Source organism: Dasypus novemcinctus, chromosome 6, assembly GCF_030445035.2.
Source record: "Dasypus novemcinctus isolate mDasNov1 chromosome 6, mDasNov1.1.hap2, whole genome shotgun sequence".
NCBI lineage: Eukaryota > Metazoa > Chordata > Mammalia > Cingulata > Dasypodidae > Dasypus > Dasypus novemcinctus.
In genome coordinates this window covers 73,211,774-73,355,952 of record NC_080678.1, presented here as the reverse complement: position 1 = coordinate 73,355,952, position 144,179 = coordinate 73,211,774, and the positions used below count along the sequence as shown (strand labels likewise).

The 144,179-nt window shown below is 36.8% G+C and overlaps 1 non-coding gene across 1 annotated transcript; it reads left to right on the top strand.

Annotated features, from left to right (window-relative positions):
• The first annotated feature begins 57,227 nt into the window (after window positions 1–57,227).
• Window positions 57,228–57,390, top strand: LOC111767089 (U1 spliceosomal RNA). The gene has a single exon (XR_002798987.1). It is a non-coding gene; the product is annotated as a U1 spliceosomal RNA (small nuclear RNA).
• Window positions 57,391–144,179: the final 86,789 nt, after the last annotated feature.

Here is a 144,179-nt window from a genome sequence, read left to right as displayed (position 1 = left end):
CTTTGGCCCACACAGACTAGATTGTTGCCCCATGGTTCCATCCCCACCCCTGACAGTGAAGGGGAGTGTGGGACTTTGGACAGCCTCCCCTGGCAATTGCAGTTGTCCTTGGTCTACACTACTTAGACTATTATCCACACTTGCTTCCCCACTCCTGACAGGGAAGGAAGATGGGCAGTGCTTTATCAGCCTTCCCAAGCAACTTGGCCCACACAGACTAGGTTGTTGTTCCACCTGTGGCTCCATCACTGCCCCAACAAGAAAAGAGGAACAGCAGTCCTTCCTCAGCCTCTTCTAGCAACTGCAGTCACTATCACCCCACAAGCCACTGTGGAAGACAGTTTGACATTCCTCAGGAAGCTAAACATAGAACTGCCATATGATATGGCAATTCCTCCACTGGGAATATATTCAGGAAAAGTGAAAACAGGGATGTGAACAGACTGTTCCATACTGATGTTCATAGCAGCATTATTCACAATTGCCAAAAGATGGAAACAATCAAAGTGTCCATCAACCAGTGAATGGATAAACAAAATGTGATATATACATATGATGGAATACTATGCTTCTGTAAGAAGAAATGAAATTGGTATACATATGACAAAATGGATGAACTTTAATGACATTATGCTGAATGAAATAAGTCAGATAAAAAAGGAAAAGTGTTGTATGGTCTCACTAATAAGATCTAAATACAAAGAATAAACACACAGAGTCAAAATTCAGAGTAAGGTTAACAGAAGATAAGATGAAGGCTGAGAAAGGTATAGATGCTTAATGAATGTAGAATTCTAATTAGCTTGATTGTTAAAGTGTGGAAATGGGTTGAGTTGATGGTAACATACTACAGTTAGTATAACTAACACGGTACATTCACAAATGTGATTGTGGCTGAAAGGAGTAGTCTAGGGTGTAAATGCCAACTGAAGGAAAGGTAGAAAATAATCTAGGGATTGTATAACAGTGAAATCAGTAGTGGATGAGGATTGCGGTAAATAATATAAATACAGGAATGCTCTTCTATGAACTAGAACAAATGTACATCACAATTACAAGGTGGTAAGAACATGGAGATACATGGGAAAATGCAATTAAATATAAATTATAGACTATAGCAGCAATATTATAATATTCTTGAATCACTATCAAGGAAGGTTCTATTTCAATGCTAAGGATCAATAATAGGGAGCATGGGATTTTTTTCTATTCAGCTAAGGAAAACTTGCTAAAATTTACTGAGATGAGGATAGCATGACTGTGATAAGACTGAGAGCCACGGAGTGTACTTTGGATGGATTATACAAGGCATGGATCTTTATAACACACTGAACTATGTGATGGATGATGGACTGTGGTAGACAATACAAACATGAGAGTGTTATCTCATGAACTGTGACAAATATATAGTACTAATACATGGTGTTAGTAATATGGGGTTTATGGGAAAAAATATACCAATCATAAGCAATGGACCATAGTTAGCAATAATTTTGATGATGTTCTTTCATCATCTGTTACAAATGTTCCACAGCAATGAAAGGTATTGGTGGAGGGGTGATTTATGGGAATTCTCCATGTTATGTATGATTTCTTTGTAAGCTCACAACTTCTCTAAGAAAAATAAATATAAAAAGAGGACAGTGTGTGAGCAAAAAGAAGAATTTGAAAGTGTAAAAAGAAATATAACAGAAGATATAGGGATAAAAGGCATACTAGTAGCAATTAAAATATACTAAAAATATACAACAGCAGATTTGAAATGGCAGAAGAATGAATCAGTGAACTAGAGGACAGGACAATCAAAATCAGACTCTATGAGAGATAGAGAAAAGAATAGAAATATTTGTCAGAGTCTTAGGGATTTGAGTTACAGCAGGAAGTGCACAAACATACATGTCATGGATGTCCCAGAAGGAGAACAGAAAGGGAAAGGGACAGAAAGAATACTTGTGGAAACAATGGCTGAAAATTTCCCAAACATTATGAGAAATAAAAATATACATGTCCAAGAAATGATACATACTCCAAAGAGCATGCATCCTAATAGACTTACTCCAAGACACATATTAATCAGAATGTCAAATGCCAAAGGTCAAGAGAAGAATTCTGATAGCAGCAAGAGAAAAATGAGTTGTCACATACTAGGCATCCTTAATAAAACTAAGGGATGATTTCTCACCAGAAACCATGCAGGTGAGAAGGTGGTGGTATATTTAAGGTATTAACAGGGAAAAACTGCCAGCAAAAGAATTTTTCATTCCACAAAACTGTCTTTCAAAAATCAGGAAGTGTTTAAAATATTTACAGATAAACAGAAACTGAGAGTTTTTCAATAAAGAACCTGCCTTACAAGAATTACTAATAGTTTCTACAGGTTGAAAGGAAAAGACAGGAGAAGGGGATTTGGAGTTATGTGAAGAAATTAAGATTCAGAAAATGTGTGCTATTAAAGTTAAGTTGGTATCCTTTCAAATTATTAGGTTATAGATGTAGGGTGTGCAATATAAACCCTGGGGTAACCACAATGAAAGGATTTTAAAATATAGACAAACAGAAAGAGGAAGTGATCAGACAGTACAACTGTGCAGAAAATGAGATTGCAGTAAAGGAAAAGAGAGATAAAAAATATGTGACATATAAAAACCAAAGGGCAAAATGGCAGAGGTAAGTACAGCCTTAACAGTAATAACAAAGAATGTTAATGGATTAAACTCCCAAATAAATACACACAGATTGGCAGAAAGGATAAAAATGCAAGAGCCATCTCTATGCTATTTATAAGAAACTTCACCTTAGACCCAAAGGCAATGGTAGGTTGAAAGTGAAAGTTTGGAAAAAGATATTCCTTGCAAAGAGAAAACAAAGAAGAGTTGGGGTTGCTATACAAATACCAGAGTATCAGACAGACTTGAAATCAAAAGCTGTTATAAGAGATAAAGAAAGACACTATATATTTAAAAAAGGGGGGGGATTCATCAAAAAGAAATAACAATGATAAATATTTATGCACCCAAACACAGTGCCCAAAAATATATGAGACAAAACTGGCAAAACTGAAGGGAGATATAGACATCTCTACAATAAGGGTTGGAGATTTCTATACACAACTGTAAACAATAGATAGAACATCAGAACAGAAGATCAATAAGGAAACAGAGAACTAGAAAAAAATGATAAAATAACTAGACCTAAAAGATATATACAAGGACATAGCACCCCAAATAAGCTGTATAAACCTTCTCAAGGGCACAAGGATAATTCTCCAGATAGACCACATGTTGAGTCACAAAACAAACCTCAGTATATTTTTTTCTTCTTTATCTTCTTTTAAATGTTATATTTAAAAAATACAAGGTCCCCATATAGCCCCCACCCCCCTACACCATTCCTCCCACATCAATAACCTCTTCCATCATCATGGCACATTCACTGCACCTGGTGAATTTATTTTGAAGCACTTTTGCACCACATGGACAGTGGTCTACATTGTAATCTACATTCTCCCCCAGTCCACCTATCAGGCCATGGCAGGACATGCAATGTCCAGAATCTGTCCCTGCAGTACCACCCAGGACAACTCCAAATCCTGAAAATGCCCCCATATCTCTTCTTCCATCTCCCTACCATAAGCAGCTACCATGGCCACTTTCCCCACAACAATAATACAAATTTTCCCTTACTAATCACAATAGTTCCACAGTGGAATACCACTAATTTGGCTCTAATCGATACTCTATTACTCTATCCTGTGGACCCTGAGATGGTTATGACCAGTCCCTCTCTACATCAAGAGGGGGGCTTAGATTCCACATGGATGATGGATACAATTCTCTTGCTTGCAGTTGTAGGCACTATTGGCTCCCTGATGTGGTGATTAATCTTCTTCACCTCCCTTTTAGATGGCAAGGGTAAGTCCAATAAACCAGAGGGTAGGAGTTGCAAGTCTGCTGAGGCTGAGGGCCTGGCTGTCACATGAACAGTCCAGAGATTCAGGTCTTCTGAGTATACACCAACCCAAACACCAACCACAGGTCTAGTAAAAGTAACAGAAGAGGCATGTTGGAAAGGTCACATCTGAGTCCAACTCCATCACACTCAGGAACACAAACTCCAAAGTAGGGCCAACTGACATGGCCCTGAACTCCAGAGCCATCTGCCATGACCATAAAACCTGTGGATCTCTGTAGCCCTCAGGAGAACTAGTACCTGGATTTCTATCTAATTTGGTGGTCTCTGGTACCCTGCTGAGGTGTGCCTAAGCATTACTGTGACGGCTTGCTCGGTCGGTAGAGGTGGGGTCTGGTTGCGGACGAGGGGTCGGTCCTGCTTGGGACTAAGGGTCAGTCTCACTTGGGACAAGGGGTCGGTCCGGCAGCAGACAAGGGGTCGGTCTCACAGGAGTTGCGCGGTTCGGCTGACGGGGTCGCCCGGCGAAGCCGGCGACGAGGGGGTCGCCCGGAGAAGCAGGTGATGAACTGGGGACAAGGGAGGCCAGGCCCTTGTCGGGGGCTCTCAGGACTGGAGGGCGCACGGCAGAAGAACTACCACGGAGACAAGGTAAACACGCAAGTCCAACTTTATTGAGGGAGAGGCAACAGTTTTATAGGGGCTCGGGAAGGCTGATTGGTCGAAGCCATGCCCTGTTCTGATTGGCTGCCGGAGAAAGGTCAGTGGGAGGTACTGGAAGGGGGAGGGGTGGTGGTTGGGGATTGGCTGTTGCTGTTGCTGTTGCTGGGGGAAGTGGCAGGGTTTAGTGATTGGTGGCTGCTGTTGCTGGGGTAGAGGGCAGACTTGAGTTTCCCGCCCATGCCTGGCTGTTGCTGCTGTCGGGGGGAAAAAGGGCAGACTGGAATTTTCCGCCCTGCGCCTGTGCAGGGAGAAAGAAGAAGAAGGGTGTTGCCTCATAAGGCATCGTATGGCGCTATCCGGGAGGAGGGGTGGCCGCGGAAGCATGGCTGCTGAGAAGGGGAGACCCGAGGGCACTCTGCGCCCATGCCGAGCTCCCTTCAGGGGTGGCGGTGAGTCCGACCAGCCACCCTATTATGGGGGCAGTGGCTTGGCCTGCCGCGGCTGCTCCCCCGCCAGGCCAGCAAACCACACCTCAGCCCGAGGGGTGACCGCACATTACCCCTCTGATGACCTCCTGACTCTTTTTTGGAGACTCATAGCCACATAAATTCATTTGTCCTCTCCATTTCCTCCTTTTATCCAAAGTCAAAAAGCAGTTTTTAACACCTGATATTACATGGAGGCTGAACTATTCTGCTCGTCTGAGTTGACCCTTTTATTCAAGGTCTTTTTCTAGTTACATCATCAGCTGGTGCTTGGAAGTAATCCCTCAGTGCCAGGGAGGTTCATTCCTGGGAGTCATGTCCCATGCTGGGGGAAGGTAATGCATTTAATGCTGAGTTTGGCTTAGAGAGTGGCCACATTTGAGCAACATGGAGGCTCCCAGGGGGTAACTATTAGGTACCCAACAGCTATAGTCCTAGTTCATATTACAAGACACAGGCTCATAATCAGAGCCATCAGTATCAAGGGCTTATTGTTGGACCATCCATCTTTATTGGTCTTTGCAATTGCAATTGAGGATTGTTGCTGTTGCATTGGGGAATGTGATAGAGTTCCCCTGGCTAGGAACTCAGCACTCACTCAGTTGTCATTTTTAACTGAAACCACTATGAAAATATCTAAATATTTTTATGTACCCTGTATACATGCCCTGGAGAACTACCTCCCATGATACCCCCCTATCAATAATACCCCACATCAGAGTTCCTCCCCTGCCATAGTTGAACCTCTCTGTAATCCAAAACTTCTTTAAAAATGAAGCCTAATATATTGCCAGGTTCCATAAATAGTAAAATGGAATATAGTGATGGGTTTAAAGATTAGATATAGAATTCATAGTAATTTAGAAAAATTAAATAAAGGGAAAATAAATTGGGGTATCAAAAAATGAAAAAGCTTTGTTTTTGACACTTTGCCTTTCATCACTGCTATAGGTTTTGCCCTGTATGTACAGTGGCAAGGCAATTTCTTCCATTTCTTCCTCAGTGTCTACATCCTTTCTTTTTTTTTTTTTCTACTTATTAAGTTTGTCTTCACAAAAGTTTTAGATCACAGTAATTCACATATACAAGATATGGTACTTCCACATATCCAACATCAAATCCTTTGTCCCTTCCCCAGCAATGAGCTTTTTACATGTTCATATTATATTTGCTGCAGCCGATGTACAGATATTGAAACAATAGCTTTCAAACATGGTTTCATTTAGGTTTACATTTTGGTTAATATTTTAGACTATACAATTTTCTAAATTTTTAGTTATCTTATATTTTACATTATGGTTTACAATTTAGCCTATAGACTTATACATTTTTGGTGTAATTTAACATGCCCTATATCCATCATTGCATGATCTTGTGGAACACTTCCATTGCCCCAGAGTTAAACAGATTCCATGTATTCAACACCTCTTTCCCCTTCCCCTCAGGGCCCACCATTACAATCATTACATGAAAGACCATATTCAGAGATACTTGCAACAATGTTGAGGGCTTGACATACTAGACTGCCCTGACCCACTGGGAGCCACCAATTCTCTCAAGAGATACAATTCCCTCTGTTTGAGAATATCAGTCCTCCCCAGGATGTGGGTATACCTTCACTCATTGTATGGGTCTCCCCCATATATTGGGTTATATCATTGGGTACGACAAAATGAGCACCCACACACTCCCTAGAAGCTTGCCCCGTGTCAGATGCCCCCTTAAACCTCTTAGACAGGTAGCCCTCTGTGTTATTTTGCTAAAGAGTTTTTTCTACATTATAATTTGAACCACATGCCTGATAATCTATGTTCAGATGTTCCTCCCACCCTCCCGCCAAATTCTTGGGGCATCTGATCCATCCTCCCATCCCTAGCCCCCCTCAAATCCACAAAACCCCACCCAAAGGTTTCCCTATGGCCCCATTTTATCCCTTCCCTGTACAAATACTTACCTCCACCTTATCATAAATTTCGCCCATGTAGGTGTCAGCTTGCAACATTCCTCTATCCCCCAACTTCCTTTAAGCCTATCTTCCAGTCTGTAGCTCTCTGAGGCAGTTTGGTTTACTTATTTAATATCATTAAGTTCATGTAGTATTTGTCCTTCAATGCCTGGGTTGCTTCACTCAACATAAGGTTCTCAAGATTCATCCGTGTTATCACATGTGTTTGTAGTGTATTCGTTCTTAAAGCTGAGTAATATTCCATTGTATGTATATACGATGTTTTGTTTATCCATTCATCTGGTGATGGGCATTTGGGTTGATTCCAACTTTTGGCAATAATGAATAGTGCTGCTATGAACATTGGTGTGCCTATATCAGTTTGTGTCCTTGTTTTCAGTTCTACTGGGTATATATCCAGCAGTGAAATTGATGAATCATATGGCAAATCTATAACTAATTTTTGAGAAATTGCCGAACTGTCCTCCAGAATGGCTTGACCCTTCTGCATTCCCACCAGCAGTGGATGTGTGTTCCCATTCTTTCACATCCTCTCCAACAATTGTAGTCTTCTTATTTTTTGATAGCTGCTAGTCTTATGGGATTAAGATGGTATCTCATTGTTGTTTTGATTTGCATTTCCCTAATAGCTAGTGATTTTGAGCATTTTTTTCATGTGTTTTTTTAGCCATTTGTATATCTTCTTTGGAGAGGTGTCTGTTCAAATCTTTTTCCCATTTTTTAAATGGGCTATTTGTCTTTTAATTGTTGAGATATAGGAGTTCTTTATATATGCAAGATATAAGTCTCCTATCAGATACAAGGTTACCAAATATTTTCTCCCATTGTGTAGGATCTCTTTTCATTTTCTTTTTTTTAAGATTTATTTATTTATTTTCTTTCTCTCCCCTTCTCCCATCCCCCCACCCCAGTTGTACATTCTCTGTGTCTAGTTCCTGCATGCTCTTCTTTGTCATCTTCTGTTGTTGTCAGCGGCACAGGAATCTGTGTTTCTTTTTGTTGTGTCATCGTGGTGTGTCAGCTATCTGTGTGTATGGTGCCATTCCTGGGCAGGCCAAACTTTCTTTCATGCTGGGCAGCTCCTTACAGGGTGCACTCTTTGTGCATGGGGCTCCCCAACGTGGGAACAACCCTGAGTGGCACAGCACTCCTTGCGCGCATCAGCACTGCGCATGGGCTAGCTCCACACGTGTCAAGGAGGCCCGGGGTTTGAACCGCAGACCTCCCATGTGGTAGACGGATGCCCTAACCACTGGGCCAAGTTCACTTCCCTCTTTTCACTTTCTTGACAAACTCCTTTGAGATGCAGAAGGCTTTAATTTTGAGGAAGTCCCATTTATCTATTTGTTCTTTTGCTGCTTGTGCTTTTGGTGTGAAGTTCATGAAGCCATTTCCTATTACAAGGCCCTGTAGATACTTCCCTACATTACTTTCCAAGGTCTTTATGGTCTTGGCTCTGATATTTAGGTCTTTGATTCATTTTGAATTGATTTTTCTATAAGGTATGAGTTGGTAATTCTCTTTCATTCTTTTACATATGGATATCCAGTTCTCCAAGCACCATTTGTTGAAGAGACCATTCTCTCCCAGTTGAGAGGGTTTGGTGACCTTGTCAAATACCATATGGCTATATATATGAGGATCTAGATCAGAACTCTCAATTCGGTTCCATTGGTCAGTGTGTCTATCCTTGTGCCAATACCATGCTGTTTTCTCTACTGTAGCTTTAAAGTATGTTTTGAAATCAGGGAGTGTGATTCCTAAATTTCACTTTTCTTTTTCAATATGTCTTTGGCTATTTGGGGCCTCTTTCTTTTCCAAATAAATTTCATAGTTAGTTTCTCTAGTTCATTAAAGAATGCTGTGCTGATTTTTATTGGGATTGCATTGAATGTGTAGATCAGTTTGGGCAGGATAAACATCTTAATAATATTTAGTCTTTCTATCCATGAATAGGGAATATTCTTCCATTTATTTAGTTCTTCTTTGATTTCCTTGAACAGTGTCATGTAGTTTTCCATGTATAAGTCTTTTACATCTTTGGCTAAATTTATTCCTAGGTATTTGATTTTTTAATTTACAATTGTAAATGGTATTTGATTCCTAATTCCCACCTCAGATTTCCAGTGTTTGCTCATGTATCTGGAGGCACACTTGTTAGGAGCATAAATGTTTATGATTGTTCTTTCTTCTTGAAAGATTATCACTTTCACTAATATGAAGTGTCCATCTTTGTCTCTCACAATTTTTTTTGCATTTAAAGTCTATTTTGTATAATATTAATATAGCTACCCCTGCCCTTTTTTGTTTATTATTTGCTTTTAAGATTGTTTTCCAGCCATTCTCTTTCAATCTCCTTGAATCCCTGGGTCTAAGATGTGTTTCTTGTAGACAGCATATAGATGGGTCATATTTCCTTATCCAATCTTCCAGTCTAAGTCTCTTGATAGGTGAGTTTAATCCATTGACATTCAGTGTTATTACTTTCAAGAATTACTTATATTAGCCATATTTTCTTTGGATTTGTGTTTGTCATATTTTGTTTGATTTTCTTTTTCTGTTTTTGTCTCTTTAGTTGCTCTTACACTCTCCTCCATCTCTGCCTTTCCTATTTTTTTTCTTTCTTCCTGCAGAACTCCCTTTAGTAGTTCTTGAAGGGTAGGATTCTTGTTGGCATACTCTCTTAGTTTCTGTTTATCTGTGAATATTTTGAACTCTCCATCTTTTTGGAATGCTAACTTTGCTGAAGAGAGTATTCTTGGTTGGAATTTTCTTTTTCTTTTAGTACCTTGACTATGTCATACCACTGTCTTCTTGCCTCCATGGTTTCAGATGAGAAATCAGCACTTAATCTTATGGAACATCCCTCGAATGTGATGGTTCTCTTTTCTCTTGCTGCTTTTAGTATTTTCTCTTTGTCTTGAGCATTGGATAACTTGACAAGTATAAGGCTTTGGGTAGGCCTGTTGGGATTTATGCTGTTTGGGGTGTATTGTGCTTCCTGGACATGTACATCCATCTCCCTCAATAGGTTTGGGAAGTTTACAGCTATTATTTCTTCCAATACCCTTTGTTTCCCCTTTCCCTCCTCTTCTCTTTCTGGAATGCCTATAATACATATGTTTGCATGTTTTGCATTGTCATTCAGGACCCTAAGTCCCTGCTGGATTTTTTCTATCTTTTTATCAATCAGTTCTACTATCTGTTTGATTTCAGATGAACTGTCTTCCACATCACTAATTCTTTCCTCTGCCTCTTCAAATCTGCTGTTATTTGCTGAGAGTGTATTTTTGATTTCTTGAATTGTGCTGTTCATCACCATCATATCTGTTATCTTTTTGCATATGATTGCAATTTCCTCTGTATTCTCTCCAAGTGTTTTCTTCATATTCTTAATCTCTTCCTTCACTTCATCATATTGGTCCCTAATATATGTTTTGAGAGCTTTAATTGCTTGTTTGATGTTCTGCTCCTCTTCCTTGTTTTTAGTTTGTTCATTGGATTGGGGCATGCTTTCCTGAATATTAGTTTGGTTTGTAGTTTTTTGTTGCTATCTGGTCATCATATTATCTTGATGGGTTTAATCAGTTGCTTAGCTTCTTTGTCTAGTTTGGGGTTTAATTGTTTTTGCATGTGTGTTAAGTCTTCTCTTTGTCACTTTGTTCTTCTTATCCTATTTCCTTGTTGTTGGCTAAATTCACTTGAAGGAAAATATTAGGGTTAGAGAAAGCAAAAGGAATAAGAAAAGAAAATGAATAATAGTAGTATTGATATTAAATATTAGCACAGGAATCATGTGAGATCTAGGAGAATGGATATTAGACTCACATAAGGTATGTAGAGTTACAATAGTAAGAAAAGTACAGTACATATAATGAGACAGTAACCTGAATATGGAGAGGACTATATTGTGAATTAAAAAGCCATTGTGTTCAGGAGAGAGGGAAAGAGAAAAGAAAGGACAATAATATAAATAGTGAATATAAAACAGAAAACAAACAAAGGTATTAGAAATAAAAAGTCAGAAAAATAGGGAGGCAAACAAAGACAGGAGTAATGTAAGAGAAACAATAAATGATGGAGAATAGAAAGATGTAGAGGAAAGGGGATAGGGGTGGTGGCCAAAATCAATACATACAGAAAAGAGGAAATGGAAGATGAGAAAATACAGCAAATGTGAAGTGCTCACTGCAGCACCTAATATAAAAAGAGTAAAAAAGAAGAGAAAGAAAGAAAGAAAAGAGGAAAGAAAAGTGACATAATGGAGGGGGAAAGCAAGCAAGAAAAAGAAAAAGAGAAAAAAAAAAGAAAGTAAAAAGGGCCTTGGAGGGATAAAGAGGAAGGAAAAACAAGAAGATAAACCAACAAAATATCAGACAAAGTTTCAAGCAAGGAATCCTCTTTTCAGTTAAATAAAATGCTCAGGGTCTGACATTACCCCTTTCTCCCTTCCTTACTTCCCTCTCAGGGCAGAAGGAAAACTCCCTTAGAGGTCTGGTAGGAGATTCAAGTGGGTCCTTGTTGAACCAGCTCTGCACAGAAAACAAAGACTCTTAATATCCAGAGAGAGAGCACCCACACTTCACCAGGAACCCCAAGTGTGCCATTGGAAGCTTGGAAAGCACCTCCTACAGTCCCTCTCCTTTAGGTGTGCTATCAGAGGGCTAGTTGATTTTCTGACTCCACCTTCTCCCAGACCAAGTTTCCTATCCCAGGGTATTTAGGTGAATTGGGCTTTCTCAGCAGATTCACCACTCTTTTCTTCCCAGGCTCTCTGCAAGCCATCTGGTATGCTCCTCCAAGCACACAAAAATAGGGGAGAGGGACAAGAAAATTGAACCTGCCCTTGCCTGGTCCCTCTGCGGCACCTCCCACTGGATCCCTCTCACTCACAGAGTCAATCCAAAACCAGAGGGCTAGGGCAATCCCAGACCTCCGGGAGCACTGGACTTGGGAAAGGGAAGTCCAGGACACTGCAGACTCAGCGTATGAAGGTCTGTGGAATGTGGGCTCTGAGACCTGGGGGACACGGACCTGGGGACCATGCATCTGGGGATCATGGGATCTAGGAATGCTGCCGTACAACCGACAGTTCTCAGGGAATACTGTGGCTGCCAGACCTAGGGGGAAGGATTTCACCTCCCCACAGCTTCCAACCTCTGTACTTGTAACCTGCAATTCTACCTTTAGCAAGCACTACTTCTGTCACTGTCTCTCCAAATCAATGTCCATATACCTGCCTTGCAAGCCCCCAAAACAGCCTGCTCAGGCAAGACTCCAATCCCCCTCGGTCACTTCTTTGCAGAAGAGACTGTGAGATGCACTCACTCAGATGCTATCTTGCCCTGCCTCCACCCCAGTATATTTTAAAATATTGAAATTATACAAAATATCTTTTCTGACAATAATGGAATGAAGCTGGAAATCAATATCAGGTAGATAAATGGAAAATATCCAAATATATGAAAGTTAAATAGCACACTATTAAACAATCAATGGGATGAAGAAGAAATTGCAAAGAAAATCTGTTAATATCTTGAGACAATGAAAATGAGAACACAACATATAAAAATTCATGATATACAGAGAAGGCAGTGCTGAGAGGAAAGTTTATAGCCCTAAATACCTACAATTAAAAAAGAAGAAAGTGCAAATTTTGAAGACCCAACTGAATACCTAGAGGAACTAGAAAACAGAATAGTAAACTAAACCCAAAGCAAACAGGAGGAAAGAAATAACAAAGATTATAGAAGAAATAAGTGAAATGAGAATAAAAAAATAATAGATAGTATTAACAAAACAAAAAGATGCTCATTTTAAAAGACCAATAAAATTAGCAAACCCTTACCTAAATTGATAAATTAAAAATGAAGATGAAAATAAAAATAAATAAAATCAGAAAGGAGAGGGGGGCATTACAATGGACCCAACTGAAACAAATGTATCTTAATAGGATACTATGAAAATCCATGTCAACAAATTAGTGACATGAGTGAAATGGACAAATACCCTGAAACATACAAAGAATGTACACTGTTGAAGAAATAGAAGACTCAATACACCAATGAAAAGTAAAGAGATTGGAGCAAGGTAGCAGCAAAGGAGTTCCTATAGTCAGGTTTTGCTACAGGGCAGTTAGGAAACACCCAGAGCTATTTGGAGCTACTAAAGCACCTGTTTAGGGGCTCCAGGAGACCAGAAGAACATCTTGTAACATCCTTGAAGGAATGGAAGGAAGACACTGCCCATCTGCAGAGAAGATTCTTAAGTAGAGCACGCCTCACCATGGAGACCAGTGCTTATCCTCCTCTGGAGGCACAAGCCAACTTGGGAGTTGTTCCATGGCTGGAATTGAAAACTCCACTTCCCAAAAATGGGGAAGGAAGAGATGGTCAGGCACCAACTTCAGCTTTTGATGAGTAAAATTCAGTGGACTAAAGTATAATCCTAAGAGCAGCTAAAGTTTGAGCCTGTCCAAGTTAGAAAGAGGCCAGTAGCCACCATCTTAACTCTGCACCTGACACAAGAGGGAGTGAGGTAGACTGAAAATCACAGTGCTGGAAGTGACCAGCTTCTTTCCATCCAGATCAGATTGCACCTCTAGCCTGGGTCTCAGCCCCACCTCCAGCAGGGAGGAAGCTGGTGGGACCTGCACCAGTGTCACTGGCAAATTACTGGCCAAGCTACAGAGGATAGTGATTATCCTACTCTAGTGGCTCAAGCTGCCTCAGGAGCTATTCTGTGGCTGGAATTGGAAGCTCCATTTCCCAAAAACGGAATGAGGAGACAGTTGGCTACCGATTTCAGCTACCGAATTGGAGATTCAGCTGGCTAAGGTATAACCCTAGAAACAACTGGGATGTGAATCTGTCCAAGTCAGAAAGATACCAGTGGCCACCATTTTGACTCCATCCCCAGCAAGAGGGGAAGTTGGGCTGACCAGAAATCACAGTGACAGTTGGAACTTGTTTCTTTCACACACATCAGCCTGCAGCCCTAGACTGGGCTTCAGCCCCACCTCTGGCAGGGAAGAGGCTGGTGGGCCCTGCACCAGACATTCCAGGTAACTGAAAGTACCTTTAACTGGCACAGACTGAATAAATGGAAGTCTTCCAGGGCAACTGCAGTTATCTTGGACCCACATTGCACAAATTGCTGCCCATACCTGCAGCTCCATCCCCACCCCAGGCAGGGGAGAAAGGGACGTGAAGCTTCATCAGTCTCTCTAGGCATCTGCAGTCTAGGACCTCATGACTTGGATTATTTCACAGAGCTGAGACTCTGTCCCTAACCCTGGCGAAAGAGAAAATTTGGATAAGGTTCCTGGGTCCCTGGGGCAATGAAGGCAGCTTGAGCCTCCACAGGTTAGAGCACCAACTATATCCTTGGCTCCTACTGCACAATCAGCAAAGAAGAAAGAGCAGGAAGCCCTATACTAAAGAGAAAAACTGCAGCCAAAATAAATACTCTAAAAAGCCAGATGCCAAAACACTGACAAAAAATTACAATCCACACCAAGAAATAGGATGATATGACCCAGTTAAAGAATAAGATAGGCCTCCAGATGGCATTAAGGAGTTGAGACAACTAATCATAGATGTTCAAACAAATCTCCTTAATAAAATCAATGAGATGGCTAAAGAGATTAAGGATATTAAGAAGACACTGGATGAACACAAAGAAGAATTTGAAAGCATACATAAAAAAACAGCAGAATGAAAGGTGTAATAAATGAAATTTTTAAAAATTGGAATCATATAATAGTAGATTTGAAGAGGCAGAAGAAAGGATTGCTGAACTTGAAGAAATGGCCTCTGAAAGTGAACATACAAAAGAACAGATGAAGAAAATAATGGAATAAATTAAACAAGGTCTCAGGGAACTAAATGACAGCAAAAGGCATGCAAACATACATGTCATGGGTGTTCCAGAAGGAGAAGATAAGGGAAAAGGGGCAGAAGGAATATTGAAGAAAAATGGTAGAAAATTTCCCAACACTTTTCGAGGACAAGAAGCACAACGTACTCCCATCTGAAAAAATCTGAATAGACCAACTCTGAGACTCATACTCATCAGAATGACAAATGCCAAAGGCAAAGAGAGAATTCTGAGAACAGAAAGAGAAAAGTAATGCATAGCATATAAGGAATTCCCAATAAGATTAAGTGCTGATTGCTCATCAGAAACCATGAAGACAAGAAGACAGTGCTGCTGATATATTTAAGATACTGCAAGAGAAAAATGTCCAGCCAAGAATCTTATATCCAGCAAGACTGTTTTTCAAAAATGAGGGTGAGATTAGAATATTCACAGATAAACAGAAACTGAGAGGATTTCTAAGCAAGAGAACAGATTTTCAGCAAATACTAAAGGGTGCACTAGAGCCTGAAAAGAAAAGACAGGAGAGGCCTGCCTGGAAGAGAGTTTAGAAATGAAGATTATATCAATAAAAGTAACTAAAAGTTTCAAAAAGTGGAGAAAATAAAATATGACAGATTAAACTCAAATAGTCAGGAATAAACTTAACCAAGGATGTAAAGCACTTGCATTCAGATAACTGTAACTCAATGTTAAAGGAAATAAAAAAAGTTCTAAATAACTGGAAGAACATTCTATGCTCATGGATTGGAAGACTAAATATCTTTAAGATGTCAATTCTACTCAGATCGATAAACAGATTCAATGCAATCCTGATAAAAATTCCACCAGCATTTTTTTTTAATTTAAAACACGATTATCAAATTTATTTGGAAGGGTAAGTGGACCCGAATAGTGAGAAACATCATAAAAAGGAAAAGCAAACCCTCATCTCCAGACTTTAAAAAATATTATCTAGCCCAAGTGGTAAAAACAGCATTGTACTGGACTAAAGACAGACACATAGACCAATGGAACCAAACTGATCCAGAAACAGACCCTCACATGTATGGTCAAGTGATTTTTGACAAGCTTGTCAAACCCACACATCTTGGGCAGAACAGTCCCTTCAAGAAATGGTGCTGAAAGAACTGGATACCCATTCCCAAAAGAAAGAAAGAAAACGCCTCTCTCATTCCTTATCCAAAAATTAACTCAAAATGGATCGAAAACCTAAAAATAAAAGCAAGAACCATAAAGCTTTTATAAGAAACTGTAGGAAAATATCTTCAAGACCTGGTGGTAGATAGTGGATTCTTAAAGGAGATAGGAGGACTGAGATGGAATACTGATATTTAATGTAAATAGAAGTTTTAATTAGCTTTACTGTAAAACTGTGGAAATGTATAGAGTGGATGGTAACAAATAGTGATTAACAGCTGTTTTATAAATGGGGATGTGGCTGAAATGGTCATCTAGGTATGTAAATGCCAATTGACAGAATGCTGGAGAATAATCTAGGACCTGAATAGCACAGTAAACCAAGAGGTGGAATTAGAATTGTGGTTGTTGGCACAGATGCAAGAGTGTCCTTTGTGAGCTAGAGCAAATGGACATCACTACTGCAGAGTGGTGGGAATGTGAAGAAACATGGGAAAGACTCAACTGGAGTGACCTATGAACTGTGGTTAGCAGTAATAATATAATAGTCTTGCATCTATGCCAAAGATATACTGTGTTAACAATGTGGCAGTATGGAAAATGTGAGCCAAATGTACACTATGGATGTGATAACAATCAGATGATATTACCTGTCTGTAACTATGTTCCACCAGAGTGTGGTGTGTTGATGGATGGGTGTTGTTTGGGAATTCTGTACATGTGCATGATTTTTTTATAGGTTTACAACTTCTGTCATAAAAAATATATTTAAAAATAATAATAGGGTGGGTTGGGGAAAAACACACCAAATGTAAGATAAGGACTATAATTGGTAGTAAGATTTTGACAATATTCTTTCATAATTTGTAACAAATGTCTCACAACATTGTAAGGTGTTGGTGGAGGGTTGTCGTATGGACCCTTGTATGATGTTATGCATGCTTGCTTTGTAATTTCACAACTTTTACTGTACACTTAATTGTTTATGTATGCTTATATACAAATGATATAAAGATAATAATGATAGGGTGGGTTGGGGGAAAATACTTTGATCAGTAGTAATATTTTGACAATGCTCTTTAATCATCAGTTAAAAAGGTTTAACAACAATGCAAGGTATTGTTTATAGGGTGAGTAATGAAAGTCCTGTATGATGACATGTTTGTTTTGTAAGTTCACAACTATTACTATACAAGTATTGTTTATGTCTGTTTATATATGAGGGATATACTTTAATAAATTAATTTTTTTAAATGTAAAGATATCGAATCAGTCATCAAAAACTTTCAAACAGGGAAAAGTCCAAGACTGGATTGCATCACAGGTGAATTCTACTGATCATTCAAAGAAGAATTAATACCAATCCTGCTCAAACTTGTCCCAAAAATTAAAGAGGAAGGAACACTAACTCATACTGTGAAGCCAACATTATCATAATACCAAAGCCAGATAAATATACAACAAGAAAAAATTGCATACTAATTTACTTATGAATATAGATGCAAAAATCCTCAACAAAATACTTACAAATTCAATCCAACAGCATATAAAAAATATACACCAAGATTAAGTGGGTATTATTACAAGTATGCCTACTAAATAGGAGAAAATATTTGGAAATCACATATCCTATATGGGTTTAATATCCAGAATACATAAATAAATCCTACATCTAAACAAGAAAAAGACAAACAACCCGATTAAAAAATGGGCAAAAAACTTGAATAGACATTTCTCCAAAGAAGATATATAAATGACTAAAAAGCACATGAAAAGATGTCTATATCCCTAGCTATTAGGCAAATACAAATCAAAACCACAAAGAGATATCATTTCACACCTCCTAGAATGGTCACTATTAAAAAAAAAATAGAAGACTATAAGTGTTTGGGAGGGAGTATAGACATAGGACCACTCATTCATTGCTGGTGGGGATGTGAAATGGTGCCGCCACTGCGTAAGAGAGTTTGGCAGCTCCTCAGGAAGCTTAATATAGAACTACTATATGACCCATCAATCCCACTGCTATGTATATACCCAGAAGAATGGAAAGCAGGGACTCAAACAGATATTTGCGCTCTAATGTTCATAGCAGCATTATTAAAAATTGCCAATAGATGTGAGCAACCCAAGTGTCCATCAACCAGTAAATAGTGTTATTGTGAGTGCAATTAACATTTCTGAGTTACGTAGGTGAATGTTGTTAAAAGGGAAAACTTTAGGTCACATATGTTACTTGAATAAAAATTAAAAGATAAAACATTGGGTTGTATAACACAGTGAACCCTATTGTAGATGATGGACTATAGTTAGTAATATAAAAATGTTCGTCACAGAGAACGGACAATCAGGGTGGGGGGGGAGGGGAGAGAAATAAATAAATAAATAAATCTTAAAAAAAAAAGAACGTTCATGAATTACAACAAATACACTAATACAATATATTAACAATAGGGTGGTATTATGTATGGGAAAAATACACCTAGTGTAAACTATGGATCATAGTTACTAGAACATTATATACTCCCCTGTTGTTGACCCTTAGAACTGATAGATCTTCTTTGCCATTGCTGCAAAAATATTACATTACTGTTAACTACCATCCATAAGTTTATGACTTGAAATTTTCCCATGTGTCATGGTTTTCCACAGGGCTGCAGATGTAATGTATCAGAAATTGCTTGGCTTTTATAATGGGCTTTTATTTAGGGTAAAAGTTTGTATTTCTGTGGTCATGAAATGACCAAATCAAGGAACCATCAGAGATGTTTTTTCACCTTGTTGCTCAGCTGTGAGCAACAAGGCATAGGACTTGTCTCCTCTGATCTCCTCTCTCTCCCCTCTCAGTTGCTTCACTTTCTTCCCAAGTTCAACTGTGAGCTATCAGGCACATGGTAGGGCTCATCATCTCAGCCTTGAACTGTTCCATGGGCCGAGATCCTCAGGGGCCTCTTTCTGTGCCTCTGTGCTCTGCTGGTTCCAGACTTAGGGACCTCTCTCAGGGACCCCTCTGGGCGCCTCTGTTTTCCTGCAGTTCTCTCTCTTACATGGCAGGATCAACATGGAGACTTCCTTTTCCTCTGTGTGTCTGACCCTCTCTGTCTTCATTTATAACAGACCCAGCAAGAGGGCAGGTACTCAACTTGAGTTATACATCAGTAATGCAGTACGATCAAAAGAGTCTCACACCCACAGGAAAGGATTAGTTCAAAAACATAACCTTTTTCTTTTTGGGATTCATAAAAGAACTTCAACCTGTCATAATGTGTATCACTATATTCTTAACACTTTGTAAAAGAAGAACAGTCTAGTGTTTATAGATGTATATTAATTTACATGAAATGTGTTAATGATCTCTAAGTGTAAAAATGGTCTCCCAAACCCTATGCATGATCCCATTATCATGTACTCATCAAACATCAACACCTGTCTACTTGAGTTAATGACTTATTTTATTTTTGTTTGTTCATATTATCTAATTTTTTGAATAAGGAATATATTATGCTTGCATATTAAGTGATTTATAATTATAAGGAAGATAAGAAAACATTTACTATGTGAATAGTAAGTACATAGGTGATGATGTGCTTAGTCACCTGCAGGAATGTGTTGATATCTTCTTTCCTAAAGTTCTTTTTTCTATCCTTCCCTGGATATCTAGTCCTTCAGGCACATTTCCAGAGAATCCTTTCCTGAAACCCTAGTTTAACTGAATGTAATTTTGTTTTAGTATAATTGAGCATATACTTTTCCATAAACCCTAAATGTGTGCAAATATATACAATTCTGTCTGAATGCTGCCAAAATATTTGCTTGACTTAATTTTTGTTTAGAGTACATGGCATTTAATCAATATTAATGTTTAATAAATATTTAGCAATAAATATTTATTAAATGGATGAATTTATGGTTTAATGAAAGAAAAGACTATCAATTAGACAGTAGTGTTTACCATTCATAAAATCTCCCATAAATATTTTTATCTCTAACCAGATTTTTTCACATATTAACAGGCAGGGAGATGAAGATTATACTCACCTAGAATTTTGAAAAGTACTGTTCTTCTATTATTCCATTTAAGTCTAGCCTTTTATGTTTTAAGAATCTATCTTCCCAAGGGCAGCGTTGATAAAATCTTATAAAAGAGAAAGAACTTTTTATATACCTAACTAGAAGGTCACCCCAAAAATGAATGAAATATTTATGTTGCTTCTTTTGTGACTTGGCTTGTCATGTCTCTCACTTTTATTGTTCTGCTTAATTGTCTCATAAGGATTCTTGAAGTATATTTTTTTATTTACTCTTTGACATATAAATTGGCTATATTTTGTCACTTTTTCATTTTAAATGGAAAAATATTAAATTTGCTTTAAAGAATCTCCTGCTATATAAATAAAAGCCATCTAAAAAGGAAAGAACTTGAGCCTTTTTTTAAATTTATTTTTTTAGAGAAGTTGTGAGCCTACAAAGTAATCATGCATAATGTGCAGAATTCCCATACATCACTCCTCCACTAACACCTTACATTGCTGTGGAACATCCATTATAGATTATGAAAAAACATAATCAGACTGTTACTACTAATTATAGTCCACAGTCTGCGCTTGGTACAGTTTTTCCAAACACCCTTAACATTAGTATTGTACATTGTTGTAGTTCATGAGAAAACACTCATATTTTCACTGCTAACCACAGTCCATCTTCCACCACATGGTTCACTGTATTATACAGTCCCCTGTACATTCTATCCAAAGTATACATTCAGTGGTTCTCACTTTCATCACAGAGTTGTGCAATCATTGCCCCAGTAAACCTTTGAAAGTTTTCCTTAGTCTAAAGGAAACAAATCTCATACCTCTCTAGCATTGACATAGTATCTTCTTTGAGAATGATGCAAGAATATTACAATATTGCTGTTAAATATAGTCTGTAAGTTACATTAACTGTATTTTTCCCAGGCATCACTATATTCTTACCACCTTGTCATAGTGACATACATTTATTCTAGTTCAGAGAAGAAGAATCTTATATTTGTAATTTTAACCACAATCCTTAATCACCATCAAGTTCACTGTAAATTAGTCTCTAGATTATTTTCTGGCTTTCTTTCAATTAGCATTTACATCCCTAGATTACCCCTTTCAGCCACAATCCCATTTATAAATCAGCCATATTAGTTATACTCATTATAATGTGTTACTATCAATTCTACCCATTTCCACACTTTTACAGACAAGTTAATTGAAATTTTGCTTATATATTAAGCTGCACTCTTTGATTCATTTTGAGTTAATTTTTGTAAAAGGTGTGAGTTGGGGGTCTACTTTCTTTCTTTTAGGTATGGATATTAGTTCTTCTAGCACCATTTGTTGAATAGATGGTTCTGCTACAGCTGAGTGTATTTGACAGCCTTGTAAAAAATCACTTGACCATGGATATGAGTGTTTGTTTCTGAACCCTCAATTCGGTTCCACTGCTCCGTATGGCTATCTTTATTCCAGTACCATGCTGTTTTTACCAATGTAGCTTGGAAATATGATTTAAAGTCCAGAAGTGAGAGTCTTCCAACTTTGTTCTTCCTTTCTAAAATGCTCCTAGCTATTTGGAGCCCTTTTCCCTTCCAAGTCAATTTGATAATTGGGTTTTCCATTTCTTAAAAATTTTTTTTAAAAAGCTGTTGAAATTTTTATTGGGATTGCATTGAATCTATCAATTTGGGCAAAATTGATATTTTAATTCTATTTAGTCTTCCTATCCATGAACACAGAATTTTCTTCCATTTATTAATGTCTTCTCTGATTTCTTTTAGCAATTCATTGCACTTTTCTGAATACAATTTGTTTAAGTCCTTGGTTAAGTTTATTCCTAAGTATTTGGTTCTTTTTGTCAATGTTGTAAATGGATATTTTTTCTAAGTTCCTCCTCTGATTGTTTATTATTAATGTATTGAAACACTGCAGATTTTTGCATATTAATCTTGTATCCTATTATTCTGCTAATTCACTTATAAGCTCTAGTAAATTTGTTTTAGATTTTTCAGGATTTTTTAGGTATAGGATTATATCATTTGAGAATAGTGGAAGTTTTACTTATTCTTTTCCAGTTTGGATGCCTTTCATTTCTTTGTCTAGCCTGTTTGCTATAGCCAGAATATCTAGCACTATATTGAATAACAGTGGTGGCAGTGTGCATCCGTGTCTTGTTCTCAGTCTTAACAGAAAAGCTTTCAGTCTTTCACCATTAAGAAAATGTTAGCTATGGGTTTGTCATAAATGCCCTTGTCATGTTAAGAAAGTTTTCATTGATTCCTATCTTATGAAGTGTTTTTATCAAGAAACGATGCTGTATTTTGTCAAATGCCTTTTCTGCATCAATTGATAGGATCATATGGCTTTTATTCTTTGATTTATTAATATGGTGCATTATGCAGATTGCTTTCCTTGTGATGAACAGCTCTTGCATTCCTGCAAGGAAACCCAATTGATCACGATAACTAATTGTTTTGATGTGTTGTTGGATTCAGTTAGTGAAGATTTTTTGAGGATTTTTGTATCCATATTCATTAGGGAAATAGAACTATAATTTTATTTTTTCATAATATTTTTAACTGGCTTTGGTATTAGGATGATATTGGCCTCATAGAATGAGCTTGGTAGCATTCCTCCTTGTTCAATTTTTTGGAAATGTTTGAGTAAGTCTGGTATTAAATTTTCTTTGAATGCTTGGTAGGTTTCACCTGTGAAGCCATCTGGTCCTGGGCTTTTCATTTTGGGGAATTGTTTGATGGCTGTTTAAATCTCTTTGCTTGTGATTGTTGAGGTCTTCTCTTTCTTCTAGGGTCAGTATAGGTTGTTCATATGTTCCTAGGAATTTTTCCATTTCATCTACATTGTGTAGTTTGTTGGCATATAGTTGTTCACAGTCTCCTCTTATGATCTCTTTTATTTCTATGAGTCAGTAGTGATGTCCCCATTTTCATTTCCAATTTTATTTATTTGCATATTCTCTCCCTTGTATTCTCACTAAGAGTTTGTCAATTTTGTTGATCTTCTCAAAGAAACCAACTTTTGGTTTTATTAATGCTCTCTACTTTTTTGTTGTTCTCAATTTATTTCTGCTCTGATCTTCATTATATCATCCCTTCTGCTTTGCTTTGGGCATAGTTTACTATTCTTATTTGGTTCTGTCAGGTTGTTGATTTTAGCTCTTTCTTCTATATTAGCGTAAACACTGAGGGCTATAAATTTCCCTCTCAGCACTACTCTCACTGATTCCATAGGATCTCATATGTTGTGCTCTTATTTTCATTAACCTTGACATATTTATTAATTTCTTTTGCAATTCCTTCTTTGACCGACTGATTTTCTTAATAGTGTGCTGTTTAATCTCCATATATTTGTGAACTTTCCTTTTTTTCTGCCTGGTATTGATTTCCAGCTTTATTCCATTGTGAAAAGAGAAAGTGCATGTACAATTTTGACTTTTCAAATTCATTAAGATATACTTTGGGACCCAATATATAGTCTATCCTGGAGAAAGATCCATGAGAAAAGTGTATATCTCACTGTTTGTGTGTATGATGTTCTGCATATGTTTATTAGGTTTAGTTTGTTTATCATGTTATTCAAGGTCTCTGTTTCTTTATTGATCTTCTGCCCAGATGATCTATCCAATGGTAAGAGTGGTGTACTGAAGTCTCCATGTATAATTTTAGAGATATCTATTTCTCCCATGAGTTTTTCTAGTGTTTGCCTCGTGTAATTTGAGGCATCCTGGTTAGATGCGTACACATTTATGATTGTTCTTTCCTCCTGGTGAATTGCCCTTTTTATTAGAATATGATGACCTTTCTTATTCTAATAACAGTTTCGCTTTTAAAGTCTATTTCATCTGATATAAATACAGCTACGCCAGCTTTTTTGTTGTTGTTACTGCAGGAGTGGAGTATCTTTTTCCAGTCTTTCACTTTCAATCTAATTGTTTGCTTGGGTCTAAGGTGAGTCTCTTGTAAACAGCAAGTAGATGGCTTCTATTTTCTTAACCATTCCACCAATCTGTGTCTTTGGAGTGGGAACTTTAATCCATTAACATTCAATGATTTTGCTGTACATACAGTTCTTACTTCACCCATTTTGATCTTTGGGTTTCATCTGCCATATCTTATTTTCACCAGTTTTTACACTTTTAGTTACTTTTAGTGAATGAAATCTTTATTTCTTGATTCTCTTCCAAGTCCCTCTCTCCTGTCTTTTCTTTCCAGGCTATAGCACTGCCTGTAGTATTTCCTGCAAAGCTGGTCTCTTCATTATAAACTCTCTCCATTTCTGTTCATCTATGAATATTCTAAACTAGCCCTTTTTTTTTCAAAGACAATCTTGCTGGATATAAAATTCTTTACTGGCAATTTTTCTCTTTCAGTATCTTACATATATTATACCACTGCCTTTTTGCTTTCATGGTTTCTGATGAGAAAGCAGCACTTAATCTTATATAGGCATCCCTTGTAGGTGATGAATTTCTTTTCTCTTGCTGCTCTTAGTATTCTCTATCTTCAACATTTTACCTGATTATTATGTGTCTTGGAGTAGGTCTATCCAGATTTATTCAGATGGGAGTGTGATGTGCTTCTCAGACATGGATATCTATGTCCTTCAATAGGGTTGGGAAATTTTCTACCATTATTCCTCAAATATTCCTTCTGCCCCTTTTCCCTTACCTTCTCCTTCTTGGACACCCATGATGTGTATGTTTCCATATGCCTCACTGTCATTAAATTCCTTGAGACTCTGTTCAATTTTTTCCCATTCTTTTATTTGTCTGTTCTTTTGTATGTTCAATTTCAGAGGCCCTGTCTTCAAGCTCACTTGCCCTTTCCTCTGTTTCTTCAAATCAGCTTTTATATGCCTCCAGTATATTTTTAATTTCATTTATTGTGCCTTTCATTACTATAAGATCTGCTGTTTTTCTATATATGTCATCAAATTCTTCTTTATGCTCATCTAGTGTCTTCTCAAATATTCTTGGCTGCTTTTCTGCCTTTAGTCCAGGGCTTTCTATTTGATTGGCTTTGTGCTAAAGCCCCTCTTTGACACTTGGTTGAACTTAATTTGGAAGTTTATAATAACTCATGTTTAGCCAATTGGAATTTTTAAGCGTTTTCATCTGTTTCTTGCCCTTTCTCCCTTGCTGGTTGCAGAATAGGAGTTGAGGATGCAGTTGTCACTGTAAGCATTGTAGGCTGAAGGTGCCTACATTGCTCAGCAACTAATGAAACTTCTCCCACCTTTCTCTGCTGCTATGTTAAGGATGAAGCTGCAGTCATGTGCAGTAATCCAACCCATGCAGGCCAAGACAATCTGTAGTTATCTAATGAGACTGATGAAGTTCCACACCCCTGTCCCCTCCCTCCCCTGCCTAGGATGGGGATGGATCTGCAGGTGTGGGCAGAAAACTAAGCTGTGTGAGTTGAAACTGACTGCCCAGGTAGACTGATGAAGCACCAGCCCCCCTTCTCCCTGGCCAGGGGTAGGAATGGAGCCTACAGTATGCCTAATAATCTAGTCCACACAGCCCAAAAATGATTGCAGTTGCCCAGAGAGGGTGAGAGAGCACTGTACCTCTTCCTGTTCTGTTAGAGGGATGGGGATAGAGTCACAGATGTCTCCAATAATCTAGTTCATGTGGGCCAAAAACATCTACAGTTGCCTTGAGTGGTTTAGGGTGCACTATCCTTCCTGATGCCCTGTCAGGGTTGGGAATGGAGTCAGAGATATGTCCAATAGTCTAGCTCATGCAGACTGAATGTGCCTAAAATTGCCTGGAGATCCCAACTTCCTCCTTGGTGGAGATGGGGCTAGAGCATAGGCCAGGGCTGCAATATGACCTGGGTGGAAAGATGCCAGTTCCTACCATCACTGTGATTTTCATTCAGCCCCACTTCTCATCATGGTGATGATTGAGTTAAAATAAAGTCTACTGGCTTCTTTCTGACTTGGAGCAGTTCAAACGTTAGCTGATCTTAGGATTGGACTTTAGCTAGCAGAATTTACTAATAAGTAGCTGAAATTGGTACCAAATCATCTCTTCCTTCTCCATTTTTCAGAATGGAGCTTCTAACTCCACCAGAGAATAGCTTTTGGGGCAGCTTGCACCACCAGTGGGGGATGTGCACAAGCTTCTGAGGCTTGGAGTGCTCTACTCTTGAATCTTCCCTGCAGATGGGCAGCATCCTCCTTCCATTCTTCCAAAAATGTTGCAGGATGCTCCTCTGGTCTCGTGGACCTCCCAACAGGTAATTTAGATAGCCCTGGCTGATTACTAATTGCACCACTGGACCTGCTAACTCTTGGAGCTCCTTACTCTGCCACCATTTTGCCCCCTCCTTTGAGGTTGATATTTTTAAACATTGAAGGTTTCATGTTAAAAAATTTCCCACAAATATTTATAAAGCAAAACTCTATGTCAGGCATTGGAGATAAGATGGGAAAAAAAATCACAACCAACAAAAACTGTGATATAGTTCTTATTCTTGTAGAGCCAGATTTCTAGATATAAGAAATGTTTACTGGTTAAAAATGTATTTATTGAAAGAGCTTTGTGCTTAGTCCTGTGTTTCAAAGTATAATCTTACATGTACTTAAACTATGGGCTAATTTATAATAGTTAGAATGTATCTATAGGGAAGCAGATATAGCTCAGTGTTTGAGCACCTGCTTCCCATGTATGAGGTCCTGGGTTCAATCCCTCATACCTCCTTAAAAAAACCAATCAATCAATAAAATGTATCTATAATATATAAGAATAAGAAATTATCTAACATATGAATTCCATACTTATTATCAATGCAGTTCTTAAACATCAATATGAACATGAACATCTTAAATGGAAAATATGTTAATAAGTGACTGTATGGTTTGAACCTACTTAAAAAGATTCTGTCCAAAATGGGACCTTTGTCAAATATACAAGATATTTCTGACTCCTCATGGGGATACTTGAAAAGAGAAGAGGAGTTAATATTCACATTTCATATTCAGAGCCTATTCAGTATAAATTTGTAAAAGATAAAAAAGTCACATCTTTAATTAAAAGGAACACTGAAAATGTAAAATGTGCTCAACTTCAATAAAACTATTGAAAAATAATTATTTCAAAAACAACTTATCTGTTAAAAAGCTGGCAAACCACCAAGATCTTGATTGCTGTAAGCAATTTTATAACTGCTTTAGGCAGATAAATTCAACAAAGAAAAATTAATTTCAGTCACATAAGACTCATCTTCTGGAATATGGTTCTTTGTACATTGTATTAGTAATAGGAACTTCTGAATCAATACTGAATTCTTGTCTTGAGAAATCCATCATGAGATATTGACTGATAACCTCTTACCATGTTAAGATTTTATCCTATTTCATCTTTCAATCTTTCACCAGAACTATACACACACACACACACATTTGGCAAAGGAAATTTTTCGTTATCTATCCCTCAAGAGTAATATAGTGTTATAATTTTTCTAAGCAGCAAGTATAAATATTAAAACAGATAGTTTTGAAACATTTTTATGCTTCACATCTTAGATAAGTGAAGAAAATAAGGTATTGCAAGCTCTCCATTTTATTTCTCCAATCCATGTTCATGCTTTTATAACAAGGCCTGCAGACCTAGAAGTCTGCAGAGAGGAATTAGGTAGTGTGGTTGTGACTACCTCAACAGTTAAGATGCAAACTATGGGGAACTAGGGAATAAAATCCCAACCTAAAAAAGTAGTCGTTTCACAGCTCCATCTGAATTTTGCCATACAGGACTGTGAGCACAAAGTCTCTGCACTTTTTTTGAACTTAGATATTTATGTAAATTTTCCAAACGTTTAAATCACTGTGAGGACTCCAATAAAAGTTTCACATGGTTCATCTACCCCTCGCCCCAAGCTCACTACTTTTGCTTTAAAGTTAATCAAGCAGTAGGTATGCCTGCTTCAAACTGAATCACTTGACCTTACATTTTACTGTTCTCTGAGGATCCTAAAATTTAAAAACAAAACCATGTCTTTCCTTTTAAGCAAAGTTAACTAAAGGAGTTTCATAAACAATATCTCACTTAAAGTTTTCTGGTACATTTGACAGGGAAGTTAATACAAATTATAGTATGAAAAAACAGAGAAAATGACACATTATAATCATAATTATAGTTTATTAAGCATAAATAGGATCACATAAAAGTCAAGTTCATTCAATTTGTAAATGAGGAAACTCTGGCCCAAGATGTTTGACATATTAATTGTCAAGTTTTAATAAAGCAATAATAAAGCATATCACATGCCCTGAGTAAGGAATGTGGGAGCCATGGCAACCAACAGAATCTTTTGATGAGAAAAATTATTACAGTTTATTCCTCAGAGCTATCAAGAAATCCACTCATAAAGCATACCTCAGAGTATGTTTGCTTTTAGAGCCTGTTTTTGGCACTGCCGTAGGAAAGCTGCATGACCTGAAAGAAACAAACCGCTGATTAACAATTTCCTAGAACCTCCACCCAGGGCTAATTTCACAGCAAATGAGGGAAATGATTATTGACCATTTCTGAGATAAAAGGAAATTTGTGGGAAATGAGCAGCAAGTGAAAATGAAAGCTACTAACTTAGAAAAAGGAAAAAAAAAGTTGATAATCTATGTGGCTATGATACAGCTATATAGCTGGTCTTAAGTATGAATTTACCTATGATCTTTAGACAATCTGTACATAAAGTGTATATGTTGCTTATGTTTTAAAAAATATTACATGCAGAGGACAAAATTTTCACCATACAACAAACTCTTAAATAGTTACAATTTTCCTCAAAAATTTTCCAAATACCTTTTAGTCTAATGTAACCAGAATATTTCTACTACAGTCTCCTAATTTTGAGTTGAAATTAAAATGAGGCCCAGAGGCCATTAAGTCTTAGAAATAAAAGTATATCCAGGTTTCCTAACAGCCAGCTCAGTTGCCTTTCCATGACAATTGAGCTGCCTCTCTTATCAACCATATGGGAATGTTCAAAAGTCAAATAAAAAACATGACTTTCCTTAGTATGATGTGATTTACTTCCCTTGGATGATTCTTTAGAAACTAGCCAAAGAGAACTGTTTAAGTCTAAAGTAGTTCCTATCAGTTCCCAATTTTTACTTCAACTCACTTTTTCCAGAAATCAAATTAAAGGAACAATTAATTCAAATAAACAAACATCAAATAACTGTAAGAGAAGAGATGAAGCATAAAATACAAACCTTGGCTCCAAGGAGTCCACAGTTTTATAAAGAAATTCAACACATGATTAACTCTCAATGGATAAAGTACAGCTATAGAAAAGAGATACCAGGGAGACAAAGAGGATAAAGAAAATCAACCTGGTTGAGGAGAGAAGGTCTTAAAAGTCTTCAAGAAATTGTTACAAAGTATGACTCTAAAAGATGACTAGATTTTTTACAGATAAAGATGAAAGGGAGAGGCAATCCAGGTGAAGGGAATGGCATGAATGAAAGCAGAGATAGCTGAAAGAGTTCGGAGATGAAGTTGGAAACGGAGGCTAGAGCTGGACTGTGGACATCATTAAAGACCAACTGGGATTTGTGCTATAGGCACAGGGATAGTTGAAGACTAATTAAGAGGGGGAGGTACATGATCACATCAGTAAATGTGAGTATATTAGAGGATGTTTTAGACGGAGTGATGACATGAAAGATGTAAACCAGGAAAGAAATTACTGCAAATGCCCATGAAATGGAAACATTTAGGAAAGTATGAGGGTATATATGAAAGAAATAATGGAAACAATTGAGAGGCAAATGAATGGATTACAATGCCATTCACCCAAGTACAGGCCAGGTGTTACTTCCTTCTAAATGTGTCCCCTACTACTCCATTGATGTGTCAAATGGAATATGTTCCAAGACCTACTTCCCATTTTACCATTTCATCCATCCTGTCTATTAGATAGTGATATATACTAAAATGCTAATAAAACAGAAACTAGGAAAAAGTTAAGAAAAACAAACTGTGAAGAAAAAGGAAATGTTATAATTAATTATACCAACAGCATGCAGGGTTAGTTAAAAAGAAATCTACATTCATAATTTTTACAGTTTCAAAGGAACCTCATTTTTAAAAGTCCGTTTTCTAACAATTCGTAAATGGCACATACCAAATAATGAGCAATAGCTCACACAACATAGGTCCAAAGAGAAAAAGGGTTATTCAATGCCAACTTTCTACCTAAATTCCAGATTTAAAGTGTCATCACACTCCATGTTGATAATACACATTCCGTTAAGTTATCCACACATGAAAAGGGAACATTAATTTTGAATGGTTCACACTCAAATGCTGTGGGGATATGGGCTAATCCTTAACTCCAGCCTCAGTGGATCTCAAGTATTTCTCTTACAATAATGCACTCTATTGCGTATCTCTCACATGAAATTAGAATATAAGTGGATTTGCAATTCTGATCTCCATTAGAATTGTTAGTTTTTCTCTTATATAAAGTAGGCAGAACACACAGTTGTGATCATAAATGAGCAAAGATATCAAATACTAGAACCTAATAAATTATTTTTGTTTTGCTTTTCAGATTTTTAGTTTCAAGCAATAAAATTTACTAAAAGAAAGCACACACACCACACACACACATACATTCACATATATACCTGTTTACAGTCCATTAAAAGTTCTTAATTAAAAGTTGTTGCGTAAAAGTATATGTATGTATATGTATATATATATATATTTTTTTTAATAAAAAACATTACCAAAATTATTAGTCTACTTGTTTCTGTCACTTCTACATGAACTTCTCTGTTTTGATTGGGAACAGATTTCACTGGTAAATAAAATTCTGGGGAAAAAAAGTTTTCACTGGCTTTTTCCTTGCTCTAAGTTGTAATAGTCCTCAGAGTGACTTTACTCTCTTTAACCATGTTTCTAGCAGCAAAATCTTGAGCTGTGAGCTTTGTATGCTATCCAATTTCATTTTGAAAGTATTGAAAATTAAAAGAAACTGATGAAATAATGTCCTATTATTTAGATGGAATAGAAGATAAATATCATGGGTAAGAAAAGTGGCATTGCTATGGATTCTAAAGCTATTAAAGGGATAATGTGAAAATAGTATGAACAAATTTATACAAAACAAAATTGACAGCTTAGATGAAATGGGCAAATTCATTGAAAGACAAACTACCAGAGCTCATTCAAGAAGAAAAAGGAAAACTGAATAACACTAGGTCTTTTACATAAAATGAATTCATTGTTTAAAAATTCTACTCATGAAGAAAACTCTAAGCCCAGATGGTTTCAGTAGGTAATACTACAAAATAGTAATAGGATAAGTAATACAACACTGCCAAAAAATTAAAAAGGAAAGGAATAGTTCCTAAGTCATTCCTTGAGGTCAGTATTATTACTCTGATAGCAAAAGTAGGCAAGATATTATAGGAAAATAAAACTACAGACCAATATCCTTCACAAATATGGATGCAAAAATTCTCAACAATATATTGAGCAAATCAGGCCCAACAATACATAAATAGGTAGTATATCATAGTCAGACAGGGTTTATACAGAGAATATAAAGTCATTTTAACATTTGAAAACTAGTCAATGTGATTCACTATGTTAATAGATTAAAAAAGAAAGAACATATAATCATTCTACAGATGCAGAAAAATTAATTAACTGAATCCAACATCCATTACTCATACAGTTTTCAGCAAACTAAAACTAAATGATACTTCCCTTAACCTAAGCAAAAGCACATATAAAAAACCTGTAACTAACATGACTAAGGGGCTTCAATTGGGTGATAAAAGTATCTGATATACTTACTGTATCAAGTAAGTGCAAACAGCCATAGAAACTAATTGAAGGGAATTTGTCAAAAATCCTGCATTATTAAAAGAAAATGCAATTTCTGCAGTTCCATGTAACTACTAATGTGACTGAATTATATTGGGATCCAACTTATATCATGAAAAAATAAAATTAAATCCACCATGAAGCCTGTAAGGGGTCCTTTCTGGATCAAGACAGCAGAGTGAGACATTTCAGGGCTCCATCTCTGACAGCAGCTTTAAACAACCAGCAAGAACTAACCGAAACATCTTTCTCAATGCACCAGAAAACATTTAAAGGACTACAATAACAAGACAAGCATTGAAGCAAGGAAAAAGCGACTTAAAATTGGTTGGGTCTTGTGGCACCCTGGCTGGTTTCTCTCCTTCATCAGTTTGACATGGAACAAGCCTGACCAGTCTGTGCTCTTGCTCACCTCTCTGGTCCTAGTTCTAGAGGAGTAGAGTAACCCTCCTGCATATACTGGGAATTTGTATGAAGGTATGCTATATTTATAGCATTTATATTATAAGATATATGTATATAGATATATAGATATATAGATATATATGGTTTATGTTGTAAATATTTTTCCACAATTGAAAAAAAAGAAAGAGAAACAAAATTGATAATCACAATTAAATGCAATACATGATGCTAGATTGAATCTAAGTATAGAAGAGAAAAGCCTCAAAAGGACATTACTGTCAAATAAGAAAAAAAAATGGAATATAGAATGAAATCTTCCTATCAATTTTAAATTCCTAGAATTTAACTGCACTTAATGTCATTACATTAAGTGACTCTCCTTGTTCAGAGAAAATGTACATGGTAGTATTATGTGTCAGGAGTTTGATGTGTGCAACCTGGTCTCAGATGCTCAGAAAATGGATAGAAATAGATGATAGATGGATGGATGGATAGATAGGATGATGCAACAAAGGTGGCAAAATATTGAAATTGGTGTATCTGGCTATTTAGAGGAATGAGGATATGGTGGAGTTATCTTTATGTGTTTGCATTATTTTTGCAACTGTCCTTTTAGTTTGAAATTCTTTCAAAATGAAAAGTTTAAAAATTTTAATATATAGTTCACATACCATAATTTTTAAAATCACCATGCAAAAAGCAATATAATCAATTAGAGATTGAGATCTAAAATATGTAAAGAAATGCTGAAATAAAAAAGGGAAAAGACAATTCATTTCATAAATGAACTAAAACCAAAAACAAATTTTTCAGAGAGAAGACAAGAGGAATATACATTCAAAGTAATAGAGACTGAAAATGAGTAGAACCCAGAAAATTTCAAATAAAGCTAAGATATATTATCTTACACCCATCAGGTTTTCAAATATAAAAAAGTTTAAAAGGTGGGAATTGTGGGAAGATGGCATTGCACTAACAAGCAGAATTCAATGCTCTCACAAAAATAACGGAGAATGAGCCAAAAGCTATCTGAGGGATCTGCTTTGGAGTTCTGCAGACAAGGATAGTGCTATACAACTCCCAGGAAGGTGAAGGAAGGGAGATAAAGAAGCCAAAACAACAAACATGAGTTACCCAGCTCCCCAGCAGCTGAGGAGGGCTCCCCAATATATTAAGCTGGGGCAAAACCCCTAGTTTATAGCAACTGACTGACAGGAACAGAACCTTCCTCCCTGTCAGCTGTTTCAAGAGAAGGGAGGGGTAGTCAGGTGCTTTTCTTCAGTGAACTCAACCAGTAGAGCCTGATTTGAATCTCTGCTCTGGAGATTCAGCACAGCAACACAGGAGAGCCCAAACTGAAACACGTCTGTGCAAAGGTGTACTCATGGATGCAATCTGCTGGCCAATATGGAAATTGCATGGACAAAAACTGTTCTCTGTTCTCTCTGTATTCTAACCTCTGGGAGAGAATCTGTGCCCCACTAGTGAGTCCCTGGCCAAATTCTGATAACTTAAACTGGGCAATTTAAAGACTGAGAATAACTTAAACAAAATATCAAAGAAGAGCTGTAAAAAAAAAAAAAAAAAAAGGAAGGGAGAGAAATTGGCCATCAGAGTAAATTCACCAAAATTTTCAGATGCCTCAAAATCAGGAAAAAATTACAAGCCATACTAGGAAACAGGAAGAGATGGGCCAGCCAAAAGGACTAATCAAATATCCTGTAGAGGTATGGGATTTAAGACAAATAATAAATCATACAACTCTCCTAAATCACTTCAAAGAATTTACAGAAAATATGACTAAATAAATAAAGGATATTAAGAAGACACTGGGTGAACAAGAATAACTTGAAAGCCTACAAAGCAATGGGACAGACCTTATGGGAATGAAAGACATGATGGATGAGGTAAAAAAAAATACATTAAAGGCACATAAGAGCAGATTTGAATTGGTTGAAGACAGAATTAGTGATTTTGAAGACAGAATACATGAACTGGAAAAGACAGGAGAACAGAAAGTGAAAAGAATGGAAAAAATGGAACAGTCTTAGGGAATTCAATGACAGTCTGAAATTAACAAATTCACATTATCAGTGTTCCAAAAGAAGAAGAAAATGGAAAAGGAGCAGAAGTAATACTTGAGGAAATAATGACCAAAAACTTCCCAACCTTTAGGAAAGAAGTAATTATCAATATCAGAAAAGGAAAATGAACCCCAAACAGCATAAATCCAAATAGACCACCCTGAGATACCTACTATTCAGAATGACAAATGTCAGAGATAAAGAAAGGATTCTGAAAGCAGAAAGAGAAAAGCAAAGCATCATATACAAGGGAATCTTGATAAGTGCCAACCTCTCAGCAGAAACCATGGAGGTGAGAAGAAAATGGTATGTATTTAAGGTACTGAAAGAGAAAAACTGCCAGCCAAGAAATCTGTATCCAGAAAAACTAACCTTCAAAAATGAGACTGAGTTCAAAGTCTTCACAGACATACAAAAACTGACAGAAATATGGTACCGAAAGACCAGAATTACAAGAGTTGCTAAAAGAGTGCCTGAGAGGAAAAAACAAGGGTGAGAGATTTGGAGAAGAGTTTAGAAATGAATATTATTAAGAAGGGTAAACAAAAGGGTAAGAAGACAGACAAAAGAATGATGACAGCAGAGAACAGAATGACAAAAGGGATGAAGTGAATAATGGCTTTATAATAAAAACATTGAATGCTAATGGTTTGAACCACCCAATCAAAAGACATGGACTGATAGAATGAAGAAAAAAATATAAGCCATCTAAATGTTGTCCACAAGAGACCTACCTCAGATATAAGGACAAAACCAGGTTAAAAGTGACAGATTGGAAAATGGTATTCCACGAAAATAGTAAACAAAAAAGAGCTGGAGTAGTGAGATTGATATCAGACAAAATATTTCAAATGCAAACCTGTTATAAGGGATGAAGAAGGTAATTATATATTAATAAAAGGGGCAATTCACCTAGAATAAATAACTATACAAAATATTTATGCACCTAACCAGAGTACCCAAGATTTGCCAGGCACACACTGGCAAAAATTATGAGAAATAGATGTCTCTACAATAATAGTTGGAGTCTTCAATACACCACTTTCAGAAGTGGATAGAACATCTGGACAAAGAATAACTAAAGAAACAGAGAACTTGAATACTATGATAAATGAACTAGACTTTACAGATATCTAATAGAGACTTGCACCCCAAAACAGCAGGATATACTTTCTTTTCAAGTGCTCATGGATCATTCTCCAAGATAGACCATATGTTGGGATATAAGATAAGTCTCAATAAATTTAAAAAGATTGAAATTATACAAAACATTTTCTCTGACCATAACAGAGTGAAACTGGAAATCAATAATGGACAGAAAAAAGGAAATGAATAAATAAAGGGAGAACAAACAACATCTTCTTAAGTAATCCATGGGTCAAAGAAGAAATTGCAAGAGAATTCAGCAAATATCTTGAGATGAAGGAAAATGAAAACACAGCATATTAAAATCTATTGGACACTGCAAAGGCAGTGCAGAGAGGGAAATTTATAGGCCTCAATGCTTACTTTTAAAAAGAAGAAAGAGATAAAATTGAAGACCTAACTGGATGCCTGGAGGAACTAGATAATGAACAGCAAACTAATCACAAAACAAGCCAAAGGAAAGAAATAGTAAAGATCAGAGCAGAAATAAATGAAATAAAAATAAAAATAAAACAAAAAAACAATGGAGGGAATCAACAAAACCAAAAGTTGGTTCTTAAAGATCAACAAAATCAACAAATCCTTAGTGACAGAAGGTACAAATAAATAAAATCAGAAATGAGAAGGGTGATGCTACCACTGACTCCCCAGGCATAAGAAAGATCATAAGAGGATACTATGACTAATTGTATGCCAAAAAACTAGATAATGTAGAGGAGATAGACAAATTCCAGAAACACATAAACCACCTACATTTTCCCTAGCAGGAAGAAAGGACCTCAAAAAAACAATCACATGGGGAGATATTGAAAGAGTCATCAAAAACCTCCCAAAGATGAAAAACCTGGGACCAAATTGCTTCACAGATGAATTTTGCCAATTATTCATAGGTCATCTTTGACCTTGAGTCTTGCTCAAGCTCTTTCAATAATTGAACAGGAACGAACACTACCAAACTCATTCTATGAAGCCAACATCAACTATTACCAAAACCAGATAAAGATATTGCAAAAAAAGAAAATTACAGACCAATATCTCTAATGAATATACATGCAAAAATCCTCAACAAAATATCTGCAAACAGAATCCAAAAGTACATGAGAAGAATTATACACCATGATTATGTGGGTTTTATCCCAGGTATGCAAGGGTGGTTCAACACAAGAAAATCAATTAGTGCAATTAATCACCATTGATAAATTTAAGAAGAAAAATCACATGATCATCTCAATTGATGCAGAAAAGTCATTTGACAAAAGACAGTATACTTTCTTGATAAAAACACTCCAAAAGGTAGGAATAGAAGGAATCTTTCTCGAACTGGTAAACTGCATATAAGTAAAACCTACAGCAAGCATTGTATGCAATGGAAAAGACTGAAAGCTTTCTCACTGAGATTGGAATAAAGCAAGAATGCCCACTCTCACCATTGTTATTCAATATTGTGCACGAGGTTCTAGCTAGAGCAATTAGGCTAGATAAAGAAGTGAAAGGCACCCAGATAGAAAAGGAAGAAGTAAAACTTTCACTATTTACTGATACCATGATCCTTTATCTAGAAAATCCTGAAAAATCCACAACAAAGCTATTAGAACTATAGACAAGTTCAGCAAAGTGGTAGAACAAAAGATTAATATGCAAAAATCAACAGTGTTTCTATACACTACTGATGTGTAATCTAATGAGAAAATTTTAAAAATTTCATATATAATAGCAACTAAATTAAGTATTTAGAAATAAACTTAACCAAAGACATAAAGGACTTGTATTCAGAAAACTACAAAACACTGTAAAAGAAACTGAAGAAGACTTAAATAAATGGAAGGACATTCTGTGTTCATGGATTGGAAGACTAAATATCATTAAGATGTCAATCCTACCCAGCTGATTTACAGATTCAATGCAATGCCAATAAAAAGCCCAACAGTCTTTTTTACAGAAAAATCAATCACCAAATTTATTTAGAAGGGTAAAGAATCCTGAATAGCCAAAAATATTTTTTTAAAAATAAGAACAAATTTGGAGGACTCTCAATTCCAGAATTTAAAGCATATTATTTAGTTACAGTGGTGAAAACAGAATGGTACTAGCACAGACAGACACATTGACCAATGGAACTGAAAGAGAACTCAGAAATAGACCCTCATATCTGTAGCTGAAAAGGCATTTACGCCCTTCCAGCTGGGCCAGAAAAGACTATTCAACAACTGGTGCTCAGAGAACTGTATAACCATACCTAAAGAAAGAAAGAAGAACTCTATTTCATGCCAACACAAAAATTAACTCAAAATGGATCAAGGATCTAAATATAAAAGCAACAACTATGAAACTCCTAGAAGAAAATGTAGGAAAATATCTTCAAAATTTTGTGGTAGGTGGCAGTTTCTTAAACCTTATACCCAAAGCACAAGCAAACACAACAAAAAAATAGGTAAATGGGACCACCTCAAAATTCAACACTTTTGCACCTCAAAGGACTTTGTGAAAAAGGTATAAAGACAGCCTACTCAATGGGAAAAATATTTGGCAATCACATATCCAATAAAGGTTTAATATCCATGATATACAAAAAGATCATTCAACTCAACAATAAAAAGACAAACAACCCAATTAAAAATGGGCAAAAGACTTGAAAAGACTATTGTCCAAAGAAGAAATACAAACTGTGAAGAAAACACAGGAAAAAATGTTCAACATTCCTAGCAATTAGGGAAATGCAGATCAAAACTACAATGTGTTATCATTTCACACCTGTTAGGTCGCTACTGAAAAGTTGAAAAACTGTAAATGTTGGAGAGGATGTGGAGAGATAGGGATGCTTATTCACTCTTGTTGGGAATGCAGAATGGTACAGCCACTGTGGAGGACTGTTTGTCAGTTCCTTAGGAAGTTGAATATAGACTTTCCATGTGATCTGGCAATACCATTAATATGTATATATCCAGAAGAATGAGAGCAGAGACATGAACAGACATCTGCACACTGATGTTCACAGCATTATTCACTATTGCCAAAAGTTGGAAACAACCCAGGCATTCATCAACTGATGAATGGATAAACAAATTATGGTATACACACAATGAAGAAATGAGGTTGTGAAGCATATGACAATGTGGCTGAACCTGGTGGACATCATGTTGAATGAAGCAAATCTCATACAAAAGTACAAATACTGTCCTGATTGAGCTATTATGAATTAAATATATTGTGTAAATTCAAGGAGTGAATAATTAGAATATAGGTCACCAGAACACAGAATGATATTAGAGAATAGAAAGCTGAGTTTTAATCTGTGCAGAATTTTTGTAAAGGTTCTAAAACTTTGGAAATGAATAGAAATAATGAAAGCATATCATAGTGTTTGTAACTAGCAGTGCTATTGTATGGATATGACAGTAGTTGAAAGGAAACGTCTAAGGTCATATATATTACTAGAAGTAAAGCTAAAAACAGTAACATAGTACTGTATATGACAGTAGAACACACACACACACACAAAAAAAACCCTAAATGGCTTTGAAAATTTTTTTAAATGTTTAAAAGTTCTCCAATTATTCAATTATTGAACTTATAGCTATAAAAGTGAACTTTTATCTCAGAATAAATGTTGAGCAAAAAGTGAATCTTCAGAAATATCATTTCAATAGTCAAAAAATTTTAAAAGAAAATAATATAGCCTACGCATATTGCATATAGAAAAATTAAAGTATGACACAAAATATTAGGAAAATAAAGGGAATGAAAAAACAAAATTGTGGGTATCACTAATCTCGATGGCAGAGGAAAGAAGGGTTCACAGTGGATTTCAAAGAGTTTGTTGGTGTTCTATTTCTTAAAGACAATGGAGGGAACTCAAGTGTGTGTTGTATTATTCTTTGTACCTCCGATGAATTACTTTGACATTTAAAAAAAATGTCTATTGTTAAAAATATACGTGTGTGTATTAAATTTAGTACTAAATTTCAAAGTTTGTCCTTTACTGCTCAATAGATATCAGGAATTCTTATCTTTAAGGAAAACATTTTTCCCTTTATGCTTGGTTGTCAAAAACAAAAAGAAAAAAATCTTTATGCACATAAATGAGTTCTTTTATGCTTGCTATGCACAGTAAAGCTGATACTACTTACAGATTAAACAAAGATACAACTTAAACTCTTTCCTTTTCATTTTAAATCCTAATTCCCAGTCATTAGAATTAAGAGTTTGATCATCTGCAAGCTTGATTCCCAATCCCTGAACGTTATTTCTAGGATATAGGGACAAAAAGAGGAAACTATATTTGGACATCAGTGTGTTTCTCTAAATCACATTACTGGTGTTTTTTTTCCAATCCAGAGAATTACCTTGACAATCATATGTGAATTGGCTCATATTCAGTGCCCCAATTTTTCCCCCATCTCAATGTCATTCTGAATACTGTTTTGTCTACAAGAATAAAGATTACTCTTTAATTAAAATGACCACCCCTACCTGTTTTCAATTCTCTTAAGAGCATCACTACATTTATCATTAGCAATATATAATACAATTTTTAAAAATAATTGCAAATGGCTTAATGGAGTACTTTCCTTCAACACATTTTAAGAATTAAATATTAATAGAACTTGACCTTGTTCTACAGAACATGAGCACATCAGTTTTCAAACAAATGACTTCATTTACATTGATTGAACACATATGTGATTGCACACATTTTAAAAAATTAACTAAAAATTAAACCCAACATAATCCCTCTATCTAAAAGAATCCTCATCTGTTGTAGTCAATACTTACTCTTTCTGCACAAAGCCAGCTTTACAAATTCCCTATTTCTTTGAATGCACAACTGTTGAAAGAAAAATGAAAATAAGCTACATTATTCAAGTACATAGAATGTATGGTGAAAATGACAATAGTTTTCATTAAGTAATCAGTCAGAAGACAATAAAATAATTTACTGTTCCTTGTATGTAGGTGCAGCGTAGTATTTTAAAGAGAATTTTAATTTTTAAATCAAGTAGTTCAGAATCTGAACAATAGACTGGATCTAAATAAAGAAATAATTTTATATAACGATTACATTATTGGTTCTCAAATGAAATTCAGCTGTTTCCCTGAAATATACTATCTAAAAATTTTATTTGTAACTATCATCCTAGAAAAATATATAGACCCTAAAATATGGCATGCCTAAAGGAATTCCTTAGCATTCATAAGTGAGCAAAAATTTGAAAACATTTTATTCTTCTTTGTATTCATATTCCTTTCTTCATTTGAAACAGCACCTAGCATGTCTGTTGACTTAGAAAACTTAGCCAAAATCTCTAAATAAAGCAAATGTCTCTTTTATTCTAAATTTCTAAAAGTAAGGCTAAATTTCCGAATTCCCACACTGTTGCTCTTATAATTTTCAGGGACAATCAGATACAGGTAACTGATTCTTGTTAACTAAAATGAAACCAAGAATGTCATATTTTTCATTTACAATAAGAAAATACTTTTTCAGACCTGAAATACATTAAGTCTGCATGATCAGTGCCTTCTCCACATTTAGGGAAATTTACTTGAGAGTATAGATCATAATCAGTAGGCTGCTTCTTGAACATGAAATAAGGAGAGAAAGATAAATGGAATATATATTGACATTATGCTAAGATGGCCTCATTCATTCCTCCCACAATCTGGACAGTCTTGTCACTGGGGATGAAATACTTAACTTCACTTGCTAAAATCCTATGAATCTACTTTTTCACTAAATTCAGTCTTGTCAATAACAGTCCAAAGATTAGGATCCCTCCGATATTGTTTATCTTTATGTCTCGTCTTTTTCTAAGTCTTCATGGCTGACAGTATTTCAATAACCAGTTCTAATTAACACATGTTTTACATAGATATCATGACTCATTTAAGCATATAGTTAAGTTCTAATTGTAAAGGAGCCATCAATATCTTTTAGGATAATCTCCATATATATGCTTTGATCAATTTTTTTTTTTTTTCTCATGAACTAAGCATGGAGGGATTGGGAGAGGCCTACTTCATAAGGAGGAATATTTTGTCACTGACACTGGTTTAGAATTGTGGGGCTCATGAAAATAAAAAACAGGATAAAATTTAGCTGCTTTTTTATCATTGTTTTTAAAACCCCTTTAAAGACAATGCATACCCTTATTGCCTCACTATGAGAAGGAGGCTCCCTCCCTGGTTGATTTTTCTAGTGTAATAACTATTTTAATTTCACATTTTTTCTTTATTTTTAAATTAATTATTCATTATTTCATTGATTCATTACTTACTGTTTTCCCATTTTATTTATTTTATTTACTTATTCACTTTATTATTTATTAGCTTCATTTAATTTTTTCATTACTCTCTATTTCTTACCATCCTTATATATAACTCTATCAGTCAGGGCTCTGTCAGGAAAAGAGAAGCCACTTTATACATTTGGGGTATAAGAGCTTTATACGGAAGCAGAGGCTCACACTGCTGATGAAAGACCTGGGGCAGTGTGTGTCAGAGAAATTACCACTGAAGGTCAGAAGAGATGGCATGAAGGTCAGAGAAGGCAGTGATAATCGCTGCCTAAAGCATTGGAATTCGGTAGAGCAGCCCAAGTTCAGAGGAGAGTCAGCAGCAAAGCTGCACCTGGCTTCCAAGTGAGAACTGCCTTCTAGGGAGGTCAACATGACTGACTGACGAGGCCACCATGCCTGACCAGCACAGCAGCCAGAGAATTGCAGCCTCCACTTCTTTCTGCCTTCAACCCTTATCCAGGTGCGTCTTGTTGGCAAAGTCTAAACTCATAGGAAATCGCAGTTCCCAAACTTAGATCAGCTTGGTGGGGGTGGTGCTAAGCTGACAACAAAGTCAGCACAGTAATATAAAATAAATGATACACAAGGTGTCCTCCTATCAGTTTCCACGTGTTCTTTCCTATGGTATTGGGTGAAAATTTCTTAATGAGTGTGACTAAGGGAAAAGTTCTGGTCCAGTTTTAGGTGTAATACTACTTGAGGGTCTCTTTCTGGTTTCAAGGCCATTGCTGTTGGATTCATATTAAATTATGTACTTATTTGAAGTTCCATCTGTAATAATAAATCTTATTTTCTCTTCCTCTTCTTCTTCACTCTTCTTCTTCTTATATCCCTCCCACTCTCAGCCCTGCCTCATGTCTCTTTTCTCCACTTTCAGCATTCAATATTCACGACCTGGTATGCTTCAGTCTCTGTGTTTCTCTGTATTCTTATAAAGAAATCATAGGTTTAAGTATAATATATAATTATATAAATGTGCATATAAGCATGTTGTATATTTTTGTTTTATTTTTATTGAATTGTAACAATTGCATATTGCAGTTTTCTGCATCTTGCTTCTCTCCTATTCAAACTAAATAGCATTAATCCATCTCACTCACGTAATGGCCTCAATATAACCTGGTATGAACAGAGTTCAAGATATTCAAACACACTCATTACCAAATAGTCACTTTATCTACTTTTATCTACTTTTTATTGTTACTCCCAGAGGCCACTCTTGATTCCAGCTGTGCTTTCTCTTGTCCCCTACAATAGCTTTTGCCTTCTGAGAAAAACCTTCTCCAAGTTATACCCTATGTCCTCTAAAAAAACTCACAGTTATTCCATAGAACATGGGGATCAACAGCCATTTTGTGCTCAATCACCTTTGTGACTGCATTTTCTATATCACTAGTCACCATCATTTCAGACTATCATTTTCAAAACTCACAAAAGCCACAGGAACCAGCTGCAGTGCAAGCAGCCTAGTTTATCCCTCTCCGTGGCTCACCAGAAGTAATAAGCCTGCCCTGTATTTGGATGCTGTGTCCCTTCTCCCCACTGTGGCTGTACCCCTCAAAGCTGAAGGACTCCCCCTGGAAGTTGTCTTGTCCTCTGAACAGAGAGCTCTGAAAAACAAAAAGCACACAAAATATCAACATCCAAGTGTATATGTTCTTACATATAACTTTCCATTTCTAGGAATATATTTCTAGGGATATCATTTTAGAAGAAATAAACACTTAAAATTATGATGGAAGTCACAAAATGACTTCTAAAAATTCTGTAAAAATTCATTTTCCCTGTTTGAAAATACCATTTTCCACATTCCTGCCAGTCATAAGTGTCAACAAACCATTTTTTTTATTATTAATAATCAGATAAATACAATATAAATGTCAAAAATGTTACTTTAATTCCCCTTTCTCTTATTACTAAGAAGTATAGGTTTCTCTTTCATATATAGATATTGGCAATATAGATTTGCTCTCTAATATGTTTTTTCTCAAAATGTATGCTTGCTTTCTATAAGATTGTTCATACTTAAAATATTTGGAATTTTCTTGCATACACAATGAGAATAGTTGTATTGTTTTCTAGATGAAGTTGTCAATTGCATTTATTAAATAATTTATATTTTCTCAATAGAATTGAAATATTTTTCTATGTTAAATTCTCAATTTAAAAAATACATATTAATTTCTAAACTCTCAAATTTGTGGAAATCTATTTCTCTGGTCTCTATTCTATGCCACTGATATAGTTTTCAATATTCTAATATTAGCTAGTGTCATATTCTTTTGATAAGAGAGACTTTACCATATATTTTAATATTGGCATGCTCTTCATATATTCTTGCTATTACCACCGTATATCATCTAAGATGGTCCTGAACAGTTAAGAAAAAAATCTCTTTGGGGATGGTTTTGGTATTGTATTAGGTGTATAGATTAATACTTAGAGAATAATTTAGTATTATGATTTTAAGTCTTTCAGTGGGTAAACATGCTTGTCATCATTTGTCCAAATACTGTATTATTCCTTTCAATACAATTGTTTTTAAGATTAATATTTGTGGCCAATTAATATATCTATGCTCTTCAGATTTGTATGTGTGAGTGTACATATGTATATGTGTGGTTATGTATGTATGAATGTATATATATGACATATTTAAATTTATATTTGGCAACTTTTTTTTTTCCTGTTTTGGAAAAACAGAGTTTGTGCTGTTCTGTGCATGGCCCTTCACCCTTCACCATTCTAGTACAAACCAAAAGTGTCCTAATATCTGTGATTTTGTACCTGAAGTCTTTCAGCCTTCTTGAAAGAGTTAAGATCACAGTTGGAGCCCTCAGGCAACATCAGGTGTGAGCTGGAGGAAAATGCTCCAGATGTCCTGCTCTCATTATGGCTAATTCCGAGTTGTGTTCTCAACAGGCTCCAGAGCTTCCAGCAGGAATGTCCTCTAGTTACTCACAGCTCCTATGGCTGATTCTGCACCCCTATTTTGCTTCTTTCCCTCTTCAGTGGGTGATTTTTGGATCATCTCCCAACTACTTGCCTCAAATTATTGTTTCAGATTGTTTTTTTTTTGTTTTAGTCAATCTGAGACAGTGTTATTTTTTCTTACATCAATTTCCCCTATTGCTTTTTATTCCAACTCCTCTTGACAGCCTTCTATATTCTAGACTGCAACCCCGAATTTCTTCTTTTTGCTTTTGCCCCATATCTTTGTGTACTTAAAAAAAAAAAAAAAAACTTTTCTTTTCTTTTTTTTTTTTTAAAGATTTATTTATTTATTTAATTTCCCCCCCTCCCCTGGTTGTCTGTTCTTGGTGTCTATTTGCTGTGTCTGTTTCTTTGTCCGCTTATTCTTTTTTTTTTTTATTGACTTTGTAATAATATTACATTAAAAATATATATGTGAGGTCCCATTCAACCCCACCCCCCCACCCCCCCTCTCCCCCCCCCAACAACACTCGTTCCTATCATCATGACACATCCATTGGATTTGGTAAGTACATCTTTGGGCACCTCTGCACCTCATAGACAATGGTCCACATCATGGCCCATACTCTCCTCCATTCCATCCAGTGGGCCCTGTGAGGATTTACAATGTCCGGTGATTACCTCTGAAGCACCATCCAGGGCAGCTCCATGTCCCAAAGATGCCTCCACCTCTCATCTCTTCCTGCCTTTCCCCATACCCATCGTCCACCATGTCCACTTTTCACAATGCCACCTCTTCTATGTGGACTTTGTCCGCTTCTGTTGTCGTCAGCGGCAGGGGAAGTGTGGGCGGCGCCATTCCTGGGCAGGCTGCTCTTTCTTTTCACGCTGGGCGGCTCTCCTCACAGGCGCACTCCTTGCGCGTGGGGCTCCCCCACGCGGGGGACACCCTTGCTGTGGCACGGCACTCCTTGCGCGCATCAGCACTGCGCATGGCCAGCTCCACACGGGTCAAGGAGGCCCGGGGTTTGAACCGCGGACCTCCCATATGGTAGACGGACGCCCTAACCACTGGGCCAAAGTCCATTTCCCAAAACTTTTCTTAATCACTTGTGTTTAGTGGGTCTATTGTATAAGGCAGATAACCAGAGTCTGCTTTGTTAACCAATCTGAAAAATATTTTCTTTGGATTGATATATTAATACATTTGTTTTTGACATGATTGATAAATTTGGCCTCAGTTTTATCATATAATTTTTTCATTCACCTTCACAATATCATCTGTTTTAGTTTGTCTTTCTTGCCTTTTGTTTATCTTTTTTTATTTTTGTTAATTTGATTAAATCTGCCTAGTATATAACTGCCATACATGGTACTTTCTTCTATATATTTATTACTTAGTCTTGGTTCTGTAGTTAGTTGTATATTCATTGTCACCATCAGTATTTATGTCAATGACTATCCAGTGTCTTTGCTTATCTGAAACTCATTCTTCTGTAGAATCCATGAGAATAATATTCCCTATGTCCTTGCATGTTCACGATAGTTGGCCTGTGGCTTGAATATTAAAAGTTATGCTGCTTGAACATAAAATACTTAGCTAAGATTATCCTTCTTTGAGTAGCCTAAATATATTAGTACTTTGCCATAAAGCCATTTTGTCAAAAGTCTGACACCAGTCTGTTTTCTTCTTTTTAAACTACTTGATCTTTTTGTTGCAAAGCCAAAGGATTTTCCTTTCTTTTCTTTTCTTTTTTCCAATTCCTCTAAAGCCCAAATAAAATAAGTCTGTGTGTTGGTGTTGTAGAGAAGTGGGTGTGCGCAGTATTGAAGGCCAGGACATGAGAACTCTGAGAAGGAAGTTGGTTTATTTTGACTGGCCGGACTCTTAATAATAACCGAGCCCCAAATAGCATTTTTCAGTCCCTTTTATACAGAGGTTTAAGATTAGGGAGACAAAGGGTGATTGTATGCAAACGGACCTTTGGTTAGTTTCTTCAGTGTTTGATCTGAGTATCAGATAGGTTATTTCCTCCAGGTGAGTTGCATATTCCCCATATTCCAAGCCAGCTTGGATTTAGCGTATCTTCCACAGCTTGGCTTTAACATATCTTCCACATTCCATCTGGATGCAACCTTGAATACACCTTCAGTCTTACATCCTTTCTGAATATTCAAAGACCACAGGGCCTATATTACTAATTTGGACTTTTGGGGGACTAGGTACACTTGGAAACCATTTTGAATTTATGCACATGCTATATCATATTCCCCCCTTTGAGTCCAAGCTTAAGTTACTAAGCTTTGGCATCACTATTGTCTGAGTCCCTCTGGACTGACTGGTATGTATATAGAGCCATGAGATGGGCAGTTGTTAGGCTAGTAAGTTTAGTGCATGGGCAGTTTCATTAGTTATTATCTCTACCACAGCTTGTAGGTGGATGATTTTGTTTAGCATATAGATATGCCACATGCCCAAGTTGCTGGCCCATAGTATTGGATTATATGCTCAGGGGGCCATTCTTCACCTCCCCAGGTAGTGACAGCCTTTTTTCTCTTATGTTTTGATATACTGGCTGGCTTAGCTCTTTCCCTTCTGTTAAGGGAATAAGGAAGAAGGAGGGTTTTATTGTACCAAGCGTACAAGATCCACACCAGTTTCACGGAAGTTCTCGGAATGCAACCTTCCCACAAATCCAGTACAAACCATTTGGGGCAGTAAAGGGGCCCTTTGCGGTAGAGTTCCACACTGTGATTAATTTGGGGAAAGTATGATTTATGAGAATGAGGTCAGATTTGTTCCATGTTCCCCAAGGCTCTGTTGTATTTGTGGTATAATTTTGGAAATTTCCCCCTGTACATGTTAGGTTTCCAACAGCTATAGAGGAGCTTAGGCAGGCCCTTGGAGCACAATATTTTCCTATGACAGAAATTTGCAAGGGCCACATACTATCTCGAGGGACAGTTGCATTATATGGTTGGCTGTAATTGTATTCCCTGGTTTCCCAGGGCCATTGGTCTCCCATATTAGTACCTCCACATACATAGCATGAGGAGACATTTAGGGCTGCTCATACCACTTCAGCCAGACTTATAAAGAGGTTTCTTGCTGCTTGTGGGATGGAAAAGGGCTTTTCCATTTCTTCATAGAAGGAGTGGAACACAGAATGGGCTTTATTTGTGAGTGGGTATTCCCAATACCCAACCCAGATGTAGGCTCCTGGGTCTATTCCTTTACCATCAATGCGGAGGCCCACTTGGACTCCCTGAGTCTGCCAGGATTCAGGTTTAAGGATGGTGAGGTTTAAGGGGTTACATTGACCATGTGGACAGTTAGCTGGGGCCATACCCTTGGTGAGGATAGCCATTTGTTTAGCTATGTCTGTTTTCCAGGTGACCCAGGTGACACAAGACCAGTAGGGGCAGTAGTATGCACCTATGTATTTGCACCAAATCACTCCCCCCTTGGGCTGCACTTTTTATTTCTGGAGCGCACATATACCTATTGTTATGAGTATATGAGTCAGTGTCCCAGCTGAGCCCTCCACAATCTGTGTTCCATGGTATCCCTGAGTCTATAACTTGACATGCATCAAATAGGAGGGACACTCGTTGGTTCTGGCTAGTGACTGGGATGGAGGAAAGTAGCTCTCCATTTTGATCAAGCACTCTTATTTCCCATTTACGGGAGACTGTTGGGGGTCTAGGGTAATAGCAGGTTATTTGGCCAGATGCGTTACAGACACTATAGGAGTTTCCCTGAAACTGACAGGTGGTAATCTGGCCCTTGCAGGTGTAATAATTATGATATATTAATGTGGTATTGACACGGACCCCTGTACGCACTTTTTGAATACATGGCTCACACTCTGTGGTGTCGGCCTGGGATCAGGGGAGGGTTAGGGCTAGAAGTAGGAAAAATAGCTGAAGGGGCATTGTAAGGAATTAAACCAGATTCCTAATTATTGGCTGTGCGTAGACGAATCAGCTTCCAGGGTGTGATTGGAGCAGAGCTCGGTATTCCCTCCTCAATCTTCAGCCATGCGTGGACCAGTCAGCTTCCAGGGTGTGACTGGAGCAGGGCTTGGTGTTCCCCTTTTTCACAAGATGAGTTTGGTTGAGCTGTGGATATCTGGAATACAGGTCCAGGCTCTCGGGCAATTCACTTGACTCAGCTATGGTGTATCCACGGGGTGATTTCAGCTACTTTAACTGCAGTGGGAATGGATAAAATGACAAGATAGGGTCCTTGCCATCAAGGGGTTAGTGGAGTTGACTTCCAGTCTTTGACCCAAACTGTATCTCCCAACTTGTATGGGTGTACGGAACTGCTTAAGCTAATGGGGGCCCTTTCTTGGACCCAGTGATGTAGGTTATGTAGGGTCTTTCCTAAGCTGATCATCTGCTGAGCTATTAAGTTTTCTCTTTCTCTGAGATCCCCTTCTATATTTCAGATTAAGGGAGGAGGCCTCCCAAAGAGGACTTCATAAGGGATTAGGCTTAGTTTTTGGCTTGGGCTGGCTCTAACTTGTAGGAGAGCACTTGGAAGTACTTGCACCCATGTTAGCCCAGTTTCTTGGCAAATCTTGGCAATATAAGTCTTTATTGTATGGTTCATTCACTCTACCTTTCCTGAGCTCTGAGGATGGTAAGCGGTGTACAGTTTCCATTGGATGCACAGTGCCTTTGCAATCTTTTGAGTGATTTCAGAGACGAAGGCAGGTCCGTTGTCAGAGCCAATCGAGAGCGATAGCCCATAGCGAGGAATGATTTCCCTGAGAAGAACCTTAGCTACATCTTCAGCTTTTTCTGTTCAAGCGGGAAAGGCTTCCACCCAGCCAGAAAACATGCAAACAAGGACTAGGAGATATTTATAGCCTCTGGATCATGGCATTTCAGTAAAATCAACTACTAGATCTTCAAGAGGCATACTGCCAATTCTCTGGACCCCTGGGGCTCCTATTGGCCCCTGGCGAGGGTTATTCTTTGCACATGTCACACACCATTGGCATACAGCATGGTTGATAGTGACTAGTCTTGGGATGTAGAAGAATCTTTCTAACACTTCCTTAAGATGGGTTTTTCCCAAGTGTGTGTTCTCATGGTAGTCTTGAACTACGGTTGCTGCTAATATTTGTGGCACAACTACTCTGTGATCAGGCAATGTCCACCATCCATTTTCTCTTTGTGTCCCACCCTCAGAGAGTATCCATTCTCTCTTGGCTTGAGTATATTGTGGCTCTTGGCGACTCAGAGGCTGCAGGATGAGAGCAGGCATTGTATACTGGAGGTTCTGATAATTAAGAGGTTGAGAAATGAGAGCGGTGGCCAGGTTTTCAGATAGGGATCCTTCCCATGCCACTCTTTTTGCTTCAGCATCTGCCCTCCGATTTCCCTGGGCAATGGGGCTGTGGCTTGTCTGGTGTCCCTTACAGTGCATTATAGCCACCTTGACAGGCTTCCAAACTGCTTCTAGTAGCTCCAGATCTGTGTGCCATATTTAATGCTCTTCCTTCCTGAGTTAATGAGCCCCTTTTGTTTGTATAAGGCTCCATGCGCATGCAGGGTAAGAAAGGCGTATTTGGAGTCTGTGTAGATGTTAACTTTGGCTCCAGCTGCAAGTTGCAGGGCTTGGGTGAGGGCAATGAATTCAGCTTTCTGTGCTGATGTGTTATCTGGGAGGCGTTGCACCTCTACTGTGGTTTCAGATGTTACTATAGCATATCCTGCTCGCCGATTGCTGCCCTGCATAAAGCTACTCCCATCTGTGAAGAGCTCCATGTCAGGATTTGCCAGTGGCTGGTCTTGGAGGTCTGGATGGAAAATATACTTCTTGCAATGATTCCAGGCAGTTATGGGCTGGAACCCCTGGCTCCACGGGTAGCACTGGATTTAGGGTTTTTACAAGTTTCAGCTGGATGGATGAATTTTCACATAATAGGGTTTGATATTTAACCAGGTGACTGTTAGTCAGCCAATGTGTTCCTTTGGCTTCTAAGATTGTGATTACTGCATGTGGAACCTGGACAATTATAGGCTGCCCAAAAGTTAATTTTATAGCTTCTACTGTAAGCATGGCTGCAGCTTCTATGGCTTGCAAACCTGAAGGCCATCCCTGGGCTACAGTGTCCAGTATTTGGATAGATACACTGCAGGTCTTTGCCAGGAACCTAGGTATTGAGTGAGTACTCCTACTGTGATGCTTTGGCGGTTGTGGTGTAGAGGTAGAACGGCTTAGTGAGGTCTGGAAGTCCAAGGCGCAATGCTTCCATTAGAGCTTGTTAGAGAGCAGTGAAAGCGTTTTTCTGTGGGCTTTCCCAGAGCAAGGGATCATGATCTCCCCTCTTTGTGGCTTCATATAAAGGGTGCATGAGGACCCCAAAATTGGGGGTCCAATTGCGGCAGAATCCAGCTGCCCCAAGGAACTCTCGCAGCTTCCGGCAGGTATTGGGCTCAGGGAGACCACAGATCACTTTCTTTCTTTCAAGTCCCAATTCACGGCGCCCCTGTGTTATTTTATAACCTAGATATTTGACCTGAGGTAAGCAGATTTGGACTTTTTTCTTAGACAGCCAATAGCCTTTTGCCGTAGATGCTTAAAAGAGCATGGGTTCCACCAGTGCAGGCTTGATAGGTGGGACTTCCGAGAATGACGTTATCTACATATTGGAGAAGAAAACAGTTATGGCTTTCTGCCTTAAAGGATTTGAAATCAGTGGCCAGGGCTTGTCCAAAAATAGTGGATGCATTTTTAAATCCCTGAGGCAATCATGTCCATGTTAGATGCTGTTTTTCACCTGAGTTTGGATTTTCCCATGTGAAGTCAAAAATCGGCTGGCTCTCGGGTGCTACCTGAATGCAGAAGAAGGCATCCTTAATATCTAGGCATGAAAAGTAGATTACCGATGAGGGTATTAAGCTGAGAAGAGTATAAAGATTAGAAACTGCAGAATGAAGGGTTATTACTGCCGAATTAACTGTTCATAAGTCCTGGACTTATATCCATCAGCCTTTTTAACTGGGAAGAGTGGGGTGTTCCACAGAGACTGGCACGGCCTCAATATGCCCTCATTCAGTAATCTCTGAATATGTAGCTGGACTTTTCTTGCGCTTCACGTGGAACTGGATATTGCCTTATGCTTACTGGACTGGCTGTAGGCTTTATTTTCAATAATAATTGGAGGAATGTCATGTGCCATCCCCACTGGGTTACCCTCTGCCCATACTTCAGGAACATCTTCAAAGGGGAGCTGCATGGCCATGGATTGGCCAGTCTCACTGAGGCAAAACAGTCTCCATTCCTCCTGCAGAGGAAGGGTTAGCGCTATTTTCGGAGGGTCTTGTGGCCCCATTGTCAGTGTGGATTGCCCTGTGGCATCAAAGGTAATTTGAGCCTACTGTTTAGACAGCAGGTCTCGACCCAGGAAGGGGAATGGGCACTCTGAAAGATAAAGGAATTCGTGAGTGACCTCATTTCCACCAATGTTGCAGGTCCTGGCTTGAAGGAAGGGCCACTGGGCACTTTTGCCAGTTGCACCTACGATAGTGGCTTATCTTTTTGATAGAGGCCCAACTGGTTTGGTCATTACAGAATTTTGAGCCCCAGAGTCAACCATCATATGTATGGTGCGGCCCCCAATTTGGACTCTGACCATAGGCTCTGCAGGGCCGAGAGACTAGGAGCCCTATTAATTTCTATCAGAGTCCTCCATTCCTGCCAGCTCAATGATCTGATCTGCAGGGGTTTTTTCTGAACCTTTTCAGACCCAGCATTTGGGTTGTAATGCCCCACTAGCTTTTCTGGCTGTTTTGGCTGCAGAGACTGAGTTAAGGGGCCAGCTGGGACACTCTCGCTTCCAATGTCCATCCTCTTTGCAGTACGCACACTGATTTCACCCTAGACGTGGGCCTTTCCCTCTCCTTGGGGCTGGGGCTTGCCAGGTTACTTTCCTTGATACAGGAATGGATTTTTCCACAATTGCCGTTGCCAGAAGATTTACCTTTTTTTCATTTTTCTATTTTCTTCCTTCCTTGTTTCTACATCACGGTTGACATAGACCTTAGTAGCTACTTCCATGAGCTGAGAGATATCCATTCCAGCAAACCCATCCAATTTCTGCAGCTTTCTTTAGATGTCAGTCTGTGATTGGGCAACAAATGCTGCATTTACCATTGTTTGGCTCTCAGGAGCATCTGGGTTAAAGGGTGTGTATACATGAAACGCTTCGCACAGTCTCTCATAGAATTGAGCAGGGCTCTCATCCAGAGCCTGTAGAATTTGACTGGTCTTTGCCATATTCACTGCCTTGCAGCTCCCCACTTTGAATCCTTCAACTAAGGCCCTATGGAACGTTTCTAGTAGGTTGAGCCCGACAACGCTATTCAGATCCCACAGGGGGTCCTCCTCTGGGAACTGCAAGTGGGTATATTGATCACTGTCCAAAGTTCCCTCAGGTGAGTGCTCTCTAAGCCAGGTTAGAGCTCCCTGTGACACCCATTCTCTCTTCAAAGTTCAATAAAGTCATTATAAGTTGTTTACAATCAGCCCAGGTGGGTCTGTGGGTCTGTGTGATGGACTGGAAAAGGTCTGTCATGGCCTGAGGCTTCTCCAAGAATGGTGGGGTGTGGCTTTTCCAGTTAAAGAGATCCGTTGTTGTAAAGGGCTGATAGATGAATGTCCGGTTTCCCCCCTGAACCTGGTCATCTGCATCGTAAAAGATTGGGGTCCGGGCTTCACGGAGAGGTAGCTGAAAGGCAGCCCTTCTCTCTGCTCCCTCTGCCCCCAGGGCGCCCTGTGGTTTGTGTTGCCCCTCTCAGCGTCTCCTTCCTGACTAACAGGCATCGCTGCAGTGGGGTTGCCAGGAGCAACCGGCTGTAAAAGCAGGTGGTCTGCATTTTCCCTTGTGGAAGGTACCAAAGACTGCTGTGGAGACAGTTAAAGCTGCTGTGGGGATGGCGTAGGGCTCTCAGGTGCAGATGGTGATAAAGACAACTGCAGGGATGGTATAGGTGCCCTCTCTGATGGCGATAAAAGCAACAGTGGGGACGGTTTGGGCGTCGCACTTCTCCGCGTGGATGATGACAACCGGGCACTGCTTAGGGAGACTAGCTCATTTTCATTCCTTAGTACTGCCAGGGCGGGAGTCATCGCATAAGGTGGTGGAAATTCATGTTCATGTGGCCTTTCTAAAATGGGTGGATTGGCATTGAACTTGGGGCACACTTTCTCTGGGCCCTTTGCATGGTGATTGTTTGGTCTAGTCCCTGGGACGGCACTCCTCGGTTTCTGTATTAAGCAAATCCTAGCTTCCTTAGTCACACACTTCCCTAACCAAGGTGGGTTTTGGCTCACAGCATTTTCCCAAGTATCGATGTAGGGGAATTGGTCTGGATGCCCTGGATTTCCAGTTACTGCATCATGGACTTTACGGATGATCTGGGGATCCAAAGTGCCCTCCTGGGGCCAGCCCATGCCAAAAGCTGGCCATTGTAATTCACAAAGCATCCTAAGCTTTCCTGACTGAAACCTTATGCCATATACATCTTCATGGAATGCACGGGGGAAGTTTTTCAGCATACAACCTAACGGGGTTTGACTGTGTGTGTTTCCCATTTCCACCCTGTGCCGACGGTGCACAACAGTCACTCAAGCCTTACGCTTCATCTGTCTCCGGCCACATCCCTCACGGGAGCTTTCAGCACCCCTTAACCTTAGCGGATCGGTATAAGCCCCCGATACAGAAGAGGGTCCCTTTGCAGGGACCCCCCAGACCGACCTTGATTGTATGAGGTCACCACAGAACCGCGGATCAGGATTCTGCACTCGCCCTGTAGAAGTGATTTTCTGTGTCTCACTCAGTTGCCACAAGCACATGCACACAACTACCCCCCTTTCCTTTCCTCGAACCTGGAGAGGAGATGGCTTCCTCCTGTATTCTCAGGAGTACTAGGGCCTCCCCTTTGAGAGTTGATCAGGCTCCCTCCTAATTTTAGAATTAGGCTTTTCCTGCACTATGCCCCCAGGGCTCTTATCAGTCCGATGTGCGGAGCTCCTTGCTTCATTCTCAGGGTCTCTCAAACCTTCTGGTGCCTCTGGCTCATCCGGGAGGGCTCCAGCGAAGACCACAACCTCTTTCTGGACTCAAATGGGTTGTCTAGGGGCACCCAGGGCTGGGTTTCACCCTGGCCCTTCCAGTCTCCTCGGAGATGTCCGGGAGGGGCAAACAACTGTTGCCGCCTCTGACCTTCTCAGCGCAATCCCAGACAAGCCCCCAAAATGTTGTAGAGAAGTGGAGTGTGCACGGTATTGAAGGCCAGCACATGAGAACTCTGAGAAGGAAGTTGGTTTATTTTGACCAGCCGGACTAGGTGAGCCCCAAATAGCATTTCTTGGTCCCTTTTATACAGAGGTTTAAGATTAGGGAGACAAAGGGTGATGGTATGCAAACGGACCTTTGGTTAGTTTCTTCAGTGTTTGATCTGAGTATCAGATAGGTTATTTCCTCCAGGTGAGTTACATATTCCCCACATTCCAAGCCAGCTTGGATTTAGCATATCTTCCACATTCCATCTGGATGCAACCTTGAATAGACCTTCAGTCTTACATCCTTTCTGAACATTCTAAGACTGTAGGGCCTATATTACTTATTTGGACTTTTTGGGGACTAAGTACACTTGGAAACAATTTTGAATTTATGCACAGGCTATATCGTTGGCCATTCAGGGACAATTTTCTTAAGAAAAATATGTAGGTTCAAGTCTTTACTTCAGGAATTTTTCCAGAAACAATATATAAGTCCAAATCGTCATTTATTCTTGGGGATGTTCCCAGGAACCACTGGTAGTTAGTAGTCAAGGTCACACCAGTGGAAGAGAAGGCAGACAATTTCCTTTCCTAAGAAACTGAAGTACCAAGCTCAGCACATCTTTCATTTTCTCTCCAAGCTTTTTTCTAAACTTTCTTTTGTTTGCCACTTTAAGCACTTCCTAATCTTCACCTGAAATATCAGAACATTTATTGAATGATCATGTTTCATTTCTCTCCTTGTTAGAATTTCTTTCATTTGCACTTAGTTTGGCTTACTTTAGTGCTGTCACTATGTGAGAACAAGCTAAAATTTTTGTGAAACAGATCCTCTCCTCCACTCAATCAAATTCTAGCTCAGTGTGGGACTCACACCACTATTGTGGTTGTCCAAACCTGAACATTCTGCAGCTTTCTTCTCCATATCTCATCTGTGTCTTCATATAATACTTAAAATATATTTTTCTCTTACTCATTTAACACTTCTATATTTACTATAGTAATATACAGAGAATTTTCATACATACTGACCCACCTAATTAAACTTTGAAACTTTGATAAACTCTCTAACCAATAAATTTCATGTACTTATATATTAGCATAATTAATTCTTAATCTATAATACAGTGCAATATTGTAATATATAATATTAACCTTAAGAAAGGCATTCTATTTCCCTGGGTCTTGATTTCCTCATTTTGTGCTATATTCCAAAGGAGTTTTGAGTATCTTCTCTTCTTCCACAAGCTAGAAAGGTGGGAGATTGACTGAGTAAAACTCTTTCACTTACTTTCCTTAACCAAAATAAATATTACATTCTTTCTTTTATGTACTGAGCTCCAGGGGAAGATTTCACTTGAACAAGAATTCTGAAATTTAAAAAGAAAGTGAAAATCCCTGCACCGAATAATTATCAATTTGATTTCTGGGTTTTTCAAAGGAAAGAAGAGAAGGAAGGGATAAAGGGGGAAAATCTCATCCTCCCTTGAGTTTAGAAATTAATTACTAAATAACAATAATTATTTTCATAAACAATATACATGGTATCATTAATATGGATAAAGAGAAGTTGCCAGCGAGTAGTTTATTCAGTGTGACTCATCATTATTATTTAGAGGGAAAATACAAAAGAAAATCAGCTATTTTGCACAAGAATAGTCATCCTTCAGTTTATGCTAATCTCTTCTGATTGGCTGGGTGCCCATGATTAAATATTTTGAATATTCTCCTTGAAACTCAGACATGGCTAGCATGAAGGGTCAGCACTTACAGACATCTCATTGTAAGCAGGGAATAAACAGAACATTTCTTGGTCTACATTTTAACATGTCTCATAGTATATGCCTGTACTTGGAAAATAAGCTTAAGTTTCACAACATTTAGACTTTACACATGAGACTGATCTATCCACTGCATAAAAGTCTCTAAGTATAGATTAAAAATATGGAAAAGATGAACATAAAAGTCCTAAGAGTAGACCTCTCTCTTTTAACTCTGTAATCGTAGGCATTACATTGCAAAAACTGAAGGCATATCTATGTACATTCCTTCATCTATTTTTATCTATTAATCTATTTAAATATATATTTAGATATATTTTTTCTCTTAAAATATGTTATAGCTATACTTACCTGACAGAGGAGATACCATGATCATGAAAGTGGCTTTCCCAGGGTGATGCTGATCCATTGCACAGGGGAGCTGCTGACCCCTGTGATTTCCTGACATGGGGGAAACTCGACTGCCTAATTTGTGTTGGTGGGGGATGTGTCTGTGCTTTCCCCTGAAAGAAAAAAATATATATATTTGTATATACATATACATATTATAGCTTGTTAAAGAAAGCATAACTCAATAATCTATAACTGTTAGTTATACGCATGGACAGAGATATTAAGAAAGGTTTACTTCTGTTTGTTTGAGTTTGTTTAAAGTGGGTTTCTATGAATATTTACTCTACAGAGTCAAAAACAGGGATACAAACAGAGAGGATCTTCTAGTGCTGTCTTTCTCAATTGGTATGCACTTGACACAGGAATAGATTTTAAAATAATTAACTGAAAAAAAATTAACTATGGGCAAAAAATAGGTAACTTTAATCTTTCTAAGTTATCAATCCAGTGAACCAGGCCAGTTTTTCCTAGCTAAGCAATGATGGTAATTTTGAGAAGACTATATTGATCCAGACAATATTTTTTCTATGGGGTTTACAATCTGGAGGAAATGTGGCCAGAGTAGGAATAAGAAAATCTGTGGAACATACTACTTGATAATAAAAACTAATAGAGAAGCAGATTTGGCTCAACAGATAGAGCATCCACCTACCACTTGGGAGGTCCAGGGTTCAAACCCAGGGCCTCCTGACCCAAGTGATGAGTTGGCCCATGCAGAGTGCTGATGCACGCAAGGAGTGCTGTGCCACACAGGGGTGTCCCCACACAGGGGAGCCCCACATGCAAGGAGTGCTCCCCGTAAGGAGAGCCACCCAGCATGAAAAAAGTCCAGCCTGCACAGGAATGGCGCCGCCCACATGGAGAGCTGACTCTGCGAGATGACGCAGCAGAGACACAGATTCTGGGTGCCGCTGACAAGAATACAAGTGGACACAGAAGAACACATAGTGAATGGACACAGAGAGCAGACAACTGGGTGTGGGGGGGAGACAGGAAAGGGGAGAGTAATAAAAAATAAATCTTTTTAAAAAATTAAAAGAATAAAAATTAGTAAAGTGAATTGATATGCTATACAGGTTTGTCAAATTGTGCCTGACATCAAAATAACATAGCATTATTTTGAAAGACACACGAATCTTCATTACCCTACACATGCCATGCTACCAAATGCCCCATACCCCCTGGATCCATAAACACCCTAGTTCCTTTGCTGCTCTGTTCTCCTTACCTGAGGTATGTTCTAACCTCCATCTTCGTCTATGCCTAGCATATGTAACTAGCCCATCCCTGAAAACCATGCTCAAGTTTCCACTACCTCGTGGTAACTTTCATATTTCCCTATTACTCTAGGCCACAAGGATCTCTTTCTTCTCGCATCGTAAATAATATTTAAATCTATGCCACAATTGCATAATTTACTTAGCTCTCTAAGTATTTTAATCACTTTGTTCCAGCTAGTTAATAGCTTTTTCAGAGCACAGAAACTAAATAATCTTCTTTGCCAATGCACTATAATGTATTTGGTCAAAGAATGTAGTTGATTAAATAGAAGATGAAAAAAAAAGCTAGGACTAAAGTCCAGACATTTCTCTGCCATATGAGCATTCAGGTTATTAAAATACATAAATATCTCCATTCCAACTGATAAATTGACATTGTCCCCAGTCCACCGCCCTCTCTCAAGTTCCCCTTGCCACCTTAGCGTTCTCCCCTCAATCCATCAGACTGAAGGGATATTATGAGGCCCAGAGGAGACTGTCAGCTACCTGCTCTAGTCTCATGGTCACTGTCTGTTCTGGTGGTTTAGATCAATGCTGTAGAGGTTACTACATATTTGAATTTTACCACTAATTAATATCTTACATAACTTAAATAGAGGGAAGAGTTTTCTCTTCTCTAGAGACCAATTAAGAATTTACATTTTGAAATTAAAAGTTATCATATAATCCTTTACCAATAAGAATAATTTCTGCTTCTAATGAAGAGTCTATGCCCCTTCTATTTTAGTATGTACTTGCTTTTAATAATGAGCATAGCAATTTTGCTTATTATGTAAAGATGATGACACTGTTTCTTTTAACTCTAAGTGACATGAATTTCTTTCTTCTTTCTAGAAATTAATGACATTTAAACAGCTATACATGAAGCCAAATTTTACTATATCAATAATTTAACATTAATCTAGTATTCATTCACATATTGAATTCAGATATCTCTAAAATAACATTTCATTCCTAACTCTAATAATATGTCACTCTCTTGTTTTATAACAGTGAAAATAGACCTAAACAAGTTTTAAAATACTTTTATAAGTAATTGACCTAGAACCATAGAATTGGAAGTAATTTTAAGATTAGTTTGTATAAATGGATATGGTATAAATGAACGGTATTAATGCTATTATGATGCCAAATATTTGCACTCACTGTGTCTGTTTACTGTATGCTCATCTTCCTCTTAGGAGGCACTGGGAACCAAACCTTGGACCTCTCATGGGGGAGGGAGGAGCCTAATCACTTGAGTCACCTCCACTCCATGCTTTGTTGTGTCTCTCATTATGTTTTCTTCTTTGTGTCCCTTGTTGCATAATCTTGTTACATCAGCTCACTGTGCCAGCCTGTCCGGTCAGCTAGCTTCTTGCTTGTCTTCTTTAGACGATACTGGGAACCGAACCCAGGACCTCCCATGTGGTAGGAGGGAGCTCAGTCACTTGAGTCACATCTGCTTCCCCCAAAATCTGTTCTGATTATAATTATATCTCTAAAATATCACTACGTTTATACCTGGTAGATTTTTTCAAAATCTTTAAAGGTCAATAACCTTCTGAGAATACAATGAGCATTATATGTTTTAAGGAAAACTTCCTAAAAACAATCATCTTAAGCAAGGTTCTTAGGAAGGGTAGCATTTTGATAAGTGAAATAAAAGGTCAATATGTTACCAATCAATATGAATTAAGGTAGAATTTAGGAATAAGTGCTATTTGTCCTTTGTTCTCAGTAGGATGAATGCCCAGGAACAAAACAACAGAACAATTTTGATCATAGTTCTCAGTCCCTAAGAAAATATTCATATTATCCTCTCTGGAATAAAGATTCTCTTCGTAACACTTGCTTCTACTACCATCATAAAACTCAAAGTAAAAACTTAGTTGTATTTTCTCAATGGAATCATTGAAAAATTGAAACAACTACTGTTCCCTCAATGTACAACATTATCAGAACAGGGATATGTGAAACCAAGAGTATGCCAATGGAGACCTTAGCCCTTTCGAATGTGCTTACCTCTTCTATGATTGCCTGTTAGAAAAAGTTTAACTCCTTTGTTAAATATCCTTGTATAGCCCAAATGATTTCACATTTTCCAGTCTTAAGGATTCATTCTTCCTATATATAATTCCAAAATTAGTATGAGCTTCAGTTTTGCATTATTGAGGAAAGTCTTGTATTATGTTTCTTTAGTTTTCTAAGAATCTCTACAAAATACTTGCATGTTCCCTAAATCTATTACATTTTTCTCTTATTACTTTGCCAGCCACCTTCCCCTGAACAAGCTTTTCATTTCCTAAAAGTCATGTCTCACTGACTGTAACCATGCCCCTGGGCTGTGCCATTTTCCTCTTTCTTCTTCTATTCAGAATGAACACTGATAATCCCTTCAGTCACCAGAGTACAGTCAACAAATTCTGCATAAATTTAACTTACTGCACTGAGGAAATGAAATTACAAGGCTAAAAAAGAAACTATGAAACCCAATATTTGTGGTGACTAAACACTTCCTCCTTGTATGATTACACTGATCCTCCCAGGAAATAATGGATTCTATTTCCCCTCCCATTGAATATGAACTGACTGCTGATTTGATAGCCCTTGACAGACCTATAGCTTCCACTTAGACTTTCTTAGAACTCAGTCAGTATGTTGTCAGAAAGTCCAGATTATCCTATTACAAACTGAGGCCACATGGAAAGGCCCTGCTTTGGGAGAGAGAAGCTACATGAAGGAACGCAGAGTAGTCCCAGCCAGTAGGCAACCCCAGGGCCCAGGATTGTGAATGAGACCTTCTCTACCTTCTAGCCCCACTTATCTTCCAGATAAGTGCAGCTGCACAAGTGACCCCAGTGACAGCTTGTGGAGTAGAAAAGCCACCCAACTGATCCATAAAAATGTTACATTTATTTAATCTTTACTATTAGTATGATATTAATTCCAATTTGTGCCCAAACATTATTCCTTCTGAAATTTAGATATTTCTTCATATTTCCAGAAGACTGAAGATTGAGCTTTTCGATGCTCAATTTCTATAAAATATCAAGGACCTAACTATAAAAATGACTCATCACATGAGAAACACGAGTCAAAGTATACAAGTTTGATGCAAACTAAAACTGGCCTGTATTAAAAGGGAAGGACTATACTGGACACTCATAATATCTGAATTTAGTTTATCCCCTGATTCAGCCTGTATGAACTAATATGCATGAATCCTTGGATGAAGACACTTTGATAAAAGAGCCTGTCCAAACTAAATAAATTGGGGATTTGAAAAGCCAAGGTGACAATAGTATCAAATGCCAATGGCTTCAGCAACAAGGCACAAAATTTGGGCAGTGTTACTGCCTTCCACAGTTAAGGGCCCCCAGCAGAGAACCTCAGCCTATATTAGCATCCCCAATATAAGGCATCAATAACTTAAGTCTTTTCAAGCAGCCAGTGGTAACATTTGCAGATATCATAGGCAAATAGCCATATCAGGAAAGCAGGAAAATCATGGATGCCATATTGATTCCTAGAAGATGAGCTTGCAAGCACCATGGGATACATGCATTGAGATGTCCAGGAGAGCTCTTTTTGGTCTGTTTTGGGGACAGCCAAATGAGAATCAGAGATATCCTGATTTTTTTTACTGTTATTATGATATTCTTTGCATCCCCAAGTTAGGTTGGCCTGATTATATCCACAGCAATGTCCTGACCCTGACTCTGAATCGTCCCTAATGCTACAAGTTCAATGTCAACTGTATAGCAAATTGTTATTTTCTGGAATGAGATAGGATAATAAGAACCTTCCTGAGTGTGCCCTGCATGTAACCTTGTTTTCAAATTCTATATAGTAGTTTAAATTAACTCCACTCTTACTTTAGAAAGGGAGCTTTCTATGAAAAATTCAGTCACTGGCTTGTGTATAGGAATTTTGAAATATAAATTAATATTGAATAATGCAAACTCATAGTATATTGTTCAAGATGAAGCTTTTCCATTTAAATTTCATGAACAATTACGGCAGCTAAAAAAAGAAATGTGGATATACTCAAAGAAACAGTTTGCATTTAGATGCTAGAAAACTGTAAGAGAAATGGTTTTGTGTTCTTTTCATTTGCATATATATGTGAGTAAAGGCAAGGGAAAGATCAAGAAATCTGAACTCTGAAATGGCATTTCAATAAAACAATCTAGTGACAAAAATGTTGTTTTCATAGAACAATGAGTTTCCTTCATCCAGCATTTCTGGATAAAATATGGCAAACCTTATGTTCCCACCCTCTTGCAATTTTAAGGGCGAAAAGCTGTTTTAGAAAATACCTGTATGCAATGTTTTACATTCACTAAAATATGAAATCATCATCTCTTTTCCATATCAAATTCAATTATGCATCCATTTAGAAAGCAACATCCAGTGGCTTATACTGTATTCTTGAATTTAAATTCCACATTCAACCTTAAAAAAAACAAAACAGTAAGATTACTTTAAATATATAAACTGACAGTTTGGCATTAACTTAAAATGTTTTATTTTCAAATGCAAACAAATAAATTATAGCCAGCTGTTAGTCATAATACCCATCTGAGGAGTCAGTTAATAGTTCTTTTCTTTTAGTTCTCCTCAAAATTGTACAATCTTAGAGCTATAAGAAAAGTTCTCAACAATTCTAACACCTTTTCTCTCCCCTCCCTACTTTGACCCCACCATTCTGAACTCTGTCAAATGATCAGACTGTCAACAAAAGAGGTATTTAGTTGCCTTTGATTACACAGTTGTGAAGAAAAGGTTTTTCAAAAATCCTATCTAATGGTAAACTTAAACTTACCTTGAAGTTAAATTTACATAATTTTCTTTACCGGAAATGGTTATTTTCTAATTGATTTATCTGATCCTGCTTCCAGAGGTATTAACAACACGTAATATTTTAAATAGCATACTGGATTTTAAAAATTGATGTTATCTTTCTTAAACAACCATTCTATAGATATTAAGCATTCATTATGTGCAAAGCATTCTGTTAAATATCAAAACAGATTATTAATACAAGAAAAAAACCTATATAATCAGAGGCTAGCCATTAGGTTATATATTCACTGTTCAGATAGGCATTATCTTGTGCCCTTTTAAAATGTCAAAAACTATCTACTAGCATGGTTTTGCTCAATTCTCTTTTCTACTGAAAGTACTATTTCAACCCCTTAGATCAATTTTATCCTTTGAAAATCCTTCAAAATCCTTTAAAAACTAACAAAATGAAATAAAAGTGCCTTACAATTACATCCAATATAATCTGGAGATTTATTGAGTCATGCCTAGACAATCACTATGAAGATACTAAATAATTGGGAATAAATGGTCTCAAGACAGAAATTGCTCTACATATATTTTAATTTTCTAGGTCCATCAATGTAAAGTTGGATATCCTGTATGGCCCCAAACTCCAAGTTAAGTGACTTTCTGGCTTTAAGGACTCTTCCTGAAACATCAGCCACATTACCTAGCAACATGATCACGGTGATCTACATAGATCTAAGAGCAGCTGGTTAGCATTTGTTTTGGACAATGGAGAAAAAACAAGATCTGTATTACAAACTACTCTGATACATTTGTAGATAGACTCAGTTACACTGAATGTGTCATACTACAGTATTTTTTCTCTTCCCAATTTTTGATATGTTGTGAATGGCAAAAATATAGAGAGAAGGTATAGGAATTAAGAAGAAAATAAGCACATTTAAACATTAAAACTGCAATGTTTGAACTAGATTCAAAGGGTATTCGACATCATAGGGGTTTTTAATTGGTCCTCAATTGAGGACTAAAAGTAGAGTTATGATACTTGGTAGCAGGTTATCAACTACTCACAAACAGACAATTGTACCCTCAGAGTGCTAATGCCCCTGAATGATTATATTCTAAAACAGACTATAGAATATGAGAATGGTTTATTTCTCTATCACAGTTGAAGCTTTTTGATTCCTATGTTCATCACCTCTTTAAGGATGACTCCAGAATGTTCCTTGAAACAATACGGGGAAAAATATCTGAACTTCTGCAAACAAAGCTCTCACTTATGGAGTTAGCCAATTTTATTTCTGTCAACAGAGGCATTTTTACTTTCTGGAAGCTTCGAATATGGCCATCATTAATTCCTTCCCTCTTTAACATACATGCTGCTTCACCCATTAAAAGGTGGACTTTATTTCACCTCTCTTTGAATGTGTGTTGGCCTTGTAACTTGACTTGATTAGTATAATATAGAAGTGTTGCAGTGCCACTTCCATTATTAGGCTTTAAAAGAACTAGCAAATTAGATTCTTCTCTCTCTATAGGCGCTCTCTATAGGCAAGCTAATTATCCTGATCTAAAGAAGTCTTACTAGACTACTGTATAAGGAGAGACCAATCAGAAAGAGAGCTCACGTGTGCGGTCACCCCTCAGGCTGAAGTGTGGTTTGCTGGCCTGGCAGGGGAGCAGCCGCGGCAGGCCAAGCCGCTGCCCCCATAATAGGGTGGCTGGTTGGACTCACCGCCACCCCTGAAGGGAGCTCGGCATGGGCGCAGAGTGCCCTCGGGTCTCCCCTTCTCGGCAGCCATGCTTCCACGGCCGCCCCTCCTCCCAGATAGCGCCACACGATGCCTTCTTTCTCCCTGCGCAGGCGCAGGGCGGAAAATTCCAGTCTGCCCTTTTCCCCTCCCCCGACAGCAGCAACAGCCAGGCGTGGGCGGAAAAATCCAGTCTGCCCTTTTCCCTCCCCCGACAACAGCAACAGCCAGGTGTGGGCGGGAAACTCAAGTCTGCCCTCCACCCCAGCAACAGCAGCCACCAATCCCTAAACCCTGCCCCTTCCCCCAGCAACAGCGACAGCCAATCCCTAACCACCACCCCTCCCCCGTCCAGTACCGCCCACTGACCTTTTGCCGGCAACCAATCAGAATAGGGCATGGCTTCGACCAATCAGCCTTCCCCAGCCCCTATAAAACTGTTGCCTCTCCCTCAATAAAGTGGACTTGCGTGTTTACCTTGTCTCCGCGGTAGTTCTTCTGCCGTGCGCCCTCCAGTCCTGAGAGCCCCCGACAAGGGCCTGGCCTCCCTTGTCCCCAGTTCGTCGCCTGCTTCTCCGGGCGACCCCTTCATCACCTGCTTCTCCGGGTGACCCCTTCGTCGCCGGCTTCTCCGGGTGACCCCATCAGCCGAACCGCGCAACCCCTGTGAGACCGACCCCTCGTCTGCTGCCGGACCGACCCCTCGTCCCAAGTGGGACCGACCCCTCATCCCGAGCGGGACCGACCCCTCGTCCAGAGCTGGACCGACCCCTCGTCCGCAGCCAGACCCCACCTCTACCGACCGAGCAAACCGTCGCACACATGGAGAGAGACTAAGCTGCCAAATCTGTCAGTAGACCTTTTGGTACAACCATCAGGTAAATGCAGGCGATTAAATGACCCCCTCCAATGTCACATGGATCAGAAGGAACCACTCTGAATACCAGAACTATAAAATCTTGAGACATAATAAATCATGTTTTAAGCCAGTAAGTTCTAGGGTGATGTTTTAATATGGAAATAGATAACTGAAACATACATCTAAGACAGAAAAGGCAATTTCTATGATAATGGTATTTCAAGTTTTTATCTCTATTCCTTGACCCAAACTGGACATGGTTTCATTTGTGAGATGAGTAAGACATGGAATTTGGAGAACATAAAACATACATTCCAAGGTCCAGATGTAGATTCATCAAACAATGGGGAGGCCATGTCAAGGAAATAGCCATTCTCATGCTTTAATATAATCAGATATATCTCCCTCAGGACATGGATTAATATATTAATTCCTCCTTTTCTCTCAAATGCTGTAGAAGAGTTATCCAGCATTTTCAAGTTATTAAAAAAGTCTCATTCCTCAAAAGAACTATCCAAATATATCTCTCTAATGCCGCAATTCATAAACCTTTCCTATCCATGTCTCTGAAGACTACATCAATTCACAATCTTAAAAATTCTCCCCCACCAAGAGATTTCTCTTGGGATTCCTTTACTTTTAGAAGCTAAGAAGAGGTTGTATGCCACTAAGTTAATATTCCTTTCCCTGAACCATCTTTTCTGTTTATATTATTAATACAATTTTTTATGAGAATATAAAATATCAAGGCTTCAAAAGTAGGCAAGTTTGATGGACACTTTTCAAATCCAGGAAACAGTATCATTGTTAAATGTTCTAGTACTTCTCAGGACCCTCATTATAAAGTAAAATCTCCTTAACATGGCTAACAAAGCCCTGTTTGCCTTGTCAATCTCATGCCTTGCCTGTCTCACTACAGCCACTCTAAAATAGAATAATATTAATAACAATAATAAAAAAAGACCATGGGAAGTAGAGGGAAGAACTCTGAGCAGGCAAGGCCAGGTATTCAGGTATTTAAAACTAACGATGGACTGGGAGAACCAAAGCTATCATTCTTTCACCACCACAAGCCTTGCACAGAGTATCAAGAAACAGCAGTTTACTTCCAAGAAAGCAACAAAAGTGTGGTCAAAGATCCCATCTGTGGAGTATGCATGTCCAAAGCTGAGGGCTGAGCAAGATCAATGAGATTCACTCACCACACCATACCCCACACTAAACACAAGTGTGATATCCTAATACTGGAGAAATTTGAGTTCTTAGCATGTAGATTTTATATGTCATCTGTGATGGGAGCAACAACAAAAGCTAAGCCTAGCTCTGTTTTACTAGATTGACTCAACTCCCTAAAGATGAGGAGACATGCCTATTTCTGGGCATAAATACTATCTCCCTCAGCCTATACTATTTTTCAATACATGATGTCTGCCATTCAATATAAAATTACAAGATGAATATAAAAGCAAGGAAAAACAAACATTTTTCAATACATAATGCAGTCAATTGAACCAGTTTCATAAATTCTCAGATTTTGGAACTATCACTCAAAAACTCTAAAATAACTATGATTAGTGTGCAAAGAATCTAGTGGAAAATCTAGACAATATGCACAAATAGATGGCAAATTAGGAGAGAGATAAAAACCAATTTAAAAAGTCAAATATTTTTCTAGAAATAAAAATATATACCACATCAGAGATGAAGTATAATAAAAACACAGATATCTAGACACATCATAATGAAACTGCTGATAAACAAAAAAAGAGGAAATCTATAGGCAGCTAGAGAAAAAGGTTACATGACACATGGAGAAACACAAAACAATAATATTTACAGCAGACTTCTTGTCAGAAAATATACAAGCCACAGACGATATAGCAATATTTAATATTTTTAAAGTATTGAAAGAAAGAAACCATCAACCTGAATTTTATTCCTCGTAAAAATACCTTACAAAAAAAAAAAGAGAAGCAAAAACAGAGATTATTTGTTGATACAAGACCTGCATGAGAAGAAATGTTAAAAGATATTTTCTCAGGCAGAAGAAACATGATACCATATTGAAATTTGGATGCACACAAAGAAATGAAGAACACAAGAAAAGGTGAAAACTGACAATACTACATACATTTTTCTTTTCTGTATTCATTTAAATATAATTGATTTTTAAAGCAAATGACATACTTGATGTATATAAAATTAAAATATATAGCAATAGCAGAGGATAGGAGGGAGGAAATGAAAGTACAGCACTGACTTTCCTTGTACTATATGCCAACTGGAATGTCAAATAAAGGAAGTTAAAGTATATATTGTAAACCCAAGAGCAGCCATTTAAAAAACTAAAAAGTAGATCTAATTTTTTTAAAAATGGAATCATAAATTAATCTTCATTTATCTAAGAAAAGGAAACAAAAATTATTTTTGAATGCTTAAAACCAGCTAGCCGCCATGTCAGGATACAATAACGGACAAGACAGACAAGGTCCCTGTCTTAATGGTGAGAGGTAAGAGACATTGAATAGTTAATAAAGAATGTGTTTGATACTCTGCAAAAAGAAAATAAAGGGGCTATGAGAGAATTTAACAGGCTTGCCAACAGTTTATCAGAAAAAAACTTTCTGAGGAGTTGGCATTTTAGACCCTTGCCTTTTAGTCCAGTACTCTTTCAGCTCTTAAAAATTACAGATTCTTTTATTTCATTGTACTAGCAGAAAGAGTATTATGGTAATGAGACTGAATGACTTACATATGAATAAATTGCAATTGCCACTCATGACATAGAAAAGCAACACTCTGCATCCCTAGTCATTTTTACTAAATGTCACAGCATGTTGATAAATAGAACTGTCAGATATAAATGCTGAACTGTTATTTCAGACTGAGGGAAATATTCCCTAGAACATAGATTTCTCTTTCAGTGCCCATGTTGTTCTATTTTTTTCAAGTAAGTTTATGAAAAAAAGCAATATGATAAGGTCAAAACCTTAGCCCAGCAGTAATTCTAAGAATATTTCTTTTGAATGCTGACCCTTTAGATAAAATGTAGTTAATATAATCTCAATAAGTCTGCATAATCAAAACTCTAAAACCGATGTGCAAATCTGTAGAAGTTCCTCTTTGGTTTTTAAAATATCTTTAAAAAGTTCTATTTTTCAAATTAGAAGATTTTCATTTAGATTTAATATGAATTAACCTCCATCCCGAAAGGGTTTTATGTTGAAAGTTACATTTTTTAAGAAGTGCAGAGAAGCATTTTTTCCACTTTTAAGGTATATTTTATATACTGTAAAATTCATTGTTTTTATCATAAATTTTTGCAAGTTTTGACAGACATACAGTCATATAATCATCATCACAATCAAGATAAATAACAGTTACTTTGTCACCAAAATTCTTCTACGCCCCTTTATCGTCAACTCCTTTCCCCACCCAGATCACACGTAATTTGTGATGTTTTCTGTCCTGATAATTTTACCTTTGCAAACATGTCATATGAACAGAATTGTACACTGTGAAGCCTTTTTATTAAATCTCTAATCATAATGCATTTGACTTTCATCCATATTGTTGATATATCACATTGGTAAGCCATTCCTTTTTATTTCTGCACAATATTTCATTTTATAGATGCACCACAGTTTATTCATCCCATAGTTAAGGGATCTTGGGTTGTTTCTAGGCTTATTTTTATCAACATCAGTCAATTTCATTTGGGCAAATACTCAGAATGGATTTTCTGGGTCACAGAGTAATTGCATATTTAACTTTATAGGAAATTGCCACACAGTTTTTCAGTGTGACTGTACAATTTTGCATTCTCACCAATAATTTATGATAGTTCCAATTGCTCCACATTCTTACTAGTACTTATTAAAGACAGATAGTTTTTCTTTTTAAGTCATTCTATAACAGGTGTGTAGTAGTACTCATTTTGATTTTTTATTTGCCTTCACCTAATAAAATTAGGTAAAATATTTTCATGTACTTATTTGCCATATGTACATCCTTTTTTGTTGAAGCATCTGTTCAATTTTTGCACCCCCATCTCCTTGAAATTGAAGTTTTTTCTTTCATGATTAAATTTTCAGCTTTTAAATAAAATTTATTTTTCAATATATAGTTTGGAAATATTTTCTCCCAGACTATGACTTGAGTTTACCTTCTCTTAACTCTATTTTTCTCTATTTTTAAAAAATGTTACATTCAAAAAATGTAAGAAGTCCCCATATACCCCCCAACCCCCTCACCCCACTCCTCCCACATCAACAACCTCTTTCATCATCATAGCACACTCATTGCATTTGGTGAATACATTTTGGAGCACTGCCGCACCACATGAATAATGTTTTACATTGTAGTTTACAGTCTTCTCCAGTCCACCCAGCGGGCCATGGCAGGACATACAATGTCCAGCATCTGTCCCTGCAGTACCACCCAGGACAACTCCAAGTCCTGAAAATGCCCCCACATCATATCTCTTCTTCCCTCTCCCTACCCTCAGCAGCTACCATGGCCACTTTCTCCACATCAATACTACAATTTCTTCCATTACTAATCATAATAGTTCCATAGGAGAATATCAGCAAGTCCACACTAATCCATACTCTATTCCTCCATCCTGTGGACCCTGGGATGGTGATGTCCACTCCACCTCTATATCAAGAAGGGGCTTAGATTCCACATGGATGATGGATGCAATTCTCCTGCTTGCAGTTGTAGGCACTCTTGGCTCCCTGGTGTGGTGGTGACCTTCTTCACCTCCCTCTAAACTGGCCAGGGTAAGTCCAATAATCCAGAGGGTAGGAGTTACAAGATTGCTGAGGCTCAGGGCCTGGCTGTCTCTTGGACAGTCCAGAGATTCAGGTCTCATAGTACACACCAACCCCAGGGTCAACCAGAGGTCCAGTAAAAGTGACAGAACACAAACTCCAAAGTAGGGCCAACTGACATGGCACTGAACTCCAGAGCTATCTGCCATGACCATAGAATCTGTGGGTCTCTGTAGCCCTCCAGAGAACCAGCACCTAGGGTTGTGTCTACTTTGGCTGTCTCTGGAATGCTGCTGAGGCATGCATAAGCGTGCCCCGCTGATGACTTCCCAACTCTATTTTGGAGACTCATAGCCATATAAACTCATTTGTCCTTTCCATTTCCCCCTTTTATTCAAGGTCAAAAAGCAGTTTTTAACACCTGATATTACATGTAGGCTAAGATATTCTGCTGGTCTGAGCTGACCCTTTATTCAAGGTCTTTTTCTATCTTAACTGTATTTTGAAGAGCAAATGTTCATAATTTTGATGAAATTCTTGCATCTTTTATTTTTTTTTGTTTTTTTTAATCGTACTTTTGGAGCCTACTCCAATGATTTTTGTTTTGTTTCTTTTTTCCCCTTTACTGCCATCTTTTGAATTCATTGAGTATATTTTATGATTTTCTTCTGTCTCCATTATTGGCTTATTTCATTTTCAGTGGTTGCCTATGGTTTATAATATAGTCTTTAATTAATCAAAAATTTCCTTCAAAGAATATAAAACTTCATGGGTAGTGTAAGGACTTTACAATAATCTAATCCCAACATCTTCCTTCCATCCTTTGTGCTATTGTTGTTGTAACATTTACCTTTATATATGCTATGAAAACATAATCTATAGCTAATACTTTAGCTTTAGACCATTATTATAGTTTAGAGCAACTAAAAATAAGGTAAATGAATTATGCATCTTCATTTATTTATTCTGTTTCCAGCACTCTTGATTTCTTTGTGTGGATCAAATTTTCTTCCAATATCATATTACTTCTGCCAGATAAACTTCCTTTAAAATTGTAATGTAGGTTTGCCGGCCATGAATTCTCTCATTTTGTTTGTCTGAAAAAAAAGTCTTTATTTTGTCATCTTTTGGAAATCTATTTGGCTGGGCATAGACTTCCTGACTGACAATTTCTTTTTTCTATCAGTGCTTTCAAGTTGTCATTCCACTGTCCTCCAGCCTGCTTTAATTCCTATATTTACTCCTCTCTCTGCTGTCTTCAGTTCTTTGGCTGCCTTCAAGTGTTTCTTTTTATTTTTCTTTTCCTCAATTTGAATATGATATGTCTGGATGGTTGTTGTTCACCCCTCTTGGCATTGCCTAAGTTTCTTGGATCCATGGGTTGGTTTCCAGCATTAATTTTGGAAAACTCCTCATCATTAATTAATCAAATGCTTCTTCTCAGTTTTCTTTCCAGGATTCTAATTACCATATGTTGGATATAATCCCAGAGTCCTTGGATGCCCTGTTGTGGGTTGCTGTTGCTGTTTGTTTCACTTCTTAATCACTTTGTGTTTCAGTTTGCAAAATTATTTTTTACCTATCTTCATGTTAATTGCTTCTGTCCTCCCATTTATCAAGTTTGCTGAGGAGCTCATTACAAATGTGCTTCATCTCTCCAACTATGTTTTTCATTTTCAATATTTCATTTGATTCTTTCTTATAGTTTCTATCTATTTGCATAAATTAGTCATCTGATCATACATGCTATCCTCTGTTTTAAAATAATCATCATATTTATTTAAAATTCTATGTTAGATAGTTCCAACATCGGTTTCATCTTTGAATATAGTTTTGTTGGTTGCTTTGGCTCTTGAGATTTTTTTCTTTTTATTGTTTTTATTTCTTTTTTATATGTGTTATAATTTTTGTTGGGAGTTCGGTATTTTATATACAACAGTAAAATTGAAGGAAATAGTTTTATGACTGGAATTGGGCATAGCATTCTTACCTTCTGTTAAATCTTTAGCATGGGTGTTTCAACTCAATTTTGTCAGAAAGTGAACTGGATTTGGGATTTGTTTTGGCTGTGATTGACCACAGTGCACCAAAGGCTTCAAATTCCTCTACTGTTACCTTGTCCTTAAGGTAGGGATTGGTTTGCCAGAGAATTTTTCCTGCATGCTCCACCTTCAGCTATAGGTCTTCCCTTTGTACTTAGCCTCATAGAGAGTCTCTATGCATGTTCTTGCCTTTCTTTAAGTAATAGTCTGTTTATTACTCAACACTTGTAAGTTTCATAGTGAGGGGCCAGGAGGCTTTGTTCTGTTGTTCTGGTTAAACTTCAGTCATAAACAGGCCCTTTGTCTCTGTCCCTCAGGAGGACAGTCTCAGTAATTCTGTCCAGTTCCCAAATGCCAAGTTTGCATACTGGCCTTTCAACTAGGTATAGAGAGTTTTATGTTTATTTCCCTAACTGCAATGGGTTTTCACCAATGTCCTAAAGACATCAGGTGTTTAGAGCTTCTGTTATTAGGAAAAACAGGAAAGAATGATCCAGATGGTGCTTTTGGGCTTTCCTACTGAGGCTGCTGTCCCTCCCTCAGACATTTTCCATGAAAGTCACTTTCTCAAGTCTTTATCCTTGCTCCTAATATTTTATTGTGAAAAACTATTGAGGTCCACACATAACAACCTGGGAAGGAGCATAAATCTCCCTTTTGTTTGTGGTCCCATACTGTCTTGCTAGCCCACACTTGGCCTTTGACACTTGTTAAGGATTTTAGCTGAACCCTTCTTCATTGTGCCTAGTGGATGCTCCCCAGATAAGTAAGCACTTTCATCCCATCCATCCTTTTTCCTACTGCTTATTTAGACTCCAGTCATATTGGATTCGGTTTGGCCTTATCTTAACTAATAATGTCTTTAATGATCCTCTTTACAAATGAGTTCACATTCACAGGACCAGAGGTTAGGACTTGAACATGTCTTTGTGAGGGACAAGGTTCCATCCATAAGAGAAGTGCCTGCCCTCTGGACCTCCAAAAGGCATGATCTTCCCACATGCAAAATGCATATACCCCATCCCAACTTTCCAAAAGTCTTATGCCACTTTAGTAGCAATTCTCAGTTCAAAATTTCATTTAAATAAGTCATGGATATGGTCCATCCATGGGCAAAATTCCTCTCCATATATGAACATATGAAATCCAGAAAACAAGTTTTTTGCTTCCAAAATACAATGGTGTAACAGACATAGGATGGACATTCCCACTCCAGAAGTAAGAATTTGGAAGGAAAAAAAAGGGTCACAAGACCTAAGCAATTTGAGACACAACAGGGAAATGTCCATTAAATGTTGATGTCTGATGTGGGAGGAATGGGGTGAAGGGGGTGGGGGTTATATGGGGACCTTTAATGTAACATTAAAAAAATAAAGACAGAAAAAAAATAAACTGAAAAAAAATAATAGGATGTCATATGGGGGTAAATACACCTAATGTAAACTATAAGCTATATTACTAAAATAGTAATATTTTAGTATTCTTTCATCAGTCGTAACAAAGGTACCACATCCATGTGACATATCAACAATAGCAGGTATATGGGAACTTTGCATTTTTAAAATAAATTTTCTGTAAATTAAAAAAAAAAAAAGTCAATGTCTGAGAGTTACCTGTGGCTTGATGTTTTGTCCTCTAGGCCTCTAGGAGTCGCAGCCCCACTCTTCCCAAGCACCAGGACAGAGCCCCATTCTCCCTAAACACTGAGGTAAAGGCATCACCCTCTCTGAACACTGGATAGACAGACATACTCTTCCCCCAAATTGAGGCAGATACCCCATTCTCTTTAAACACCAGTGTGGACCTGCTATCTCCAAATGCTGGAGCAGGTCTGCCCTCTTAAATGCTGGTGTGGGTTGACCCACTAAAAATATTAAGGTGACAGCCTCTTTCTCTTGGCACAAGGAAGTCCCTTCAGCTCAGACATTTGCATCCACAGTTCTGTCAATGGGATCATTCTTCCTTCAGTTCATCTTGTCTCTGTCCTTTCCAGGCCACATTGGCAGTCTCTCTGCTGATACAAATTTTTAAAAAATCTTGGTCTTCCTTGCAATTCAAGGGGGTCCAAGCCATCAGAGGAAAGAATCTTCTACAGATCTTTCTTGGATAATTGCATTTCCATTCCTGTAAGATGGTTTATGGGATTCATGGGTCATATGCCTAATCTGTTTCACAAATAGTTGTTCAGCCACCTCCTGGTGCCAAGCCCCATTTTCTGTAAACTCACCTCCAGGGGACTCAGGAAGGGCCATGTTCGTTCTGTTTCTGGCCCTCATCTCAGAGCATAATATCTGGATAGGCTGAGAGTTTTCCAAATCATCAAGTGTTGATTCATTTTGCTTCTCTGCTCAGTTCTCAATTTATCTCTTTCCTCTCACATTTTACTACAAGCAACAAAGAGAAATCAGGATTCCCTTCCACACTTTGCTTGGAAATTTCCTCAGCCAAATAAGTAAGTTCATCACTTACAAATTCTGCCTTCCATCTGACGTTCTGCCAAGTTCTATATCAATTTACAACAAGGATTGTCTTTCCTCCAGGTTCCAATAACACATTCATCATTTCCTTCTGAGCCTGACCAGAATTGCCATCATGTCCATATTTCTACCCATACTTTCTTCAAGGCAAATTAGGCTTTTACTGCCAAGTACTGTAAAATTCTTTTTTTCTTTATTTATTTTCAATGTTACATTAAAAAAATATGAGGTCCCTATATACCCTCCACCCCCCCTCACCCCACTCCTCCCCCTGTAGCAACAACCTCCTCCATCATCATGAGACATTCACTGCATTTGGTGAACACATCTCTGAGCACCGTTGCACCTCATGGTCAACGGTCTACATCATAGCCCACACTCTTGAATCCTCTAATTCCAAAGTCACTCCCACATTTTTAGGTGTTTGTTACAGCAGCCTGGCAGCATCCCACTTCTGATACCAAAAACTACCTTAGCTTACCATGGCAGTTGTAACATATTACCACAAACTAGTTGGCTTAAATAATAGAAATATATTGTCTCAATTTTGGTGGCTAGAAGTAAAAAACCAAGGTGTCTGCAGGCCATGCTTTCTCTGAAGTCTAGAGCATTTTGGGAGTAGCTTTCAGGCAATCCATAGCTCAATCTCTGCCTCTGTCACATGGCCATCTCTCTCCCTGTTGGTCTATCCCTGTGTCCAAATTTCTCCTGAACTCTAGTAATATTGGATTAAGAACCTACCTGATTCAGTTCATTCTCATCTTTAATAATATCTATAAAAATCCTATTTACAAATGAGCTCACATCCACAGGACTGATGATTAGGACTTGAACATGTCTTTGTGAGGGACAAAGTTCAATCCTTGAAAGTCAGGAAACCACAATTGACGCTAGCTATTTGTAAGGATAATATATTTTACATAAAATATATTATAAAATATGTAATATATAAAGAAAGCAATAAGGAATTTTAACACACATGTTGAAAGGTTATAAAGGAAAAAGGAAACCCTGAGGCAATAAATAGAAACTTTGGGAAGCTGATCCACCCCTCTAGGCAGAGAGAAGTGGAAAAATGCAATGCTGAACCTGAGTCTCAGACCTCTGATGAGCACACTGCCAGACCTGCTCTCTGAAGGTCATGATAAGTTGATTTTGGTTAGCAGGGAGGAAAGAAGACCCCTGGAATCAAACGATCTTTTTTCTGGAGGGACCTTCACCGGGGTGACTCTAACAGGGAAAATCAAACAACCTGGAAACAGTAATTTCTTTTTCTACTTCCAGATTCCCTCCAATGTACCCTATTCACTTAATTTAACAGTCTCTGGCAAAAGAGAGATATAGTTTAGAGTCCCAGTGCCAGCATCACAAAGCACATAAAAGGTGTGTTTAGAATTGAAAAACAATAGCTTAATAACTATACCAGCAGGGAACTTATATTTTCAACAGTCTGAATAAATTTTAAGTCGAGATTTAAAAGTGTTTTCACTTTTATGAGCCATGCCTCATTAGTTCCCAATATCTAAATTGCAAGAATTATTCATCTAAATAAATTCACTTTAGCAGAACTGGTGAATTTTCAAATTTCTATTATCCGAGAAATGACTGACAGCTCTAAACCTTTTACAGCTAAGTATTGTTCTTATGGACTGCATATTATTGACAATGATGGAAGAAAACATTTTAAATATTTCTTTGTTTTACCAAATATTAACTGTTGCATTGACTAGGGAGTTTCCACTTAGCTGTTCAGGACATTAATTATTACAGAAAAGTTTCTTTTAGGAATATATACCAAGAAAAATGTTTAAATAAAATTTTTTTTAAAACTTTGACCTGTCATAATGATGTGCTATATTCTGTTAAATATTTGTCAATTTAGAAAGCATTGTCTGTGAAATAGAAAGAAATAGATACAAGAAAAAAAAAGAGATTACATTCTTGCAAAAAAAAAAAAAAACAATAAATGTATCAAGCCCCCAATATCGTTGCAAGTAACTATGAACCTTATTCTTCAAATATTGAAACTTAGTGGTTACCATAGGTTCTGAGGGGAGGAGGGAAGAATAGAATAGATGGAACATGGGCATTTTTAGAGCATTGGAATTGTTCTGCATGATTTCACAATGATGGATACAGGTCATTTTAAATTTTGTCAACAACTATAAAGATGTATGGTGTAAAATGTAAATAATGTAAACCATTGACCACATTTAGTAGCAATGCTTAAAAATTTGTACATCATTTGTAACAAATGTAGCGTATACATGTAAAATGTTATTAAGAGGAGAGAGTGGGAGAGGTGGAAGGGATTGGGTATATAGGAATTCTCTATGCTTTTTATGTGACTTTTCTGTAACCTAAAGCTTCTTTGAAGATAAAGCAAAAAAAAAAAAAAAAAGACACTGGGGGAGCATGTGGAAGAAATTCTTACTCTACTTAAGAGATAACAGATCTTACCATGATGAAAGACAAAATGAAAAAATTTTATATTTTTTATTTTATTAATTTTTTTATTTTTGTACTTTATAATTTTATTATTATTTTTATTTGGGTTTTTTTGGCTTTGTTTTTGGGGAGGTTTTGGATCACAATAGGGTCACAGCTGTGATATGGAAGGATCACTGGTAAGGGTTGTCAGTAATGGGGGGATATGTAAGGAGGAGTGCATACAGGGCATGCATCTAGGGCATATGAATAAGTTCAAGTGGTCATGAGGCATTGTCTTGGGGGGTGGAGACCCACATAATGACTGAAAGTATATTGAATTCCCATCCTGTGAAGGACTGCTACATTCTCTAATACAGTGGCAAGAATTCTCCAAGTACATGGGCAGTGCTTAGTGAAGGAGAACAGACCATTACATTGAGCCCTTGAAATTGATGGTTGTACTTATGAACCTTTACTTGTACAATTGAAATTTAGTGTAGTATTATATATTGCCTAAGAGTTACCTCCTGAAAGCCTCCTTATTGTTCATATGTGGCCTCTCTCTAAGCAAAACTCAGCATATAAATGTACTACCTTCCCCACAGATTGGGAATGACTTCTGGGGATGAACCTCTCTGGCACAAAGGGATATTTACCAAGTGCCAACTATGGAAGCATCTGGATAAAGACCTTGACCAAAAGAGGGAAATATTAAATACAAATGAGTTTTTTATGACTAAGAGATTTCAAAGTGAGTCTGGAAGTCATTCTAGAGGTTATGCTGATGCATGTCTCAGCAAGATCTCATTGACAGCCACAGTAAACAATGCCTCAAGCAGCAGGTTTCCTGAGCGCTCTAGAGATATTTAGTCACTATAGGCAGGGCAGACAATCTCAGGAATTCAACACTGTCATACTGTCATTGGACCTTAACTGGGAATATATGCTTCCTAATGTAACTTTGATGGTTAGGCTATTGTGTCAACTCGGCCAGGTAATTGTGCCCAGTTGTTTGGTCAAGCAAGCACTGGGCTAACTGTAATACAAGGGCATTCCTGGACATTAGTCACCATTGACTTTACTGCAGTGGTAAATCATAGATAGCTAGTTATAATGACATCAGTCAGGGAGTTTGCCAAGAGAAATGAGTGATGCTTAACCCAATCAGTTGAATGCCTTAAAAGGGGAAGTGATTCCAGCATTGAGAGAAAATTTCCCAGCTTGTCTTTGGACAGTCAATATCTCCCAGAACTCATCAAGAACTTTCATTGTACTTTCATTGTAGCCCATGGTTGCAGCCTGCCTGCAGAACCTGAACTTGTGCATCCCCATGGCTGCATGAGAGACTCATAGTATCGCATACTATTGACAGATATCTATTGTTGATTCTGTTTCCCTAGAGAACCCTGACTAATACAGTAACAGAGTTAGACTCATTTATAATTGCCCAACACATGGATCGTCTACCCATTTTATTTGAACATATAATTAGCACTATACTTGTTAAATATATGTCCCAGAGACTTAAATCTTCAGTCTATTCATATGCTAGTTGAGCCTCAATCTCAGGAGAGTTACAACACCTATGTTCCAGTTCATTGGTATCACCCAGGAAAACTAACAAAAGAATGATGATGGACAGTGACCATTCCAAAAAACAGATAGTATCTGCAACTGCAAACAAGACAGTTCCATCCATCTACCTCATGGAATCTAAAACCCCTCTCAGTCAGAAACAGAGAGGGCATCACCATTCCAAAATCCTCACAATTTAGGAATAAACAAACTAAAGGACAATGTAACTATGGACTAGACTTATTATTCTAGTGATGGAAGAACTTGAATGATTGATGTGAAGGCAGTGGCCACCAGAGGTTCTAGGAGAAGGAGAGGGAAGAATAGGTGCAACATGGAACCATATGGGGACACTGCATGACATTGTAAGGATGGATACAGGCCATTGTACATTTTGTCAAAGCCTATAAAATTGTGCAGGGTGAAGTGTAAATTATATTGTAAACTATAGTCTATGGTTAGTGTCAAAGCTTCAATGTGTACATCAATTGTAACAAATGTACCACATGAAAACTGTTGTTGATGGGGGCAAGTGTGGGAGGAAGAGAGTTAGAGTATATGGGAATTTCCTATATATTTTTTTTGTTCCACTATTTTTTTAATCTATTTTATTGATACATATTAATAAAGCATACAGTTCACCCAAAATGTGCAATCAGTGGTGTTTGCTATATAATCACCTATTTGTGCACCCATCACTTCAATCATTATTAGAGTATTTTCATTATTTTAATAACAATAATAAAAAATGAACAAATACACTGACAAACAAACAAGAAAATTCCTCACCTCTCAATCGCTCTCTGTTTCCCATGTTGTACATAGCAGGTTATTCTTGCACAATTATTTATTTGTTTATTAAGCAGATTTATTGAGATACATTCACACACCACACACTCTATCCAAAGTGTGTAATCAATGGCTTTTAGAATAATCAATGTTGTTCATTCACCTCAAAATTAGTGTGATGGAGTTGGACTCAGATGTGACCTTTCTACACATGCTTCTTCTGTCACTTTTACTGGAACTGGGGTTGGTGTATACTCAGGAGACCTGAATCTCTGGACTGTCCATGTGACAGCTAGGCCCTGAGCCTCAGCAAACTTGCAACTCCTACTTTCTGGTTTATTGGACTTACCCTGGCCAGCTTAGAGGGAAGTAAAGAAGGTCAACCACCACACCAGGGAGCCAAGAGTGCCTACAACTGCAAGCAGGAGAATTGCATCCATCATCCATGTGGAATCTAAGCCCCTTCTTGATATAGAGGTGGAGTGGACATCACCATCCCAGGGTCCACAGGATGGAGGAATAGAGTATGGATTAGTGTGGACTTGCTGATATTCTCCTATGGAACTATTATGATTAGTAATGGAAGAAATTGTAGTATTGATGTGGAGAAAGTGGCCATGGTAGCTGCTGAGGGTAGGGAGAGGGAAGAAGAAATATGATGTGGGGGCATTTTCAGGACTTGGAGTTGTCCTGGGTGGTACTGCAGGGACAGATGCTGGACATTGTATGCCTTGCCATGGCCCGCTGGGTGGACTGGGGAAGAGTATAAAGTACAATGTAAACCATTATCCATGTAGTGCAGCAGTGCTCCAAAATATATTCACCAAATCCAATGAATGTGCCATGATGATGAAAGAGGTTGTTGATGTGGGAGGAGTGGGGTGAGGGGTGGGGGTTGTATGGGGACCTCTTATATTTTTTGAATGTAATATTTTTTAAAAATAGAGAAAAAAAGAGTTCACATCCCTTAGCATTCCTTCCCCAACCCTACATAACCACTAATCTAATTTTTCATCTTTATAAATTGATTTATAATTGCATTTTATATAAATGGAATTGTGTAATATGCAATACTCTGTGTCTGTGGTCTCTTTCACTTAGCATAATGTGGGGTTTATTTGTCTGACATTAACTTTTTGTAGTATTAACCTACATTTGTTCAGCTTCAAAGAAGAATGATCATATATATGCAATTTTACTCATATTCATATTTTACAACATATATTTATATTTCACATAATATATTTAGTTCATAATTTCAAAATCATTCAGTATTTGTCCTTTTGTGTTTGGTTTGCTTCACTCATCATAACGTCCTCCTGGTTAATAAATGTTTTCATTTGCTTCCCAACTTTATTCCTTCTTACTGCTATAGAATATTTCATTGTGTATATACTCAAAAATTTGTTTATCCATTCATCAGTTGATGGCCACCTGGGTTCTTTTCAACTTTTGGCTATCCCGGAAAACTATGCTATGAACATCGGTGTGCAGATGTCTATTTGCATTGCTGCTCTCAGTTATTCTGGGTATATACCTACCAATAGTATTGCCAGGTCTTTTGGCAAGTCTATATTCCACTTCCTTAGGAACTTCCTTAGGAACTGCCAAACAGTCCTCCACAGTGGCTGTACCATTCTACATTGCCACCAACAGCGAATAAGTGTTCCTGTCTCTCCACATCATCTCCAACATTTACAGCCAGTCTAATACACGTGAAATGATATCTCATAGTAGTTTTGATTTGTATTTCCCTAATCACTATTGATGTTGAACACTTTTTCATGTGTTCCTTTGACATTTGTATTTCATCTTTGGAGAGTTAGATAACTGTTTTTGTCCAATTTTAATCAGATAGTGAGTCTTTTTATTCTTGAGTTGTATGATCTCATATTAATATATCATGGATATTAAACCTTTATCAGATATGTGACTGCTAAATATTTTCTCCCATTGAGTCAGCTGCCCTTTCACCCTTTTGACAAAGTCCTTTGAGGTACAAAAGTATTGAATTTTGAGGAGATCCCATTGTCTATTTTTCCTTTACTTGCTCAAGCTTTAGCTGTAAGGTTTAAGACACTATTACCTATGACAAGATCTTGAAAATATTTACTTACATTTTCTTCTAGGAGTTTTATAATTGTTTTTATATGTAGGCTCTTGATCCATTTTGAGTTAATTTTTGTACAAGGTGTGAGCTGGACATCTTTCTTTCTTTTGGATTTGGCTATCCAATTCTCAGGGCACAATTTGTTGAATAGGCTGTTCTGACACATCTAGGTGGACTTCGCAGCCTTGTCAAAAATCACTTGACTGTAGATGTGAGGGTTGGTCTCTGACTTCTTAATTCAGTTCCATTGGTTAATCTGTCTGTCCTTATGCCAGTACCATTCTGTTTTTATCACTCTAAGTAATATGCTTTAAAGTCAGGAAGTGAGAGTCTTCCAAATTCATTCTTTTTTAAAGACATTTTTTGCTTTTGGGGCCTTACCCTTCCAAATAAATTTGATTATTGGCATTTTGATTTCTGATAAAAAAGGCTGTTGGGATTTTTATTGGGACTGGGTTGAATCTGTAAATTAGTTTGGGTAGAACTGACATCTTAACCATTGTAGTCTTCTAACTCATGAACACAGAATGTTCAAGTTTTCTTTGGTTTCTTTTAGCAATGTTTTATAGTTTTCGGAATACAAGTCCTTTATGTCCTCAGTTAAGTTATTCCTTAATATTTCATTGTTTTAGTCACTATTAAAAATGGAGTGTTTTTTCTGATTTCCTCCTCACATTGCATATCAATAATGTGTAGAAATGCTATTGATTTTTGAATATTAATCTTGTATCCTGCTACTGTGCTGAACTCGTTTATTAATTCCAGTAGTGTTTTTGTGGATTTATCAGGATTTTCTAGATATTGGATCATGTCAACACTGAATAGTGAAAGAAAAAAAACAACTCCTACAACTCAAAAATGAAAAGACAACCCAATTTTAAAAAAACAACACCTACAACTCAAAAACAAAAAGACAACTAAATAGTGAAAGTTTTACTTCTTCCTTTCCTATTTGGGTGTCTGTTATTTCTTTGTCTAGTCTAATTGCTATAGCTAAAACTTCTAGCACAAGATTGACACTGGACTTCCTTCTCTTGTTCCTCATCTTGGCAGGAAAGCTTTCAGTTTTTCACTGTTAAGTACAATGCTAGCTACAGGTGTTTCATATATGCACTTCACCATGTTGATAAGCTTACTTCCATGCCCACATTTTGGAATGTTTTTATCAAGAAAGGGTTTTATATTTTGTCAAATACCTTTTCTACATCAATTGAGAGGATCATGTAATTTTTCTTCTTCAATTTATCAATGTGGTTTATTACACTAATGGATTTTCTTGTGTTGAACTACCTTGCATACCTAGGATAAAACCTACTTGATCATGTTGTTATAATTCCTTGAATGTGCTTTTGGATTCACTGTGCAGGTATTTTGTGGAGGATTTTTGCATATATAATCATTAGAGATATTGGTCTGTAATTTTATTTTTTTGTAATATCTTTATCTGCTTTTGGTATTAGGGTGATTTGGCTTCATAGAATGAATTTGGAAGCATTCTTCATGTTCAATTTTTTGGAACAGTTTGAACTAGATTGGTATTAGGTCATCTTTGAAGGATTCATAGAATTCACCTGTGAAGAGATTGGGTCCTGGGCTTTTCATCTTTGGGTGGTTTTTGATGACTGTTTCAATCTCTTTCCTTGTGATTGGTTTGTTAAGGACTATTTCTTCTAGGGTCAGTGTAGGTGGTTTGTGTGTTTCTAGGAAATTGTCCATCTCCTCTACATTATCTAGTTTTTTGGTAAACAGGTCATAATATTCTCTTATGATCTCCCTTATTTCTGTGGGGTCAGTGGTAAAGTCCCCTCATTCATTTCTGATTTTATTTATTTGCATCTTCTCCTTTTTTTCTTTGTCAATCTAGCTAAGATTTCATCAATTTCATTGATCTTCTCAAAGAACCAATTTTTGGTTTTGTTAATTCTCTCTATTGTTTTATATTCTCAATTTCATTTATTTCTGCTCTGATCTTTACTATTTCTTTCCTTCAGCTTGGTTTGGGATTAGTTTGATGTTTTCTTTCCTAGTTCCTCCAGTGTGCAGTTAGATCTTCCATTTTAACTCTTTCTTCTTTTTTTTAACATAAGCATTGAGGACTATAAATTTCCCTCTCTGTATTGCCTTGGCAGTGCCCCATAGGGGTTGACATATTGTGTTCTCATTTTCATTCATCATAAGATATCTGCTGAATTCTCTTGTAATTTATTCTTTGACCCACTGATATGTAAAAGTGTATTGTTTGATCTCCATATATTTATGAATTTTCCCTTTTTCCATCCATTATTGATTTCTCACTTCATTCCATTATGATCAGAGAAAGTGTTTTGTATAATTTCAATCCTTTAAAATTTATTGTTACTTGTCTTGTGGCCCAACATATGGTCTAACTTTGAAAACGTACCATGAGCACTTGAAAAGAATGTATATACTGCTGTTTTGTCATGCAGTGCTCTATAGGTATCATACCACTTTCTTCATTCCTCCACAGTTTCTGATGAGAAGTCAGTACTTAATCTTTTATGTGATGCTTTGATTTTTCTCTTGCTCCTTTCAGAATTTTCTCTTTATTTCCAATATTTGTCATTCTGAATATAAGGTGTCTTGAGCTATGTCTGTTCAGATTTATTCTGTTTTGGGTGCTCTGTCCTTCCTGTATATTGGTATTTATGTCTTTCATAATGGTTGGGAAGTTTTCAGTCATTATTTCCTCATATATCCTTTTTGCCCCTTTTTCATTTTCTTCTCCTTCCGAGACACTGATAAGGCATGTTTTTTCATTCTGTATTGTCATTCAATTCCCAGAGAACCTGTTCCTTTTTTTTCCATTCTCTTCTCTTTCTTTCTCCTGTCTTTTCCAGTTCTGATGTTCTGTCTTCATAATCACTAATTCTGTCTTCAAGCAATTCAAATATACTATTATGTGCCTCTAATGTATTTTTAAATACTTTTTAAAATTAAAAAAACACATTACATTAAATCAGTGTTGCATAAAAAATATAGGGGATTCGCAGACACATCACTCCCTACCCCTCAAACACTTTCCCACATTAACAACATCCTTCATTAGTGTGGCACATTTGTCACAATTGATGAACACATATTGGGGCATTTCCAGTAAGCATGGATTATAGTTTACATTATAGTTTACACTCTGCCATGTACAATTTTGTAAATTATAACAAAATATATAATGGCTTGTATTCATCATTGAAAGGTCATTCAGGACAATTCCAATGCTCCTAAAATGCCCCCATATTACACCTGTTTTTTCCTCTCCCTCCCCTGAGAACCTCCAGTAGTCACTGCCTTCACATCAATATAAAAATACTTCCAGTGCTAGAATAATAATAAATCTATGGTAGAATAACCATAAGTCTACTCTAGTCCATCACTTGAGGATTCTGGGATGATAATGCCCACTCTGCTTCTAATTGAAAGGGGGCTTAGATCCCATAGGGCTGATGGATGGGACTATCTTTCTTGCAGTTACAGGGTCTTTCTGCTCCTTGGGATGGGTGTTGTCCATCATCATCTCCTTGATAGTTGTCCTGGGTGAGTCCAATGAATGGAAGGCTAAATATTGTAACTCTGTTGAGATTCAGGGCCCAACTGGGGGGCCTGAAGTTATGGAAGCCCAAAGACTTAAATATCTTGGACACACACTTATCTAGTCTAGTACTAAGTATAGGTTCAAAGAAAAGGGGCAGAAGAGCCATGTGTAAAGAAGCCACAAATGAGTCCAACACTGTCACACTGGGAGTGTAAATTCCACAGTCAGGTCCACTGACAGGGCACCAAAATCCTGAGCTCTTTGTACTTCCTATATTGTCTGGATGCCTCTAGAGTCCTCAGGAGCCCCACTATTTAAGACAATATTTACTGTGACAGTCAATGAGATCCTGCTGAGATGTGTATAAGCAAAGACCTCCTGACTCACTTTGAAATCTCTTAGCCATAAGAATTAAGTTGTATTTGCCATTTTCCCCTTTTGGTCGAGGTCTTTTTCCAGGTGCATTGCCAGTTTGTGCTTGATAATAATCCCTCATTCCCAGGGAGGTTCATCCCTGGGAGTCATGTCCCATGCCGGGGGTTGGGGAGGAAAGGTAATGCATTTATGTTCTGAATTTGGCTTACAGAGAAGCCACATTTGAGCAACAGGAGGCTCTCAATTGGTAACTCTTGCACAACATATAATACTAGTTCAAGTTCCAATTTCAAAAGAAAAGGTTCATAAGTGCAGTCATCAATATCAAGTGCCCCTTGCAAGGTTCATCCTCCTTTACTAAGCACTGCCCCTGTACTCAGGGGATTCTTGCTGTCCCATTAGAGAATGTCACAGAGCTCTCCAGGATGGGAATTTGATAATCTTTTGGTTACTGTGTGGATCTCTACCCACCATGACAATGCACCATGAACTTTGAACACATTCATATGCCTTAGAAATATGCCCCAGGTGAACCTCCTTCCATGCATTCCCCCATCATGGATACCCCACATCAATGATCCTCCCCTGCCACAGTTTTGAACCTTCTGCGATCCAAAACTTCTGCAAAAATGAAACCATCAAAATAATCAAATAAAATAAATAAGAACATGAAATAATAATGGTAGTTTCAAAAATAACAAATAGAACACCAAAAAAAAATGAAATAATAAAATTTTTTTGACATTGTGTCTTTCATCACTGTAAGATCTGTTGTCTTGTATGTACAATAACTGTTTCTTCCATATATTACCCCAGTGTCTTATTTTTTTCATTTTATTTCCAAAGAAGATTTAGTTTACAGAAAATTCACCTACAGAATATAGGGGAATCCCATACACCCAACTTCCTCCCCCTTTTCTTCTCTCCCTTATTAGTAATAATTTACTTTTGGATGGTAAATTTGTTACAATTGTTGTACAATATTGAAGCCTTTCTACTCACCATGGTCAATGATTTACATTATGGTTAATATTTTGGACCATACACTTTTGAAAATGTTGACAAAATTTAAAATAGGCTGTATCCATTATTGCAAGATCATGCAGATCAAAGCAAACTAAGAGATACTCAACATCACTAGCTATTAGGGAAATGCAAATCAATGAGATTTGCATTAGACTGGTGGCTATTAAAAAAACAGAGGACTACAAGTGTTGGAGAGGATGTGGAGGAAAGGGAACTCTTATCCACTTCTGGTGGAAATATAGAATGGTGCAGCCATTGTGGAGGACAGTTTGGTGGTTCCTCAGGTATCTAATTATGGAACTGCTATATGATCTGGCAATCCCACTGCTGGGTATATATACAGAAGAATTGAAAGTAGGGACACTAACAGATATATGGACACCAATGTTTACAGGGACATTATTTACTGTTGTCAAAAGTTGGAAACAACCCAAATGTCCATCAACAGATGAATGGATAAGCAAATTGTGGTATATACATACAAAGAAATATTACTCAGCTGTAGGAAGGAAAGCAGCATTAACACAGGGGATAACTTGGGTGAATCTTGAAGACCTTATGTTGAATGAAGTAAGCGAGGCACTGAAGGACAAATATTACATGACCTCATTGATATGAATTAAACAAATTGAGCAGAATCATAGAGCAGGAGTCTGGAAGATAGGTTTACAGAGACAGAAAGGTAGTAGAAAGTTGTGAGCCAATGCCCATATGGCCAAAATCTATGATAAGGTGTGAATGTACAGTTGGGAAGTGGATGGGCATGACAGTGATGCAGTGATGCTATTGTGTTCAGTAGTGCTGGTCTGTGAAAGGGGAGGGTGGGGGCGGGGGTTGGTTTGGACTAACCATGGACCTGAGAGGAGGGCTGGGGAAGGAGCAGGTAAACTCTGGGGATTTGGAGGTCTGTAGTTAAAACTACAATATTAGGAATGTTCTTTTGGCAAATATGGCAGAGAAGGGTTACTGGTGTAGGGTGTTGGATATAGGGGTGCTAAAGGACACAGCACACTTGGGCCAGCCCTCTACAGAATATGTAAGTGTTCATCTTGTCATAGTGTCTTATAAGAGTGGGTCGAGTCCCACAAATAAACAAAAAAATATTAAACTCCCATCCTCAGGAGTCCTGCTATGTTCTCAAATAGAATGGCATAGTCCTCTCAAGAATATAAACAGTGCCTAATAAAAGAAAACAGACCAGTATGTTATTTTATTGCAAGTAACTATGAGTCTTATTCTTCAAAAAGTAAAATTTAGGGTTTACCAAAGGTCCTGAGGACAGGGGGAGGGAAGAATAAAATAGATGGAACATAGGGAATTTTTAGGACATTAGAATTATTCTGCATGATCTTGTGATAATAGATACAGTCCTCTAATATTTTTAATCTCATCTATTAGATCTTTCATTCCCACAACGTCTGATACTTTTCTTTGCAGACTTTCAAATTGTTCTTTATGCTTACCCAGTATCTCTTAATATCCTTTATCTCTTTAGTCATATTTTCTTTCAATTCTTTAAATTGATTTAGGAGAGTTGTATGATTATCATTGATTAACTGTCTTAAATCCTGTATCTCTTCAGGATATTTAGTTTGTTCCTTTGACTGGGCCATCTCTTCCTGTTTCCTAGTATGGCCTGCAAGTTTTTGCTGATGTCTAGGCATCTAAATACGTGTGTGAATTTACTCTGATGTTCAATTTCTCTTTCTTACCTATTGTTATTTATTTTTTCACAGCTCTTCTTTGATATTTGGTTCAACTTATCCTAAGTGTTCAAAATTGCCCAACTTAAGTTTTTCAAAATCATATCAGGGACTCACTAATGGGGCAGAAATTTTCTCCCAGAAGTCAGAGAACAGGGAGGCTCTATTGCAGTTTTTGTCCATGCAATTTCCAAAAAAGAACAGCACATGGAACTCTTTGGTGCACCTTTTCATGGAAATATACATCTCTCGCTTTTCTTTTGCTTTGGTCTGGCCAGAACTGAGATTCAAAGCCAGGCCTGTTCACCTAATTCCCTGAAGAAAAGCCCCCCAACTCTCCTTCCCTTTTCCCTTATAACAGCAAACAGGGCAGAAGATGTCTGCACCCCTCTCAGTCAGCTGCAAAGAGCCAGGGGTATTATCCATGCTTGATATCTTGAGTGTGGGGGAGGGGAACCCTTCCCTGTGGTGGGGAGGTTTAGTAACTCACAGTTTGTTGTTTTGGTTCTTCCTCTCTCTGTTCCTCACCTCCTGGGTGTTGTGAAGCACTGTCCTTGTTTGCTGATCACCAGAGCAGGTCCCTAGGGCAGCTTTTGGCTCTTTCTCCGTTGTTTATGTGAGAGAGATGACTAATCTGACACCATCTTCCTCTTCCTCCCCTATATTTTCAATGTAAGGTTTATGTAATCTGAAGTTGCTTTTGAAAAAACAAGTAAATAAATTTTAAAAAGAGATTACATTCTTAAGATAAACAATTTTATTTTTCCAATATAGTGCCCAAACTAGTAACAGATTCTTGCCAACACCTATTCAATATATATTATTATATAATCTACATTTTAAGATCATTTTAAATTCTAAGTGCCATGTGAAAAAATGAGTTCCCACAAAATGGTAGAAATTTAATATCTATTATTTGAAATGACTGCATGAATGAACTGAAAAACATCTGAATGAACAAATGAATGAAATTAAATTCTCTCTGCTCTAAAAAATTTTCAGAAAGACAAGTTCAGCAAATAATTTATGTTCTTTATAAGTTTATATTAATCAGTACATTGTTTAAACTGTGTTTTCCAGTATAAGATATCTAGTTACAACCTATATCCACTGTGGGAAATAGCATCTAGACCCTGGCCTACATTCACAGAGATTCCTTCCTGAAATCACAGTCTTTCAAAGTAAAATACTTTCGTTAGAGCCCGGCTATAATGTAACCTCACCCAAGGATGCTTTATTGAACATTGAAATCAGAAATTTTCTATCTTCTCTTTGAAAGCCTGTAGAACATATCTATATCATTCATATTAAAATATCAATTTTTAGATAGATAGATATTGTTGTAAGTAAATAAATTATAGATAGATATAGATGACAGATATAGATGTAGATATAGATGTAGATGTAGATATAGATAATATAGATATAGATATACAGATGTAGATGGACAGATAAACTAAGTAAAGTTCTTTGATTCTTGGATATTCCTGACTTGACATGGATACAAAAAGGAAAAATAGGATTTCTTATTAGTAAAAGCAGGTGAGAGAGTTCTGGAGAGAAAAAAAATTGAAAATGGGACTATATGTGTACCTTACATTAATAAAATGTTTAATCTTGCCTATGTAAACTCAAAATAGATAACAGAGCATATGACCTTGAAAGGAAGAGAACAAACTGAAACAGTGTATATATTACATCTATGCATAAGACTCGATTCTAAAGAATTTGCATTTGGAAAATTTGCTAAAACACCTTACAAAAATTGAGTCAACTTCTCTTTGTTATGTTCATTTTTTAAAAATATATCTTCTCTTCTTTGAGACTTTTTTAGATTCATTGAAAACTAACATAACCAGGAAATTAGATTATTCCACTGAAACCACTTTTGAAATGGACTGTTACAAATTGCTGTGATTTAAAGACAAAGATAGTGGGTTTCAGTAAATGTGATATTTATTTTAATAGAAAATATTCTTATTTTCCTCCTGATCAGATTTCATTTCTCAGATTTTAGAAAATGTACCCAAAAGGTTGGCACTATTTTGTCTTAATATTTTAAAACATTATTTCATACATACACACACATACTTATAGTTTTCAGAAATATTATGTCCCACCATATCATGAAATAGGAGCTTTCTTCTAAGTACACACGTATAGCACATATAACATTTAATCTGTATAAATTTTCCCTAGACTATAGTTAACAATAATATTGCAATATTTTTGTAGCAAAGAAAAAGAAGTTACAATATCAATGCTAAAGTTTTTAAAAAAGAATATGCAATATAGTTTTATGAGAGTAAATACCATCAATTTTTTTTTCCAATTTCTTCACTAACAAGGAGACCTTGGTCATGTCATTTAACTAATCTATTCTCATTTGTTCATCTTTTGGGACACTGGAGAAACAAGTGAGTTTGCTTTTAGGATTAAATAAGTTAAATGTGCTTAGACAGGTTTGTTTTGTTTTGTTTTTAAGTAATATTTCCTCAATTTGTTAAGCTTCCTTTTTTCTATTTTATTTTTTGAAGTTGAAATAAAGCTATGAATTTTCTCCCTAAATTAATCACAACTCTCCATCTCAAATCAAGCACTTGCTAACAAACTATAAATTAATGTTAAGTATAAATATGAATAGAATGAAATAAAATGAAACACTTCTTATAAGAGCTCTGTGGCTCATCCAACAGAACTTTCGCTCTCTCTCATATGAGTCCAGATAGATGTATTTTATTTTACTTCTTTTGTTTTACATTTTATCCAGCTGCTGTACTTAACTTCAGTGGGAGGGTTCATATAATTTCTTTGTCATTATGAATCCAGGAGTCTATTTGGGTTATTTCTTTAAATATTTCCCCAGTTCATTTCTCTGATCTTCATCTGGAGCTATTATCACCAGGCTGATTTATATTTACAATTGATTTTCTAATTTTACTGCCATTTTTCCACAATCTTTTAAAAAATTATTTTACTTACAGAGGGGATTCCACTTCCATTCCCCACTCCTATTTCCCTCTTGCCTTCTCTCCCTCTCTCCCTCCCTGTTTGTCTCCTCTTTGTTTCCAGGTTGGAGCTATTATTTACAAAGAAGTCATAAATATTTTTACACATGTCCTTTACAGGCATATGGTCTCATTGGTGAATGAGAGGGTGAATTGCTGGGACATAGAGTAAGTACATCTTTAACTTTATTAGAAACTAGAAAACTTTTTCCAAAGGCAATGCATAAAAATGCCAATTGAACTACTTTCTTGCAAAAATTAGATCTTGTCAGTGTGTGTGTGTATATATATAGTTCAGGTGGGTGTAAAATAGTATCTTACTGTGGTTTTAATTTGATTTTCCTTGATGATCAATGATGTTGGTAACTTGCACACCTTCTATGTTAAGCATATATTCATGTATTTCTATTTGTCAATTAACAGTTGGTATGTTCTGGTTGTAAGTCCTACAGATAAACATTTAGAAAATTTTTTTACATTATGTGTTTTGCTCATTTATTATTCTTGTTCCTTAAAGAGCAGAAGTTTTTCAGTTCCTTAAATTCAGTTTGTTAGTTTTCTTTCTTTTATATTTACTGCTTTTCAGATTCTGTCTGGAAATATTTGGTTAACAAAGATTTTTCTCCAGTTTTAATTAGATTTAACTTTAAGATATAGTTTCAGTATTAACTTACAGGTCCATATTTCTTTTCAGTTAATTTCTGTGTGATACAGGGATTGTGGTTAATTTTTCTTCCTATTTATAAGCAGTTTTTCTATCATCTTTTGTTAAAAATGCTAACATTTCCCCCTCTGAATTACATTAACATTTCTTTTTTCAAAATTAAATTCACTATATATGTGGTTAGTTTCTGGATGCTGCGTTTTTTTCCCCATTGATCTTATGTTTATCCTGATGTCAATATCACCCTGTCTTGATTTATGTAGATCTCTCATAGGTTATGAAGTCAGGTGATATAGCCCTTCAAATTTGCTCTTTTCTTTTTTTCAAAATTGTTTGTTTTATTCTAAAAGCCCTACATTTTCATAAAAATTTTAAAGTCTACTTGTCAGTTTCCAAAACAACAACATAAAAAGCCTGTTTATGATTTTGATTGGGATTGCATTCAACCTACAGATAAATTGGGACAATGGAAATCTTAACAATATGGATGATTCTAATTCATGGCCTTGGATTACCTGCATTTATTCATTTTTAAAATTGAATAAATACAGAAAATATTTTCTAATTTTCTTAGAAATGGGTTATATAATTTCCAAATACTTGGGAATTTTCTAATTTTTATTTCTAATTAACTCCTAGTTATAACAGAATCTTCTCTGCTAGTTTGTCACTTGAAATTTATTGTGACTTGTTTTATTGTCCAATATACAGTCCATCCTAATAAACATTCCATAAATACTGGAGAAGAACACATATGATCCAAGTTGTTATTTGTAGTAGTCCATAAATATTATTTTAGTAAGATGGTTTTTTTATTAGATCCTTACTGATTTTTTTTTTTTTGTTGCTTACTTGTTTTATTGAATACTGAGGCAAGTATGTCAGAATCCTCAACTATGGCAGTTAATTTGCCTATTTTTCTTTTCTTTTGTCCCAGTTTTTGTTTCAGATATATAAAGCTTTATTTTTATTGAGCTTACATAAAAGGCTGTTAGGTCTTCTGGGTGAATTGTTTCTTTATGAAATGCTTTTTATCTCTGCTAGCAGTCCTTGTCTTGAAGCCTAACTTGCCTGATAATGAATCCACATCTCTTTTCTTATGCTTAGTGTTTTCATGGTATATCTTTTTTTCTGTCTTTTAGTTTTCAACCCTATATTTAAAGAACATCTCTAATAAAAATCATATAGTTGTGTTTTGTCTTTTAATCCTGCCTGATAATCTTTGCTTTACAATCAGAATATTTAGTCCATATATATTTAGTGTAATAAGTTATATAATAATGTTTATATGCCACTAAGGCCATATTTACTTTTCTTCAAACTTTTAATTCTCCATTCTTCTGATTAGATATTCTGATTAGGTATTTATATAACTCTTATAACCTTACTGGATAATTTCTATTGATTTGTCTTCTAACTTAGCTTTCCATTTTTTTTCTATCAAATCCAATAAACTATTAATCCCACAATGAACTTTTCATTTCAACTGTTGTACCACTCTTGTCTAGTATTTTCATTTTGCTGTATTTTATGCTATCCATTTCTCTGCTAATGACTGTTTGGTCAATCTCATTAAGACTGTATTTTTTTCCAGACCTTGAATATATTTATAATATCGTTCTAAAGTTTTTACTGCTAGGTCTAACCTCCAAGCCACCTTCAGGTTTGTTTCTACTTACTTATTTAATTATTTTTATTGGCTATGAGACAGTACCCTACTTCTTTGAACATCTAGTACTTTCTTTTATATAAGAGACATTATAATCAATACACTGTATAAACTCTTCATTCTGTTATCTTTATCTACAGAATATTTGTTTTTATCCTAAATAACTACTGACTGATCTCCTTGAACATATGTAGGCTTGGTTTTTAAATTTAGTTAAGGTGGATTTGTAGAAAGTCTAAGGTGTTTACTTAGGTCCTTCAGTCTGATAGGCCTTAAACAGCAAGTCCTTATTTCCCACTTACCTTGTTGTAGCTATGTTTCAGGATTTATTAGGGAGGGTCTAACAAAGGCCTTATTATAGACTGTGGGACTTATTTTTAAGGTGTCTTTTTTCAGGGATAGCAATTAACAAGTTCTCTCCACACTGCCTCTGCTCAAACTCAAATGTCCTAGCACTGGTTATTTCTACTTTCTTTGTTCTCCTCTCCCATCAAGGAGCAGCTCACAACTTCATATGATTTTGACTAGAAAAACTGCCATGCCACCTTCAGTCAAGGATTTGTAGGACGCCTCCACATAGACCCTTTTCTTCCTTCCTCTTCCATTCCCATTACACTGACACTTCAGCACTAATGATTGCAGAATACAAGCTCTAGCAGTTCATATTCTGATCTCTTCCTTTTCAGTTCAGAAGGACCAGCATGCATTGTGCAAATTCTTCTTTTTCACACAGTAAATTGTCCCCAGAGATCTGGGGTGAATACAGGGCTTACTCATGAGTTCCCTACATTAAGAGTTTATAGTTTGGGGTTGCCTATTATCCTGTGTTTGAAATAGTTTTTTAATGTTAAGAATTATTGGAGAATCCATAGACTGGGAAAACATTCATGTTGCTTATGCTGAACCATATTGTACTTATGTAATTCTAAAATGGTCAAATATATCTAATTTCATATTTTTCCATATAAATAAAATTTTGACAGTAAATTCGTACACAGAATTTTGAAGAGCTCCTTTCATCAGTAGGAAAAATACAAAACAACAGAAAAATGAACAAAGGTTATAAAAAGGCAAGTCATAGGAGAGGAAATTAATGGATATTCTTAAAAGAACAAATTTTTATTAGTAATGAAAGAAATTCAAATTTAAGAATAGGATGTAGGGAAAAGAAGTTTACACAGCACCAATGGGACAACAGCTTTGGAGAGTAATTAAGTGATATATAGGCATTTCGAAGAGTACAGAACACTACGAAGGAATAATTCTACTTTAGAAATATTCTTAAAGTTATGTACAAAGAAGTCATGAATGTGTATAATAGTAAATAAATGAGACAAACTGTTCTTCAGAAAAGGAGTGAATAAATAAGTGGCTTAGGACACATAAAGAGCTAAACAATAATAAAAACATCTAATATTTTTAAAGTTCTTAAATAATGACTACTCTTAGTATTTTTTAAAGTTCTTAAATAATGACTACTCTTAGAAATGTGTTACTATCATGTCAGTTGACATGAGTTAATTAGATCTAAATATATTGACATAGGTAAATAGCAAAAACAAGCAATACTAAGTGTAAATATGTATGCCCAATATATCATTAATGTAAAATTTAAAACACAAAAAACAATTGACTATTGTTATATATAAATAAATGGGAGTAATGCACATCAACTTTAAAAGATATGGCAAGGGGTTAGGGGAAGGGTAAATGGGATTTTGCCATGGGTATAATTTTGCTTTTGTTTTTCTTTTAAAGTAAAATTATGAAACAAAAGAGCAAATCACTGTAAAGCATCAGGCATATACACATTCTAAATTGTTTTAACATAGCAGAAACATTATTTTGAGCAATATCTGATCATTATTTTCAGTTCAACTGACAAGCAGAATCTGTCTTTCGCAGAAAAAATTACAGAGAAATGAAAGAATGTGTGTCCTGCTCATGCAACTGCAAGGAAAGGCCACAATAATCAGTAAACAATAGATTTGGAATGGGATTCAGTTCTTCATCTATCAAGTTTTTAAACTAGAAAGTCTCAATAATGTAAAAGTCTTGGTGCAAATTTTTTAATAGATTTTGTTACACTATATTAATGAAAAGTGATGTGTAGAGTTTCATGTTTACAATGAAGTAGTTTCAAATCATTTTACCTGAGAATTCTGAGCATTTTATGAATATTACATACATCCAATTTTGAAAAGAATATTTATGTTTTTGGTTGATATTTAGGATTCACATGATAACATGGTGTATTAGTCTGCCAAATGAGGTTGATATAAAGTACCAGAAATCTCTTGGCTTTTACGAAGGGTATTTTTGGTGGGTAAAAGCTTACAGTGACAAGGCCCTAAAGAGTCCAACTCAAGGTTGCTTTCTCACCAAAGTTAGTTGCCGTGTGTTAAAGCAAGATGGTCGCTGATCTCTGCTATTTACTCAAGTATTAATTAAGTCGTGGGTGAGGCATATAATTAGAAAGGCATGAGGGTGACTGTGGCTTTTTCCTTTTTTAAAAAATCTCTTTATTTTGAAACAATTTCAAGTATGCAGGACAGTTGCAAAAATAATACAAAAACCAATACAGAGAAACACAATACACCCTCTCCTCATAGACCAGATTTACCGACTTAAATCATTTGCTACATCTATCTGTCTATAGGTTTATCTACCTATCATTTATCATCTAATCATTTCTGAACATTTGAGAGTAGGTTGCATATATTATGCTTCTTGAACACTTAACTCTTCCATGTATATTTCCTAAGAAAAAGGATATCCACTCAGATAACTTCATTAAGTACAGTTATCAGATATAAGAAAATGAACTGATAGAAAGTATTCAGTCTACATTCCATTTTTCAATTGTCTCAATATGTCCATTGGGCACTTTTCCCCTCCATTATTAGTTCCAGTCTAGAGCAATGTATTACATTTAATTATAATTGTTTCCTTAGTATCTCTCTTGTTTTAAATGTGGTAACATACACACAACATGAAATTTACTAGCTCAGCCACTCCCAAGCCTACACTTCAGTGGCATTAATCACATTCACAATATCATGCTACCATCATCACCATCCATTACCAAAACTTCCCATCACCCCAAAGAGAAATCCTGTACCCTTCCCCTGGTAACCTCTACTTTATTTTCTGTCTCTGTGAATTTGTATATTCTCATTATTTCATATAAGTGAAATCGTACAAAGCTTTCCTTTTGTGCCTGGCTTATTTCATTCCACATGATTATCTTCGAAGGTAATCCAGGCAGTGGCATACACCACATATTCACTCCTTTTTTGAGCTGAATAATATTCCATTTTAGGCATCTATCACATTTTGTTTATTCCTTTGTTGATGGACTCTTAGGTTGCTTCTATAATTTGGCTATTGTGAATAACGTTGCTATAAACATTGGTGTATAAATATCTGTTCAAGTCTCTGCTTTATTATAATTTCTTTGGAGTATATGTTTAGGAGTAGGACTGTGAGGTCATGTGGTAGCTCTAGCTTTAACCTTTTGAGTAACTACCAAACTGTTTCCATAATGGCTACACCATTTTATTCCCACCAACATGGTATGAGGGTTCCTATTTCTCTACATCCTTACCAACACATGAATGGTTGTGAGATTGTATCATGTTGGGTTTTAATTTGCATTTCCTTCATGGTTAATGATGCTGAGCATCTTTTCATGTGCTTATTGGCCATTTGTATATCTTCTTTGGAGAAATGTCTATTCCAGTACTTTGCCCATTTTTAAATTGGGTTATTTGGGGTTTTTTTGTAGTTGAATTATAAAAGTTATCTGTATATTAATATGGGTTTTTCAAATTAAATATTATTATATTAAAATAACATGTTAGTAGTTATATTTATGCAATTCATCCACTGAGAGGTATATGATCCCAGCACAAAAAACAGTGCTTGAAAAATGCTAGTTGTTCAATATAGGTTTGAAAACAAATCCTTATAGTTTCTCACATTCATTATTTTAGAAAGCTCTTCAATTTATCAGTTTTATTCTCTTTTTTTTTAGTTTATCCCTATTGCGATAAGAAATTTTCTTTGTTGATTTAATTGTAATCTTCATCTTCAGCTCTTTAAAAGTATATTATCTACAATCTTTTTAAATCCCATAAAGTGTATGTTATCATGAGCTTAACAGTGATTAAACTCATTGGCTCTGAACCAGGCTGCCTGGGATCAATGCTTGACTTCAACACTTACTAACAGCAAGACCTTTGGAAAGCCAATTAACCTCTCCCTGCCTTAGTTTCCTAGTGTGTAAAATCAAAATTATAGTAGTATCTAGTCATAGAGTAGTTAAGAAGATTGAAAGTATGTGTAAAATATTTAGAGCAGTGTCTGGTACATAGTAAGTGCTTAGAATTATAAGCTAGTCTTATTCAAGTCAGTATTATTAACTTGGTACAAAGCTAAAATATAGACCTGATAGAGCATTGGCAATGTCTCAACTAGAAGCAAAGAGATTTTCTAAGGATTTTCTAACAGGCTTATCAGTTGAGAAAATTTATCACATAAAATGATAATTTAGTAAAAAATTCGGTAAAGTGGGAGTCTTCTGATTTAGAAATTAAGATATTAAATTGGAAAAACATAATAATGAAAAATAAAGATCACAATGGCTTATGTAGATTTGTGGTCTAAGTGCTCCAGCCACGTCAGTACGCTCAAACACAAGCCAAAAGAAAAAGCTGCAATAGCTGCCATTTATGGACCCAAGCCTAATAATAAATGACCTTCTATGCTCAGGTCTGCCCTGGTCAATCTCCAACTCCCTGGCTATTCCATAACTCTTCTCCTAGAGTAGCAAGTGACTTGAGGCAATGATCCAAGGTTTTGTTTTTTAATTTTATTCTTTAAATGTATTGAAGTATATCACTCAGATATAAACATACATAAACAATCAGTGTATAGAATAGTTGTGAACTTATAAAGCAAACATATATAACATCATACAGGACTCTCATAACTCATCCTACCACCAATACCTTGCATTGTTGTTAAACATTTTTAACTTACGAAAGAGCATTGTCAAAATATTACTACAGACCAAAGAATTTTCCCCAACACACCCTATTATTATTATTATCTTTATATCATTTATATATTGAGGGCGCACGGCGGACAGCGGGCGGTGTCAAGGGCGGACGCACAGCGGCGCGAAGAATGCTGCGGAGACGGAGAGTGGTGGCAACGCGTCTGCTTTATTGAGGAAGACAAGCGTTTATATAGGCTAGGGCGCTGGCGGTAGCAAGGCTAAGCCAAATAAGGCAATGTATGTGAGGGGAGGCCGCTAATTGGCTGGGGGACGGTTGGGGGTGAGGTACGAGGGTAAGGGGTGACGTGTGGGGTGCGGATTGGCTTAAGCTGAAGGCGACCTCCGATTGGTTGTTGGAGGCTGTTGCTAGGTAAAGGGGCAGAGGTGAGGTTATCATTCTGGCGGGGGGGTATATGGGGGCTGGGGCAGAAGATAAGGGGAAGTTGTGGGTTGGGTTCTGGTGAGGGCGGGAGAGGCAGGCCGATTACCCTAGGGCGGCCCCTATGGAGACCGGATGCTGGGTGGAGATAGAGGAGGCAGCCGTTATGGGCAAGAGTAGCAGGGGGGCGACAATCTACCCGCGCCAAGCACTCACCCAGCAGGAGACGAGGCCTCATCTCAACGTGCTGGGCCTGCCCAACGATGGTAGCATGCTTGTTACCTCAATATATGAACATACATAAACAATAAGTGTATAGCAAAAGTTGTGAAATTACAAAGCAAACATGCATAACATCATACTAGGGTCCCATACATTAACCCTCCACCAACACCTTACATTGTCGTGAGACATTTGTTACGAATTATGAAAAAACATTGTCAAAATTTTACTACTAATTATAGTCCTTACCTGTTCCAAGGTTTTTGATTGACCTTACCCAAGGGGTTTCTTCATGCCCTCTATATTGTAGCTCCACAGGCCAATAAAAATGAAAAAGATTGCTTATCTCATAAATATTTTGGAAACATTCAATTAAATTTGAGATTTATGCTGGAATTTCTAATCTAACAGCAATACACAAACTTAACAACTAATAATATGTTCTTATATGCATTCATTCTTCCATGCAACAAATATTTATTACATAAGTTCTATACTACAGACAGTGAAGTGAAAAAATTGCAGTGAAAAAAAAATGGTTGCCCTCATGGAGGTTATAGTTAAATTTTTAGATCAATTTCCATACTATGAGGATTATTGTTCATAACTAGTCTTTAAAATCCCTAGGTCCCTACTTGACTGAGAGGGAATTAGGATATATAATATATATGTATTGTAAAAATTATATTGAGTAGTAAAGAATGCAAAACCTAAAATGAAGACATACCTACACCAATACCTGAAGGATTACATGTTACACTCCAAAATGAAATCAGAATCTCTTTCTTGCTCTAATATATATACTGGAAGGTGGTGCAATCAAAATTATGTACAAAACATGGAATGATGATGGTATAATTCTCATTTACAAGAAACACCTACTTTGTTTTAGGTATTGATTTGTTGATTTTCTGAAAATCAAAGTAAACCTTTAAAAAATTTAAATACTAATGATTTCCATGTGTTCTCAAATTTAGAGTTTGCAAATTACTATCAAAATCATCATTTCATTTAAGCCTTAAAAAAAAGGAGTAGGGGGAGCAATATTATCTCCTTTTTTATTTTCATTTTAAAATTGTGTTTCCATTTTACAGATTAGAAAAATAGAATCTCAAGTTAAGTGTCTTTTCTTTTCATTTGTTTTTAATTACCTTTTTTTAAAGTTAATGGATCGCACAAAACGTAACATTAAAAAAATAAGAGGTTCCCATATACCCCACTCCCCACCCCATCATATTTTTAATTGTCTTTTTTTGAAAATACATAGATCACAAAAAATGTTACAGGCAGAAAATTATAGTTCAGTATGATCATTGCTATATTACATACAAATGCAATGAACAAATTTTCTAGTAGCGTCAGAGACAGAGATAACCAAAACTGTGGGTTTTGATATTACGATGTTAATAGAGACAAAGAAAGAATGCAGAAAGGTGGGGACAATTTTGAAAGAGATGAGGAGGAGTTTGGTTTTAGATTTTTTAGATGTTAGCACTCTAAACATAAAAGTTTAAGAAAAAAATGTCACATGATTAATGTGATTGAGAACATATCTTCCCAAATATGGCACATTTGTTGATACTTTACTGTAAGCATGGCAACTGTAACACAAACTTTAATACATCTAAATTCTCCTCATATGTATTATTATTGAAAATAAACATGCTTTTCAAATTGTGTTCTAGTACCAAATGTGTTTTCATTATCAAAGGATGAAAAAATTTTTACTTACTATTTTAAATACAACAACCTTTCTAAAATTATCTGGTTGTTTTTATTAACAGAGTTGTCCTTCAAAGTCAGGGGAACAAAACAATGAATATTATATCCTTTAATCTTTGGAGGCAGCCTTGTCAACTAATCATTTGAAGGTGTATTAAAGTCTCTTGGAAAGGAGAGTAGCTACATTAAGTCCTCAAATCCTTCCTGCACTGCATGCTAAATGCTTTCACCCAAGATAACACCAAATTTAAGCTAAAAAAAAATCACTCCATAGTTATCACACTTTTAAAAAAAGAGATTTCCAGACACTTAGAAACAAAATTCAAAATTTGGGGAGTTGTCAGGAAAGTATGCACTTAGCTAGGCAACAATCTGTGCATTCCAAAGTCAAGATAAAATTATTAGTCTGCAATTGGTAAAATAAAAGGAGAGTAATTCAAAGCTGTGACCAAAAAATAAAATAATTGGCATAATGAATATATCTTATAAATCAATATTTGAACAATGCAATAAATACAATTCGTTAAAATATTTAACAAATTGTACTTTAGATCAAAGATTTTTAAAATGACCTGTATATTTTCCTATAGTAACTTCATGCCTAAGAAGAAAATACATAGAATTTATTATTTCCAAGTCTTCTTCTTTCTATCCCAATAATTAATTATTTGTCCTGATTATGACTTCTTAGTCACCCAAAGCATGAGTGGATTAATGAATGAATGAGGAAATGGACAGACAACCAAAAGGTAGAGATGGAAGAAGGATAGATCAATAGATCAAGATAGATTAATAGATCAATCGATAGACAGATTAGATAGATGACAGATCAGCAAGCTTCTGCCATGCAAAATTCACACAAAGTCAGAAAAGAAATTCTTCTTTCAAAATCCTTCTAATTTCATAACCAGAAAATGGATGAATGTCTAATAGATTTTCCTCTGCCTATTAACTTCAAAAAAAGAAAAAAATATCCTCCCTCCTGTCCTACCATCTTTTGAGCCCATATCTTTGTCTTACGTCTCTGTGGATTTTCACTTCACTGTCCTCTACAAAAATCACCTTCCTCCCTTCTCTATTAATATATGGCAATCTCATATTTGAAAATGAGATTCAAAATCATTTCCCTACAGTATTTGTGATGCTTTGCTTTGTCTTTTCTAATATTCATATTATCTCCCTATTTTACATTAACCTATTTTTTTAAAAGTGATAAAAAGTAACTGATTGCCTTTTCTGATTGATTTGAATCATTTATGCCATGAAACACCCTATTTAAATAATTCAATTTCATTCATTGCTACACAAATTATTAAAAAAACAGATTGAATACCAGTTATAAGTACCATATTAGGATTTGGTTTAAACAAAGACCTGCCCTTGAAAAGCTTTCAGGGCTCATTCATTCTACACTTATTTATCAAACTATAAGTGCCAGCCACACTATTAAGTATTAAGGTATTAGATACTGGACACATGCTTTTAAGGAGTTCACACGGATGGATATACGTGTAAAAAATAAACTATAATTCATAACAAATGCAACATCAGATCCTGAATTGACTTATGTCCAGAAAAGGGAGGGATTACTGGAACAATTGGTAAAATTTGAATAAGCTCAGTAGATTAGTTAAGTTTTGTACCAATGTTAATTTCCTGATTGAGATATAGTGTATAAACATTAGGGGAAGTTGAGTGAACATTAATTAGGACTTTTCTTTAGCATTTTTGCAACATGTTATAAGTCTCAAATTATTTCACATAAAAAGTTTTTAATAATAAAGTAAAATAACATGAATAGACACATATCTCCATCTTATGTAATAGTCAAGGACTATTCCCCTTCAGAATAGTTCTTAGTGCTAAACTGCAGGGAGTATGGCCAGCCGGTGGTCCCTAATTATGATATCTTTCAGGATATGTCTGAGGTGCAGACGCCATATGACCCGAGGTCACAACCCTTCCCCAGTAAATCACATCTAGTGACTGAGAAAGCAGTGGTATAAAGGACTCCTTAGCAAAGCTATGTTGAGTTTTTATCAGAATTTGTCTTCCTCCTTGGCCCATTCATTTTCCCACCTTACTTCCCAGATACGGATCCTTAAAAATATGTTGGAATCCAACTATATTTCAATGTCTGTTTCAAGAGACACCAACTGGAGTTATGTTAGAGAATTCTGGGAACACAGAAGACAGGGCAATTATAATACAGTCACTTGTGCTATAAGGTGACACATGCATTTCTAAACTGTATTATGCTATGGAAAATTGCTCAATAATGTCCACAGGACTTATGGGGAAAATGAGGTCAGGGGCACAATGCAGTGAAAACCTGGGCATCGCCACATATTGAAAATATGGTAACCTAAAGTAGACTTAGTAGTACTCTATTAGAGATGTATTGTTATTCTAGCAATGGAAGAATTTTTGTCACTGATGTGGAGGCCATGGTCACCAGAGGTTCTGAGGGAAGGGAAACGGAAAAATAGGCATGATATGACGATATTTGGGGGACATTGCAATTGTCCTACATTACATTGCAATGATGGATACAAGCCATTATATATTTTATCATAACTTAGAAAATTGTGTGGGACAGAGTGTAAACTATAACCCAGACTGAGTGGCAGTGCTTCAGTATGTGTTCATCAAATTGTAACAAATGTACCATACTTACAAAGGATGTTGTTAATGTGGGAAAGTGTTGAAGGCTATGGAGTGGGGCATATGGGAATCCCCTATATTTTTTATTTAACATTTATGTAATCTAAAGTATTTTTTAATATTTAAAAAATGTATTAAAAATGGTAACCTAATAAAATGGTATCAGAGTTTATATATGAAAAATTATTTTTAAAATACATAAATGTTACAATAAATGTAGACTTGGCCTAAAAAGGACCTGGAATTGCTTGTGGAAATGGGTGTTATAGGGTTACAGTTTGTGAGTTATTGTGAAATGGTGGAAGAACATTTATCTATATCTACATGGAAATCATATGGATGTGCTGGGTATTGCTCATGACACACACAAAGAACTGAGATAGCTAGCAGACTTTTCAAGGTGTGTGTGTATTATCTGTGTATTCCTATGCCATTGGTTTAATTGAGTGCAGTTTTCTGCATTCACCTAAGAAATCATGCATAAGAAAACACAAAATTTGTGTTATGTTCAAATTGTCCCTTAAGATATCAATCACATTAGAGCAAATTTGTGTTTTAAAACAAGTGTTATAAGGGAATTGACTGTATGGGACAATAAAAGCACTCTTCAATGAGTATTTGATAGCCGGCTAAGAAGAGTAAATGGGGAAAATATGACTTTTCTGAGGAGGGAGGCATTAAATGTCAAGACCCCAAAATGGCATTATTTGTGGTAACTTGCTGGCTAAGAATTCATAATTAGGACATCAATAATGTTAGTTATTATAAAGTGAGAGAAAAGGAAATGATGGTTGTATGGGGATTTCACAGAAGACCCTTTATGAATTTAATATATTACTATTAAGGAAAAGGAAGCATTTTTTGAGGTGCAAAGATAAATTATTTTGGATCATCACTTACTTAACCCTGTAGGCTAAGAGCAAAGTGTATGTGCTCATTTGTGGTATACAGTCATGGTTGTTTGCTGCCTTGCATCCAAACATTACACCTAGTCTGAATAAGGTCCCCAGAGTGATAGAAAGCAAGTCTGCTTCCCAGTAAAGATGCTGAAAGGGGGTACTTAGGGGATTTTCCCAATTTCTGGCAGATAAAATGTGGACACAGATCAGAGGCTCCCAACAAGGTACTTGAACCTTGAGGAAAGGATACATGGGGGCAGGGGCAGTTAGAATTTTGTTCATGACATTTTTAAATAAGTGATAAGTTTTTATACTTAACTTACTCAGAGTTTATTTCTCCTATTTTCACCCAAGAACCCTAACCAATTAAAAAATCAAAAAGTAGTATGTGTGGGCTTCTGTTTTTAGTTATATCAGGCCAATGTACCTCTGAACAGCTAGAAGATTGCTGAACGGATTTCAAAATGTAACTTTTAAAGGCATCCACTCTCTGTGGAAACAATGAGGATTGGGTGAACACAAACTGAATACATCTATGTAAACACCACCCAGAACAAGAAACAGAGCATTTCCAGCAGCTCAGAAATTCCTGTCATGTGTCCTTCAAATCAATCCCCTTCCAAAACAAAGTTCTTCCAGTATCTTTTAAAAGTAATTTAATGGTCCTGGAATATTAGAGGGAAATGCTGATTTTGAATGTGTTTCTTGATTAAATTGAGAATGAGAAAAGCCAAGGGTATCAGAAATCAAGAAGATATACTTAATAGTCAATGATCAAATGGCAAAATAAGCAATGGGGCAAGCACAGAAAACAGAGTGAGTTGACGCAGAGGGACCTTTGGCTAGGTGGCTTGACCAACCATGAGGTGCTTAGGACTGAAATGGGTGGTTAAGTTCAGAAGCAACCACAATAAAGTCAGGGACCTTCGTAAAATGTTAGTTTGTTGGTTTCACCCAAGTCAGTTAATAGACGGAGGGCTCTATAAATGACAGGTAGGTTGAGGGAGAATTTTTAAATATCAGCAACATACTGAAAATGTGGATATTTGGTGAATCTTTGTTCTATTTTTGCTATTTAACAAGATTTCTTTACACTCAGCAATGGGAAAGACACAAACGGTCAGGGATTGTTAGCTGTGGCTCTAAAACTCTGATTCCCATTGAAACTTATGGAGATCAGCTGACGGATGGAAATTTTACTTGTTAACCATCTTCTGGAACCCCAAATCTATCCTAGGTAATTGTTCCAGTTTGAGTTTCTCTTTAATTTTTGAGTACACAGTTAAAGTACATTTTAAAATTTGGCCATAAGTTCTGGCCAACAAAATATGAGTGGAACCAATACATTCTTGTTAGAAGTTTCTCCCTTATAAGGTTTATAATGATTAATTGATCACAAGGTTTACAATGGTTAACAAACAGTGACTTGCATTCCCATAGCATGGAACAGCTCTTCATCCAGAGCCTACATGTTCAGATACAGCTCATTTCCTCACAAGAGTAGACAAAGGAGTGACATGGCACCACCAACCCCTCCCATGTCTCTAGAATTCACTACCCCTAGACGACCAGCCCCTAGCTATAAAAGGGGAAAAAATTGCCTCTACAGTTCCCTATTGGCCCTTGGGTCTTACCCAAGCCCCCAACCCCTTCCCACTGGCTAAGCATTTTCCCACCTATAGATGTACTGTAAAAATGCATGACTGCTTTTGCCAGAGGTGGGCTGAAGTCTTTCTTCTGACACCTGTTATGCAGGCAAGGGGGCTGAAGTCTATTCTTCAGACCCTCTCCATTGGGAAAGCTTCTTAACAAACTTTCTGCCTGCAATCATCAGTCTCCATGTTCCAGTGAGAGCTGTTTTTCTTTAACAATTCTATTTCAAGACCTGAGACATCAAAATTCTCATTCCAGAATCCCCAATCTGTTTAGAGTTTTTCAAGCACCCTAATATCTACTTAAAAATAATGTAGGGAAAGAAACAAATACAGATTTAGAAAGAGAAAGAAGCTGCAGGTCTGATGATCCATTTCATTACACAAGACAAAACAAACTACAAAAAGATAAATTGCTGTTCTAGTAGTTTTGGGGAATTGATTGGCTTTTATAAATTACTTTTTTGTTATAAACACCCTATACCCTACCAAGCTAAAACCTCCTCCTACCTCCTCCAACATTAGCTGTGTGGTAGATTGAGTTATGTGCCCCAGCAAAAGACATGCTCTTAATCTTATTCCACATATCTGTGGTTGTGAATCCATTTATAAACATTTTACAAATGTTGATCAACATTTTGAAGATGTAATGTTAGTAGAGTGTGACCAAACTGAATCAGGGTGGCCATTAATCCATATTATCTGAAGGCCTTATAAAGAAAAGGCCAAAGAGAGGAGCCAGAATCCAGAAGTAAGCAGAAACCAGAAGAGCAGACATAAGGAGAGAGAAACCATGTGACAGGAAGCAGAGATCCCAGCCAAGAAATCCTGAGGATTTTAGCAAGTAGTACCAGAAAGCTACAGACTTCAGATACAAAGCAAATCTTCCTGATGCTCTGATTGTGGATTTCTAGCCTCTGAAACTATGAAACAGTAAAGTCCTGCTATTCAGCCAACCAGTGTGTGGTACTTGTCATAGCAGCCCTGCAAACTAAGACACTCCAGTAGCCTCTAATCTAATTTCCATCTTTGTGTATTTGCTATATTTGTTTGATGAGATATCTCATACAAGTGACATCATACAATAGTTGTCCTTATGTGTCTTGCCTATTTCACTCAGCATAATGTTTTCAAGGTTCATCCATGTTGCATCATGGCTCAGAACTTCATTCCTTCTTACAGCCAAATAATATTCTATTATGTATATGCACCACATTTTGTTTATCCTCATTCATTTTTTGATGGATGTCTGTTGTTTCCACATTTTGGCTATTGTGAATAATGCTGCAGTGAACATCATTATACAAGTATCTGAGTTCCTGTTTTCATTTTCTTTAGGTATGTTACTAGGTCGGAAATTGTGGGGTCATATGATAACTTTGTATTTTATTTTTTAGAAACTACCATATTGGTTTCCAAAGTGGCTATGCCATTCTACATTTCCACCAAAATTGCACTGGAGTTCCAATTTCCATGCATCCTCTCAACAATTGTTACTTTCAATTTTTAAAATAATAGCCATTATTTGAGTGTGAAGTAGTATATCATTATGGCTTTTATTTATATTTTCCTTATAGCCAATGATGTTGAGCATCTTTCATATGCTTTTTGTACACTTGCATATCTTCTTTGGAAAATGTCTGTTCAACACCTTTTTCCCATTTGTTAATTGGGTTGTCTTTTTGTTGTCGTATTTTTTAGTTGCATTTTCTTCTTTATTTATTCTGCACACTAACTGCTTATCAGATATATGTTTTTCCATCATTTTCTCTCATCCTATAGGTTGTCTTTTAACTTTCTTTAAAATATCTTTTGATGCACAAAAGTTTTTAATTTTGATGAAACTGATCTTTTTGTTGCTTGTGCTCTTGGTGTCATATCTAAGAATCTATAGCCAAATCCCAATTCATGAATATTTTCTTCTATGTGATCTTTTAAGAATATTGTAGTTATAGTTCTTATGTTTAGGTCCTTGCTCCATTTTGATTTAGTTTTTTTTATGTGGTATGAGGTAGGAGTTCAACTTCATTCTTTTGCATGTCAATATGCAGTTTTCCCAACACCATTTATTGAACAGATTTTTCTTTCTCAATGGCATGTACCTGGCACCTTTATTGAAAATTAATTGGCCATAGATGTATGGGTCTATTTATGGATTTTGATCTATTTGTCTAGCCTTATGCAGTATCCCATTGTTTTCATTACTGTATTTTTTTAGTACATTTTGAAATTGGGAAGTATGAACCCTACAACTGTTGTCTTTTTCAAAATTGTTTTGACCATTTGGGATGCCTTGTAGTTCCATACGATTTTGAGGATTAGCTTTTCCATTTCTAACAAAATAAATATAATTAAAAAGCTGCTGGAATTTTGACAGGAATTTCGTTGAATCTGTAGATTGTTCTGGGTAGTATTAGCATCATAACAATATTAAGTCCTACAATCCATAAACATGAGATGACATGCTATTTATTTATGTCTTCTTTAATTTCTTTAAGAAGTGTTTTATGGTTTTCATTGTACAAGTATTTCATATTCTTAGGTAAATTTATTCTTAGATATTTTATTCTTTTAGATGCTGTTATAAATGGAATTGTGTTCTTAGTTTCCTAATTAGATATTTCATTGCTGATGTATAGAAACACAATTGATTTTTGCATGTTGATTTTGTATACTGTCACTTTGCTGAATTCATTGTTTAGTGTAGTATTTTTTCTTCTATATTCCTTTGAGTTTTCTATATATATGAGATCATGACATCTGAAAATAGAATTTTAATTCTCCCTTTCCAATTTGGATAACTTTTATTTTTCTTGCCTAATTGCACTGGTTAGAACTACAACTACAATATTGTATAGCAACGGTGAGAGTAGGTACCCTGTCTTGTTTCTGATCTTATAGGAAAGCATTCAGTCTTTCATTGTTAAATATGACATCCTCTATAGGTTTTTCATAAATGACTTTTATCATGTTGAGGAAGTTTACTTCTATTTCCATTTTCTCAGTATCTTATCAAGAAAGAGAGCTGAATTTTACCAAATGCCTTTTCTGCATTGATTGAGATAATCAGGTGTGTTTTTTTCTCCTTTGTTCTACATAGGTGGTGTGTTATACTGATTCTTGAGTTTTAAACTATTCTTGCATTCCTGAGATAAATCCCATTTAGTCATAGTGTATAATATTTTTAATATGCTATTCAATTTTGTTTGCTAGTATATTGTTAAAGATTTTTGCATCTATATTCATAATGGAAATTGGCCTTCAGTTTTCATTTCTTGTGTTTTATCAGACTTTGGTATCAGGGTAATGCTGGCTTCATAGATTGAATTAGGAAATGCTCCTTCCTCTTGAATTCTCTGGAAGAGTTTGAGAAGCCTGGTGTTAATGTTCTCTAAATGTTTTGTAGAATTCTCCAATGAAGCCATCTAATCCTGGAATTTTCATTGGTGAAGGGTTTTTAATTATTGATACAACCTCTGCAATTTTTAATAGGCCTGTTGTGGTTTTTTATTTCTTCTTGAACCAGTTATTGTAATTTGTGTCTAGAAATATTTTCATTTTGTCTAGATTATCTAAGTTATTTTAATAGGATTCTCATACAATCCTTTTTATTTCATTAAGTTAAGTACCATATTATTCTCTGATTTTAGTTATTTGAATCTTTTCTAGGCCTTTTTTTTTGTCAGTCTACCTAAGGGTTTGTAAATTTTATTGGTCTTTTCAAAGAATAAACTTTTCATATTTCCAATTCTCCCAATGGTTCTTATATTCTTGATTTCTCCATTCTAATCTTAACTATTTCCTTACTTCTGCTTACTCTTCTCTTAGTCCCTAAAGCTGTGAAGTAAAATTAGTGATTTGACAACTTTTACCTTTTTAAATGTAAGCATTGATAGCTATAAACTTCCTTTTGAGCAATGATATATTAGTCAGGGTTCTCTAGGGAATCAGAATCAACAGGAGCTATCTGTAAATAGTATGTGATTTTATAAGAGTCTCTCACATGACTGTGGGAATGCAGAGGTCCAGGTTCTATAGACAGGCAGATGAAAGATGGGCTCCGATGAAAGTCCAGTGTAGGTCCTTGATGAGTTTCTGGGAAAGATTGGCTGTCCAAAGACAAGCTGGGAAATTATCTCTGAATGCTGAAAACACTTCCCCTTTTCAGGCATTCAACTCATTGGATAAAGTGTAAGTCATTGCTGACAGCTACGTTCCTGGTTGATGCAGATGTAATTAGCCATCTATGCAGTCAACTCACTGATGTCTAAAGCCAGTAAACATCCTCGTATAACAATTAACCCCCAGTGCTTCCTTAACCAAACAACTGGGCCCAATTACCTGGCCAAGTTGACACATTACCCTATCACAAATGACTTCACTGTACCCATAAGTTATACAGTGCTGTATTTTCAATTTCATTCTAATTTCAAATTTATCTCTAAGTATATTCTAATTTTTCTTCATATTTATTCTTTAATATGGGAAAAATGTGTGTTTAATTTTCACAAAGTTGCAAATATTCCAGTTGACTTTATGTTGTTTATTTATAGATTCATTCCACTGTGGTCAAAGAAGTTACTTTGTATAATTTAAATTTTTTTTTAAATTTTTGAGACTTTTCTTGTGCCCTAACATATGGTTTATCATGACGTATGATCCATGTGCACTAGAAAAGAATGTGTATTCTGCTATTGTTGGGTGAAGTGTTCTCTCTCTTGCTCTTTCTCTCTGTGTATATATAGCCTTTCATTTTCACTCCATAGATGAATTTAAATTTAAATGGAGTCTTTTTAAGTAGAAGATTGCTAGATCATGCTTCTTAATCTATTTTGCCAATCTCTACCTTTTGATTAAACAGTTTAATCCTTTTACAATTGAGGTGATTAGTGATAAGTCAGGACTTACTCTGCCATTTGCTAGTCAGTTTTTTCATGTCATACCTTTTAGACCTTCTTTTCCTCCTTTAGTGCCTTCTTTTTTGTTTAGATTATCTTCTGTAATGAGCCATTTTGAATCACTTCTCATTTCCTTTCATGTGGAATTTTTTAACTATTCTTCATGGTTATTTTAGGATTATTTTTAACATCCTAAATCTATTACAATTTTTTTTGTATTGATACTGACTTCAATTAGCCTACACATTATTCCTTTATTTTTCCATACCTTCACTTAATTTTGTTCTTGTCACAAATTGCACCTTTCTATATTGTGTGTCCAATAGCATAGGCTTATGATTATTTTTGCATTCATTTGAATTTTAAGCAATATAAATAGTAAAATGTGGCATTACAAATGAAAAATGCAATAATGTAGTATAGTTACTTGTCCTGGGTCTTCATGAAGTTTTAAGAATCTGTCTAGTGTCTTTTCTTTTAAGCTTCTTGAATTTGTAAATTTGTATCTTTCTTCATTTTTTGCAAAATTTTCAGACAATATTTTTTCAAATACTTTTTCTGCCCCTTTCTTCTTCTGGAACTCCTATTATGCATATGTTGGTATGCTTGACGGTATTGTACAGTTTCTTGGGGTGTGTTCATTTTGTAATCACCTTTTTTTCCTGTTCCTCACACTGGATAATTTCAATTGTCTTACCTTCAAGTTCATTATTTCTTCCTGTCACCTGCTCCAATCTGCTGTTGAACCCCTCTATTGAACATTTCATTTCAATTATTGTATTTTTCAGTCCAAAATTTCTATTTAAAATACTGTCTCATTAGTCAAACTCTCATTTTGTTCATATATTATAATCCTGATTTCCATTAGTTCTATGCTCATGTCTTTCTTTATTTTGTGTAACCTATTTAACAGTTGCTCTAGATCTTGGAATAGTCATTCCAGTAATTGGACTTTCCCTGAGATAATTTTGTCAAATTCATTTTTTCTACTGGATGGACCCATACTCTTCTGTCTCCTTATTTGTGCTGTAATATTTTTCTGGAAACTGGACTTTCTAAATATTATATTGTAGTCACTTAGTAAATCTAGTGCTCTCACTCAGTCTTCCTGACTAAGAAAAAAATATAATAAAGAAAAATAAATGAAAGAAATAAACAAAGAAAAAGTAGGAAATACTATCAAACAAAACACTTCCCTTCACCCCCCCACCCCCCCACACACGCAGGGCACTGCCTCTATAAGTCTCTTGTAGATGATGGCAAAAAGCTGGAAGCTGCTGCTAAGAGGACTTAAACTGAGGTTGGTCCCTCAGGGATTTGTCAGTCCAAGAAACACACAAATGCACAAAGAAAGAAAATCACTACCACCAACAACAACAACAACAAAAGCACCATTCATTAGCCTAAAGTTACACCTGCTAAGAGGCCAAAAATGATGCTACAGTTTGCAGTTCTCTCAGAAATCCCCAAGACCACCTTACATTCCAACCCCAACTTTTGGAGGATGAGATTTTTTTCTGTTTGCCCTGGTCCCAGCTAGTTGCTGCCAGAATCCAGACTGTTTTTCCACAGCTGCCACTGTTTTCACAGACACTGCTTTGGGGCTATGGAATTGTGGCTGGTCTTTGGTACACAGACCTTAATTCACAAAAATTGAATGCTTAGCATCCTCTCTCTTCCTCCAGCACTCCCATGATTGTTCTCAGTGTGCAGTTTGATTCCAGGGATATCACCTAGTTAGTTCCAATCTTTTTTCAACTCATTCATTTATGTGGTAGAAGGAGTGATCTATAAAACTTTTTATTCTACCATTTTGCACCTGTTCTCTTCCCACTGTGTTTTAATTCCTTTAGCACACTTTCCCCTTGACACTTGGTATTATAGTTATGTCTTAACTCACCTTCTAGATCCTAAAGTGATTAATTCCTATAGCCCCTACAATGTGAAATGCCTTCCTCTGCCTTATACATACTCAGTATTTGTAGCTTCTCAATAAATAATTTTAGTATTAAATGTTTAATTTAATATACTTCAAGGCCCACATATGTTAGATTTCCTTAGTTGATATGATCTATAGGACTTTCCCTCCCTCATTTTCTGTTGACATTTTTACATTTCTTTGTTTGGTCAGTAAATTCCTATATATTTTTAGTGCAAACAATCCAGTTCCTTCTGAAGAAACCTAATTATGCATATTGCTAGACATGAAAAGTACTGGCAAATTTATTTTAGAGACTTGGGGTAAACAAAGTTGAACAAGTTTTTTGGCTGTTGCCCTTCTCAAGTATTTTAATATAGTAATATAATCTATAAATCTCTAAGATGGGGATAAAATATACATTGTTTTCCAAATACATTAACCTTAGACGAGTATTTCACAGAATACATTTTGACTGAGTATACAACAGCTACAAAAGTGCTCAAGTGCTCAGACACTCACAATCTCACTTCATCACCCCCCCCCCCCCCCGGCCGTAGGATAACAGTCAAGGAGGAAATTTATTGTGTTTGCTACATTTTAATAAAAACGCTTGGCCAAGATTACACGGCTAGTGAGGCTAAGACCGCCAGTGATTCTGATTCCTAGGGTGCTGTATTCTTGATAATTTGTCCAAGTGTGGAGTATGTTTTTCAAACTCTTAGTAATCTACATGAAAGTAATGGCCCTATCTTACTCTTTTTTTTTATACCTTGCATAATTCCTCTTTCTTAGTACACATTCAGAAATATTTATAAATTTAGTCAGCAAATGTACAAGACACCAATTCTAGAAGGTATCATTATCTTGGTGGGAATTACTTTTGTGACTGAAAAAGATATGCCCCTTTCCAACTAAAATTAAATAAGCAACAAGAAACTGAGTCTCAATAGTCTATTTTAATATTCAGCATAGGACTGATGGGATGGCATATGATCAGAAATTAAAGTTCTTTGTGGTTGTTATTGCCTGCGCTGTTGTCTATAGCTATAAAGAATAATTGTATCTACCAGAAGTTACACAACTACACCTTTCTATGTTTCTAAATTAAAATATAGGCAGCCTAGTTAGTAACGCATATGAAAGGAGTCACATAGATACAACTGTTGCTTAATTGGAAACTGTTCCTTTTTCCCCAGTTTTAGTTGTTTAATCCCCTACATTGACTTGTTTCTTCATATCTCTTCAGAGAGGCCTCCAAAATTATTCCTTATTTTCAAGAAAATGTCTCTCAAGTAGTGGATTATATGTTACTCTTCAAGCAAACAACCCTGAACACGTTGTTACCACAAAGTGCTTTATTATCTTTGTAAAAATCTTATAATATGATATGTCTATTTGGAAAAGAGAAAGGAATCTGAGTTCCTGTAATTTGCCTTGTATCTTAATCTGGAAGCAAAGCTAATAACAATTACTGTATCTTCTAGAGCCCTCGATTCATATTTGAGTCACCTAAAAAAATTGTAACAAAAATTAAACCAGAATCTCTTAGCATGTGGTCTCAATAGCAGTAATTTTTAAATCCCCAGGTGTTTCTAATGTGCAATCAAGGGTGAGCACCACCACTCTAAAGGTAAAAAAAAATATCGCAGCATCTGAGACTGGAAGACAATTTTGAGCAGTGTTTACCAAAGCCTAACTACATACATGAGAAACTCCTGCAGGGGTTCTTTAGCAGTGCAAATTCCTAAGGCCCCAGGGAATCAGAATTTCCAGAGTTGAGGCCTCAGGTTGGTCTGAGAAGCACTATTTCAGAGGTTCCCTAAACTGACTTTTTAACATATGAGAAGTCTTGACTGAGATTCCTATTCCAAGTAACAGCCCTTTTTGAGTTAGCTCCGTTAAAATTTCTTCATAGTTTGTCCTTGCAGGATGCAGTGCTTCTTTTAAGAATTGGAGTGTGTCATAATGAAATGTGTGATATACCAGAGGTCAGAAAACCTGAGTTTGAAGTCCTTCCTGTATATTTACTAGTTGTATTACCTTGGACAAATACTTCCTATTTCTCATTTAGTATCTAAATTTAAGTTGCAGGATCATAATGATCAAATGAATAGATACAGCAATCCCCACACCTGATTAACAATCATAGTCATCTGGGGAATTTGAAAAACAATACGTAGATTCATTGGTCCAATTCTGGAGATTCTGTTCTATATGTTGACTGTAGTCATAAAAAAGTAATTTCTCTTTTAAAGATTTGGAATAAGTGTTATAATTGCTGATTGTACCAAGTTAAAGCACGTTAGAGAGTGTAGCATGCTGTCAGGGTCAGGGATACTGAGATTTTATTCTTGGACATACACGTGACCTCTTGAATGGTTCTCTAGTTACACAGATGTCTGCAAGCATTGCTGGACTAGCAGTTCTTGGATGATTTCTATGATTGGATGATTTAGTGTAGTAGGTAGGGAGAAATGCAACATATTCACACTCTTTCGTGTATATATAGAAGTAATCAGTTACCTAGGATTATTTATTCATTTGCTTATTTGTTGTTGTTCCCTTATTTCTTTCATGATCCAGGGTTCACTACTTTAAACTCTATGGGCTTTAGTTTCTTCCTCTCATAATTGGATACAATTTCTGATTTATCTGCTCATTGGGGCTTTGTGAGGAATAAATAAATTGCTATGGCTGAAGTGGATTTGGCTCAACTGATAGAGCATCCGCTTACCACATGGGAAGTCTAGGGTTCAAACCCCGGGCCTCCTGACCCATGTGGTGAGCTGGCTCGTGCACAGTGCTGATAAGTGCAAGGAGTGCCATGCCATGCAGGGGTGTCCCCCGTGTAGGGGAGTCCCTCACATAAGGAGAGCCACCTGGCATGAAAAAAGTGCAACCTGCCCAGGAGTGGCACTACACACACACACAGAGCTGACACAGCAAGATGATGCAACAAAAAGAGACACAGATTCCTGGTGCCGCTGACAAGAACACAAGCAGACACAGAAGAACACAGTGAATGGACACAGAGAGCAGACAACTGGGGGAGAGAAGGGGAGAGAAATTTTTTAAAAAATGCTATTGCATATATCAGTCTTTCTGCATGTAATTTTGTCACATGAGGTTTTCCTAATAGAATGTGAGCTTCTAATAGTCAATTCTTTAACTCTCATTCATTTTTCATTTGCCTATTTGTTAATTTATCAAAAAATAAACTGAGTATCTATTATGTGCCAAAAATTATGCTGGGAGATAGGACACAGGAACTCATGGCACTAGATAAGAAAGAGAAATATAATTTATATTCTTCAAATGCTTACAGTCACATTATGGGCTTTAATAATTATACAAATTGTTAAATTACAGTCGTAACCAGTACCATAAAGGAGAAGTTCGGTTTAACCTGAGAATGTATGATGAGGAGACTCTCCTGTTGTCTCCCTGTCCCCTCTGGACAGTGGAGACCGGGCAATGGGGTGAAGCAGTTGTAAGAGCAATCCTGTGCAAAGGCCCTGAGGAAGGAAAGTGCTTAGTGGCATAAGAGGAAATGAAATGGGGCCTGAAAGTCTAAAATATGCTATAAGCCGGTGTGGTAGGAACAGTGAAGACAGGGCTATGGGGTATGAAAAGGCCAGAGATACTTAAGTCATATCTAGGCTCTCTATTTTGCTACTCTTTATTTTAATAGTGATGGACACCTTCAATTAAAATTACTGAACAGGAGAATGAAAGAATCAGATTAGTACATTAACTGTATCACTTTATCTGCTGTGTGAAGGATGGATTGGGGTGGGGACAGTAAATGTTTGGAGGCTAGGTAGAAGGGTTAGCCTGACAGGGAATGGAAAATAGCTATATTTTATTCTAGGATGGTGGAAATAGGAATGAAGAGAAGGGATGTATTTGAGAGATGCAGTTTTTGTCTATCCATGACCTACTAGAGTGCCTGGTACATAGTCAACACTAGATAAATGCAGGAGAAGCATTTAATAATTGAAAAACATTATTATAAATTACACCTCCAGTTGGAGCTGAAATCCTCCTCTCTAATTTTATCTTAATTCTTCTTTCTGCCCCCAGAAACATGCAGAATATGAGAATGTTTTATGTATATCTTTTTAAAAACTAGTTATATTCCCTTTTTACCCCACCTTCCCCATAGACACACGCTGATGTGTGCCTCTCCTCTCTATATGAAACAGACATTCCACCCATCTTCACTTGGCAAGATTTCCAGACTCTTTATGATTCCAGGCACCTTTCAGCTCTCCTCTGGTGTCACATTACCTTACCACAGTACTCTGTATCTTTAGACCACAAAATTGACAATGACATCTTAATGTGGTTTGACTGATGCAAAGCCCAGTAAGACTAAGGTCGCTGAGTCATCCACTTTGCTCAGCACCTTTCTGGTCTTAGCCCTGAAAGGCCTGTGTTCCAACAAACCCCTCTGTCCTAGGCAAACAGCAATGGATGTTCACCCTCATATGGGCATATGCATTAATGTAAATCTACATCTACATACCTTCTATAGTACGATCCACTCTTGCAGGGGCATGCAAATAACAGGTTGCAAAGGTGAGCTTTCATTTAAAACACTTTATAAAGCACTTTCATGTGCACACTCTCATTACCTCTTAAAACTCCCCTGTGAAGCAAGTAATATTTCTCAAGGTTCAGAGATGAGTGAAATAAGAATCAGAGCTCTTGAGGGATTTGCTTATGCCTACTTGGCTTTAAGAATATGAAAGTCACATAGTTCCATCTTCTTTCACCTGTTTTAATACCATGATGAAATGGTGGGTAGAAAATATACTTGGATATTAATTTATGCCATATTTTTCATTCTCTTCTCTCCAAAAAGTTAGGCAGGTCTTAGACTCAAGGAAATTTTAAGGGCAAAAGTAGAAATGATTTTGAAGTAAACTCTTTTGTGAAAGCTCATGTTCAACTATTAATGGATATATTCCACAAATATTTATTGAATAACTGAACTACTTTGATCCTAGGCTAGTTCTGAAATAGAACTGAGGGTGAGGTGGGGTAGAAAAAACAGAGGTAAACAAACCATTGCTATGAAGAATATCAGTAAAGCTGAATGCTATGCAGAGAATAAAAAATATGATAATGGGGCTATATTAGTTTAGGTGTTTGGAGAAGTCCTTTGGAAGATGATGACATTCAAGCTGGGACTTAAATGACAAAACAGAACCAGGTCTTTTTTTTTAATTAGAGAAGTTGTGGATTTATACAACTATTATGTGTAAAATACAGGATTCCCATATACTACCCCATTATTGACACCTTACATTGGTGTGGAAGGTTTGTTACAATTTATGAAAGCATATTTCTATAATTATATTATCAACTCTAGTCCATAGTTTAACTTAGGGTTCACAGTTTGTGTAGTACAGGTCCATGGATTTTTTTTTTTTTTTTTTTTTTAGGTACTTGCCCTGGGACCTCATATGTGGGAAGCTGGCACTCAACTACTGAGCCACACTGACTTCCCTGAGTTGGTTTTTCATTTGTTTTGCTTGTTGTTTGTTTTTGTTTTCTCAGGAGGCACTAGGAACTGAACCCAGAACCTCTTGCGTGGGATGCAGTTGCTCAACCACTCTAACCACATCAGCTCCCCCATGGATTATTTTTTTAATTTTTATTTTATTGCCAAATATACAATCCATTCCCCCTCTTTAGCTATATTCAGATACAGATTACTGTGCTGTTAATTATGTTCACAATGTTGTGTTACCATAACCACCATCTATTACCGAGACATTTCCATCATTCCAAATAGGAGCCCTATACATTTTAAGCTTCAAATCCCTCTTCCCAACCCCGCCCTTTCTGCTCATATTCTAGATTCTGACTCTATGAGTTTGAACCAGGTCTTCTTTGCCAATCATTCCTGGAAGAGGGAATAGTTAGTGTGAAGTTCCTGGGCCAGGAGTGAGCTTGTATGTGTGTGAGCAACAGAAAGAAACTCAATGTACCTGAAGCAAAATGGGCTAGTGATAGAGTGATTCAAGATGAGGTCACCAAAGAAGGATGCGGAAAGATCATGGAGGGTCAAGTAAACTAAGGTAATAAATCTGGATTTTTTCCTAAGTATGATAGGACTGAAGTCTTTTAAGTAAGGAAGAAAAAAAAACATGATCTGATTTATGGCTATTGTGTAGGGAGCCATTCATAGAATAGAAGCAATGAGAGTACCCCAGACAAGGAAGTATGGCTTAGAACAGGATGATAATTATGGAGACAAGAGAAAGGAATAGTTCATATTTAGGTTTTAAAGGTAAAGTTGGCAATACTTGTTGACAAAATGGATATGAGCAAGGATTAAGGGTTGAGAGAAAAAAGAAACAACAGATGATTCCATTCTGGGGCATAAGCAGTCAGTGGGCAGCGGGTAGCCAGGTCACCTGGGGTAAAGGTAAAAGTAGGAGTGAATTAATTGAAGTCTTATTTTGCCCAAGTAAAATTTAAGGTACTTAATAGACATAGGGATATTAAGAAAGTTGGTTGCATGTCAAAGTCATTATGAAGATTAGGACAGATATCCTGGATGAGGAAGGCAGAGAGGCAGGGTATTTAAAGAAAAAGAGTTTGGATCCTCAGGAGAGAGGAGAAGATCATCTGAAGCCTAGGGAGACAACATAACTCTGCAAATAGCAAGGGGTGAGACTCAGACTCCCCCTTGGCAACACACTAGGGAAGAACTTGGAGTATGGAGTCAGGAAAACATTTTGGGCTTAGGGAGGCTGGACACCTATTTCAAGGCCATTCAGTCCCAGCCAGTAGCCCCATGCCCATTAAGAAGCATGAACATAACAGTGCAGGCCACTGGTAACAGAATTAGCAGAGAGAGAGGGAAGGAGAAATAAGACGCAAGTGAGACTAGCTTCAGCCTTCAGTCAAATGCTGGCTGGGCAATGAGTATCCAGGGGTGAAGAGGTGCGACCCGGAAACGAGGACAGGCAGAGCACAGCACGCTTGAGAGCAGGAGCCAGCCCCTCCACGGGAGGGCCCCCAAGACACATCCCTGTCCCCATCTCATAAAACAAGCTGTGAAAGATGTCAAAATCTAGGAGACTGTTTTTCCTTTTCTTGGATCGAATAAGCAATGCCTAAGAAAATATTAACACTTCTGAGTCAAACCAAATTTTAAAGAAAATATTACTAAAATATAATTTCCTTCTTAGCAGCAGATGGGAGTCTGGGGAGCTATAATTTCCCTGCACATCTGAGGTGTAGTATGAGGAAATTTTATGACCCCTCAAAATGAGTAAAGTATATAGAGTGAGAGGCATACAAATAAGAAGCAAGTGAAGGAAAAGAAAAAAAAACAAATAGAGAGATAATATCAAACATTTTTTTGGTCTTCCAACGAACAGAAATTGAATTATGAAGGGAAAAGATAATTATGCTGTGTATCCTGTATAACCTGAGACTAAAACTGCAGGGACAGAATTTCTGATCACTTCAATAGTTCAATGACCTTATTAGTCTGTGCTTCTTTCCATGAAAACTATGAACTGGTCATTTAAGGACAAATATTATGTTGAATGGAGAACAAATTAAGACTAAAGAAGGGGAAAAAAAAAAAACATCAAGTAAGGACTCAGAGAATAACTCCACAATCTCACTGTCTTTAAGATGGATGACCTATCAGATTTGACTTTTGAGTCCCCACTCTCCTCTAACTCCTAAGGCCTCTCATTCTCATTTTCAGGAAATTGGAGGGAAACAAAGATATTTATAACCAAATTTGAGAAATTCATCCTTGGAACTCCTTTACTCATAGATTTAGCACACAGAGAGAACATAAATATGACAATAATTGCAACTTCATAAAATATTAAGTCTAATTTTGATTTTAAAAAACTCTCTAAGCATTCATTTTCCTATATGAGAATATAGTTATTGAAAGCTAAATGAAATACTTTTCTCACAAATCATACTTTTATTTTCTTAACTATTTATATGGTTAGCCTATGAAACACAAACATAACTACATTTTTCACAGATTTATGGAAAAATAAATTCAACCATGGTACCACTCTTTCCCCAGGCCTAGATTCTATGGGGACATGCAAACAATAACACTCTCCTTTTTTAATCTTTCATTTAAAATTTCCAGTTCAGTTTCTGCCAGTATATTGTCAGACAGAGAAAGTATGGCTCAAAAGGTAACTTTGGCACTCAGAAAAAAAATTAATTGTATATTCTTCCTGGAGATATTCATTCTCCAGAGAGACTATTGACAGGTCAGGACAGCTATTCAAGCAAAAAAGCATTTGCTTAGTTTCTTCTCTCTCTGCCACATGCTACACTCAAGGTTCTTAGCTGAAGCCACTTGTTTTGAGAGACCTGTTAGGCCTTTTCTCCCATTTCATTCTTCTGTCCTTGTTGGCTTTGCAAATATGCACGTAGGTTTTTCCCTCTCATCCTTAACTCCCATTCTTTCTGTCCAAACTCCTCTTTCTGTTTAGGCTGTTTTAATTAATATTTGAGGAAACAGTAAAATAGAAAAGTGCTCAGAGAAGAAAGCAAATAGGTCACTCACAGAAAAAGAAATGCAAATGGATATTCTATGTTTAAAAATAAGCTCATTCTCACTCATAGCGAGATGAACACATAATGGCAAATATCGAAAAAGTTGTTACACTGTGTTAGAGAGGGTGCAGAGAAGAGTTACTGCCAGGGGTAGGGGGGAGTGTAAATTGTCATAGCCTCAGAAGAAGATAATTTGTCAAGTCTATCAAAATATGATATGCACAGATCTTCTTGACATATGTACAAAATATGTATAAGGCTGTTCTTGTTTACAAAAGCAAAAGTTTAGAAATAGATTTCTCAAGGTATTTTATGTCCATATAATGGAACAATATACAACTCTTTTTAAAAATATCAAGTTGCTCTCTATATTTTCAGATGAATGTGTTTCTCAGATATCTTAAGTGAAAATAACACGGAACAGAAAAGTGTTACAATTTCTTATCATTTGTGTTTTTTAAAAAGGAAAAGAAAATATACGTTCACTCTATCATGAAGGATATTGGTGGCAGTCTTCACAAATGGAGTTAGGATAAAGATCTGGGAGTTGGGAAACTGGTGGGAAGGAAAGTTTTCTTTCCAATGTACATTACTTTGTACTATTTGGATTAATTACCATGTGCATATTATATCTATTAAAATTAATAAATGGTTTAATAAGAGATATTAACAGCACTAAAGGTATGTTAAGGAGTTCAGTTTTTACCTGAAGATAATAGGGAGCCATTAAATGGTTTTAAGTATTGTAATAGTATGATTGAATTCATAGAATATTGTGGTAATTTCACTGGCATAGTAGAGTCCTAAGAGACCACTTAGAACAGTAGCTGTCCACCTTGAGTATACATTGGAATACCTGAGTTCCATCCCCGTAGATTTTAATGAAAAAGCCTGGGGTGTGCACAGGGCCCCAGAGATTTTAAAAGCTCCCTAATTGATTATGATGCATATCCAAGAGAGAACTACTGATGTAGAAGACTGCTTAAGTAATTAGGTAATCCCTAATGAAGAGAATCTAAATTAAATAGTGGCACAAAAGATAGAAAAGAAAAGGCAAACTCTAGAGCTATTAAGAAGATGAATCTGCTGAACTCATCGATAACTGGATGAGGGTGCAAAAAAGAGAGTGAGGCAACAAAGATTGATTCCCATTGTCTGATTTGGGCAATCAGATAGTGCCATTAAATAAAACAAGAAAGAACGGCTTCATGGGAGGAAACAGGATGAATCCTTTCTAGGCATGCTCAGTTAGATGCTTAAGCAAGTTAAGCAATTGAGCAATTGACTGTGGGTCTGGGATTTGGAGAATGAGCATAGTGAAGACTCAGACTTTGTAATTAGCAGCAAAGGCTAACATTTTAAATTATAGCAGAAGCTACAGTATAGGAAAAGTTCCAAAAATAGAATTGCCAACAAAGATGGAGTAGGAAAGGAAGAAAAATCTTCAAAAAAGAATGAGACAAAAAATGACCAGAGAGGTAGGAGCAAAAAAATTAGAAAACATGGAGTTTTAATAGGTCAACCAAGAGAGAGTCTCAAGAAAAGAACTGTTAACAGTATCAATTACTAAAGGAAAAAAGGACTGAAAATTCTTTTATGGATTTAGCAACAAGAAGGTGACTTTGATGAGAGCAGTGTCCATGGGGTATGTAGAAACACCAAACTACAATAGAAAGAGAAATGAAAGAAGGTAAGAAAGTAGAAATAGCCAGGAGGTAAATACTTTTTCTAGAATATGGTGACAAATAATGGATAAGTGGGATGGAAAGGCTTAATTAATTTTCAAGATTAGGAAAATAAGCATGTTTATATATTAAGGGAAAAGAATATGTAAATAAGTCATGGCTCAGGAGAACAATGGGAAAATTGATAGAACCATTTCCCCAAGGAGAAGAGCAAAAATGGGATCAAGAACGTAGGTGAGTGGATTTTTTTTAGGACTTCAGTCATATTGGATTATGTCCCACTTTCATTTTGTTTGGCCACATGCTAACTAATCACATTCAAAGATCCTATTTACAAGTGGGTTCATACCCATGAGATGGTCTGTGTGTGTGTGTGTGTTGGAGGAGTAGTTTAGGACTTGAACATGTCTTTTTTGTGTGATATGATTCAATCCCCTACACCAGCTAACTCAGTTTACTTGGGGCTATGGGATTGCCTGGCGTATAGGACTTTGAGCATCAAAACTGTGGAAGTCTTGAGCAAACCTGGATGAGTTGGTCACCCTCATCCTAGTTGTGCAAATTCAGCATAGAATGAAAGTTTCATGTACAGCAGTTCCAGACCAAGCTTGACCCAAGTGGTACTGACACATTTCCCAAGTATAAAGCTTCTCTTTCCAGTGCCTCCTTGTACCCAAGTTCTAGCTTTCTTCTTTGGTCTTCAGGAAAGAATATAAGAAATCTACTTCTACTGTTTTACTTATTCAAAAGTCTATCCAAGTGTCCTTAGGCATTTTTACCCTATCACTAAAGAGTTTGATTGGAAGACATGAATAACCTCAAACCTGGACCTCTATAGCAATCTATCAATTTATGTCATTTTCAGGACCTCTATAGCAATCTATCAATTTATGTCATTTTCAGGATTCTGATATTGTTTTTCTAATAGCTCCCAGTCATATGCCTCTCATTTGAGCTATCCTTAAGTTCTCCTTTGCTTTATTTTCTACCCTTATAAACTACAAAGTTTAAATGGACTAACATTCAATAAATTATAAGGATTTTTCTTATTATTAGCCAGAACATATTCTATCCTAAGGGTTGCAAAAAACTGAAATTATTCACTCAACAAATATTTATTGAGTGCCTCCTTTGTTATTAGCACTGTGCTTAGAGCTAAGTCTAGAAATGTGAACAGTGGAAGCACACTCTGCCAATCTAGTGAGGGTTGCTGAGAAGTAAATAAATAAGAGCACTAGGGTAAATATTATGAAAGGTCCATTTCTACAAGTATGGAAGGATATGGAAGGAAAAACCAAACCACTCTTAAGATGAATCAAAGAATAGTTAGCACTTTTCTGTTCATATGTTCATTGATTGATTCAACAAATATTTATGGAGGGTCTAATGTGCAATAGATACTCTGCCATTGTAGATGGGTAAATGGAAAAAACATAGATATGATATCATCTTTATACTGAGGTTTCATAGTTTAGTATGAGAAAATACATGTAAAAGAATCATTATAAGATGATATAATAAGTGCTGTAATAAAGGTCACCTAGGAAGTTCACAAAAGAGGTGACCTCTGTATGGAAATGTACTTGATTATGAAGGTTAAGGAGGAATTTGGGGTGGAAGAGAGCAGGGGCAGGGCTTTCCAACTAGAGGCATCAGCTTGTGGAAATACGTGGAGGTAGGTAAGAGTCTGGTAAATAAGGACAAAGCAATTGGGTGTGACTAAGTGTAGGGTGTTTGTGAGGAGTGGTAGACTTTGACTGGAATAGTAGACAGTAGGTTGTCAATTTTGCCTTCAGGAGGAGGATTGACATCTCTTTCCTTGAGGTGAAAAGAAAAAAGATCTCAAGAGTAAGAACAGAGAAAAGTTAGTTGGTGAAGAAAAACAGAATTTCTCTCTTATAGTTTCTATTTCTCTATGAAGAAGGAATTGGCTGCAGAGAATGAGGAATTTCATTAAAGGAAATGAAGAACGTTAAAGTTTAAAATGGCTGGGGCTGAGAGGGGGATCAAAGGAGAAACTGACCAGGACCACACAAAGGAAATATGAGCTGAATTTTGTTCAATTAGCCTTTCCACTCAGTCAGAGAGGCTACCTTCTTAATTCACCAGGGCCTTTCTGTTTTCTACTGCAGGCTGTTCCCACACTAAGGAAGACTCAGTGGGATTCCTAGAGAAACACTGAAGAACTAAACTGTATTTATTCTAAGAAAATGAAGTACCTGAAGGTATTTTCTCCCAATGCCATCCACATTGTCCACCCTATCCTCTCACGCACTCTGCCTTCTCCCTTTAATTTTTAGATATTCTATTTGAGTCTGTGATTAAAATCATTATTTTTGTAAAGGAAGGAAATTTGACTTTTTGCCCAATTTCCTGCACTGAACTATTTAGAAATAGCTAAAAATAACACTTCAGAAAAAAAATGCTAAAATACAAACTCTCTCATCTGCCAGAACAAGAGTCAAAGTTTATTTTCTAGTTTGGAAATTCTTTCAACTGACATTATTTTGTATGCTTGTAATAAATAATGTTCTCCTGGCATAGCATACACTATACTCAACACCCTATAATTAAGCATTTCTAAAATTTCCATGAAGATGTCATTTTAAATACCACAAAGAGATGCTGAATTTATTACATAAAATATGAAACAGTTCACTAACATTTTCATGAGGAACAAAATAGCACCTACACATTTTAAAAAGAAAATGCTCCTTTTTAAAAAATTTTCCATTTATATTGTACCTTTCCTCCCTAGCACTTGGATTAATATCTTCCTGGCTAAAGTGTTTGAAGGAAAGTTGTTAAAATTACCTTCAATTTAACCATATCTAACTGCTCAGTGTTTCAATAACAAATGGAGTCTTTCCTTCATGCTGCAAGCTGTCCTCATTATCAGGATAGACAACAAATTCAGATATTAATGGGAAAAGTATCTACCATATAGCTCTTTGCAAAAGTTTGTTGGAAAGACAAACTTTCTCTCCCCACCCCATCCTTCCCTGATTTCTCTGGCTCTTGTCTTCCTGGCTTGAATGTGTTTGTAAACACATTTAAAGACTGTGACATAAAAACCTGTCTGAAAATAAATATAGGAATGGAAGAATTAAATACGATGGTAATTAATGAAATAGTCTTATAGTTGGGTAATTTCAATGTTTTGATTTTACTACTATAGCCATTCAGTAGGGGAAAGTTTTACTTGAATTTGATGGTGCAATATAAAGAAAATAGCAAGGGAGAAGGGAAGGCTAAGAAACAGATGTAGGATGACAAAGACTATAAGACTGGCCCCATGGAGAATACATGCAAATAAGAAGGGTGATTGCCGACTGTTGAATTGAATAAAAGACCCAAAATTAAGGATGCAAATTGTAATTTTGCAAAAAATCAATATTGATGCAAACAGGAACACCTTGGCACTAGTGTACCTTTCCCTCTAATAATTAAGGCCAATCTGTTTGTGGGGCTACTCTTCCCTGGATCTTTCAAGTAATGCATCAAGTGAGCTAACCATAGCATGCTAATGATGCACTTATTACTCAACAGCCATCATCACCCAGGGAATGAAAAAGGTCTAGAAGCAATTTCAACATAATTAAAGGACTAAAAGGATTCAGAGCAATGAACAGACTGTCCTGTACTCTGTTTGCCACCAGGTAGAAATGTTGATACTGAATATATTCTTCTGTCATTATTAATTCAGAACAGTGAATGGTATTATAATAATTCATGTGCTGCAAAATTACGAAGAGCTGCATCTACAGAATATCTAAAATATCTAAGTCCTATACTTTGTCTCATACTGTCTACTCATTTAAGGCAGGGATGATAAATTAATATCTACAATTAATAGTAATTCTAATGTAGCAGACCTTACTAATCTGTCACTGAAGTTTTACTCTAAAAATGTGGATGTAGTCTGAGAATCCTTCTCAAGCAACTCTCTAAAAGATCACTGCTAATTCCTCTAAGTTAATCCACAAAATGCATATTTAGGGGAATCCTTATGCAATAATACAGTTCCTCTCCCCTTCACAACAGTTAAGTCAGGTCTTCATAATCAAAGTAAATCAGGGGAGGGATTTTAAAGTCAAAAGGCCTCGTAAGCCTGAGTTATTCATTTATTCACTCAAAAATATTTACTGAGCTCCTTCAATGTTCTTATCATTCTGCTGGGCTCTGAAAAATGCAACAAAAAATAAAATTCAGTCTCTATTATCAAAGAACCCAAAGTTTAATGAGTTTATTCCCATGATTTTCAAGCCAAAGAAAAAAGTGAGGGGAATGGCTAACAATTTCCCAGATAGAAAATTTGTCTTTCTACTTCATGGTGGCTCTGGAACTCTAGGAACAGGACATTAAGTTGTCACACCCAAGCAATTATCTCTGAGATGCAGTGTATGCTTCCCCTTGTTCACAATTAAGCACTAAATCATATAAACATGACCTGCATTAATATAAAATACAAAAATGCAACAGTGGTATTTCAGGTGGTAGTGTAGTACAAGGGAAAAAAACAGAGGTTCTGAGCCATAAAGACCTGAATTTTACTTCCACTTCACCACTTTCTAGCTGGGTTTCATTTACCAAGTGACTTACCTCTCTAAGCTTCAACTACCTCAACTCAAAAATCTTGAAAATAATACCTAACATTGTGTCAAGGATTAAATTAGATAACACAAAATAAGCCCCTGACACACACAGGAAATCAACAAATGTTCATTCACCTTTGCTAGAGTTGTGATGTCATGTGATGTCCAACATGGATCATGTCCACTGAGAAAATTGTCAGGGAAGAAATTTTGACCCTGCTGGATAACACTCTAAAACATACCAAAACACCATGTGAGGCCCATTTAGAATGGACTGACCATTTGATTATTAGATGTCCACACTTGGTCATTGGAGTAGATGCTCTGAATGTCCCTGACCTTCCAGTGGTACAAAGGAAATAAGTGTTGATTCTTTAGAACTCTTCACCACCACAGCAGAAAAAAGAGGGAGAGGGAGAAAAAGAGAGAAAGAGACTAGCATTGTTTCTCTGGGAATTAACTGCTTCAGTTTTCCTCATGTGCTACTTGAACTTTAATTTATGGAGTCAATCGAAAGCTCTGTCTTCAGCAGCACAGATACTGGACGTATAAGCCAGGGCATTGATTTTGGTATTTCGCCAAATGGATGGCATCATTATGTTGACTGAATATCACTGTCTCTAATAAAAATGCTTTATGTGAAGTCTCAGGGAAGAGAGAGAGGGCTGGATGGTGTAGAAAGGGACAAAGATATTCCATTAGGAAGTGATATTTTTTCAAGGGTCACTTGGCCTCTATGTTTAAGCATTAGATAGTGATTTTTTGAAGTATGCTTTCCACAGTTTATTTTTACTTTTTTCCATATGAATACCAAATATTAGACACAAAAATTGTAAATGTATTTTGGTTTTTCACACCCATATATATTTGTAATACAGTTGTTAAAGTATTTAATTAAATATATATAAAATATGGAATTGACCTTTCAATAGATTACAAAAACTAACAGCACAGGCCATTTAAGGCCAAGAGTACGATGTGTGTGCTCAGAAAAGGAGTTCAAAAACATTGTAGAGTAATATGACTGCCTTTAGATCCACCTGCTAGTATTCCCTAAAAGCTAAATCCAGGCACATTATATTAGCACAAGGGGCCGACCCCCATTGCAGAATATGCACATTTCAAAGCAATATGCATATCTTATTCAACAATACTTTGTCTTTTTTTGCTTTTCTTGACCGATTGCTGAGCCACAGATCAAATCAATAGTCCAGGGATCTGGAGACCAACAGCAAAATGACAAAAATACCAATTCACTAGTCTTACTGCCAAGTGTCACCATTAATTCATCCTACTTATCACCAGCACATTCACCTGTTTAAACTACCAAGTTTATCATCTTAATAAACCTGTAGTACAATGTTTACTAAGGTCTTGTTGTCCAAAAGGCATATGCTCATATCTCAACTCTGCCACTTTTTATCTATGTAACCTTGTTATTTAAACCTGCAGCATCTGAGCTTCAGCAGTCTCATCCATAAGTTGGGAATCAAAAATCAACATGGGGATGGGTATAGTCCAGTGGCTGAGAACCTGCTTCCCATGTATGAGGTCCTGGGTTCAATCCCTGGTACCTTCTAAAAATTAAATAAACAAACAAACAAGCAAACAAATAAATAAAATTTCAGTTTATTTCTGTGAGCATTAGAAGAGATAAGGTGTATAATTTTCTTAATGCCAAGATTGGAACACAGCCCTTATTCCTCCATGATAGCTTTTTGTTAATACCATATTTGACAAATTTAGGAATCTTCAGCATGAAAATTTGAAATTTTTCCAGGTTCTAAACACTGCCTACATATTAGAATTACCTGGGGAGTTTTTTCAAAAACACTAAAATGTAGATCCCTACCGAATAAGAATTTCTGGAGAGAAGAATAATTAGTTGTTTAAAACTCCCCAGTGATTCTAATGTTCAGCCAAGATTAAGAATCACTAATACAGACTTTGTTTTTCAATATAAGGTATAGATTTCACTTCCTTTAAGCAGGAACTCCTCCACTTTCGTAGATCAGTTTCTTCATGGTCCCATAAACAAATCAAACTTATTTAATCCTTTCTCTCCAGGTTTCCTCATACTTGACTGCCTTTCTGCAATTAGATCTTCCCTTCCTCTTCTGGGATATCCAATACTTACCAGTCTTTTGGAGATGAAAACATGATGTATTATGAGGCTACCTCCAACTGTGCCAGCCCCTCAGATCTTTTCACCACCCAGGTCTTTTACATGCCCCATGAGTATCAGAACCCATATTAACAGTAATAAGAAATATACTACATTCCAATCACAGTCTTCTTCATCAAAAATTTTAACTGAATTAGAATCTATCTTGAAGGTACCAGGATAAAAGTGACGAAAGCCTATCTCAAACTAACCTCAAAGGAAAAAAAAAAAAGCAATATGTTGGTTGATGGGGCTGCTTGGGTATATCTGGTAAACTTGGATCCAGAGGAACAGACAATATTGACTAAGCTCTGTCTCTCTCTCCTCTTGTGCAGTAGCAACACTAACAGCAAGAATAATTTGTTTTTATAGTTGTGGCAATACAGTTCCATAGTAGCCTCCTATTGGCACACTGCATTACAGACCCAATTTTTAACCAATGTCCATGGCCAACAGGATGGGTTACTCTGATTAAGGCTCATTCCCATGAACACTCCTCTGTCTTACCCTCCTGTAAGGTGCCTTATAGTCCCCTGTATAATTTGTCCTGAGAGTAATGGGTTCTCGCTTTCTTAAGCCAGACTGACCCAGGAATGAGGATTCCCAAGATAATAATTATCCCCTCAACTTCACCAGGTCTGTCACACCATGAGAAACCTGTACCTGGGACACCTAATATTGAATTTCTCTTCTCAAATTTTACCTCCACCAACTCAGCCCTGAAGAAATAAGGGAAGTTAGTAGTAAGCAGTATGTGGAGAGATCTGTATGAAGGTGGTCACTCCACAGAAACTATTATGGTCAGTAGAGGAAAGTAACCACATCCAAACCTTGCTCCATAAGAGAGGGATACAAAAGTTATAAAAATCCCCCCTTTCTTCTCCTCCTACCCTTGAATGTTGTGCCTATGTCTCTCATTGTCCAAATCCATCTAGAAGCAAGAGAACAAAATTTAAGGAAGTCTATCAAAGCCAAGCCCCTGTGGGATACATAGCAGTGCAGGGGAATTGAATTATAGATGTGGAGTGGTAAACTAAAGCTATCCAGCAGATTGTCCAGTTTATTTAGTAAATGATTGATAAGTATAGTATACAATATAAACAGTAAAGATACATGGAACTGTTTATTCATCAAATGTGTCTATGCTTTTAAATTAGGGAAGATGATAAATTAAAGATTCAGACCTGTCAGGCAAACTATGCTGAAACTATTCTAGTATATTTTAGCTGACTTACCTGAGAAGTGAGGTGGTATACTACCTACATCCTTACTCTTCTGACTCCCTCACGGATTTGATTTCCACATGTTGCTTCTACTCCTTGCCCATGGTCTTTGACCAATCTGCCTTTAAGGGGCTACTAGACTCTGCATCGTTTGAAATTAAATGCAAAGGATCAGTGGGCAGTTCAGAGAACAAAAATGAGCAACCAGCCAGGCTGGCATGATTGGTTGAGCTTCTGTATATACCAGGAAGATCAATCTACTCTCTTTGAAAGAGAATTTTTTAAAATTTGAAATGACTTTATAGCTATTCCAATATAATATAGCCCCTCACTAAGTTCAGCTGAGCAGAGCTGCAGAGCCTAGTGTAAGGAAAAGCCACCTTCAATATAGGTGCCATTAGCCATCAAAGAAGTCAGCAGCTAACACGTGGCAAAAGACAGACAAGAGCAGACATGACCAGGGCTGAATGGACAAGTCAGGGAATCTTCCCCCTTGGGGAAGAATACTTGCACTCAGACTTAGAAGTGTGCCCACTGGTTTTCCCAGAGGAAGAGGAGGCAAGCTCTATGAGAATAGCATCAGTGATCTCAACAAAACCAGAGCAAAAGGAAAAATTATTCACTTAGACTTGTTTAGCCAAACAAGCTACACCTTAAAACAATCAAAGAGGTCTTTACGATTTAAAATATCAAAAGTATCCATTTATTGAAGAGACTTGTATTGAGAAAATATTTTACCTGCCATACCTGAAATAGAAATATTTTGACTTGAAATTACCTATAGGTAATGAACTACCTGAAATTCCAGCAAGGAAAGATTTTTTTAAAAACTAAATTATTTCCACAAAATAGCTTAGAACGGTTTCTTAAACCCCTAAGTATCTGGATGATTGCCTCAATTTTCTATTTCATCTTAAGTTCAGAGAACTTCTCACTGGTATTCTGGCTTCATGATTCGATAAGTATAGAATACACTTATTAAAGTAGCGAAATAGATTATAGCAAGAGTAACTTTCAATTGTACTCTAAACAAGAAACAAATTAAGAAATATCAATGACTTTCACAGAAGGGTTAATGTTAATGAATTTGAAATTTTTTAAAGTAGAGCAAGAAAATCAGAGTAAGGAAAAAGATAAAGTGAATAATTCTTGGAGCATTCTCTACTATTTCTCACTAAAATTTTGATCATTAATCTTTGGAAAGTTGTTTACTTTATTCTTCAAAAGTACTTATTCAAATGCCACCCAAGTTATGAAATCATACCTATTCTTTAATACAGAAAACATTTCTTTAAAAGTATGTTTAATTGTACTGCACAAATTTTCTGATGCTATAAAAGTGTCCCCACAGCTACATCTACAGATGTGTTTAGGTATTTAAAGCTGATTTAAGAATCAGAAGCTGGATTTCTTGTGAATTTTGTGGCACATAAAATTTCTTAACACTATTTTAAGCCCATTTCTATAAAAGAGTAATAATCTTGGATCCATTTTAAATCCATTTTGAGGAACAGCAGTTTAACAGCAAAATCATTTGGGTTTAATAAAACATTTAAATAAAATGACTTGTTCAAGAGTTTATGTTCTGCTATTCATTAAGGTATTCATTCAACAAAGTCAAGAAAGACAAGATGCCTGTTTTCAGGGAACATACAATCTAGCCTGATACTGTCTAGCCTGAATGTCAGAGGAAGAGGCCATTTAATATTAAAATAGCACTTCAGGAAGGAGTTAAACTCAGATTCATTAGCATTTACTAAATTCAAATTTGCATGTCTATCTTTGTGTATCTGGAAATAAAAGGTGAAAATGTGCAAAATTTAATCAAAAAGGTCCAAAGATTTGGTATAAAAGTAACACTGTAGCCCACAGACCGTGAAAAACATGAGGGTATCTTTCTCCATTGGCAACCTGAAATGGAAGTAGGATTTCTGTTTCTCTGCTCTGGAAACGTTTCAGTAGCAGAACAGGTCCAGCCAATTTATTTTATAGACTACATGGGCAGTATGGAGAGATTTGGGTTTACTTCCAAGAATCACCACTTTTCCTTGGGCAAGTAATTTTATCTATCTGTTCCTGGGTTCTTCATTGAAATAGAAATAAATTTGCTTGTCTTGTGGACTTGACATGGGCATTGAAAGTAATGAATGTGAAGCCCCTAGAAGTGTGCCTAAATATCACCCCCCAAAAAATGGAGGTGGCGGGCACATCATTATTAGTAACAGTAAGAGCAGCAGCAGGGATAGAAATCCTGAACTAGTAGTTGAAGTCGCCTTCTACATATGGAAACTGAGGCCCAGAATGGTTAAGTGCCTTGTCTAAGGTTAAACATCAGCAGGGCTAGTTTTAACAAGACCTCTGGAATCTGACTCTAGTCCTCTTCCCATAATGAATCTCTAAAAAGATTGTGTTTCTGTAAACAATAGTTTAGTAAATGTTATCAAAACAAACAGAAAATCACTCAGTGGTTTTAACCATCTTGATAAACAACTTTCTTTTTATTCATTTTTATTTCTTTCTCTCCCCTTCCCCCCACCCCACCCCAGTTGTCTGCTCTCTGGGTCCATTCACTGTGTGTTCTTCTGTGTCTGCTTCTATTTGTGTCAGCGGCACGGGAATCTGTGTCTCTTTTTGTTGCATCATCTTGCTACATCAACTCTCCATTTGTGTGGCACCACTCCTGGGCAGGCTGAACTTTCTTTCACACTGGGCGGCTCTGCATACAGGGCGCACTCCTTGCACGTGGGGCTCCCCTACACGGGGGACACCCCTGCGTGGCACAGCACTCCTTGCGTGCATCAGCACTGCGCTTGCGCCGGCTCATCACACGGGTCAGCAGGCCCTGGGTTTGAACACTGGAACCTCCATATGGTAGGCAGACACCCTATCTGTTGGGCCAAATCCACTTCCCTTGATAAACAATTTAAATCACCACATGCCTGGAACAATCAGGCAATCATTAGATGGGAAAACAACGCTAACAAAACATCAACTGTAAACAACTGATCTATTATTTGTATATAAATATGCCACCCAGAATTTAAAAACAAAAGGCAAAACAACAAAACAAAACCCTGAGTCTATCAAAACAGCCTTTGAATGTTAAAACAAAACAAGAAAACCTTCAGTAAATCATTCCAAAATAGTGAAATTGTGACCCTACCTCGGCTTATTTCCTAACATAAGATTGCAGTTTTATTAAAGGAAAAACAGTTTTATTTTAGCAGTATCATGATACTGCACTTTTAGCAGCACTCAGTAAGAAAAAGGCTGATAATATCCATGCTAAGTATCCCTAAAATGTATTTAATCTGCATTAAGCAAGGAACACTATGGCAAATGCTGGAGACCTCTCTCTTCAACAGACTTTTCCTGTCTCTTCCTACAACCATCATCCCAAGTTTCGGCCCTCATTATCTCTTGTATTTCACTATTAAAATAACCTGCTATCTTGTCTCTTCCCACTCACTGATTTTTCTTTCCAATCTACTCCCACACACTCCTTGCAGGGGAATTTTCTTGAAACACTCCTCTGATTATGTCTCAATGTTTTGCACAACTTGCATTGTCTTCCAGAACTCTAATACCTGTACCTAACTTTTAAGATTTATTTGGAACCGCCCCAGCAGTTGCAATAATTTCTTTAACAGCTTATATGAACCTAACTACCAACTAAACAGGCCAAATTGTTTCTATGTCCTGAACATTCTCATTTCCACAAATTTTTAAATGTAGTTTCTTTTACTATTTTCACCTCCCAGCCCAATTTCTAAACTTTGAAATCTTATACAACATATTAGTATTTATATCAAGGACTGTAAATTGTTGGCAGGAGAAAATTAATTAGGGACATCGATATGACAGAATAGTATGAAATTTTTAAAAAACGTATTACAGGATTATTTGATAACTTATGAAAGGCCAATAATACATTATTTAAGAATAATATATAGAATTAAACATACAATATGATTTACCACTATATGAAAGACATGCTTCTTTGCATATATAAAGTAGAAGCAAAATTTATCTGAAATAAACATAAAAGTAGATTTATTATTGTAGTTATTACCTTGTTAACTGCATAACTTATAACACTGATATAAAAATAAATTTTTAAATAAATAAGCATTCCTCACCCAAAGAAACAAGCAAACAAAATGTCAGCAGAGGGTTTTCATAGATGAAGGAATTATGGATGAATTTTTTTATTTCATAAAAAGATATAAAGATTTTTTCCCAAATTTTCCACACCAACCATATAGCATTTTAAAATTTAAAAACATATTATTTTTAAAGTCCACTCATCTATTAATTCCAGTCCAAATATTTCTTCCTTTGTAAAACCATTGGCTATGGTCCAATAAGATTAAATGTTTCTTCCTTTGTGATGTCAACATGTTGAGAATCTCTTTTGCAATATTTTGGCTTGTATATTCTGAATATGCATTAGAAGACTATTTCCAATAACTGTGGTTAGAAGCTCAGACATTTTCTTAGTTACCTGGTCAGGTCACCCACTCCCTACTCAACCCTTCACATCAATGAATGTTATTCTTATAAGTGGGAATTTAATCCTAATCTCTTTAACGTATATTTTCTTTTAAATAAGAATAATGAATTGTTTATTTCCCACTATACCAGACAGAAGTTCATAAAATGAAATTTTATTATCTAAACAATAATGTGAATGAATATATAACAAAAATAAAATATTTATAGATCAATGTCATTCATCTCTCATTTAGATATTTACTTTGATACTTATTATCAATAAATTGTGATCTAATATTAGATAATAATAATGCCTTTAGTTATACTTATGAAATAAACTGACTTTATAAAAAAATCCAATGAAATGTATGTTTATTTGCTTTCTAGAATCCCTTTCCTCAGCATAAATACTTAAGACCATAAATTGCTCTATAATTTAAGTCATTATTTATTCAGTCTAGGCACTCAGCAGGCTAAAATCATTTCTTTAGGGCTTATGTGGCCTACTACTTTATTTTTTTTTCATTGATTTTGTAAAAATATTACATTAAAAAAACAATATGAGGTCCCATTCAACCCCACACCCCCACCCCACCAATCCCCCCCCAGCAACACTCACTCCCATCATCATGATACATCCATTGCATTTGGTAAGTACATCTCTGGGCATCTCTGCACCTCATGGTCAATGGTCCACATCATGGCCCATACTCTCCCACATTCCATCCAGTGGGCCCTGTGAGGATTTACAATGTCCGGTGATTGCCCCTGAAGCACCATCCAGGGCAACTCTAAGCCCCAAAGGCGCCTCCACATCTCATCTCTTCCTGCCATTCCCCATACCCATATCAGCCTCCATGTCCACTTTTCCCACTCCACTCCAATGCCACCTTTTCTCTGTGGACCTTGGATTGGTTATGCCAGTGGCATCTCTATGTCAAGAGGAGGCTCATATTCCACGTGGATACTGGATGCAATCCTCCTGCTTTCAGTTGTAGGCACTCTAGGCTCCTTTGTGTGGTAGTTGTCCTTCTTCAACTCCATCTTAGCTGAGTGAGGTGAGTCCAATAAATCAGATTGTAGGAGCTGAAGTCTGTTGAGGCTCAGGGCCTGGCTATCATATTGTCAGTCCAGAGGTTCAAATCTCCTAAATATATCTTAAACCCCAACACCAACTACAATTCCAGTAAAGTAGCATGAAAGTCTAATGAAAAGAGATTCCATCTGAATCCAGTTTCATCACGCAGAAACACCAGCTCCAAAGAAGGGCCATCTGACATGGCAGTGAACCCCATCTGCCATAACCATAGAGCCGTGGGTCTCTTTAGCCCTCAAAGGAACCAATACCTGGGGTTGTATCTACTTCATCTGTCTCTTAGATTCTGCTCAGTTGTGCATAAGGGCAATCCTTCTGACAGCCTCCAGACTCTTTTTTAGAGACTCGTAGCCATATAAACTCATTTCTCCTTTCCATTTCCCCTTTACATTAGGTCAAACAGCATTCTAAAGTCATGTTATTATATGTAGACAGGGATATTCTGCTAGATCCGCATTGAACCTTCAATTCAAGGTCATTTTCCAGTTGCATCATCAGTTGGTACTTGATAGTGATCTCTCTGTGCCAGGGAGGCTCATCCCTGGGTGTCATGTCCCATGCTGGGGGGAAGGCATTGCATTTACATGTTGAGTTTGGCTTCGAGACTGGCCACATTTGAGTAACATAAAGGCTGTCAGGAGGAAATTCCCAGGCACAGTGCTGCTCTAGGCCTTGTTCTTATTTCAGGCATATAGGCTCACAAGCATAGTCATTAGTATCATGCTCTCACTGTTGGACCCTCATTCCTTCCTGTTCCTTACCGTTGCACCTGGGGGACTGCTGCTGCTCCCCTAGTGACCATGACAGAGCACCCCCAGCCAGGAACCCAGTACCCCCCCAGCTGTAGTTTTTAATTGTTGCCACTATGAGTATATCCAAACATTACCATGCACCCTGGGCATATGCCCTGTATAGCTCCCTGTCAGCCATATATCACCTGTCAATAGTATCCTATACCAGTATTCCTCCGCTGCCATTGTTGAACCACTCTGTGATCCAAAACTTCCTGAAAATTGAAGCCCAATATAATGTCAGGTTCCCTTACTAGTAAGATGGCATATAGCGATGGGTTTAAAGGTTAGATATAGAATACGTGTTGACTTGGAAAAAATTCTACATCCTATCTTTTTCTTTTTTTTTTCCCCTAATTATTGAACTTCTCTTCACAAGAGCCATAGACCACAGTAATTCATATATACAATATGCAGTACTCCCACACATCCACCGTAAAACCTTTTCCCTTCCACAGTGATATTCTTATACCTTATTCATATCATATTTGCTTACAGTGATGTAGAGACTCTGTGACAATAGCTTTCAAACAAGATGACATCTGTGCTTACATTGTGGTCCATACTTTAAGATATACAGTTTTCTAAATTTTTAGTTATCCTATGTTTTACATTATGGTTTACATTATTAGTCTGTCATTCCCTATATGTTTATGGTGTAATAGTACATGTTTTATATCCATCCTTGTGTACTCTCGTGAAAGTCCTCTCTTATCCCACATTTACTTTGGTTCCACACATTTAACATCCATTTTCCCATCCCCTTGGTGCCCACAGTGACAGCCAACCTTCGTTGGCTCCATTGGCTGTCACGGAGGTTGGCCTACTACTTTAAATCACCATGCTTATTTGGGAGAAAACTACTAGATTTATTATAAAATAATACCTTCAATATTTAACACTGAGATTTTTTCTGCTTCTCATAAATACCACTGAAGTACAATAACAATGGCAATGCTTTCTTGTTTGAAATTTAAGTATTTCAAAAAGTACTATCTTCACCTTGCAAGAGAACTACAGAATACCTGAGGTTACATCCAAATTTCTTTTCTCTTTTAAATAAAATGCCAAAGAAGAGGGATAATGGTGGCCAGGAGGACGTCCATATTAAATTTATATTATCTACCTTATATTTTATAATTTAGCTCATCAAATTACCAGCTAATCTGCCTAAACAATCCTATGCATGATGTATTATTATTTCTATTCTGAATCTAAAAAAACCACGGCTGTGAGAGATTAATATGAGCTAGAAAAATCCCAACAGAATGGAAGAGCCAGGATTTAATCTAAAAAATCATGTCCTCATCTGCTTATTATGATGTTTTGATTTATCAAGGAATAATTTGTGAGAGAAAGAGGGAGAAAGAGAGATATCTGACTTCAGTTTTTGGATGTTTCTTAGGCACCTCAAATTAGTGTATCTGGAATAGAGCTTTTGATTCCACCCTCCTCCCACCCTAAAAGCCTGTTCTGTCCTCCATCTTCACCATCTCAATTCATGTTAGTGCTCAGCACGCCAATGCACAGGCCAAAAACCTAGGAGCTGGTGCCGAGTCCTTCGTTTCCTCACAGACCTCACACTGAATCCATCCACAGACTTTGTCAACTCTACCTCAAAAATTATTCTGCAAATGACCATTTCTTCCCCTTTTCATTATTATGTTAATCCATCATATTTTTTCACCCATACTACTGTAATAGTAGGCTTCTAACTTTCAACATTAAATTCTTATAATTCATTCTCCGCGTAGTAGCCAGAATGATCTCTTAAAAACTATTGTAATTTAGGCAACATCCTGCCCTTGCTTAACACTTAAAAATACTTTACTCTAAACCTTAAATAATAATCAGCAAGAACCTCTCGCATGATTTGGTCCCAACCTAACTCTCCAACCACATCTGGTGCACCTTTTCTGTGTTATTTATTAAGTTAGAGCCATCCTGGACATATTTCTGTTTCTCAGAATGCCAATGTAGTTTCTTCTCAGGGTCTTTGCCCTTGCCTGGAATAGAACTTATCTGTAGCTGAAATGATCTTATTCATATATTTATTTGATTGCATACATTTACTGGATATTTTTTCCCCTGACAGGAAAGCAAGGACCATTACAACAGTGTCCATGTCTCTTTTTTCACTCCTTCAGTATTTTAACAGTGTTTGCCATAGGTAAGTTTCTCAATAAATATTATTAAATGAATTTGAATAAAAGTTCACCTCAGAGTTATAATTTATCTCCATCTATTTTGAATTCCATATATGTGTGTGTATACAAATGGGAGATAGCTTAAGTACAATAATGCAAAAAGTGATACTGTATTATTTTGACTTGTTTCTAGTATTTTTCATGGTCAAAAGTAATCCATAAATAATTTTTCCAGGGAAAAAAGGAAAAACAGATGATCAGCATACAGGTGTTTATAATGTCTTTGGATAGTTGTTAAGTTTTGTTATACACATGATCAAAAAAAAAGATTATGTGTTAATGTCATTTCAAGGCAAACTGATTTTTCAAGAACTAACTTAATGCCACTTAAATTGAGACATCTGGTCTTTGATAAATTTTCATAAAGCCAGGCTTCTTTGGATTTCAATTCTGTTATAACTGTAGAGCAGTTTATCTTACTGTACATTACAATGATTTTGGTTTATCCTAAGGTTTCGATCATGTAATATTGTTGTACTTCACGTTAATGAATGTGTCCTTTGCAGGCTGTTTATAATATTTTCCTTTCCTTTCATCAGTCAGCATTCTGGGAGCATATACAATCTTCTGATCCTGGACTGCACTTCCAAGAAATTTAGCTCTTATTATGTTTGATAAAATGTGTACAAAAATACCTGTAAAAAAAAGGGAAAAAGTGATCAGTGTCAAAAGAGAGGTACAGTTAAAGTACAAAGAGATTACTTTTAATTGGAGAAATCAAAAAATCCATAAAGAATTGGACAATCCCTTTCCCTCAATAAGCTTGATTTCCTTACATCTTAAATAAGGAGGTTGGACTAGATGGTCTCTGAGATTTCTTGTTACTCTTACATTCTGAGATCTAAATGTCTGGCTTAAAGGATGGGAGCATTTGGATGGATTTGGGGAAATGTTTGGGAAGAGCATTCTAGGCAGAGCGGTTAGAGGCAGAAAGACATTGAGTGTGAGAAAGCGCAGGACCATTATGGGAGATAATTGACCCAGATTAGCTGGAGTAAGCAGGATATATCAGCGACAGAAGACATAAGAATAGAAGTATTTGCTGGCTTAGATGATGCTGAGTTTGAATACCACAGTAAGATGTTTGAGCCATGTCTTCAGGCATAAAGAACCCTTGAAGATACGTGAGATGAGGATAGAAAAGGGTAAACTAATTACTTTGGAAAATGAACCCATTAAGATATTTTAAATGCAGGTTGACTAAAGAGTAGGTAATAATTTAAATGTTTACAGGTAAAAGTGCTGCAGTATTCTACAAAATATCCAAATAGACACAAGCTAGTAAAGACAGCAGGCCATTTTTGTTGTTGTTTATTATTTATAATGACTGAGTAAGTTTTATGTGCCTTGACCTAATTTAACCCTCATGATGACCTTAAGAGGCAGGTAGTATTATCCCTGTTTTACAATGAGACAGCAGGCTCAGAAACTTAAATGATATGTTCATGGCCACAGAACAGATCCAGGATTCATCTGATGGATGACTCCTGTTTAGTTGCTAGGCTGCTCAAGCAAATACCATGAAATGGGTTGGCTTAAATAAGAGGAATTTATTACCTTTACAGTTTTGATGCTGGGGAAATGTCCAAGACATCATCAAGGCAATGCATTCTCCTCAAGACTGGCCTTCTGGGGCTGGCTGCTGGCGACCCTTAGTCAGCTTGTCACATGGCAAGGCACATGGCAGCACCCCCTCTTCCTTTTCTTCTGGGTTCTATTTCAGCTTCTTGTTTCCTGCAGCTTTCTCTTTGTCTGAATTTCATTATTTTATCAAGGATTACAGTAATAGGATTAAGGCCCAACCTGAAAGAAATGGGTAACACCTTAACTGAAGTGACTGCTTCAAGAGGTCCTACTAGCAATCTGTCCACACCCACAGGAATGGATAATATTTAAGAATTTATTTTTCTGAAGTACATACAGCTTCCAAGCACCACAATTCCTGAGATGTTTCTCCACTACACTCTATGCCTAAATCATCACCCCATCCTATGGAGTATCTAGTATCTGCCCTAGGTTGCTTTCAAAAGCAACTGTTTTTGTTCACAGCCAGCATCTGTGTGTATTTGTGTATGTGTGTATGTGTATTTCCACACATATGAAAAGACCAAAACTTCAGGAAAATATAAAGAGTAAAAGATGCTTGCCTTTCCTTTCTATCTCTTGGAATTTAATAGCAAGAATATTCCAAACAGGGGTGAAGCAGGAAAATATCCATGGGTAAAATTGTTCTCTGTTAATAAGGTAAAGGACTTTTAGTTTGAGAGTTTATAATCTCCCCTCCTACTAATTGCCCTCACCACCCACTGTTTACCCTGTCCACCCACGGTGCTCCACCTTCACTGGCTTCCTGATGTTTCTGGAACCTGCCTTCTTCCTTCGGCCTCTGCGCTTGCTGCAGCTTCTGCCACGAATGCCCTTCACTCCTTTCTTTCAGGTTTTTGCTTAGTATCACTGCACTGGAGAGCACGTCCCTAATGAACCTATGTTAAAAAGTTAACAACTCTCTCTGCCTAGAGGAGCCCGCATCAAACTTCAGTGTGTATTTCCGTTTTTCTTTCCATTTCTCAGCAAGCTCTGTTCTTTTTCCCCATGTCTCAACAAATTCTTTACTGGCTTAAAAACAAAATGTTAATAACTCCCCCCAACACTTATTTTCCATCTTACCTTGCTCTATGTTCCTAGCTTCTATAAATCCTGAGACAAGCTTATGTGTAAGTCCTGATGCTATGGGTTGAATTGTCCCACAAAATGACATGTTCGGGTCCTAACCCCTGGTCCTGTCAAGGTGACTTTATTTGTAAATAGGATCTTTGAAGAGGTTATTAGTTAATATGAGGCCAGACTGCATTAGGGTGTGCCTTAACCCAATATGACTGGTATCCTTATAAGGAGATGATATTTGGACACAGTGAGGGGGGGGGAGAGAGAGAGAGGACTATGTGACAGCACCAGAGACCAAGTGACATTGCTACTTGCTGAGGAATGCCATGCTACCCACCAGAAGCCAGAGGGCAGGCAAAGAATGAATGGATTTTCCCCTTAGTAGGAAGCATGCCCCTTGCTTTCAGACTTCCAGCCTTCAGAACTCTAAGACAATAAACTTCTGTTGTTCAAGCCAACTAGTCTGTGGTACTTTGCTATAGTAGTTCTGGCAAACTAGGATATCCAATAAACCAAGGGAACAAAATTCACACAGCCACACCTGTGTGTCTATGTATATGTGTGTGTGTGCACACAGTAGAAAATTACAAGTTTGGATACGTGTTTGTGTACATCAGGAGTGTATATATATTGGGAATATGCAATTTTAGAGATATATTAGAAACTAAAAAAATAAGTCTCCCCCTTTTTCTTCATCCTTAAAGGCCCAACTCAAAATTTAACTCAAAAGTTAAATCTCTGCCCTCCCTGGGTTTGCACAGCAGTTTTTTATATTCTCTTTGCTAATTTCCATGTTATGTTAAAATTATTTGTATTATTTATTATATCATATCACATTATATATGATATTTCATTATAAATATAGTATTTAAGAGGAGGAACTCTGTCTCGAGGGCTTAGAAAAGTGCCTACCTCCTAATAAGCAATGAATAAATGATGAATTCAAATGAACAAATGGTGTAAATTTTAGGTTTCAAAAACATTTTTTTTAAATTATATTTAAGTTTAATTTGAAAGCCTGCCATGCATAGAAAAGACTGAATCCATTAAGACAAATTTGTGGTGAGTTTTCAGCATCAATCACTGACACAGCCTCTGAACTGTAGAGAAATGAGTTCCACACAAACTATCCCTATGAAGCAA